The sequence below is a fragment of the Vigna unguiculata genome, chromosome 7 (genome assembly GCF_037176805.1).
Source record: "Vigna unguiculata cultivar grain cowpea cultivar isolate G323 ecotype 2 chromosome 7, ASM3717680v1, whole genome shotgun sequence".
NCBI lineage: Eukaryota > Viridiplantae > Streptophyta > Magnoliopsida > Fabales > Fabaceae > Vigna > Vigna unguiculata.
The window spans coordinates 10644129-10788307 of NC_140798.1; the positions used below are offsets into that span (position 1 = coordinate 10644129).

Sequence of the window (144179 nt, forward strand, 5' to 3'; positions counted from 1 at the left end):
GCTAGTTAAAACTTTAGGCTATTTTTGCAAGCTAAAAACCTCCTTTAATTGAATCAAATAGATCACCAAGTTAGGATGCAAACAGTACTGGACTATACACTTTCAGTCGATCAAAAACAAAGTTAACAGATTGATTTTACTAAACAGATTCTGTTCTGGTATAATCAATCGATTGAAACTGAAAAATAGTCGATTGAAATACTGGGAAAAATGCAGAAATGTGAATTTGAATTTTAAACCAGAAACAATGCTCAAGAATGATCAAGATCAGTTCCAAATGATTATACAAACATGCTCAATGCTTCAGATGCTATAAAAACATGCAAGAACATGAAAAAGATGATTAAAGCACAAGTTCTTGAAACTTTAAAATGAAAATGCAAGAGAGAAAGGTTAGAGAAGAGATGACACCACGAATTTTTATATTGGTTCACTCAAACCTGAGCTACATCCAGTTTGTCAAGGCAACCTGAGCTTGACTTTGCACTATTTCAAAAGTTTTACAAAGAATCCACCCTTACACTTCCAAAATATGCAAAAACACCACAAAAGACTCTTGAATCACACAAGAATCACACCAGCACAGCAAGAACCCTCTTGCAGACCTGGAAAACCACCAGGCACACACACAAAGCTTGAGAAAGATCAAACCTTAGTGGTAGCACAACCTTGCCTACCACAAACCGCTTTCTCCAAGCTTCAAACCGAGCCAAAAGCTTCAAGAATTGATACAAGATCAATCTTCAACAGCTGCAACACCTATGATCACGAAGGAGAGATTTTCCACACGTTTCCAGAATCAAATCGTGCTCTAAAATGATCAACAGACCTCTCTTTCGAAAATCACAGCTTTTATAGTCAAACTGTTACGAAATTCAACAGGTTGATTATCAAATCAATCGGTTGATTTCACTTAACTTAAGTGAAATCAGTCGATTAAAAACTAAATCAACTAATTGAATTTGTTGCAGTTTAAGACTACTCCAGCCAATCTTTTAACCTGTTAAAAAGTCATTCAACAGATTAAAAGAGACATTTTAACCTGTTGAAAAACCATTCAACAGATTAAGAACACACCAAAGACCAAACAACATCTAATTAATGCTTTAAGGTCTACAACATGAATTACAAACTACAAGTACACTTTCTTAATGATGTAATTACATGGAGAGCACATGTTCCAGCCTTGATCACCATGGATATCATCAAATCTCCTTTCCTTCATCAATGTAGGCTTCATTCCAATGTTTATGGCTTCAAGATAGTTCAAAAGAGCTTCCTTCAATCTTCATCAAATCTTCAAGAAGCAAACCACCTTGGCTTCTCATGTCAACAAAAAATACTTTTGCTAATTAAGGGTTTTACTTGTCCAATGAGTCTACATAACTTAGAAATATCAATAGAGATTTTAGTGATTCAAACTAATTCTATTTGTGTGTTTTCACTCATTACTCACGCCAAAAACACTACATTCAGTTTAAAATTGACCTCATATAAAATCGATTGGCTCAACTAATATATCTAAAAAATAATAATGCTCACACAATATTACATCTTCTTCAAAAAAGAAAAATCATATTCAAATATACAAATCAATCAACATCAATATTCAACAACATAATCACTCAAATCATTTAGTTGATCATATTAGTACAAATTAAGTTCGCTTCCCTCGCCTGAAATGTTTATCCTCAAAGAAATTATTCTAAATCCAAGTACAAAAGCTACTCAAAATTTAGGAACCTAGAGCAAGGTATCCAAATATAAAAAAATTTTAGTATATGGTAAAACGAGTTGAAAGGGTCACGTTTCTCAACTGTCTTTGTTAAGATTGATGACAAAATCATAGAAAAAATAAGAATAAAAGAAATCTATAAAGTAAACAGAAACTTACTCTATTTGAAAATAAGATCGATTAGAATGGAGCCTTGGGTCCTCAACTATGATGAGGCGTGATCAGATTTCGAAATAGACAAGCTATGAGAGAAGAAAAGCTAGAAGGAAGAGAGAAAAGAAATTAGAGAGATAGAGGGGGTAAAGAAGAAAGAAAATGGTTGGGGTGGGGGAAAGGCAGTGTGACAATAAATGGATGAAAAAGTTTTAAAATGTTATTGATCAATTATGTGGACATGTATATATGAATTTAAAATTACATAATTTATTGAATTGATGTGTGATATGTTCAATTGGATTGGTTGAGTCACATTCCTATGCATATCATATTAACATTGGCTACATTTGTAAGTATTAAGGAAACAAATCTATGATATAACAAAGATATCTTAGCTAGGGTTTAAATCACATAAATTATTGTTAAAGCAAAGTCTAATAGCTTCATATTTTTGATTAAGTGTTTGTCAGAACAACGTACAAAACATGAAAATGTTTCTTTTGAAAGATGATGAATTGTGAAAAGCAACAAACTTCGTAAATCACAAGTGATATGACACTTTGCAGTCTTCATGCATCTTATAAGTGAACACTTTAGCAAAAGATAAGTGGATAAAATATTTAAGCTTACATTATACCTAACAAAAATATTCTTCAAGCTTATTACTTTATTATAGGGAATGTCATTGTCTTTTATCTATCCAAATGATTTACAATGCATAAGTCTACATCAAGATTACTTAGGATACAAGCTAAGGTTGTTTTGTTTCAATAACCATTTTGACACAAGTTTATGTCAACTCTAGTCTAACTACTTATCTTTTATGGTATTTGCTTTTACTTATTTTGAGTAAAAGGTTCTCTGACGTAGTACTTATAAGTACTTCCAACTATTAAGATCTTGCTTGAAGAAGAGATTGACATTTAATGCTTCATGGGTCACATTCAATGCATCCCTTTGTCCATGCTTATCAAGCGCTAAAAGATGGAGGTATATGAGTTCAAAGCTCTCAACAACCATAAAGAGATTTATGATTCTTTTTTCCAAGTTTTATATAAAGCTATGTTTTGAATAAAAAGAGAGAAGTGAATGATTGTTAAGTGTCAAAACCTTACTAAAATATTTTTGTGCTATTAAAAGCTTTTTAGACAATGTTGTTGTGTTCATATAGAAAATAAAAGAGAGCTCATATATTTGTATACTACATACGACATTAACACTCTTTAATAATACTCAAGTTGTTTAACTAGGAGTGACTACATTCCAAAATATACTTGAATTTTTAGCCAAGAGTAATTGGGTGTAAAAATAAAACTTTTAGTTATTAGTTAAGAATGACTACATTATTTAGAAGTAGGTGTAGTTTATGTTATCAAAAGAATCGATATTAGAGATGTCAAATTAGGTTCAAGCCAGTATGTCAACTTGACTTATCATGGGTTTGAATTGGGTTGGGTTAAACAAAATTTAGTCTTTTTAAATGTGGGTTAAACTAAACCTGTCTCATTTAAGTCTTATTTAACATGCAGGTTAAACAACTTCGAGCCATGTTAGAGGTGGGTTTACCTATAACCTACCAACAACAACCCTTTATTATTATTTTTTACCACTTTTTCGTTTCGTAACTTTTATTATTGTAATTATTTACTAGTTCTAATTATTTAGGTTTGTAATTTGATTCTTTTAAAGGCTATAATATTGTTTAATAATGTTTGAATATCTTTTAATACTTAATTTATTCTTTTGATCAATTATATAGGTTAACATTTTAATTTTTAAGTGTTATCTTTATAATAATGTTTGATGCAATAGGTGAACACTTTTATTATATTGCTTTAAATAGATGAAAGTCAATCTACTTTGGTTGTATTATAATAAATCCATAAAATAAATAAATGGAGAGAACAAAATATCAACAAGTCAATTAACTCACTAATTTGTGATTAGGGATGACAAATAAACTCGTCTCGTGGATATTGTTTGAACACATCCCTATTTTGACAGAGAATCTCCGTATTGATTGGGTATGAGTATGAGGAATACCTGACTTTTTTAAGTAGGTATGGGGATGTTCATATCAACCCCGTTCCCGAAACCATACATGCCATATCTCCGTCTCCGTTTAAATTATTAAAATACTCATAGTCTATTAAGTAACTTTATATATTTTTAAATTTTATCAACTAGATTTCTTTAACGTTTGTAACTTTAATAAATGTTTTAGTTATGATTAAATTTTATTTGATATTCAAATGTGAAATGTATACAATTAATATTTGATAAAAATTAATTAATTGATATTAAAATAATAAGAAAGTGGATATGGAGATATGTATGAGTATATACCCATTGTTTGGTAGGGATGAGGATGTGAAAGAAGTTTAATATCCGTTAAGTTTATGTATGATGTTGAATGTTTTCTTTGGGGATGGACATTGGATAGTAAACTCATCCCCGTCCTCTTATCATCCCTACCTTGTGATGGGTCAAATGGTGTTACAAAATGTTTGGCTCAAAAAAAAAAAAACAAGTGAAATTAAATTGACTCATTTTTATTTAACTCGTAGTGGACCAACACCTATAAGTCAAATTAACTCATTTTGTCACCCCTATATATTTGTTCATGCTACATTAATAAAGAAAGAGAGATTTAGATTTGAAAATGTTTGTTTTTGTTCACTTATCAAACGATATATTGTGTTCAACCATCCCATTTATGTGTTTTTGTATGTTAAGAAGCCGGGTGTCAATATATGTCTTTTTGAATATTTTTTTATATTGAGATTTAAGTATTGATGTTTGATGATTAATAGAATGAATGGAAGTTTTAGATTGTGAGATTGATTTAAACCTACCAGGTGATTATCATGATTGCAGGTTCAAGAGTTGTGAGATTTAAATGTTATAATTAATAGAATGAAATGGTTGAATTATTTTGTTATTGTCAGCATACTAAGTGGTTGCATTTGATACGGCGTCATTACAGGTCAAGAGTTGATTTCTTTTTAAAAAAATTAAGATAATGAATCATGTTACGATTTATATATATATATATTCTACTTATTACTTTTAAAATGTTTTTTTATTTTATAAGTAATCGTATATGGAGACTAATTTCCTTTTATTAAATTCAACTCTATCGATTTAAAAATATCTGTAAAAGTTTATTCAAAATATAATTACGGAAAGATAATTAAAATGAATTAAATTTGACGAGTCAAATTTGTACTAAAACAAATTAAGTAACGATGAATTATTCAATTTTCATAATAGCATGTTGAAAATTATATTGAGTTAAGTTGACTCACTGTATTATTTTTGTTTTTAATTTTTTTATGGAATATTAGCTAGATATCGTTTGATAACATAAATGTTTCATGTGTTATGTTATTTGGTTTTCTCTACATTTATTTAACTTATGATTGGATGTATAACCAAACAAACAAATATTACTAATACAATGTAGCAAGATAATATTCTTATAATTGTAACATTATTTTAAGATCATTCGTTTGTATTTAATTTATTTTATTTTATTGCTCAACTTAAGAGTTACTCATTTTTCGTATTTTATTTAAAATAAATTCAACTTTAAATATAATTGACATCGAGTTCAAATGACATTTTGAATCTAACTTTCTGACCAATTTAATTCAATGACGTATCATATTAAACTTTTAACTTTTATGCATTCTACCTCTTTGTTAAAATTTTAATGGAATAATGACGTATTACTCAATAATCACCAAATCACTATTTTTTACAAAATTTTATGATTTTGATATTTTGTTTCAATTTTTTCATGTCCGTTTAAAAATTAAACTAATAGGAAAAGCGTGTAAAAATTGAAAACTTGATGATCAAAAGTGTAACATCCCATTTAATTATTAAGCAAAATTAAAGGAAACGTCGCACAATACTAGTACCGTAGCGTAGTCCTGGGGTCCTTAACACAACCCCTACAAAACCTGGGCACACCATAATGCCAAAGGAAAGCTGAATACAAACCTAACAGAGAGTATAGCGTAGAAATGCATAAAGAGATACATGGGCCATAGCCCTAAAGAAAACATGAAGAAAAGCTCCAGCCCAGATGGCTAAGTAGCGGAATCGTCATTCCCTGGTTGACCACGAGAACTTCGCCCATCTGCTCCCATCAATCAAATTGATGATCATCGCAAGAAAGAACAACCACATACAATACAACCATACAACAAAACGGGTAAGCTAGAGCCAACAACATATTCATCATACAGTCAAATATATTTTCATCATCCCATATCCATATAACAACCAAACATGTTATGACTCTTCATTCAATACACTACGACTCGACTCGACTCATCCGGATACGTATAACTTGGTCGGATTCAGCAGATGCTTGCACTTGTGGTGGATACCTCTGCTCACCCCCGAGCTGCTTGATCCTGAGCTATGTAATACAAGTGTTACGATGAATCAAATTTCCCTCACCACAAGGTTAGCCCTTACTGGATTTCAGGCCTCCTGCTACTCTCACCACAAGAGTCAGTCCGCTCTAGGTGAGACTACTGGCTCCTCAGAGTGTCAGGATGCAACCTTATCTTGAATCCTTACCTAGTTATACAGATGGGGCACCACCATGAACACCCACTACCAGGGCCATGGAATTACGTCCCGACCACTGAAGCGCGACCTTGAAAGCCTCACCTAGAGACCCCCAAGGAATTATGCACTGACACATACAAAACATAATCACGCAGTCCAAACAATATTAACCATGCACGCATACCTCAATTGTGCCAACCTTTAAAGTCCAAGCCTTTCCTGATCCAGGCCCAACCCATTTCAATTCATCATAACCATTAATACTCATAAGACCTCAACTCATCTCATTTTCATGCCATGTTAACAATAACCAACTCACGTAGTTCACATGCCAACTTTCATACCAGACCCATCACCCACGATTCATAATTCATACCAAGCATGCATAATACCTCATTATATACTTATTTCTCATCACACAATTCACACCCAAATCAATAGCAATCATCCAAAAATACACAAACACCCAAACAACGTATTGCCTCGCCCAACCCCTCGCTCATGTTGAAGGGTCTAGCTCAAGCGAGACGTGCTCGCTCAGGCGAGCCCCCTTCGCCTAGGCGAGGGCTCGAAAAGGAGAGCAGGAGCACATGCGCGGTGTCGCTTAGGCGAGACCCCTCTCGCTTGGGCGAGATGCTCACTCGCTCAAAACGTCGAGCTGGTCGCCTGGGCGACCTTTCGCGCAAAAGCCCTAGGCGAGCTCCCTGTTTATCTCGCCTAGGCGAGACTGACCCGCTTGGGCGAGATTTACAGGTCTCGCCACTGGTTCATCTGGAACAGCCATGTTTTTCAAACCAACCAAACATACAGAGTGTTCTCACGCATCAAATCGAAAGATTAAACCATACAAGCAGCAACTAACTCAAACACAGACTGAAACGACTGGAAACTAAGAACTCTAACTTCCCGTACTTGGAAAAACTTAGCGAAGACCCCTACTACGTGACCACGAGTACGACAGCTCCAAGGATGCACTACAGGGCTGCGGTGGTAGTGGAACAGAACCAGACAAATGGGTTAGCCAGGACTCTTACAACAGATCACGAAAAGGTTACAAAAAGGGAGCTAGCATGAACTCGAAAGTCACTTACATGGAGTAACGGAATTTCCTGGCTCACGTAACAGCGGAGGCAGAACCCTAGCAGAGGGGGGTTGACGGCTGCGACTCAAGGTTCTGTGAAAGAGTGGAAAAATGAGACTTTAGGAAAACCGAAAGGGACTTTATCTACTGGACCAGTCCTTTAGGCCCACTTACAAGGGCAGCCCCTTTTGTTTAGGCCTACTAAAGTTTGCAAAATAATAATATATGTGTAGAAAAATGTGCAACTAAATATTTTATAAATAATTTTTGTTCATAAATTAGTTTAATTTTCATGTAATTTATTATAATTTTATTGTTAATATAAAAATATTTCATTAAACGAAACAAACTTTACTTTAACGACTTCTAAATACATTAAAGAGGCTCTTTAGTTATTTATTTAGTCAGCAAATATATTTAATTGACAAAAACAATGTTTAAATTAGACACGAAGTAAAAGTTAAATTAAGATTTAAATTCTATTTGCTTCTATTTTTTCGTCAAGTTCGTTTCGTATTTTTTTTTTCATGTTTAAAAAGGTTTAATTTTTTTAATTTTGTTTTCTTTATGACGATATTTAAATGTTTACTGGAAGGTAAATAATGTGTTACTTATCAATTCATGATTTTTTTATTTTCTATTTTTTTTTTAACTTTTTTAATTTAAAAAAGTTGTCTATATATCAAGTCAGCATTATGTCACATAACAATGTCAATGTCAATGTCAGGTGTCAAGTCAGTGTCAAGTTAGTATAAGTGTTATGTGTCATTGACAGATGTTACGTGTCGGTCTCTAATATTCAATTTCATCTTAATTTTTGTTAATTTTGTTTAATTCAATATCAGATTTTGTTTAATTCAATTATAATTATTTCTAAATAAAATAATTTTTTTCCTCTTCAAATTGAGACCAAAATTAATTTTTATACAAATGTTACACCGAATGTGGTTAACTTAGTTCTCATTATCTAGAAAACCAAAATCACTAGCATTACAAAAAAAGTTACAAATATAAATAAACTTTTTTATCTTTTTTATTTGGCACAAACTAAGTTTATCTATATTATTTTATTCTATTTCGATAACTTATTTCGTATTAAAAATAAAAATAGTTTCATCTTTACATATTGATGAAACTTTTTTATAAAAGCAAATAATAAAAGAAATGTATAAATGATTTATAAAAATGGGAGAAATTCATAACGCATAATTAAAAAAATCATAAAAATATAAATTTTGATAATGCATTTCACGATGTTATAATATTACCATGTACATAAATATAAGGCTTAAATGTTATATTGAGATGCATATTGAAAATGTGAATTTTAATAAATATTTCCGTAAAATATTTATATAAAAATTAAATTTGGTTTCAATTTGGTAATGAAAAAAATTGTTTCATTTGAAAAAAATTCTAACTAAACTGAATACAATTAACGAAAATTGAGACTCAATTTAACAAATTGACAAAAATTATGACTAAATTGAATATAAGACATTAACATGTGACACTTATATTGACTTGACATGTGACACGACATTAACTTGACATGTGATTTTAACATTATCATATGGCACAATGTTGACTTGACACGTAGACAACATTTTTTAAAAAGTAATTTAAAAAATCAAGAATTGATATGTGACACTGACACACTCTGTTCACTTCTGTTAGTGATTTAAGTGTTGTTACCAAAAGGGATCAAATTGACTAAAATTGACGAAAATTGAAATCTTATTTTAAAAAAAATACAATACGCAAACTTGACAAAAATAGAAACCAAAAGGTTTAATCACACGGAATGTCTCCGTTTTCGTTACAAAATCTCAATTGGGTCCTCAACTTCAAAGTTATTTCAATTGGGTCCTATTTTTTAAAAAAATTGTTCCAATTTGGTTATTTCTGATAGGATGTTATTGACGACGTTAATTGTGTGTCACATGCCAGTTCGTGATTTTTTTTGTTATTTAAATTTGTTTTAAATTTTTAATTTGTTTTACTTTTTTTCTTAAAAAAATAGTTGACATGTGTCAAATTAGAGTTTTGCCACATGTCAGCTTGTGATTTTTTTAATTTTTTTAATTTTTTAAAAATTAAAAAAAATGCCACGTGTCAAAATATGGTTTGCCACGTGTCATGTGAAAAATCTCGATTTGGTCCCTGTATTTGTTATTTGTCTCAATTTAATCCTAATTTCTTTTTAAACTGGAGTAATTTCATCCCTTCCAAATTGAGACCATGTTTATCTTTTATATTAATATTATAATTATATTTTTAGTATAATAGATATTTTTTAACTAAATTAAGTTTATTTAAATTGAAATTTTGAATTTGAATTTTATAACTTATATGAAACTATTTTAAAATTTTACATTTGAATTTATAAAGTTGTTTATAAATTATTAAAATAATTTTTTTAAATATCGTTCAATGCAAAATTTAAATTTAAATAAAATTAATTTGGTTAAAATATCTATTATAATAAAAATATCATTATAATATTGATATAAAAGTTAAATTTAGTATCAATTCAGAAGGGATGAAATCACTTCGGTTTACAGGTTTACATATAGATTAGAACTAAATTGAGACAAAATAACAAATATAAGAACTAGAGATGTCAAGATGGGTTTCAACCCGTGAGCCAACCTGACTCACCACAGGTTCGAGCCGGGTTGGGTTGAGAAAAATTCAACTTTTTCAAAAGTGGGTTGAATTCAACCCGGCTCACTTAACCCACGGGTTAAACGGGTTCGAGTCGGGTTGAAGGTGGGTTGACTCACTTAACCCACTAACATTTTTTTACAATTTTTTTTTAAATTTTCTTTTAATTTTTTTAATAATTATTTACTACTCCTATTATATTTGTTCACAATTTCATATTTTTAAATACTAGAATGTTGCTTAATTATATTTGAATTATTTGAATGTTTAATTAATTTGATTGTCAAATTATATATATGTTGATACTTTAATCTTTAACTATAATCTTTATAGTAAATTACTCAATTAACCGTCTTATAAATAATTTTTTTCTAAATTAGCATGAAAAAATGTATAACTTTTTTTATTTATATTTTGTTGAATAGCATGACAGAAAATTTGTAATATTAGTCATGATTTCTTAGACTAATGGATACTTTCTTTGGAAATAATTCTTCACATATTGGTGGTGAGCATGATCAAAACATTGGTTCTTGATTTTACTATGATTGTCATCTCATGGATTACTTTAAAATTTATTTAAATATTTGAATACTAAAAAAAAAAAAAAAAAATTAAGTGGATTGGTGAGCCAACCCACTTAACCCACCAACCCGTGGTGGGTTGAGCCGGGTTACAAAATTTCTGGCTCACCAGAAAGTGAGCCGGGTTGGGTTCACTCATTTTGAATCCGGCTCGTGGTGAGCCAACCCGTTTGACATGTCTAATAAGAACCAAATCGAAATTTTTCACATAAATAATTGACACATGACAAAACCATATTTTGACACGTGGCAGTTTGTAAAAAAGAAATCACAGGCTGACAGGTGGAGAAAACCCTAATTTGACACGTGTCAATTGTTTTTTCAAGAAAAAAAAGTAAAAAAATTAAAAAATAAAAAAATAAAAAACAAATAAAAAAAATTACGAGTTGACACGTGACACATAGTTAACATCGTCAATAATACCCTAACGGAAAGGATCAAATTGAAACAAAATTTTAAAAAATAGGACCCAATTAAGATAACTTAAAAATTGAAAAATCAATTAAGATTTTGTAATAAAAACGAAAACATTATGCGATTAAATCAAACCAAAATAATATTTAAGCATTAACTTAAAATATACATTTCTCTCCCTCTCATTCTCTCTAAAGTCAGGTAACTAGTTATTTTTTAATTTTGCAAGAAAGAATAAGGAAATGGAAATACAATCATTCCTCCAGGTGAAGAGGTCTCAAAATTTGTTGACTCTCACTTCTTGTTAACGAAATGCTATTTATAAAACTAATAAAAAAAATTTATAACTCTTCTCCTCGAATATAGAGACGCTAATGTCTCTTGAGTAATGTCATTATTTTCCCATAACCTCCCTCGATATTTTATTAAGGAAAGTTGAAAATAAAAATAAACGCATTTAACATATTATACAAATAAAAGAAGTTAATATTTTTAGGAAAGAATAATATATAATATGCTATTTTTTAAAATAAATTATAAAATCTCTCTATGTCTATTTCTTTCGCTCTGTATATAGGAGAAATACTAATAACACTATCAATGATACTCTCTTTTATTACGCTAAATTCCAAGATTTATTAGGAAAAGTGAGTTTGCTTACTTTAAGCTGAAACTCAAATTTATATTTTAATTAAAATTTTAATTCATTCATGTATTAATATTTGTGTTGGGTGATTAAAAAATATCTTTATTGACTCAATTAATAAATGAAGAGTCTCTTTTGGTATAAAAAATAAAAAAGACAACTACAAAAAAGTCTTTGATTAAAAATCGAAATTAAATATAATTAGTGACTATAGTGACGAATTTAGATATAATTACAAAATTAAAAATTATTTGTTATTTAAATTGTCATTATTATGAATAAAAAAATTATAATTGGTTGAAATAATTACTGAATAATTAATTAGAAACTAATTTAAAAATTAATTCATTAGACGAAATCTTAGTAATTAAATTTTAGTGACCAATTTCTTTTTATAGTCAAACTCTTTGTAGCTAATTTTAATCATCAATTTAATAATAAATTATAATTTTTATTTATAATAATGATTATTTTAGTAATCAATAATGGTTAGTTATGTAAATTAATATATAAATATGTTGTTATGGTTATTAAGAATTATTGGTCATAAAATAAATTAGTATTTAAGGATATTGAAGAATTTTCTTTCGGTAGATAAAGAGTTTCTTCCCAGTGAAATAAAATAAAGTTTATTTCGTATACTAAAATAATTTATATTAAGAATAAAATGTTAATAAGAAATAGACGAAAATTAAACTAATTAATGAAAAATATTTCTGGTTATATATGTCATTAGATAATTAATGAACTCTTTCGCGGATTATATGAGGTAGTTAGTTATCAATAAAAGAAATTCTCTAACGTGGGGTTTAGAAGGTACGGAAAAAGTCAAATTTATATTTAAAAAATGAATTCATGACTATGTTAACTTTATATTAATCTCGTAAGACTTTGAATTTGAGGTTTATATTTTTTTTTTCTTGTTGTCTTTTTTTTTTCTCCTTTCTTATTTGATTTCATTATTTTTATTAGCAATTTTCTCTTTAATTATCTCCTTCCAATAATTGCTTGTTTTCCAATTTCAATATATTTTTTTAACATTTTCAAAAGGATATATCTTACTAACTTGAAGTTAGGTCAATACTGAGAATTTTTATTTAATCAAAATTCAATTTAGAATAAGTTCATTTTGGTGTCTAAAATGTTATAGTTATTAATTATTGGGTTAAGTATGTTTTTAGTTCCTGAACCTTGATCTGAAATTGGAATTCGTCACTGTCCAAAACTTCAATATATTTTGGTCCATAAACTTTAAAAATGAATGAATATAGTCATTTTAACTCAATAACGTTAACTTCTTTTGAAGTGTCGAACATATTTCTCACTAGATATTGAACCAAGAATGTGTTAAACAATGTAAAAAACTCAAATACTACTACAAAAAACATTCGACACATAAAAAAAAATCAACATAATTGGGTTAAAAGGACTATATTCATTTATTTCAAGTTTATGGACTAAAATATATGAAAGTTTCAGACAAGAACGAATTCCAATTTTGAGTCAAAATTCGGGAACTAAAAACATACTTAACCCTTAATTATTTGATTCTTCGAGTACTTTAAGGTTTCATTCGTCTTCTCACTTAACAAATATTATAATCTCAACGTATTTGTCTAAGTGTTTTGATTGTTTATTGACACTTCCAAATGTTTCTAGAAGTTTTGGTATTTTGGAATCTAAGTAACTTGCAGGTGATATTATTAACTACTTTGAATTATAAGAGCGTCAGATCATGATCATTAAGGTTGTGAGAATAAAAAATAATATATTTTATTATTATTATTATTATTATTATTAATATAATAAAATCATTATGTAATTTAATGATGAAGGTGTAATTTATCAATTATAATTATAAAATAAATTATACATCTAATAGATTATATTTTATTTTTTTCTTCAAATTATTGAGTCGGTTAATAATTAAATCAAATCTAAAATTTTCAGTTATTTATTTTTTAATGTAAATAATCATATTATTTTTTAATGTAAATAATCATATTGTATGTAAAAATTTTATTTTACATTTTATTTTTCAATCTTGTTTTGATTAATCATTAGAGAAAAAAAATTCTTATCAATTAAAATATATTTTCTATTTTTAACAAAGAGACATAATTAAATATGATTGGTAAATTATTCAAATTTGAATGGTTAAAAACATCTACAATAAAATTGTGAAGTTGAATTTTTAAACTAACTTTCTTCTGAATATGATTTAAAAACTTAGTAACAAAATTATTAATTGATAGCAAGTAAACAAGTAAAAAAATCACGATAAATATATCTTTCTTTATATTTTTAAATTCTATAATTATTTGAGTTTTATCTCTTAAATTTTGAATACTTCAAAATTTTGAAAATATATTAGTGTAGTTTAATAAAGAAATGAAGAAGTAAAGAATTTGGGAGAAGCCCCTCTACAAACAAAGCTCTACCACTTATAAGTGAATTTAATTATGATTATGGAGTATGATTGTTATTCGTTTGGTTGAAAATGTACTTGGGTATATTTGTATTCAATTAGTGAATCTTGTGTTTGCATAGTATCGACTTGGATATTGGGTTTGAAAAGGTCAAGGTGAGTTGTATTGATTATAGTAAATAAATTGTGTCCATGTAGTAGGTAAATGTAGTAGATATTATGTACAATGTACAAAATTATTTTTTTAAAGGAATTTAATTATATCACTTAACTATGATTTTATCATGTTTTAAGTGTTGAGTAACTATATTTTATTTGATTTAGTATACATGTGAATTTGATTGAAGAACGATCTATTATTTAAAACTAAATAGGAGAGCTAACATTGATAATTTTAGGTTGTGAATTAGTTATGTGAATGTTGGATGCTGTATCAATTAATTTTAGTGTAGAATAAGTGAGTCAAGTCACAATAAAATAGTGATACTTGAGTTGTTATACTCTTAAATAGAGAGTTGCATAATCATTATTGTTAGCACAAGCAATTTTGGTACAAGGATTTGATAAACCAAAGTGCATGAGATAATATGAGGTTGATGAAGATTCATGAAGATCCATTTAATGATCATGTTTTATTGTGTTAAATCTAGAAATAAATAAAGTGAAGAATATGATGTATACTGTAACGTCTCGGCTGGATATTACTAATTTAAATAAAATGAAGTAAAATAATATTAAATATGCCATTATTATTCAAAGTTCTTTTCCACAAAGCGGGAAAATTAAAACCTTAATAAAATGTCTTGAAATTCAAAACCATAAATTAAACTCCAGGTTTACATAGTTAAAAACTGATCAACTAAATGTTTACAAAATAGTCAAATATAATCTATAAAACTTCCCAAGCTAGCCCCTCTCAAGTTCTAAGCATCACCAGCTCCACCTGAAACAATGTCTGCTCCCGTGTAACAAATTACACGATCATCGCCAAACACACACAGAAAGGGTGAGCTCACGTGACAATATAAACGTATACTTTAATACATAGAAATTCAACCCAAATTACTTTATTTTAGCCAATACTTAACCAAGAAACCTTACTGCCCTAAGGTTTCCAACCCACAATTTCTTGACCATGGATCCAAGATATACATGCTTCCACGAACCTGTCTGCTCGTGGTCCTGCCTCTACGAACCTTCCCGGTCGTAGTCAAACTCTACGGATCTCCCCACCCGTAGCCCAACACACATGATCATACCTCAAGTGTGAGCATAGTACATACGAACCTCTCCGCTCGTACCCTCACACGAGAGCATCATAATATGAACCTCCACGCTCATATTATCACGTTTTCACCATAATCCATGAACCTACATGCTCATGACGCATTCAAGCATCTCTTGTAAGACTCAAGGAATTTAATTAATTAAATAATTAATTAATTAATAAATGCGAGTAGTGGGAGCCTTTATGGAATTTAATGTTGAATTTTATGACGTGAAATATTACTAGCTTAAATGGTTAAGAGTACTTGGTTTAATAGACACAAATTTAGTTTTTCTTTTTTGTCGATTTTCTTTTTGGCAAGGATGCAAAGGGTCAGAAACCCTAGCCGTCAGAAGGGACAACCAAGAAGGCTGGAAAACCACCTATTAATAATGGTTCTTGTATGACCATTAATTCCAACATTAATCAATTTTCATTTTTTTGTATTAGTTTAATGAAATAAATGGCAGAAAACATGAGAATAGAAGAGTTTTTGGAAAATTTGGCATAGAAACCAAGAATGAGTTGGAGAGGTTGTGTTTGAGTACGTGCAAGGTGAGAGAAGTGAGAGTTGAGAAGGAGTCTTGAAGAATGAATTAAGAGCTAAGGCTAATCGAGATCAAGGAGTCTTGAGCAAGGAATCCACGTTAGGGGATTTGTCCCTCACATTTTTTATTTTGATTTCTTAAATATGAATTGCATGAGAAACATGTATGTTTTGCGTGATTTATGGACTGTGCTAAGTTTTTGGAAATTTCCCAGAAACTGCCTAACGGGACTTCAAAGCCGTTAGGCGACTCATCCATTTTCTATGCAAATTCTGGGTTCTTGAGAGGAACCGTATGGTGGCACGAACTGGCCGCACGTTATCCCTTGAGTTGTGGCTCATGATAGAGAGAAAACACGTAGCATTCCTTGAGTTGTGGCTCGAAATGACATCTCTTGAGTTATGGTTCGGGATGACGGATGAACACGAGGAATCCTTGAGTTGTTGCTCGGATTGACAAGTGTTGCCAGTGTGAGTGTGCAAGTTGTGGCTTGTACGAATGGGTCCAGACAGATTGCCCTCCTCGGTATTTAGTTAACGAGTTTGGTCATCTTGGAGCATTACGAACTATGCTTCGTATTAGAAACTTCACCTGGCGTTATAGAGTGTGGTTCGTAGCAGGTTTCCCGCATATGTTCTACAAGTTGTGGCTTGTAGGTGTGGCAATAAGGTGTGACGACAATTTTTTTTTATATTTATTATTATTATTTCCTATAATATACTTATAAAATGTAAAAGCAAAATTATACATAAAATATTCACACATACACATATATAGAGTTTCCCGTTTCCTGAAATGTTACAGAATTGTTCACTGCATTTGTTTGCTATGCATTTCCCGGGAAAACAACCACAATGTCGACAAAGAAGGGATCAGGCATGTTGGGAGCAACCATCTATGATAAGGTTATAAAATTTTGTTTTTCACACATAATCATAAAATAGGAAAGTGAGACAAATATCACATAAAAACAACAACATATCATAATAAAATAAAATGAAATGAAAATTCTCCCAATTCCATAAAACTGGATTTTTATTATACTTTTATAAAGATATTGATTAATTTTGTAGTGACTAGTCAAGATAAATGAGCTCATGGCCAACAAAGTAACTCAAGAACATCTCATCTTGAGTAATATTAACTCGTTTAAATCCCCAAGGTCATACCTCCAACTACAATACTCAAATCTTTATTTATCATAAATTTTATTTCAATATTTAAACCATATAATTATATAAATAAATAAATAGGATCAATGCATAATTAAAAAAAATATAAAAAAAGAAAAAGAACTAGTACATAATTGGAGATAAATATACATAAGTAAATGAGAGTAAATATAAATTGGATAAATAGGATCAGTGCACAACTAGAGATGAATATAAATAAATAAATAGGAACGAGAACTAAATATAAATTAGAATGAGGTTAGGGACACCTCACTTAAGGTAAATATAGAGATAAAAATAATTATGAACAGATAAAAAAAATAATCAAAGTAGAAAGATAAAATGATAGATGTCTTCTCCCTTTACCTTAATTATTGTGAAAGATATATCCCAAAGCTTTGTGAACGTTTCAACTTTCTTCTTTTATTTTCTTCACTGCCAACTTATACTCACAAACTCCTCTTCTCCCTTTTTTTTCTTTGATCTTACCGTCTCTGTCTCGTTTCACTACCACCACTCCTATTTATACTACACACAGAATCATTACATTTGGTTTATTTGGTTTGTAACACTGTTCAATTCTGTTTTCTTCTTTCAAATACTAGTTACCGTGGTTTGTTATGGATTAAGTTCTCATTTCATTTTGGTTTTAACCTGTAATTTTACATGCATTCATTAGTATATGATCTCATTTCATGACGTGGAGTAATGAACAAATAATTGTGAAGTTTTTTTTTAACCTAATAATATGTCCAGTTTACCTAACAATATGTAAGTTTATCCTCTTTGTATATACATACTTACGTAACTTAAGATATTTATTTTACGTTTTTTCTTTTATAAAAATATTCTTTTTTTATTAACATTCTAAAATATTTAATATATTTCTTATAAAATCATCAATTATTTGTATATTTTGGATATTTATAATCTTTACATTCATATGATCATAATTTATTATAATAATAATATGTATATTATATATATATATATATATATATATATATATATTCATATATATTTGTAATAATAATAATAATATATAATAAAATGTAATACATTATTTATTAATTTATGGATGTTACAATTCTCCCCTACTAAAAAAAATTTCGTCCTCGAAATTATTTATTTATTTATTTTTGAAATAAATAAGGGGAAAGGTTTGTTATTTTCTCTTCTAATTCCCATGTAATATCTCCATTAGCTTCATTCCACATGACCTTCACTAGAGGGATCTGTCTGCCTATCAATTCTTTGACCTTCTTGTCCATAATCTGTACAAGTATTGCGTCATATGTAAGGTTATTCTTTAATTGTACTGTATCAGGTCTTATCACATGAGTTGGATCAGAAATATATTTTCTTAATTGAGACACATGAAAGACATTATGAAGGTTGGAAAGGAACGGAGGTAAGCAAATTTGATAAGCAACATGACCTATTTTTCTAAGAATTTGGTAAGGGCCAATAAATCGGGGAGTGAGTTTCTTTGATTTCATCACTCTACCAATTCCAGTGGTTGGTGTTACTTTCAAGATTACATTATCACCTTCTTGAAATTCAAGAGGTCGTCTTTTCTTGTCAGCATAACTTTTCTGTCTACTTTGAGTTGCTCTCAATTTGTCCCTGATCATTTTGATTTTCTTTGTTGTCTGTTGAATCATGTCAGGACCTAATACTAAATTCTCACTGCTCTTAAATCAACACAAAGGTGTTCTACATTTCCTTCTATACAATGCCTCATACGGTGCCATACCTATGCTGGAATGGAAACTATTGTTATAGGTGAACTCAATCAAAGGCAGGCATCGATCCCAACTATCAGAATTTTCTAACACACAAGCTTTTAGCAAATCTTCCAAAGATTGAATGGTTCTTTCAGATTGTCCATTAATTTGGGAATGATAAGCTGAGCTAAGGTGAAGCTTGGTACCTAAGGCTTGATGTAAACTTCCCCAAAATTTTAAAGTAAATCTAGGGTCCCTATCAGATATAATACTTATTGGAACTCTATGTAACCTGACAATTTTTTTATGTACAATTCAGTCAATTTTTCCAATGAATACCTAATGTTAATGGGTAAGAAATGAGCAGACTTTGTTAACCTATCCATGATAACCCATTGCTATACTATCCCATTTCCATTCAGGTATATCTAAGGATTATAGCATTCATGTTAGCTTTTGGTGTTCTATTTTAGCTTTTTGACAAACTAGACATTTTGCTACATATTGTGCCACTTCCTTTTTCATTTTGGGCCATCAAAACATTTTTTTGAGATCTTGATACATTTTTGTTGTGCCCGGATGTATGCTTAATTTGCTTTTATGTGCTTCTTCTAGAATCATTTCCTTAATTTCCTCATTATCGGGTACACACATCCTGTCCTTAAATCTCAAAGTTTCGGTTTTATCTATGCCAAAATTCTCCCCACCCCTTTGACCTATCAATTTATTTTTCTTATTAACGAACTCATCACTTTCTTGTGCCTCATGGATTTGTTTTTGTAAATTGTTAGTGATCTGAATGGAGTTTAATTGCATTTTATCATGGCTTAGGGTGACCTACAAATTCATGTCTCTAAATTTTTCGAACAAATTCATTTCATGAATCATTAGTGAAGAGACATGTAAAGATTTTCTGCTTAAAGCATTTGCCACTACATTTGCCTTTCCTGGATGGTAATGTAAATCAAAATCATAGTCTTTTAGAAATTTCATCCATCTCCTTTGTCTCATATTTAATTCCTTTGGGTCAAACAAGTATTTGAGACTCTTATGATCTCTAAAAACTTCGAACTTACCACCATAGACATAATGTCTCCATATTTTAAGTGTAAAAATAATGGTTGCTAGTTCTAGATAATGGGTTGGGTAATTTTTCTCATGTGTTCTTAGTTGCCTAGAACTATATGCCACTACACTTCTATCTTGCATAAGAACACAACCTAATCCCATTTTGGAAGCATAAAAAAATATAGCAAAGTGTTCAGTAGGATCAGGTAATGCTAAAACAGGAGAAGTGGTTAATTTCTACTTGAGTTCTTGAAAACTATTCTCACATTTTTTTTGTCCACACAAAAGCTTGGCCCTTTTTGGTGAGTTGGGTTAAAGGCATAACTATTTTAGAAAACCCTTCAATGAATCTTCTATAATATCCTGCCAAATCGAGAAAATTGCGAATCTCAGTCACTATTTTTGGTGGTTCCTATTATAAAACTGCTTCTACTTTGGTCGGATCCACTAACACTCCCTTATTGGAAATCACATGTCCTAAGAATTTTACGTCCTCTAACCAGAATTCACACTTAGACAATTTAGCATACAATTTCTTTTCTTTCAAGATTTACAAGACAATCCGAAGGTGTTCCGCATGTTCCTCAAGAGTCTTAGAGTAAATAAGAATGTCATCTATAAAAACAACCACAAATTGATCTAAAAATGGATGGAAGATCCTATTCATGTAATCCATGAATATTGCAAGAGCATTGGTCACACCAAAAGGCATCACTTGATATTCATAATGGCCATACCTAGTTCTGAAAGCAGTTTTTTGTATGTCTTCTGCTTTTACTCTAATTTGATGATATCCAGACCTTAAATCTATCTTAGAAAATACAGAGGCTCCTCTCAATTGGTCCATCAAGTCATCTATTCTAGGAAGAGGGTATTTATTCTTTATGGTGAATTTATTTAATTGACGGTAATCTACGCACAACCTAAAACTTCCATCTTTCTTTTTAACTAACAAAACTGGAGCTCCCCAAGGTGACACACTAGGACGAATGAACTGTTTTTCAAGTAACTCTTCTAATTGTTTCTTCAATTCTACTAATTCAGAGGGTGACATCCTATATGGTGCCATAGAGATTAGTTCAACTCCAGGCATCAGATCTATGGAAAGTTCAATTTCTCTGTTAGGTGGTAAACCAGGGATATCATTGGAAAAGACTTCAGGAAAATTTCGAACAATTGCTATATTTTTCAACTTAACTTTCTCTTTTATTTCCATAGAAGATAATAACAAGTACCCTTGGATTTCATTCCTTAAAGGCTCACTTTTTGAATTGGTAGGTGATTTTAGAAGATTCTCAGAGTTTGGAAATATCACTGATTTCTTAGCACAATTCAAAAGGACTTGATTGGAAGATAACCAGTTTATACCTAAGATTACATATAATTGAGATAAAGGTAGACATATTAAATTTACAAGGAATTTTTTGTTCTCAATGAACAGTGGATAGTTTACACAAATTCTATTGGTAATTACCGAGTAATTTGTGGGAGTTGAAACGACCAAACTAGTTTTTAGAAAAGAGGTCGACATATTAAGATGTTGAACACAATAATTGGAAATGAATGAGTGAGTTGCACCTGAGTCATACAGTACATTTAAAGTTTTTCCTTTAATAAAATACACACCTTGAATTAGATCATGGTTTTCAGCAGCTTCAGCTCTAGTCATGGTGTACACTCTTTCTGTTGTGGTAGGTCTTGTCTTGGTTACGACTGGATTGAAATGTGGCTTCTGTTGTCCACACTTAGAGAATATGTGACCAGGTTTCCCACACTTGAAACAGACTGGTCCTTTAACATGACAATCTTTAGCAGGATGACCTTGTCCGCATTTAAAGCATTTGATATGATCATATACAAGTCTACTAGAATTTCCTGATGAAGATTGGTTGGATTGGGTCCTCCATTGTGGGCGATTGTAAGGTTTTCCCTCAATACGTCTATTTTTATTTGTTTGGGGTCTAAAATACTTTAGTTTGATATTTTGGTTGTTCTCAAAATCTTCCAAAAATCTACACTTGTGAATAAGCGTAGGAAAATCAGCAATTTCTAGTATTTCTACCGCTTTTCTCAATTCATCCCTAAGTCCATTTTCAAATTTTATATATTTCATCCTTTCCTCTGGGTGATAAGAGAAAGTAGAGTATTTCCTAATTCTTCAAACTTGGAAGCATATTCCCCACTGTCATACTTTCTTGCTTCAACTGCATAAACTCTATTTCTTTTGCTCTCCTCACATCATTAGGAAAATATTTTTCTAAAAACTTTGTTCTAAATACATCCCAGGTAATAATTATTCTTCCTCCTTCAAGTAATCTCCTGGTGCCATCCCACCAATATTCAACTTCTCCTATTCACATAAATACATCATAATTCATCTTTTGGTTGTTAGTACAGTTCATAACTCGAAATATTTTCTCCATTTCCTTAATCCATAATTAAGCTTTTTTTGGATTATATCCTCCAGAAAATTGTGGGGGTTTGTTTCTCCTAAATTCAGCTAAACCTTGTGATTCAGGGTTTCCTTCAGGTCTTTGATTCCTCATTAGAGTAACAGCCATGTCTCAGATAACTTGCATTGCTTTAGTTAATTCATTATTCCTCCTAATGTTTGCCATCTGGAATAGTATGAGTTAGTAAATAATGAGCACATTTCACAGATCTCGCATGAAACGTTGCTCTGATACCATTTAATGTGACGACAATTTTTTTTTTATATTTATTATTATTATTTCGTATAGTATACTTATAAAATGTAAAGGCAAAATTATACATAAAATATTCATACATACATATATATATATATATATATATATATATATATATATATATATAACAATTTATATTCATATGTTCATAATTTATTATAATAATAATATGTATATTATATATATATATATATATATATATATATATATTTGTAATAATAATAATAATATATAATAAAATGCTTATAAAGTAATACATTTATTATTGATTTATGGATGTTACACAAGGAATCTTGAGGTATTTATCTAAAGACGTAGAACATGGATGACATGGTGGTGGCCATGTTGTATGAAATCAAAGGATAAGAGTTCCTTTGATGTGTGTGTGTCTACATATATTTGAACTTTATATATATATATATATATATATATATATATATATATATATGATTAAATGTTAACTCACCATATCTGCTTGTGGTTGGCAATTGTCGTGTATGCGATACAAGGGAGCGTATGATGTTGCAGGTGGACCTGTGAGGCATAGAGCTGGAGCGTGGGCTATCTTGAGAATTTTTCTACAATGTTTTACTACTTTATGGATTTTTAGGAATTGTAATAATTGATGTTATAAGACTTGAAATTTGTATTTGATTTTATATTTTGGCGGATATTTGAATAATTGGCGATGTAATGAATGTTTTTAATTTTCCCGCATTTTGGGAAAGAACAGTATAATAAATGAGGTTTATTTAGTATTTTTATTTTATTTTATTAAAATTCATAATATCCGACCGAGATGTTACATTTCCTGGTCCAAGTCCACATCCCAACACATTAAAACGAAATTAAGAAAAACACACTACCCTATACAAGATACACACTCAAGCTGGTCTTAGGGATTCCAATGCTTCCACGAACCTGTCCGCTTGTGGTCCAACTTTACGAACTTCCTTACTCGTAGTCCAACTCTACGGACCTCCCAGCCCGTAGTCTAACACACGTGATCCATCCAACTACGAACCTCCTCGCTCGCAGCAACTCTCAAGTGTGAGAACGGAACATACGACCCTCCCTGCTCGTATCCTCTCACGAAAGTATCATTAATATGAACCTCCCCACTCATATTAATCACGCGTTCCAACAAAAATCACGAACCTATCCGCTCGTGATACGATCAAGTATATCCCAGACCAGACCCAACACACCAAGCCATGCAAAACACATCATAAACGCACCTTGCCACTTGCACTATCGCCTGACACAACTTAAGCACCACCAGGCGAAATGGCAGTGCATACCACTTGGCGGTTCCATAACACCGTCGGGCGCCACGACACACAAGTCTTCCCTATCGCCACGACACCTTGCCACTTGCACTATCGCCTAGTAATTCACTCTGTACTGCCAGACGCTAGACCAATAATGTGACACTCCTGGTTTTAGGTACTCTAATAAAGTTCCTAGCATCCAACAATTCCATTCACACACATACACAACTTACCATCTTTCTAGAGAGTACATATTGACTAAGTTGAAGCAGTCACTCTTAGAAGAGGAAAAAAATTGAGCCAACAAGATCATATTAAAAAAGATAAGGCAATAAAGCAACAAAGGGTTTATTTGACATCTCTACCCACTACAAGAAAAATCATTATTACTGACGGTCAAAATCCGTCGGTAATGGCCAAAATCCGTCGCTAAATCAACATTACCGACGGATCATCGACGGGCAAAAATTCGTCGATAAAATGCTTGTCTGTAAAATTTTACCGACGAAAATCATGTTCCGTCGGTAATTACCGACGGAAAATATCAGTCGGTAATTACCGACCTAAATATCTGTCGGTAATTACCAAAAATCCGTCGGTAAATTAGTTACACTATTCATCTTCTTCCTCCTCCCTCTTTCAATTTTTTTTTTCGTTTTTTTTCGTGGTCGCCGTCAATGTCGCCGCCGTCATCGCCGTCGCCATCGCCGTCGCCACTGCCACCATCGTCGCCGCCACCGTCGCCGCCGCCGCCGTCGCCGTCGTCGCCGCTGTTGTCATCTTCTTCCTCTTCTTCTTCTCCTTCTTCCTCTCTTCTTCTTCTTCTTCTCCTTCTTTTCTTCTCCTTCTTCTTCTCTTTCTCCTTCTTTCTTCTTCTTCTTCTTCTTCTTCTTCTCCTTCTTCTCCTTCATCTTCTCCTTCTTCCTCTTCTTCTTCTCCTTCTTCCTCTCTTCTTCTTCTTATTCTCCTTCTTTCCTTCTCCTTCTTCTTCTCTTTCTCCTTCTTTTTCTTTTTCTTCTCCTTCTTCTCTTCTTCTTCTTCTCTTCTTCTTCTTCTCTTCTTCTTCTTTTTCTTCTTTTCTTCTTCTCCTCGTCTTCTTATAAGGTGAGATTTGGGCGGGAAAATTCCCGCTTCTTTTACCGACGGATAAATCCGTCGGTAATTCAAATTAGGACAAAATTTCCCGCTTCTTTTACCGACGGATTTTTCCGTCGGTAATTCAAATTTGGGCGGGAAATTTCCCGCTTCTTTTACCGACGGAAAAATCCGTCGGTAAATTTGTCGGTAAAAAAAATTTGAATTATCAACGGATTTTACCGACAGATTTTTCTGTCGGTAAATGAATTTTTTTTTACCGACGGATTTTTCCGTCGGTAATTAAAATTTGAGAATCCGTCGGTAATTCAAATTTATCGACAGAAGTATATCTGTCGGTAAAATTCTGTCGGTAATTTCAATTTTTTTTGTAGTGTACCGGTAAATGTCGAAAGGGATTGATAGAGACTGTCTCGACCTATCCCATACAAGGAATGGTAGACACTGTCTCGGCCCAACCTATAGGAAATGGTAGAGATTATCTCGGCCTAACCCATGCAAGGAATGGTAGAGACTGTCTCGGCCCAACCTATAAGAAATGGTAGATACTATCTCGGCCTAACCCATACAAGGAATGGTAAAGACTCTCTTGGTGTAACCTACGCAGAATCGCAGAGATCATCACAGCTAGATCCATAGTCGGCAAAGATAAAATCTATCTTGACAACATTCATCTAAGTACTACAGTACAGATCCAACTAAGCAGAAGTACAAATCACAGAGCGATTAGGAGCAGATAAGCTAGTTAAGGAAACCCTAAGATGGAGCAACCTTGTAAATCCGAGGCCCAACAAGCAAGGTCCATCCAGTTAGTATAAATAGGTCACAATTTATGAGGTAAGGTCATTGCTTAATATTTACTACTCACCTACTTGCGCCTTTGCTGACTTGAGCTTTAAAGTGTCTTTGTAGGCACCCCATCCTGATCGAGACTATGTCGCCCAGATTGAAGGAAAGACACTTTGAGGTCGAAGCGGAGTAGACATTAGAATCGTAGGATACCTCTCAGCCTTTGTATAAGTTTGTGTCCCTCTAGAACCGTTTGGTCCTAGCAGGAATATCTGATGCCCTTTGTGGGGATGACAACTCGCCTTGTCCTAGACTATGGGCTTGTTTCGGTACACCCAATAAGTCCCATATCGCTTAGGAGTCGAGGTCAATTGCAGTTTAAATACTCCTTCCTCCCTTCACCCTTCGAGACACTTTTTAAGGACAAAATTGTGACGAAGCTCCACGCTCCCAAGCGTACAATACCACTAAACACGATGGTTGATTCTAATGATGCTACCAAACTTGCGGTTGGAACAAGTCCATACAATTATATCATGCATTTATGCATTTTCATGAATAAAAATTAACATGTTTCCTTATATATAAGAAAAAAATGTTGAAGTAATGTTGCTAAGGTTTTATAAACCTCAAAATGATGATGACAAAAAGTTGTTAAAGCACACATTAGAAGATGAAAAAGGAAGAAAGGAAAGTGAGAAGGAGGAGAACGAAGAAAAATGAAAATACTTAGTACAAAAGGTGAGAAGATAGTTAACTTTTCTAACTGAAAAAAAAAAAACTTAGTGTGTCCTTTATTCTTTTTAAACCAATAAATAAGTAGTTCTTAGAGTTAAAAAAGTAATTGATATACTTTTGTATTTACAATTTTACCACCTATTAGACATGGATTACAAGTTATAATAAATCACCTAATAACTATATTTTTTTAGTAGTGTTAACTTATGACATCTTAGTCAATTTAATTTTCTGGTGAATGTACTAGTATAGACCACCCAAAACATATATGAATACAATAAGGTGTGATATATTAAGGTATGATTAGATAGAAACCTATATTAATACATTAAGGACTAATAAGATAAAAACATAACATGATCACAATGACACAAAATATTTTAGGGAGAAAAAAATATGAAGGAAGTATTTTAAAATTAAAATTAAAAGATCATGTATAATTTACTTTTTTTATTCAGAGTATAAGTCATATCGGAGATAATAAGTGATGACAAAACACTCTTTGTATTATAACTTGTGTGAAACTTTGAGTAGTACATGCACGATTTATAAGCCCTTTATCTTGGCCCTTCAACCACATGCAATAAATACAACTACTACCAAAATATAATTAATACACAACTATCTCACTACTACTAAAGTACTATTAATGAACTTTTAGTCTTAAAGGCAACTACGAAACTACTACTAAAGTACAATTTAATGAACTCCATAATCATTACTAAGAAGCAGTTTTATCATTTGCATTTCCCTTCCTATCGTCATTTAAGTTCACTTAACAAAACTCCCCTGTAAGCTTAAATAAATCTTCTATCCTTTATCATGTCTTGCCACAAGTACTAGTTCCATTTCCAATTGTTGATTGGTTACTCTTTGACGATCTAAAATTACATCCATTTTGCATGGCACACATAAATCACTATAATTGTCGACCCTGCTGCCACCACTGGCCAATGTAGTTTCAACTCTTTTTTTATTTGTTTCTTCTTCCTTACAATGATTGTCCTCACACTCGTTGCACCTCTTTCTTACCAGAACGTCATTATTTCAGTTTATGTTTCCGCTCACTTCATTCTCCTTCACCTCCTCTAATCTCCGGTTGTTGCTTCTAGAATTCAGGTTTACGAGGATGATCGTGTCGTAATGGTAGTTCTCCTCGCTAATATAGGCAAGTTCCTATTTCAGATTGTTATGTGTAAACTCCCCCCATATCTAATTCTCCATGTTGAGACTCTCTACTCTTTCTTGAAGCACCCAATTGAGCTTCACCAGAAGTTGAATCTCATCATCTTTTTCTTTTCCAGACCTCTTGTATCACCTTCAACAACATTCTTGATTGCCTCAATCATTTAACAACGAGTTCCATCCACGCTCTCTACGCATGTTGAACGATGAAACGGTCGATCTTCAATATCATATCGTGCTTTAGCCTAGCAACATTCGTCTCTAGGTTCGTCACCCTTGATGTCATAACCTCAGCCACCTTCTTCGCCTCGCGTGACTGCACCACTTCTCGTTGTAACTCCTCAATTTTCTTGTTATTCGCCACACCATCACTTCACAAACTGTCAAGCTTCGTTTTTAGCTTGTTGATCTCTTCCTTTATTACCATGTTCTCATTCACTAATTCATCATGCTTTCGTTGCAACACCTCGATCTATGTCATTGATTGCTTACTATATTGGTCATTTGAGCCTCCAAGTTCAGTATGAAAAGTCCTTGAACTTAGACCGATTTCAGACATTTCCATCATTAGCAACACACATTCCTCTTCAACATCTTTTGTGATAAGGTTGGTCATCTTTTCCCTCTTATTTTTGATTCGGCAATCATTGCATAGTGTCCGACCTTGTAACAACTGAAACACTTATTTGAGTAGCACTCCTTTGCATAGTGACCATATTTGTCACACTTAAAACACTCAACTTTTGAGTTGCTTAACTAACCTTCTATCCACGGACCTTGTCCTCTTCTACGCCAATTTTATTGGTTGTATTGTTCTTTTTCTCTATCTTATCTTTAACTTTTATCACCATAATTGTTTTTTATACCTCCCCGGCCTCGAGTGTTGTGAGTATAAGATGTCTTTTTCTCCTTTATGGTTGCCTTAGCTTGAAGTGCTTGATCAAGAGATTCCTCCTTTTTCTTCCTTCTTCGCTGCTCATGTGTCTTAAGTGACCCAACAAGCTTTTCAAGAATTGACAAGTCTTTGAACTCCTAAATAGCGCATACAATATTCTCAAAGTCATCTTTAATGACCTTAAGATTTTGGCCACCACTCGGCAAGTCCATTCCTTCCAAGCTGTCTCACCACGACCTCAACACGAGATGTGATGTGTACTCGACCACATCTTTGGTCTCTTTCATCCCCATGCTTTCAAACTCGCCTATATGAGTTTCAAGTCTGACCTGTTTTACATGATTATCCTTTTTATATCCCTTCTCTAATATATCCCACATTTCTTTTGAAGATTTAGCATTTGCTATCTTCTCAAAGTTGGACTCGTCGACAACTTGATACAACACGTATAAAGTTGCTTTGTCCTTTACTCGCATTGCTCTTAATGCAACAAGCTGGGCAACCGTCTATTCTTCAATGTCTACTAGTTTTTGGTGGTCATTTTCAACTACTTCCCATACTTCTTGGGAACCAAGGAGGACCTTCATTTGCATACTCCATTTGTCATAGTTGACGACTTTTGTTAACTTAGTCAAAGACATATTGTTTGCAAGGTTAGCCATCTCGCTCAAACTCTTTGGCTCTCAAATAATCTTTCTTAAGAACTTAGACACTAAGCTCTCTAGCTTTGATACCAAATTGTTGACAACAAGTCTTTTTGGATAAAACACTCTCTATATTATGACTTGTGTGAAACTTTAAGTAGTATAGGCCCTCTATCTTGGCCCTTAAACCACATGCAATAAATATTACTACTAAAATACAATTAATACACAACTAGTCAACTACTCAACTACTATTAAAATACTATTAATGAACTTCTAGTCCTAAAGACAACTAGTAAAGTACAATTTAATGAACTCAATAATTGTTACTAAGAAACACTTCTATCTTTTGTATTTTTTCAATTATCCTCATTTAAGTTTACCCAATAATAAGAAAACAAATTGTTTAATTTATTAAAGAATGCAGCTAGAAACATTGAGATTGTTCATCATGAACAAAGGCACATTCAATTATCTAACATGACTACTTCTGAAGTGCTTCCCTTACTAAGGGACAGTGATGTTGGAACTAATCTTATAGAAGCGAATTGCATTTCGTGCAAGTATGTCTTTTGCAGCTTCAACAGCCTCCAAAATTAGGAGCTCACCATCGATGCATGCATCGCGCAGTACAGAGAAAACAACTTCGCGGGCATTCTTTGAACCTATGAAACCGGAACTTATGATTTCAACTTGTAATCATGGAAAACATTTGAAATTAAAACTGTCACAACCAAACACTTAAGCATGAATCTCAAATGTAGGTGTCATATTGATGTTAACCAACCTAAGTAGAAGGTTTCAGAAAATGTATGGCCGTCACTACTGAACATCACCTGCAGTGCAAAGTTTATTTGTGAGATACAATTGCATTTCCTTAAACTTATATTAAGTATCATTATGTATTTTAATATCTCAATTATATTAATATTTTAAATTATACAAATCATTTATCATCCCATTAAAACATTATTAAAACAGAAAATAAGAATAAACGAACATGAGACCAATCTAAACTTACAAAAGATACAAAGAAAATTTTTGTTAAAGAAACTAAACTATTCCAAACATCATTAGTTGAAATTTGTTATGAAAATAATGAAAATGTGCCTTAAATGACGCAATATATTATATTATTGTTTACAATAAATTTTATTCTCTAAAAGTTAATTTATCTATAGTTGATGAAGGCCATCATGCACAAATGGAGGAGGACTAACGTGTTACTTTTTTTGCGGTTTCTAACTGATTAGTTTATTTAAATAATGGCTTAATCCTTTGTAAAATTGGCTAATAAAATTATGTTTTGGGTTAATCAATTAATGAGCTTTAGTTTTGTTTTATTTTCAAGTTATAATAAGAGTCCATTTTTGACAACTTATGAACCAGCCTTTGAAAGACTAAGATGATGCATAACTAAATGCTTTTCGGTGACTTTTGGTTGCCATAATTTCAGTTACAATCCGGAAGTAAATAGTGGCTAATGTGAGATGTAATTGTAATTAATAAATCTTTTGTAATTCTGATGGCTAAAACTTTTATGTAAGCTGAATCATTTTCATCAATGAAGACAAGTTGAGTTTTATTCAGAAATATTAGAGTTTATTTCTTCTATCTTAGTGAGAGAGATTCTCCTAAGTTCTCGAGTGATTCAAGAATCCCTTGGCTATAGGAAAGGACTTTCCCATCCTTTATATATGTGTTGTCTCCCTTGAAAAGAGTGATTATTTCTTTCCACATTTTCATATTCCTTTTTTTCTTTCTTCAACCAAATTCAGAAAAACCAATTTTACCCGGATTTATCTTATGGTCGTAACTCTTGATATAATGACCCAAAATTAATGATTCTTAAGCCTAAATTATAGTCCAGAACTTCAACTTTCACATCGATTTGGAATCACGTCATTTGGAGTTCTACAACTTCAGATATTGATGTTTTAACAATATTGCTTAGATTGGAATTTCAATCTCTTTCTAATCCACATTTTAACTAATTTTTCAAGCTTTCTACTAAATTCTAACTCTAAAGATCCTAAATGAGTCCTTGTGCAAATGGATTTCACTTTAACACTTGTCTTCTATATAGATATAGATATAAATATAAATATAAATATAAATATGTGAGGACTCCATATTTGTACATATTTAACAATTGCATTCTATATTATATTTTAGTATATTTCATAAAATGACTCCATTTTATACACATTCTGAAGATTCTTTACTGAAAATAAAAAGCAAGGATTTTCATGAAAATGGTAAAAGAAGTGAAATTTGACTTTCAAAATTAGGCATGCATTTTGATACCTGCCAATATCAAATGGGAGATTAGAGAATTCAAATCTTACGCATAAATTACTTATATTTAAACTGGAACCACAAATTAGTCTGCCTATTTTTTTTTTTTTATGAGAACAGGATGAAAAGGGGTTGTGAACTTCTAATTTTGCTGCATATAGCACATGATTTTTTTTCTTTCTTCTAGCTCTTTACCTTTATCCGAAAAATTCTATTCTCAGTGAACAAGTATTTGGATTGCTTAAGTTGTCACCTTATTTATTGGAGCAAGCGTTAATAGACCTTTAACTGCTGAAATCATCCCATGCATACTAAGCCTTGGAATTGCCGACCCAAAATCAAGGTAAACCTGAGGGATAAATTTGGTTAATTGAAATTCTGATATAATACAAGTCAATGCATTAATTAAGCCATGAATGATAAAATGCTTGCCTGGGAGTAAACAGAAGCTAGATATGATGCTTCCTTTGAGAATGGATGGGAGGCATGTAAGAAAACAAACCGACACTTTGAATATCTCTTGTCCTCAAGAACTGATCGGAAATGAAGAGGATTGGACTTCCTCAAATCCAAAAGCCTATCCCCAAACCTAGTTGCAGAAACAAAAGTATTAAGTGTATATAGGTATAACCTAGCAGTATATCATGGTTAATAATGTTAGATTAAACTTAAATACAATAAACTTAAATAATAAAGGATTAGCCGTTTATTGTATTAGTTAATAGATAATAATTGTGTCTCGATAGAGTTTAAGACTTAAAAGACGAAAAGAGAAAATAGAATCTATAAATTGTAATGTTTTGTTTACATGAAATATCAGGTAAGTGAATCAGATTAATCACAAAAGGCTTGTTTGGCTAATAAATTATTGTGCTTGGCAGTTGAAACAAAAGGAAAACACACTACATCTTTGAAAATTAAATGATTGGCCATAATTTTAAGCGATTTAAGATCTCTAACACATCTCTTCACACTTTAAGATTTGTACCATATTGAAAATGAGATTAAGTGATTTATAAGTGATGAACCTTTCGAAATTCACATCACTTCCAAACCAAAATTTTAAAACAATAAATTTATGAGTTTCATCATTTAAGTTATTTAAGAACTTTCACATTTTTATCTAAAAGATAAAACTTAGAATCGCTTATATTTCCAACAATAAAATAAGGTAAGGATGATCTCCATTTATAAAGTGTAATTTAATCTTATCTTTAATAGATTTGAGATCTTTGATACCGAATTCTATATTGAAGCATCAATTTCTGGCAAAGATTTTTTGAATTCTATTAAAAAAAATTTGGATACCAATAAGGTAAAAGTAATACCAAAATAAAATATATCAATTACCCTGTGTGTATCTGCATTGGCAAGTCATAAGTTAGAGCAATTTCCAAACTTTGCAAGAAGAGATAGTCAACAAGATTTCTGTGATACAGTAAATAGATAGGCTTCGTAGCTGAAAATACAGAAGGGTGAGAAATAATAGTCTCAAAAAGATATTATCAAAACCAAATTTCATACCTACCATTTATTAAAACCTGTCTCAGACTCTCTTCAGCTTCCGTTTTAGTTACTTTTAAATTGATTTCTAAGCCACCGTAGTATGCAACTATGCTTTTCAAGGCATATATCTCTTTAGCAACTGTAAAAGTGGTGCTAAGGAACCCATTTAAACATTGATTATTTTTTTAAGCTAAGAACTTATGTGTGTATAAAGAATCATGTAAACTAAAGGATATGATCTCAACTTTGAGACATATGCTTCGGTAAATGAATCGATTGTCCATGAAGATCCATTTGACAAACCCTACAGAGAGCATTAGATATAAGTATAAGATAAGAACAAATTGAAAAACTAGATGAATAGCTAAGAAGTAGATAAAAGTACAAGAAAAACAAGAGATCAATCAAACACCTAAAACTATAAAACTATAATAGAAGAGAATGTTAAATATATTTTAATCTTTAAACTTTGACAAAAAATTAGAATTCATATATATATAATTTTACACGTTAAACTTTTTGACGTGTCAATTCAAGAGAGTGATTCATTTATTTGGAGAATTTGAAATTCTTTGCAATAAAATGCTTTGTTTGGATAGGGAAATTAAAAAACATTTAAAATGAATGCATTTTTTTGAAGTATTTCAATTAGTTAAATTAGAAGAAATTCAAATACCCTTAAAAAATGTAGAATTTGAAATTCTTCTCCTCAACCTCACACTCTAGACTCAATCCCAAATGGACCCGGCAAAGTCGACACCATGACAGGTTGGGCTGGCCAAACGATCCAGACAGATTAGACCGACCTGACGACACAAACGGGTCGAGCAGGCCCGACAACCCAGACGGGTCAGGCAGGCCCGATGACCTAGACGGACGGAGGTGACTTGATGACATATATGGGTTGTTCGAGCTTGACAGCTCAAACACGTCGGTCAAGCCCGACAACTCAAACAAGTCGGTCAAGCCCGACAACCCACACCACCCAGGTAGGCACGATGACCAAGATGTGTCGTGCTGACCCAACGGCCTAGACGGACCGGACTGGCCCTACAACATAAACGAGTCAGGTGGGCCCGACGACCCAAACAAGACTGATGACCCAGACGAGACGGGTGGGCTCGAAGACAGAGACAGGCTGAACCGACCTGACAACCAAGACGGTTCAGTGGGTCTGATGGCCCAAGCAAGACGGGCAAGCCTGACGACCCACACGGGTTTGGCGAGCCAGATGACCTAGAGGTGTCGGGCGGGCTTGACGACCTAGAGGTGTCAGGCGGGCCTAATGACTTAGACGTGTCAGGCAGGCCCAACAACCCGACCGACCAGTTGACCTGACAAGCCTAATTGACCCGTTTCCAAATTTATCATGAACTCAAAACATAATTAAGCCTAAAATAAATATTGATAAAATAAAATTTTGTCTCACAAGAAATTCAATTATTTTATCCAAACAAGAAATTGAAATGTAAGGTATTTTAATTTTTTTATCCAAACAAGTTATTTAGAAAATGAAGAAAATTTAATTGCAAGCAATTCAAATACAATGCATTTCAATTTCTCAGCATTGTTGAATACATCATCCAAACACAAGGTTAAGATTAGTTGTTTAATCATTTGATGTATTCCAACTTAAATATCAATTTAGTAACATCTAAAAATATTTAACATTGTCAACCGAAAAAGATTATTCTTATCTCATTCATTTTTAAAACTTGGAATCAAAATATATTAAAATTTAAAATATAGATAAATTTTAATTTACTGTCCAAATTTAGGGACTAGAAACATAATAAAATATAAATATATTTAACAAAAAAAAATGAAAACAAAACATTAAAAGTGTGAATGTGTATTGGTATCTCACTTGTTCAAGGATTTGCTCGGCCACTCGTTCAGTTCTTAAGATTCTGCCAACAAAAGGTGTAAAATTCTTGTGCCATTGTATTTCATTCTTTTTGTCCATTTCTACGCCATCATCCATTAGTATGGCAGAAATTTTTGCAGCTTTTAAGCACGTTGAGGTGATGGATTCTATTCCAGAAACGTTGCGGTATTCTTCTACGCTTTGCAAAGATACCTCCGTTCCGTACAGCTCAGCAACATCTCTTAAACCTCTCTGATTTTATTATAACCATATTCCACACAGAAAATATTCAAAGTTTTACCAAAATAAAAATAATCATGCAAATGTAATTTGAATCAGAAAGGCACCCTCCATATTCATGAAAACTGAACCTATATTCATCTACTTATTATTTACTTTTTCTAATAAATTTTACTCAATGATAAAAAATAATATATAAAAGAGTATATCACTATCATTTCTCACTTCATGTAATTCGATAGATATAAGAGTATTTATTCTCTCTACCGAGGAAAACAAATATAAATATTTGAATGTTATTTTATTATTTTATCATGAAGCTGAGGTTGGTTTGTTTCAATGTTTTATAATATATGCATTAACTGTATTAAATAAGTCATCAGTGGAGGACTAAGAAGAATGAAGGTTCATCTCCGACGAAGGGTTAGAAAAAATATCACTTTCATTAGGTTTAATCATCACATTAACCGTTTTGAATTCTGAAATTCTATCACGATTTTATTTATAAAAGGCGTTTTGAAGGATGGTGAAAAGAATGTGTATATTTAAACTGTTATTGACCTTGATACCTAAGCGATATCAGACTATTGGGTATACGGGATATATATATATATATATATTTTTTTTCTTTTTTTTGAAAATGAAATTAATTTATTAATCAAGTTGGAGAGTAAAGAATAGTTGCAAAAGCTATGAAGAAGTAACCTTGAATGTTAGAGAGGTTTGTGCAAAAGCAATGGCATCAGCATCAGCAAAGGCTCCAACAATGAAGGCCTGGGCAAAACCACTAGAGATGGAGTTTGAGTCAAATGCAACTATGTTGTGTGAGTGACCATCCACCACTTCAATCTCCTCCACTGTTTTTCTCAGTTCACTAAAATCCATTCCATCTCCCTCTTCTACTGAAATTCAAATAAATATATACAAGGCAAAATCTTCATTCGTTTTCACATCCTAATATAATGAAAAGACTATGTAAAGAAGGTGAAAATCAGATATGGAAAAGGTTACAATGATCTTTAGAGATAAGATCATTAGAAATAAACAACACCATGAGTCTAATTCAAATAAGAGATCAACATCACCTTTAACTAACATCTTAAGAAAATAGTTATATTTTTATCTTTATATAATGTTCAACTTTATCATCTTTACTCAATATAAGATTTATACCGTACAATGCATACCTTCAATGGCGGTCACCCTTGGGTTGGACAGAATGACAAGACTTGAAATTGCAAAGAATATTGTTAATTGGAAGGAGAAGGAGAAGTGCATCATGTTATGAGAAAGAAGTAACAAGAAGGCTAATAGGAAAATAGTTTTTCTTAAGGAGAATTCAAAATAAAATGAAAGACACAAGGAGACAAAAAGGTATTTAATACACTATTTTTTTTCATTTTTTTTTCATTTGTTTAACATTTTGGAGATGATTATGATGTTTATGTCTAAAAAAGATGGTTAGAGAAACAGTGATGAAAAATTAGAGTTAGTATTTCAAATTAAGGTAAATTGGAATTGAAAAAAAATAAGTTATTTTTTAATTTTATTCTTGAAGGAATGATCAAATTAATTGATGCTAGTTATTGTATATTATTTGTGTAATATATTTGTTCTCTTAGTCAAAAACATGGTAGGACAATTAGATTTACTTTTACTAAATTGAGTTGTGTTTGGATTAAGAATGAATTTTATTGTATTGGATATTGATATTTAAATGTTCATTTTGGGTTGAAATACATGAATGTGAAATATGTAACTCGAACAAGTTGTAAAAAAGCTTTATTCTTTTGGTATGAAATGTGTGGATTGGGAAAACTTAATTTGGTTAGACGAGGTGCCACTAGTTAAAATTTTAGTTTTTTGGAAGTTATTCTATGATTGTTTACCTACTGATTTGAAGATTCAAAAAAATGGAGAGGTTTTATGTTGTATGTGTTCTTTGTGTGATAATAATATTGAATCTTTCTCTCATTTGTTCTTTCATTGTTCTATAAAAAAAGGTGATGTGCGTAGTGATGGTGGAGGCTTGATCTGCTTCTATGCATGGAGGTGTTGGTCCGGTAATGCTTGTAGTATGCTTTTCCGGCAAGATCTACAACTGGGTTGCTGTGATTTTTCATGGCTCACGTAGAGCTCGTGTCTTCCGGCCTGACAAGCTTGACGAGTGCAACGGTAGTGGTTCAAATTTCTGGCATTGCATGCGGTGGTTGTCCAATGATGGGGCAATTGCATTTTAGATTTGGGCGTGGTGGTCAAATAGAGGAGCTGAGTTGTTATTATCGTAGCAGTTCCGGGGATGCTACGTAGTGGAAAGCGATGTGACGATGAAATGAGCTCTTCTAATCTACGTGGGTTATGGAGTGGTGGACAACGATGTCTAATGATAATTGCGCGATGAAGATGAAGGTTTTGTGTTGGTAGATATGCTTGAGAAAGAAGGAGATGACGTGGCAACTCCTAGTTGATCATATTTGAGAGTGGAGAAATATGACATGTGGCATCTCCTAATTGGTCAAATTTTAAAGTAGAGGATTGTGACACATGACAGTCGGGCAGATTGTGAAGGCTGTGATGAGTTTTCTTTAGCTATAATTATACACAGACATTGGTTAATATTGATACAGGGTATGTGGTTATTACACGCAGGCATTAGTTAGCTTTGATGCAAGGTGTATGAAAATTTTTTGGATGGTTCAATTCCAAGTGAATATACCCTCTATGGTGGAGTAAAATTAGGGATGACAAAACTACCCATGCCCATGGGTATTCGTAGATAAAATCTATGGTAGTTACTTGGTATATGTGGATATTTTAATACCCTTTATAAACACTAGCGAACACACAGGCGCTGTCGTGCCTGTGTATTCGCATTTTTTAATTTTTAACAAATTTAAGGTGACTCACTGTATTATTTTTGTTTATGGAATATTAGTTAGATATCGTTTGATAACATTATGTTTCATCTACTATAAGTGTTATTTATTTGGTTAACTCGACTTTTATTTAATAGTTAAGATTTTTTAATTTATGAATTTTGACGTAAAATTAAGATTCATTTATGTCTAAAACTTTGATATATTATGGTTCCTAAACTTTTAAATTGAATGAATATAGTTCTTTTATTTTGATTATGTTAAATTTTTTTTTAATATGTCAAAAGTTCTTTCTAATAAATATCGAAACGAAAATATATGTCAAATGGTGTAAACAATTTAAATATTAGCATGAAACGCGTTAGTATATGAAAAAACATAATTGCGTTAAAAAAATTATAACCATAAATTTTTAAAGTTTAAAAATTAAAATATATTAAAGTTTTGGAACATGAATGAATTCTAATTTTTTTTTTCATCAAGAACTAAAAACACACTTAACACTTTATTTAACTTATGATTGCAGGTATAAAAGAAAAAGAAAAAAAAATAGTAGCCAGATTATATTGTTAAAATTGTGACATTATTTTAGATTTATTTTATTTTATTTTATATTTTATTGCTCAATTATAAGAGTTACTCATTTTTCATATTTTATTTTAAAATAAATTCAACTTTAAATATAATGACATCGAGTTCAAATGAAATTTTCGATCTAACTTTCTAACCGATTTAATTAAAAGACGTATATATTACTGTAGATTAAACTCTTAACTTTTATGTATTGTACCTCTTTGTTAAAATTCTAATGGAATAATGACATATTACTCGGTAATCACCAAATCACTAATTTTTACAAAATTATATGATTTTGATATTTTGTTTCAATTTTTTCATGTCCGGTTAAAAATTAAACTAATAGGAAAAATGTGTAAAAATTGAAAGCTTTGATGATAAAAAAATGTCTGAAAATTTTTGGCAGTAAAGTTTGCACAATAATATTATTTGTGTAAGAAAAATGTTCAACTAAATATTTTATATATAAGTTTTGTTGATAAATAATTCAATTTTCATGTAATTTTATTAGAATTTTATTCTTAATATAAAAAATATCATTAAACGAAATAAACTTTACTTTAACGACTTCTATTTACAATGAGGAGGATCTTTAGTTATTAATTGAGTCAGCAAATATATTTATTCACAAACAAAAAAATGTTTAATGTAGACACGAAGTAAAAGTTAAATTAAAATATACATTTGATTCTCTCCTCTCGTTCTTTCTAAAGTAAGGGAATTCGATCTTTTTTAATAAAATCTAAAACTAGCTAGTATATATCTTATAATTGTATATTTAACTTTTTAAATTTAAAACAAATTAAAATTTATCTAAGAAAACGTAAAATAGAAGAGATTTTTCATACTTAGTAAGTTTAAAGAATTGTGTACATGGAAAGATGAAATAATTATATACAATTGCAATGAACATATAAATAATTTATTTAAAATAACATATTCTTAAAATTTTAAAACAATGGGAGTTAAGATCATGTAATTTTCAAAGAAAGAATATGGAATTGGAAATATAATCATTCCTCTAAGTGAAGTGGTCTCAAAATTTGTTGACTCTCACTTCTTGTTAACGAAATGCTATTTATAAAACTCAATAAAAAATGTTCATAACTCTTCCTCCAATATAGAAACGCTAATGTCTTTCGAGTAATGTCATTATTTCCCCATAACCTCCTCCCTGGATATTTTATTAAAACAAGTTCAATAAAAAAAAACGCATTTAACATATTATGAAAATAAAAGCAGTTAATATTTTTATGAAAGAATAATATATAATATACAATTTTTTAAAATAAATTAAAAAATCTCTGTGTCTACTTCTTTCCCTCTCTATATATCTATTTATCTATTAGGAGAAATACTATAATACTCTCAATGACACTCTCTTTTATTAGGCTAAACTCCAAAATTTATTAGAAAAAAGGAGTTCAGTTACTTCCAACTGAAACTCAAATTTATATTTTAATTAAACTTTTAATTCATTCATGTATTAATACTTTTGGTCGGTGATTAAAAAATACCATTATTGACTCAATTAATAAATGAAGAGTCTCTTGTGGTATAAAAAATAAATAAAAAACATAAAGAGTCTCTTCGTTAGGATATAAAGTTTATTTCGTGTAAAAAAAATTAGATTAAGGATAAAATTTTAATAAAAATAGGCTATAAATGTTATGGTTATAAATAATTTAGATTAAGGATAAAATTTAAACTAATTCATGAAAAAAGTTATGGTTATAAATGTTAGTTAATAAATGAACTCTTTTGTAGATGATATTAGGTAGTTGGTTATTACTATCAATATGTTAAATATATTTTTAATATCATAAGTTTAAGTAAAAATTGGAATTAGTCCCTCTCGAAACTTTAGTTCAATTTAGTTTTCCCAATTTTAGAAATGTGTAGATTTAGACATTTTAACCAAATTTTGTTAAGTTAATTAAACATTTCAAACACGTTTTATGATAGTATTTGACTTAATATTGAAGCAAAAATGTATCAAACGATATAAGAGACTTAAATATTATCATAAAATGTACTTGAAACGTCAAATAAACTTAACAAAATTTGTTTAAAAGGACAAAATCCACGTATTTCTAGAGATGAAGAACTAAATTGGTCCAAAGTTTCGATAAGGGACTAATTCCAATTTTCAGTGAAAGTTAAGGGATCAAAAACATATTTAACCCTTATCAATAAAAATAGAGTTCTCTAACCTATGTTCAAGAAGGTAAAAAACTCAAATTTATATTTAAATATTTTAATTCATGATTATATTAAACTTATATAATCTCACCAGACTCTATTAATTCATGAATATTGTGTTTTTATCCAAGTATTAGTAAATATGTAGCAGAAACTATGTACTATATGAAAATTTAATTTTCTTAAAGGAACTTAATTATATCACTTATCTATGATTTTGTCATGTTTTAAGTGTTGAATAATTATATTTTATTTGATTCTATATACACATGAAATTGATCGAAGAACAACCTATTGTTTAAACAAGATACGAGAGTTAGAATTGATACTTTTAGGTTTTGAACTATTTCTGAATGTTGCATTGCATCAAATGTCCATGGCGTATATTAGGTCGACAAGTCATAATAACTTGGGTTGTAATGCTCTTAATTAGAGAGATGTGTCCTCACTATTAGTTATAGTTTTTTGTCAAGTGGTAAACACTTGATCAAACAATTAATTTTAGAATCAAGACATTAGTTCAAGTGTTGGTGGAGCAATTGTTCTAGGTAATTATTGCTTTCGACTTACTGGTAAAGGTCCAATCCAATTGTAAAGTCATTTGAATTGTTTTTTTATGCATTTTTAGCTCAAGCGACGTGTGACTAAATTATAACGCATGTTGTATGTGTACATGGTCATGTGAATATAATGTTCTAATAGTTATTCTAATTGATCTTACCTTTGAATAATTATTTGAAAATGTTGTGAATTGGTGTATGTTATATTGGATTGAAAATGTGTCTCGAGGATTATGGTTCATTGCTTTTTTCAATTTTACTCAATGAACCCAATCTATTCGACACAGATTTGTTTACAGTGTGCTAGCAAACTTATATATTTTCAATTTGCCTTAAAGTGCTTGAGTGTTTATGCATCCACTCTTAAAATGAATTTGACAAACAACTCATATATATTATGAATCAAAGCCACAAAGATCATTAAATTACTAAACTCTCTCTTAATATGGATTTCAATCAATAATTTGTGCATTTCTTTCCAAGAATCATATTTTGTGATAGTTTTTGTTTTTCCACAAATGGGATGGTAGATAAATTAAAAGGATAAAATGAAGAATGATAGAAAGAGAAGAGAATGAAGATGAAGGGTTTTAGGAATATAAATTTCAAGAAAGTAAATTACCAAGAGTAGATCAAAAACTAGTAAAGTAAATAAATGAAAATAGTGATTCAAATTGCTACAACCAACACTAGGTAAGCCATTTTTCCTATTTGCGGTGTTATTAACCTGCTTGAAATTATACCCACAATTGGTCACCTCTATTTTACATTTGATCTATATATTTATATTTCTCCCCCTTTTCTAATAGTTACTCGACATAATAATAAAATAAAATAAAAAAATACATTTATTGAAGTAACTGGCTTAAATTATCCACATAGTGTAAAATATTCTCATTGATTCCACGTTCTGCAACAATTATTGCATAACTGCTCTCTTGAATTAGCTTTAATCTCTACCTTGATTTCCCTTCTCTTTATTTCTCTCTACCTCAATCAGGCTTCTTTCAATTTCTTTTTATCTCAATCAAGCTTCTTTCAATGTCTTAGTAGTGCCTTTTTCTCGATTCTTCTTATCGATCCTTTTGTTTGGACAAATATCTTTTCCACCCTTTGCATGACAATTTGCTTATTTATTTCTTTGATTTAATTATTTCTCGATGCCCTCAACAAATGCCCTCAAGAGAATGTTGCTTCATGTCTTTCATGAACAAGTATTCTCTTGATACTTTATAAAACTTTTCACTTCTAAGCCTTTTCACATTCTTTGCTTTGCACACTTTCCTATTGATCGTTCGAAACATTACCCATCCCTTCACAATCTTTGCATTTAATGCATTGCTCATACCTTTTACTAAAGTTCCTGAAGAGGTATGTTTACACCAATTTCACTTTTTACTTCACCTTTTATGTCTCTTGCATTCACTTATTTGTTTTGATGTCAATGTTAGGAAGAAACTTAAATGGTGCCACTAAGAACCCCTTAAGAAGCCATTGAGAATGAGGTAAATGTTGTTCAAGGTGATTTGATTCTTTGTCATTTTCGATTTCTTCTAAGTTCCTTAGGTCTAGGCCAAATTCGAGTCCAATATGAACAATCTAACACAATCCAAATTTATTATTTTAAATCTATACCCGACCATTTCAAGAATCATGTTAGTCAGTTTCAAAAAAATTAAATACGATTACATACGAATGGATATCAGGTTATCTATATTCATCGTTATAGAGAAAAATCTAGATTTAACGTTACAAAGAATAACCCAGATTTAACATCACACAAGAACCTAGATTAACATCACAAAAGAAGAACTCAGATTTAGCATCATAGAAAAAGAACTCAAATTTAAAGTGACAAAAGAAGAACCCAAATTTAAATTTAATGAAGAAGAACCTACATTTAAATTTACAGAAGAAGAATTACGATTTAAGTTACATAGAAGATCTGCATTTGCATCCATGGCGCCAACAACCTAGACACCCACCACGACACAACTCGAACATCCACCCGCTAGATCTGCAACGTATGGCAACCACCACCACGACACACGCCACAACCACTATAGCGACTGTGACGACGCATGCCACCACCTCCACCCACACATGCAGATCTACATTGCACCATAACTACTGCATCGCACCGCACCCACCATAACACTGCATCGAATCTCTACCCACATACGTAGCCACCACGATGATGCAGAGTCAAACCTCCACCGACACAACATCTTCTTCACAGAATGAGAAAGGGAAGTGTCAAAGATAGGTGAACTGATGAAGCCACCACTACTTTGGTGAAGATTCAAAACTAGGGTTCACATTAAACCTTTTGATTTTATATTCAAATTACGGGTCAGGTCAAACATCCACGGATCTATAATTTAAATTTCGAGCCCGACCATTTAAACCCGGTTTAAGCCGAATAATTATATTCATATAACCCGACCTAGACCCTCATTTTTTCTTAGCCTTAGTTCCTTCTTTATCATTAAGGTTTGACCTTTTAATTCATGCACATAATTTATAGATCCTTAAATCGATGTGGCTGTTGAAGTAGTTATTCCTAAGGCTGATCGAACTTTCGAGGAGAGTAACGAGATGGAAAACACGATAGAAGAAACCACTGAACCTATCTCCAAAGTTTCTAATAGCACCCATGCCACTAGACTCGATGCAACTTTTCAAGGATCCCTTAAGTATCCTTGAATTGATGGCTTTTCCTCAACAACTCTTTCCTACTCCTGCAAGTCCGTCTTCGATCCCACAACCCCGAAAGTTCAAATCAACTCAACTCATAAATGAATTCAAAGTTCATTTATACATGATTACTCGATGAGCTCCTTACACAGAGGAACAAGCTTCAAACCCTTTTGCATCGAGTTGCAAAATTAGAGGACAAAAATGTTGTGCCTTCGAGCTTTGTCCATGAAGTTAAAGCATTTACTACAATATTCAATGAAGCTCGAGAGTCGAAGAAGAAAAAAGGCCTTTTGACTGAATGGCTATCTAATGCTCTGTTTGTTTGAGATAATTTACTGTTTCAAAAGAAATAGTAAGATGGAATAAGAGATTTAGACTAATAGTTTTGATAGGCTTTAGTACTTTATTGTACCTTATAATGGTACAATTTGAATTGTTTGGAATGTAGAATGTATTGCTCTTTTGTAGGTTATTGGGTAGGTAAAAAAACAAATGCAGTATTGAAAAAAAAATAGGCCCTATTACATTGGTTCCTACCTAACTGATGTAATATGCGCATTTTTTACACTGCCAAGAGAAATTACATCAGTTCATACACTAACCAATGTAATATCTCCCTCTTTCTGATTGCTTAATTTTTCCAATATTAAAGCGGTTCTAGTTTAACCAAGGCTATATGTTAACGCTATTACATCGGTTTTTTTGAACCGATGTAATATATCTTCTACTTTCTACATTGCCTGATACAATATTGGTGGAAAAAATCGATCTAATAGGGCCGAAATAAGCGATGTAGTATCATTTTTTGTACTAGTGTCTTTTAAAAGACATTGATGAGGTGTCAACTACTCTACATGAGGCATAAGTTGGCTATTGAAAAGGTGAAGTGGAAAAGTTACAATCATCCATATGCACTTGAGAGGGACATGTGTTGGATATAAGTTGTCCAAAAGACATTCTAATCGTACAAACTTTGATCAAGCTCTAGAATTCGTTTGGATTATAGGATACTCCAAGAGAATAAAGGAATATATTCTATAATATAAAGATTCTACAAATTTACTTATTTTGTTATCTCTTCTTTCATGGATTTGAATCTCTCTTGCACAAATTTTTCTTGGATTATTCTTCTCATTTATTCTTTTTTTCACTACAAAAAATCACGTATATAACAACGTTTTTAACATGACGATTAATTAAAATCGTTACTTTTTGTAATATAATACATTAGTTTGATAACTGCCATAATGTACATGTATAATATGGTGTTTCTAACCACCGTCTTTTACATTGTCATACTATTATTTAAAATTATGTCATTGTGAAATGTCATTTTATATAAAACATTACTTTTTTAATTTTATGAAATTATTCCCTATCCCAATTTTGTCTCGGTACCCCTTTTTCTTCTTTTTTTTGGAAAACTTTGTTCCCTCTCTTTTCTATTTCATTTTCCCACTCAACACTTAAACATTTCCTTAACTCATATTACCTTTCCAAAATCACTGACACCTAAATCACCTAAACCCCAAAATCACTTCATTCTCACAACGTTTGCATAAACTTTCGCCTCCATTCACGTTTCTTGTTGCCTTTTTGTTGGCGCCTCATTCTCATCCCTTATCAGTCTACGTTTGCGCCTTGGTCTACGTTTGCCTCTGTTCACATATATGTTTGCGCCTTCATTTGCAAGAATGGGTACTTCAACCTCGTTTAGAAGAAGAAAGGTTTGATTTGGTTCTATAATCGTTCCTTCTCTGTTTCTGGCATGACATTCATCAAATTATTCTAGCCTTTCTGAATTTACTCTTGCTTCTTTCTATTTGAGTGACCAACTGTACGATTAGGGTTTTCACTTTGATTCCTTCAATGACTTCGATCATGGGTCATTGAGGGCATATTCTAAGATCTATGCTCATTAGTTAGGTTTTAATCTTATTAAATTCTCTCTGTTTTTGTTCGAGTTATCTCACAAGAAGTTAGCATACTCCAAACTAGTTGTTTCGATTGCTAAGGTTGTTAGTCTCACAAGAAGATATAACAAAGAAAAGTGCCTTGGAGTTTGACAAAGCTTCCATAAGGTAATATTTTTATCATTCTCTTATCTAAGAGTTTATATATTGATTAGAAATATGAAATTAAGATTTCTCCCACGATCAATTGGTTTACAATTGGTGATGGAAACACATTTTCTTTCTCTTTTGTTAAGAAGAGAAATCATGTTGTTGGTATTACTAAATTAATTGCGGATGGTGAACTTTTGGAGGACTCTAAACATATTAAGGATCATATAATACATTTCTATAAGAACTTGTATTCTAAAAACGAATCAAATTTAAGTCAACAAATGCATTATTTGATAGCTAAATGAATTCATACTCTCATTTCTAATGATGAGAATAATAGTCTGATTAAGTGTCTTAATCATGAGGAAATTATGCATGTTGCTTTTGCTCAAAATGGTGATAATGCAATAGGTCTCGATGGATTAAGAGATACTTCTATCATGCTTGTTAGGACATTATTGGTGTTGATGTTTGTAAGGTTCTGCAATAGTTTTTTCTCTCTAACCGGGTTTTACTTGGGGTGAACTCCAAAGTGATTTCTCTCATTTCAAATGTAACATGACAAATGCCAAGATATGACAAGCAAGAAATTAAGGTAAGAAATAAAGACTACCACAAACAAAAGGCATGCAAAATGGATGTAATTTCTAGAACAATTCCCATACATTATCAAATACAAGAAAGGGAAAACTAATGTTGTGGTTGATGCACTTTCAAGAAGATATACTCTTCTAGCCACCTTAGGTTCTCAAATTCTTAGCTTTGACAATGTTTGTGAATTGCATGTTCAAGATCCATATTTTTCACCTATTTACAAGTCTTGTGAACATAAGTTCCAAGAAGGTTTCTATGTGAACAATGGGTATTTGTTCAAGAAGGAATAATTTGTATTCCTCATGGTTCGCATATAAAACTTTTTATACAAGAAATACATGGGGACTTATGGGACACTTTGGGGTTGCTAAAACTTATGCTTAAAGAAAAATTCTCTTGGCCCCACCTAAGGAAAGAGATCCAAAGACATTGCTCTAGTTGCATCACATGTTTACATGCCAAATCTACTACAATGCCTTTTAGCCTTTATACTCCTTTGCCTATTGCTTCCACCCCTTGGAAGGACATAAGCATGGACTTTGTCCTAGGACTTCCAAGAACTTCTAGGGGTGTTGATTCTATTTTTGTGGTAGTGGATCATCTTTCCAAAATTGCACATTTTAAACCATGCCGCAAAGCAGATGATGCTAGCAATATTGCAAAGTTTTTTTTCAAAGAAGTGGTTCGTCTTCATGGTCTTCCCAAAACCATTGCGTCTGATAGAGATACTAAGTTCCTTAGCCACTTTTGGAGGGTCATCCTTAAAGGCAACCATAAATCTTGGGATGAGTATCTTCCTCACATTGAATTTGCATATAAACGTGTGGTCCATAGCACCACCAAGCTCTCTCCTTTTGAGGTTGTTCATGGTTTCAATCCTATCACAACTCTAAATTTGATACCACTTCCTACTTCTTTTGATTTCATCCATAAAGAATGGGTATCTAAATCATCTAAATCTAAGTTCATAAAGGATTTACATGAAAATGTGAGAAACCAAATTCAAGCTCAAACTAAAAAATTTTCCAAGTATAACAATAAAGCCAATAGAGCTAGGAGTTTTAATGAGGGTGACTTAGTTTGGTCACATATAAGAAAGGAAAGGTTTCCACATTTGCGAAAATACAAACTTTGTCCTCGTGGTGATGGTTCATTCCAAATAATCAAGAAATTCAATGATAATGCTTATCAATTTGACCTTCTTGCTGACTAATTTTGTCTTTTTACGAATCCAAATATTTAACATAAAAAATCGTTTCATTGATTTTAAACTATGAAAAGAAAAGAATATTGATTTTTCAATTTTATCCAAAAAAAGCGGCGAATGCACCCTTTTTTGAAAAAATTTCCAAGTAACTGTTTTCCGTCTTTGAGCACAAATAGATCCTTTGATTATGTCTCTTCAAAAATCCGATTGTTGGACAAATCCTTTCTAAGGGGAAGGAGATGATGAGTCCACTCTAGGCCCAATCCATGGCTCACATGCACCTCAAGGTCCAAGCCCAATCAAAGGCCCAATAACAAGAAGCATGTTAAGAAAGATTCAAATGGGTTTATCACTCTTTACTCTAGCCCAAGTTCGAACCCACCACCACACCATTGTCAAGTCATTGCACAACCAATCAACCCATTCACGTTTCATAATAATTCCTATGCATTTAGGATTACATTATCACTCGTCATGATCAAGCATATTACCAAAATAATAAAGAATTATGATAAGACATAAATGACATCCATAGGACTCGAACCTAAGTCTCCTCATAATAACTAAGTACTCTCAACCATGTGAGCTAATACTATTCCATGTCATAAACTCCATCATTAATTACCATAAAGGTTCCCAACACCCGCATTTATTAAATAATTATTTATTTAATTATTTAAATTTCTCGGATCTTACTGTATTACTGGCTTCCCACAATGATGTGGATATTCTTTATTTGATAATTTCTTTCATTGAATATTTTTGTTAACCAAGTTTTTAGTTAACTATTGTTCATTTAATGCTTTTGAGGACAGTAAACCTTTCCTCTTGTTTGTACGATCTCCTTCCTAAATCATGAATTTTTTCTATGGTGTTATAAAGTAATATGCTTGTTTTCTAGGTTGCATATTCTGATAACAGAATTGAATTAATGATACACACCCTATGAGAATACTTAAAACTTATAAAAAAACAAGTTAAAAGAAGTTAAAAGACTAAGACCAAAGTTTATATTTGTGTAGAATATATATGTTTTGTCCTTTATTTTATAATTGCTTTGAATGAATACTTTGGTTAACTAATTATTTTAGTTAACTCTTCAATTTAATTGTTTTGAGGATAGAATATATATGTTTTGTCCTTTATTTTATAATTCTTTGAATGAACACTAGTGTAAAATATATATATTAGATCGGTTTTAGAACGCATATTAAATCAATTTCGTAACCGATCTAATATACAACGATGTAATATGTCCAAGAGATATTAGATCAGTTCTAATCTAATACTTTAAACTGGAAAGGAAAAACAGAAGTGCACGCACACTCCTTACCTAAACTTGCCTTAAATTCAATAGGCATACACAACATACACAACAATTAAAGACAAATGAGCAATACAAATTACACAAACTAGAAAACAACTCCACAAAATTTCAATTTTCCATTCCCAAATCAAAATGAACACTAAAAAGAAAATCATTTCAGAAAATTAAACAGTCATTTCAGCAACTCTATATGGTTTCAACAAGCCCTTAGAATACCCCCAAACAACCCTAATCATCCTTGGAATAAACCCAAATCAAGAAAAAATAAAACAGATAAAAAGAGGGGAGGAGGTTAGAGAATCAGAGGCGCAAACGGAGTCGTGAGCGAAGGCTCGAGCGGAGTCGTGAGCGGAGGCGCGAGTAGAGGCATGAAGAGAAGAGAAAAAACCTCTGCTTTTAGTGAACGAAGTGACGACGTTAAGGTTAATGCTCTTGGGTGACGGTTGGAAGCTTGGAGCGTGGGCGGTGATGGCGGCGCTAGGGCTCGTGGGCGGCAGCAACGTTGGTGAGCAAAGGTTATGACCAATGGTGAGCAACGAAGGCGCAAAAGAGAAGAGAAAAAAGCTTCTGCTTTCAGTGAACGAAACAACGACGCTAGGGCTCACTGGTGGCGACAACGGTGGAGAGCAGCGATCAGTGAGGAAGAAAAAAAAAAGAGAGCGCGACAATGAATATGGTTTTCACATTTTTTTTAAAATTGTGAAGTGTATTAGATCAGTTAAAAATTCAACCGATCTTATACGCTTCCCAGTATTTACAAGTTTGCCCTCACATTTTTCTTTAGATCGGTTCTCGCATAACCGATCTAATACCCTATTCTAGAATGTCTTTTTTGCACTAGTTGAATACTTTTCTGAACTAATTATTTTAGTTAATTCTTTCATTTAATTGTTTTGGGGATAGAACACCTTCCTCTTGATTTATACTTCCTTTCAAAAGTAATGAATTTTTTCTTTGGTATTTATTTTGTAGTCATGCCAATAGATAAATCGTGGACTTCTAAACCACGAAACACCATTGAATATTCAAATGAGTTGAATTTTTTTTTTGTATTTTTCTTTTGAACATGGTAATGGTCGTGTTATTAAGTGTCCGTGTTCAAAGTGTGGTTGACAAACTAGGGATGCAGTACTAGAACACTTAACATGTAGACCTTTTCCTAAAAATTACAAAACATGGTATATGTGTTGACACCCAATTTCGTCCGGGTGAATGCATTTGTTTTTTTTTTAAAATTAAAATAAAAAATATTTTTTAATTGATGGTAGGTAAGAAAAAAAAGGTGAAATAAGTTTTTTAGATTTTCAAACTTTAATTCTAGCATGGAAAAAAAGAAAAAAGGAAGAAAAAGAAAGAAGAACCATTTTGTTTTTAATTATCACACTCTTTTCATTAGCCCAAATGTTTTATATATCTTCACCCCTCTCTTTGATATTTACACTTCTCACATAATAGGTCACCAAAGGATATTTTAAAATCTCTAAGAGAATGGTATAATTTTAATTATTCTAAGCGATATTGAAGCTTAATGTTTGATTGTAGCAACAACTCTTATTGTGAATGAATGTTTATATTTGAGTGACTAGTTCACGTGAAACTTAATTTATATGCGCAGCCTTTTTCTTTTCTTCTCTTTGGGATGCCTTCATTTTTATCTTAGTAGAAATATCTCTCATAGGCTTTTAATTATCTTATTTTAAAAAGAACAAAACTTATAAACTATATTATTATTTTTATATAATTGTTGAATATCATGCCAAGTCTTTGATTTGTATGATAACTAAAATACTCCTTCGTAATCTTTTAATTATCTTATTTTAAGTAATAAAAATAAACAAAAATAAAAATAATAAATTATAATGAATATTATGTTAAGTTTTGGATTTGTTTGATAATTAAAATACTCATTCGTAAGCTATTTATTCTCTTATTTTAAAAAACAAAAACAAAAATAAAAATAAAAATTATAAATTATTTTTATTTTTATATAATTATTGAATAAAAACAATCATTGTTATTTACACGCATTTATTTTTTGTAGTGTTTGTCATGTTTCTTAGTTTTATTCCTTTATGATCATCTTCTTTATCTCCAACTTCTTCCTCGTCCTTATTTAAACTATAGATTCTCACAAGATACAGTATACATTCTATATACACAAAGTTCTCTCTCTATAAAACCTAATTAAGAAACGGAATAACATAAAATTGTATATAGTACTGTATTCAAAAACTAAAATTTAAATATATGATATTCGTTATATGGTCAAATTGAATATAATTCCAGCTTCCAAATATATAATAAACTAAAAAAAATACATAAAAACATATTTAAATGGTAATACGGGGAAGGAAGAAGAAAAGAGAGTTGGACAATTTGGAGCGAGGGGGTGATTGCATGAGAGAGGTGTCGTGTTGCATTGCATGAGAGAGGTTCGGTTGACCGGTGAACTGTAGCAATAAACAAAGTTTATATTTTGAATATAAACTCACGTAGGTATTTCACGGTTTTTTGTTGTTGTTTGTGACATTATTAAAGAACACGAATTATAGTTTGATGAACAAAAGTCCACGATACTGAGCTCATGCGCGATTTTGATAAAAGAAATCCTTATGACCATTAATCCCTATTCTTAAAAAGGCATTTGGAAGATAATTTGAGAATATTAATTACTAATTTCTCTGAAACCTGTCTCCACTAACTATTTCTCTTAGTGGAAATGGTTTTAACAACTCCTCTGATCGCTCGTGGTTTATAAAATATATCTCAACGTTGACCAATGTGTCTCTATATAAGGTATCGATCGGCATCGACCCATTTGCATCACTCACTGGGTCTTTTAATTCATAGTTGAGTACAATCATATATAGGGTTCCGTCGAGTTTCAAAGTAATAAAAAAATGTCAACGACCGTGGATGTCCCAGAATCCAGCAATGTCGCTAAAGGAAAAGCAATCGCAGTTGCAAGGCCAGGAGGGTGGAAGAAAGGGTTAGCCATAATGGACTTCATTCTAAGGTTGGGTGGCATAGCAGCATCTCTTGGTGCTGCAGCAACTATGGGAACAAGTGATCAAACGCTCCCTTTCTTCACTCAGTTCTTTCAGTTTGAAGCTAGTTACGATAGCTTCACTACTTTTCAGTATGTAACCATGTTAATGAAGGTTTTTCTACATATATTTGCGTTTTCTTAACAATCAAGTTAATAATGGTTACCAAAATGCAGGTTTTTTGTGATTACAATGGCACTGGTGGCTGGGTATCTTGTCCTGTCACTACCCTTCTCAGTGGTAGCCATCATACGCCCTCATGCACCTGGACCAAGGCTTTTCCTCATCATCCTAGACACAGTAATTATGATATCAATAACTAAACCAACCTTAATTATTATAATTACAAACTATTTAATTGTCTGTTTGTGAAATGCAGGTGTTTCTGACTTTGGCCACTGCTAGTGGTGCTTCAGCAGCTGCAATCGTTTACTTGGCACACAACGGCAATCAAGACTCCAACTGGCTTGCCATCTGCAACCAGTTTGGAGATTTTTGTGCCCAAACCAGTGGAGCTGTGGTTGCTTCCTTCGTCGCTGTCGTTATCCTTGTGCTTCTCGTTATTATGTCTGCTTTGGCTCTCAGAAGACACTAAACTTAATTAAGATTTAATCGTGCAGGGACTATACCTTTACCTGCATTATACTTATCAGTGTAATGTTTGGTTTATTATTCCTCCACTATTCTTCTTTTCTTGTTCAGTTTAATTTACTTTCATCATGTGTAACCTTATTATTTTGAATGATTTTCTAATGTCAAAAGTTTGACCCTTTCCCATATTCACTTTATTTGAGACTCTTCTACCCTTTCATTTTTCATTCCGGAAACATTGAAAACAAAATTATAAATACGCAGTAAGAGTATTTAATCTTCCTCTTACGTGTGGGTGTTGGTCTAATACTCGTTCTCTATTCGGTAAACTTAAATGGAATAAACTTATACAGTTTGTTTAGGTGTGCATGGAGAGTTTATTGTATTTGTTAATAGGTAATAATTGTGTCTTGATAGAATAATTTAAGGCTTAGAGACGAAAAGTCAAAATAGAGTCTATAAACTATAGTGTTTTGTTTACAAGTAATAATAGTAAACTCCGCATAACAATTGAGTAGCATGGATAGGCCGACCAGACAACTGAGTATGTCAAAGAGGTCCATAAGACAATAAAATAGGTTTGAGAACTTGAATAGCCTGGAAAGAGGCATGGAAAGCTCAGATAGCCCAAAGAGAGGCATATGGAGCTAAAATAACCCTAGGAGGTGCCTTCACAACTTGCATACCTCGGAAGAGCATGTGGGGATCTCGAAAGATCATGTGGAAAGCTTGATAGATCATGTACATAGCTCAATAGGGAGCCTGAGTAGCTTAGTGGAGCAAGTGAACAACTCAGATAACTCAGTGGGATGTCTAGATAGGTCGATAGGGAATCCGAATAGCTTGATGGAACAACGAACAACTCAAAGGGAGCTCAGTTTGTTGGTGTAAATGTGAGAGTTGTTTGATCTCTAAAAATGAGCTTGGCCTATTGAAAAGAACCTGGGTATGAAAAGCTCAGATATTAAGATAGCAAAGAATATGACGAGTAATAGTCAGACAAGGCAAAGAACAAGCCTGGAAAAGCAAAGTACAAGTCGACCACAAACAAAGTGAACAAGTCAGCCACTAATAGAGGAACTAGTTTGCTAGGGATTAGCTAGGGATTTGCTACAAACATTTTGCTAGGGATTAGCTAGGGATTTGCTAGAACTAGTTTGTTAGGGATTAATTAGGGATTTGCTACACATTTTGCTAGGGATTAACTAACAATTTGCTACAACTAGTTTGCGAAGGATTAAGTAGAAATTTGCTACAAACATTTTGCTAAAAATTAGCTAGGAATTTGCTACAAACATTTTGCTAAAGATTAGCTAAGGATTTGCTACAATTAATTTGCCAGGGATTAATTAAGGATTTGCTACAACTAGTTTGCTAAGGATTAGTTAGGGTTTTGCTACAACTAGTTTGCTAGAGATTAACTACAAAGTAGTTCCTAGCTACTTAGCTACCTATAATTTAGTTCCAAATTTCTTGTAGTGAATACACAAAATTTTTGTAACATCTAAATATTTACAATACTTTAAATATGCGATATTTTTGAGTAATATTTTTATTTTCACTTTTATATATATATATATATATATATATATATATAAAAGTATATATATATATATATATATATATAATTAATGAATTGATTAAAAATAATAAGTATTAAAGATAATAATAATATTATTATTATTAAAAAATTAATTAATTATTCATTGTTTCTTCAATAAAATGCTTTAAAATATTTATCAACCTTGCTTAATAATTATTTGAAAGTAATATAAATTTTAATTTAATAAATAATATACTATAGTCGATAGCATTTTTTATAAATTTTCATATGATATTATAATAAAAACATGTATAAAGTAACGTAAAACTAAGAATGATAATTATTGTTTTTAGAAGGTTACGTGACTTGTACCTCTTAGATGTTTAATTTATAATAACTCGAAGATGTTTTATCTATAACTAACTACTATATATTTGAACTCAATTTAGATTCATGAGGCATAGATAGAGTAGGAATTTTTAGATTTAAGGATATGATATGTGTACTAACAATGAAAAGATTAAAATGGTCATAAAAGGAGCACATAAGAGAAAACTAAGCATAACTACAGGCACAACAAAAATGTATGAAGATCTTAAAGAAGGTACTCCAACACCCAAGTGAACAAAATATTCTCTCTCTCCAATAGTCAAATCTCAAATTTAGTGATTAATAAAAAGTGTCCTTGATTGCCTTGAATGTGTATTTATACAAATTTTTAAGTATTATTACTTGGCAACTTACGTGGATCTAACTTGGTTGTGGGCTTGGATTAGGGTTGTCTTTGCGGGCATGGTTCTCGAGGACCACTTATTATGTGAATGACCTAATGATTTTGACTAAGTTAACTAAGTCTTTTGTTTATGACACAAGGTTGTGTACTTGTTGATCTAGCGACAAGTATTCTGCAACAAGGTGGTTATTTTATATAGTTGAGTAGGCTTAATTTTGTTCCAAAAGCGCTGGTAAGTTCTCGACCTAAGGTCTTCTTGAAGGTTGAGCTTTAACTGGCCTTGAATAATACACCAAGCCCCCGATCTTTTACAAGATTTATTGCTAAAGGGTTAAGATTGTTCTTGTTCTTAAAGGGACTAGTAAGTACCTGACCTAAGATCTTATTGAAGGTTGGGAACTAACTGGTGAACAATACAATAATATATATATATATATATATATATATATATATATATATATATATATTAAATCAGATCTGTCTAATATAACCTAACCAAGAGAGAGATGAATTGGTCATTTAAGCTTTTACTGATTTTAAATAAATCTTGAAATATATATATATATATATATATATATATATATATATATATATATATATATATGTATATATATATATATATGTATATATGTATATATATATATATTTGTATATATATATATATATATATACATATATATATATATATATATATATATATATATATTTGTATATATATTTGTATATATATATATATATATATATATATATATGATCTGTCTAATATAACCTAACCAAGAAAGGGATGAATTGGTTATTTAAGCTTTTACTGATTTTAAATAAATCTTGAAAGTTTCTTTAATCTTTATGACCCTAAATAATTAATTTTTCAATTTTGTATTAATGGACTAATTAAAGTAATTAGGAAAGGCATAAAAGATGAGAGAAACAAAGAACACAACAATTTTTACAGTGGTTCGATTCAAGATGAATCTACGTCTAGTCTTCTGCTAAGCAACCCATTTAGGAGGATTCCATTAAATAAATAGAGTTACAAGAATTACAAGAGCATCTATATAATTTAAGACCCTAAAGATTAAGGAGCTTGATCAACAAATTAAGAACTCCCCCTAGATGCAATGCATTCACACAATTGCAGCAAGACCTTCACTTCACACAGTGAATCAACTGTAAACAGAAATATAATAAGAAAGAAACAAGGAACGAATACACCTAGTGGATGTGCAGATTTATCACTTGATCCTAGATCCATGCTTGACCCATCAAGGTTGAATCCACCATCAATATTCTTGAATGTCTAATTGAATGATCTCCCAAGAAAGCACAAGAACTCTGTGAATCTTGATCCCAAAAAAGAAATATCTCAGTTCATTTCTCAGTAATTCAATTATTTCTCTCTATTTTAAAATTGATTTCAAAACTATTTTTATATTAGAGTTCTAGTACTGTAATTAATGGATTAGGAATTTACCTAATAGATTATCATGGGTGTATTTTCACTGCATTAGTGCAATGCCCTCATATAATCTATTAGTTAAGTATTTAATCCATTTACGAGTTCTACTTTTGACACATTCAAAAGTTTGATAGCTGATTTAATTCAGTTCAAGCTTGGTTTACATTTAATCACAGATAACACCTAATACAAAAGATAAATATAGGACTAAGCCTAAAATAGTGATGCACATTGTTTGTATAGCTTTGGACATCAACAAAAGCATCTTCGTTGGAATTGAGCAAGCCCCCCTCTCAACAATCTCCACCTTTTTTATGATGGCCAATTGGGTCCTGCAACATAAAAATAAGACAAACAACCTTTCTCCCCCTTTGGACATTAGCAAAAAGAGCAGAGGGGTGTAACACAACCAAACCAGCACATACCAGGAACATCATAGATTAACAATACAAAGTATGATAGTATTAACAACGTTGTAGGTGGAATCAATGACACAAGTTAAAATCAGAGTGCATATATGCATAAATCATATGAGCAATTAAGTAGTGCAGTATCAGAGTGCAAAGTATGAAGACATCAGAGTGCATACAATCAATTAAGGATTACAGTACTAGCATATGACTTATATAATGAATTATGTAGTGTTCAGAAGCAAATGTGCCATAATCGGAAAATGATAATCGATTAGAGAATTACCTAATGGATAAGACTGATATAAGCAAATACCTGGTCTTAGCCGTCAGCCTATAGTCTTGCTTTGAATGAATCATTTGTCAACTGCATAATGGCCAAACATATTACATACGAGTAAAAGCCGCTTACTCTAAAAAGATTACAAACGAAGGCCTAGCCCATAAAGCTAGGTAAAACTTGATTAATAATTTTATAAATATAGGTGGACCCTAACAATTAAAGGTACGCAATTCATTAATACTGAAAATTGGGATATTGACTTAGAGAGCTCTCATTGACTTGATTGTCGGAGTCCTTTCTGCAGGTAACCTCCCAAATGTCCCATCCGGTAGCTGGATATGAAGACATACCGCACAACACTACAGAGTATCCGTCTGGGAGATTCGATGATTGGGTAAGGCAATATTTATGTTCATGTTATTATCTATGAAAGTTTTGAAGCAGTTTTTGTCCAAATTATAAACTATCATTTATTTTGTTCAATATACGCATTCATGTTTAGATTATTTTCTAGTTAGAGGTGTTACTTTGGAGATTTAAATGAGTAAATATTAATTAGGATGACATCTTCTTGGGTTATTTTGTTGACCATGGTAAAAGTTATTTATCGCGACTAGTCACTACAAAAATAATTTATACTTGTCTTATATATTAAAATAAAATAAAAGGAAAAACTACATTTGCAAATGTTATTTTTGCTTTAAATTATTTAATTTATCTCTACGATATTTGTCTCACTTCCCTTTTTTTGTGTATGAAAAACAACATTTGAAAATCTCATATTAAAGATCGAAGCATTAAACGTTTCAAATACCTTCATAGCATAAATTACCATCACTTTTCTTGGAACGAGCTGACAGAGTAATGTTGTTAATAATTCTATGATATTTCAAGGAACAAACTTCTCAACACTTACGTTTGTGACTACCTCAGATGCCTCACTCTTTATGGAGGGACCAATAATGATCTCTTTTACCTTTCACCAACTATCCATGCCAATCCTCTTCTAAACCTTTTTCCTTCAGCAATTTGAAGATCAATAGAAGTATTAAGTAAGAAGAAATTTAAAATCACTAGTGCATGAAAGGGTTTTGGCAGTGGTTATTTTTGGTCTTGGGCTTTAGTTACTGATTTGAAGTATATTAAGAAGTGGTAAAAGAGGGTGGCCTTTTGCCCTCGGTTATGAACTAAAGCATAAAGATCAACATCATGCTTCGTTCAAAACAAATTGAAGCCTAACACCCATTTTGATTTAAATATTTCATTTAATATTAAGGATTTTTGCTTCGGTTATTCAGACAACTGAAGCACATAACTATACATTCTGCTTTAGTTGATAGACAACTTAAGCCTAATACCCTTTCTAATTTAAATTTTTATTTAATTTTAATTTCTTTTATGCCTTGGTTTGTGTCTAAATCAAAGGATGAAAAGAGTATTAGGCATTGGTTTTGGTAATAATCGAAGTCTAATGTCCTTAAAAATTAAATATAATTTTAATTAAGAAGTGTATTAAGCTTCAATTAACACAAAAATAGAGGCTTAATACCCCTTTTATGTTTTGGTTTTTACCCCAACTGAGGTACAAAGTAGGAGTTTTTTAAAATGTATTGTTTCTTTTTGTTTCTTCCTACATATTAAACTTACATAGTACCAAAAAACCAACCTAGAAACAAAACAATGTGTTTAAAAAACCAAAATAAGCTAGAATACTATCGTTCTAAATACGTGATGCTATCATTACAATAAGTACCTATCCTTACAACAAATTAATGTTGTAAATACTATTGTACATTTGTACAGTGTATTTTACCAAACCAATCCTTAAATACTTAATGGGCTTAACCAGGATTGGTGAATGAGTATGGAATTTATGCACACAAGACAATAATTTCAATTAGTATATAAAAAGATAAAGTTTTGCAGATAAGTATTTCATTCAATGCAAATATTACCAGTTCCCAATTATTTGCAATACGAGCACGAAGAATGGTTGTCATCCATTGCATTACATAGTAATCACACTCATATGAGCCAATTTGTTTATTACACTTATATAATAATGGAAATAACATATATATGTTCTTACCATTCTATTACTTGTGTGAGATAGTTGGGGAGAGGATTGTGCAAGGAGCAAAAGTACACAACAATGTTATCCTTCAGGAAAACCATAAGTAGTTGTCGATGATGCTTGACATTGAAAATAAAATTGTTGTTATACCATAAAATGATGGATTATATTGACAAGTTAACAAAGTACATTTATGCAACAATATAAGAGATAAATATATTTCCTTCCCCATTCAAAGCATTTGGTGACGTATGCTTGAATGTCACCAAACTTATTGCCTTCATGAATGAGTTAAGGTCTATGAACCCATATATATATATATATATATATATATATATATATCATTCAATCCTATAGTGAAAACATACATATACCTAAACAGAACATTTATTTGATATAAGTAACTAGATAAATCAATTAAATATAAACAATGGTTCAAAGACTTACATCATCCATAACTGAATAAGGGTAATATTTTGTTCTTTTGTCCCCGATAGAAGCTCTAAGAAATCTTGCCTATGCAAGTACATTGGGATGTCAATGTCTCTCCCAAATACATTATAATCCCATTGAACTGTCATCGCTTATCGCTTATGATGTCAACAAGTTGTTGTAATGCACCAAAAGGATCGTCGAAAGATATAGGAATGTTCTTGGGTTTAGGACTTTCTTGTCGATGCAATTGTTGTTACATGGAATAAAATTTAATTATGAAATAAATAACGTGTAAACTTAAAATTTTAGTATATGATGGGTTTCGAAGTCCATACCAGGGGGTCAGAAATAAAATTGACCAAATCTCTACGCCAAGCGAGGAAAGATTGAAATGTGTGTGCCACAATATATACCTCATTTATTGGCATAAGAACTAAAGCCTCTAGTACGAGAACTTCCTCTACCGTAACCTTAACCTCATTGTCTGATAGGTCCATACCATGAATAATTGTGGCTGCCTCAAAAATATTTTTCCTCAGGCCACTAGTGTCCTTCCTCTATCATCTAAAAACATATAGCTTACATTGATGAGCGTTGTCCATGTCATTATAGTTGGAGCTTAACAACTCTCATTTCCACTTCTACCTATCAGAGTCAATGTTATTAAAGAATATAAATAATATTATTCAATTCATAAGTTATACAAAAAGGTTGTTAATTTTACCAGTGTGAAGCACAAATGCTTTTGGTGGAAAAGATAATTGTGGACGGATCACATAACAATTAAATTGCTCTTGGAACTAGTGTGTCACCCTTTCAATTACTTCCTCAATGACCTTCTTAGTAATTTGTTGTGTTAGCCTTTCTTCATACTCAACATTGTATGTGTATGAAAAGTGATGAAAGGAGCCACCAAAATATTGGTGCATGACGAGATTGGACTAATATTCTATTAGGGATAATTAAAAAGAAATTTATAAAATAGATATTGTCTATTGTCTCCTAAATAAAATATTTTATATTACTATTCATTTTTATCAATAAACCATTTTTATTATTGTCTATTGTCTCCCAAATAAATCATTGTCTCCCAAATGATTTTTTTTCTATATATCTATATAATTGAATTGAAATTCTCCTAAAATCGAATATTTTGATTTACTATTTTAAAAAAAAAAGTTCCTATTAATAAAATAAAAAAGTTATCTATATAGAGGTACAAATAAACATTCTATATTATTAATTTGAATATTTTATTCATATCATATTAATATGAATAGAATATTCAAATTAAATTCAATTTCTTATATTTCATTTTTTTCTATTTTATTTCTTTTAGTTTCACAATGTACTACCATATAAATATAAATATAAGATGTTTTCAATGGAAGTTTACTCTCCCATATAATATAATGTGTTTTTCTTAGGAATTGATTTATTCCCTTTATGGCTGACAATCCGAAGGAGCACATGTCCAGGGTGCTTAAGTTGTCCAATAGAAGTAGCAAGAATGTCATGACGACCTTCAAGAGTGAAAGTACCTTGAGAGCTATGCTCAACTAAGGAGTTTTGCAATTAAAGAAAAGTTACTAAATACAATTTTTTGAGAGATCTCTTGTGCGGTGTCAGAAGTGTAGAAGCCTAATGATCCTAGATGAGCTAACTTCCACTTTTCATCACAGGATGGTGGTGAAGGAGGCTTTGGACATTCACCCTCATAAGGTGGAGGCCGAGATTTTACTTTTTCCATCAATATCTTCTCTGCAAATTTTCTATACCCATTACAAGACAATAAGTTTGGGTTTTTATTTTGAGCACTTATCCCTTGGGCTTTTGTCCTCTTTTCCTATAACACATAAAATTCATATTATGCATTAGTTAAACAATTAAGTATGTAAAAATGAATGATTTCAAGTAAAATAACCTTCCATCCCTCGGATTTACAAATCAATAGTTAAACATATTATGCTTTTTTCCTCTTCATCAATTGCCTTGTATTTGGCACATGGATTTTCCTTCTTTTTAGCTCCAAAAATATATTTTAGACGTCATGTTTGTCTTAAAATTACAAAATTTCTCGACGATTAATGATAAAAATTTATTTTTAAGCGTTGCCACATTTGGAATTTCAAATATCATCTGCAATAAAGAAAATGCACATCAATACTATTTAGTAAATTATCAATATAATAAACTATACATTCAATAATATTAATTAATTTACCAATAAATCCTGCCATATTATGTTTCAATAAAGTTAGATTGTTTTTTTTAGCCAACACATAGATAATTTGTATTTTTGTGATTTTGGTTTGTATTTAGATTGTATTGAAGTTTGTATAGATTTTAATTAGAAATATGGTTTAGTTTTGACTGAAAAAAAATTATATATTTTTTAATTAAGTGAGTATGTGAGCCAACTCGTTTAACCCATTAACCCGTGGTGGGCCGGGCAGGTTCGATTTTTTTTTGCTCGCTAATAAGTGAGTCGGGTTGGGTTAGCTCACTAAGTGATCAACCCGTGGTGGGTCGAGCTGGGTTGAGTCGGATTATCCATTTTGACAGCTCTTTCAATAATGACATGTGTCCTCTCACCACTAGCTCGTCTCATTAAGAGTTGTCTCAATCTAATGTCTCCTTTAGTGGGGCTCTTAGTGGGTCCCTCATCATGAATTATAGGGTCAGCTATATATATATATATATATATATATATATATATATGGCACGGCTTAGCTAGATGGCTTGTTGGGGAGTTTTGTGAAAAAATGAAATTCGTGGTTTCTGAGATGTGAAGGTTTGATTGGCCTCCAAATGCCCCCATATGAATACCATGAAAGTCTTGGTGCACAAAAGTTTTGAGTTTGGTGGGTTTTGCACATGGCCAAGTTTGGCGGTGTGGCACGGCATAGCTAGATGGCTTGTTGGGGAGTTTTGTGAAAAAATGAAATTCGTGGTTTTTGAGATGTGAAGATTGGATTGGCCTCCAAATGCTATATATATATATATATATATATATATATATATATGTTAAAAGAAAAAAGCACAAAATATTAATAACAAACATATAAAATAACATATAAAAGATTATTTAGCAAAAGCATGTCAATTTGTACAAGAATACGAAATGCATACATAAAGTTATGGATTTGTCATATGTATATTATCTCATCGTGATCTTCCCGAATTGCATGGACATCGTCAATTATAGGATCTTCATCAAAATTTATCGTTGTTTGAAATGGATGGGTAGCAATATGAAAATTACTCAAATTCTCTTCATTAACATCGATTTATTTTTTGCGTTGAAGCGCGACATACCAATGTCCAAACGCAAGATCTTTTACATAAAAATCAACTAGAATCATACATGATTTATCTATTTGGCACTACTCTTATTATCAACACACTTAAATTTGAACACTGGAACAATAAACATGGTATAATCAACGTCCCATATATCTTCTATTATACTACAGTATGTCATTGATCCAAATACATGATTTTTATCTTTAGATATGGAAAATTGTAGCAACTCAGCTTATAGGCTTACTCCATTATTTTTTACCGTGCTTTTATCATTCAAAGACTTCGTATAGAATGCGAAATTATTAATTTTGTAACTTGTACAACATACAACATCAAACTTCAAACCATTTTCTAGCCAAATAAGAGTGTCAAAAGATTGAAAATCTTTAAAAACCTCATATTTAAATCAAGGGATGAATCTTCTATTATGCTCCATCAGTTTCCATTTCTCTAAATGTCTCGAATTATTCTCCTTCACAATGGCTTTGTGTGCAGATAAGTAAGGGATCACCTCATTAGATTTTTTTTAATATGTATATATATGCTTGCAAAAGTTCTTCACGATCTTTGCTAACCATATTCGCACCTCGAATGATCTTACTTGTAGAACACTTGTCCGACCATGATCTACGAGGAACTCCAATTAGATTTACTTTTGTCATGTAATCTGAAAAAACTCAATACTCTCTTCAACAATATACCTTTTAATCATTGAAGATTCTGGACGATATTGATTTTCCACATACCCTTTCAAAATCTTCATATAATGTTCAACATGATACATCCATCATAGCTATACTAGTCCACAAAACATCATTTTTCTTACCAAATGAACAACCAAATGTACCCTAATGTCAAGAAAAGGATGAAGGGAAAAACATCTCTAACTAACACAAGATGATAACAATCTCGCCTTGAAGTTCATCTAACTTTATGGGCTCAATGAATTTACTAAAAATTAAAGAGAAAACTAAACACAAACGGGTTATAGTTTGTCTTACACTTTTTTGTAAAATTTCACGAATAGTCACCAGTAACAATTGTTGCATTAAGATACTAAACATTTGACACCAAATGGATTCATTCCATCAGTAGCTAAACCCAAATGAAGATCTCTACATTCTTCACATAATTGGGAGAATTAATTATCAATATTTTTCTATTGCATTTAATTAACTAGATGACAAAGCAGCCTGTCACATCTTCTATCATTTGCATTCCATCTAAGCCTTTTAGCGTCTTTTGGATTTGCAAACAAATGCTTAAGTCTAGGCATAATTGGAAGGTACAAAAATAATTTCAAAGCGGGCCCATCCTTTTCTATCTAACCTCTATCTTCACTGTCGATTTTCTACTTGTACCATGATAACTCACACCTCAAATATTTTTTTCAAACCTTCGAATTCTTTCCTATATAATATGCAATCATTAGGACATCAATTTATCCTTTTATACTCCATACCCATCGGACAAATAATTCTTTTGGCATTATAGTTCGAGTGGGTAGTGCATTTCCATCTTGAAGGATTTCATTCAACAACACTAATAATTCTATGAAACTCTTATCTGTCCACCCGTTGGTCGCTTTCAAATTCATAAGTTCTAACACCAATGACAATTGTGTGAACTTAGTTGAACCAACATACAACAGAGTCTCTGCATTAGTAGACATTGTCTCATACACATCCGCTTGTGCAAAACCTTCTACACCAACATCATAGATCATGTCTTCTAATTTTTCTTCTTCTAGTTGATCTTCATTGTGCAATCAACAACATGTTTAGTTCGGGAAACAATTGGGAAGTCTATTAATCCACCATGCCATGTCCATGTTGTATAACTTCAAAGGAAACAACAAATACGATATTCCCTAACTTTGGTTACATTCAACTTTTTCCCATTCAAACAATTGACACAAGGACATCTAAACTTCACTTTATCATCACTTATACCCTTATTACGTTGCACAAATTTTATGAATTCTTCTACTCCTTTCTCATACTCATCATTGATGCATGGTGAATTAAACCAATCTCGACCTATACATGTGTGTGTATACATATATTGAAATTGCGTGAACAATTTCAGTAATATTTAAATGAATGATCACCTTGATTTTGTATTCAAGGTGTGACCCTATCCCATTGAAGAAGATTCACTTATTTTAGCTTATTGGTACATATTAGTTTTAAACAACATATCTTAAATTTCATGAAATTTTGCCAGCATTTCACATTGATCTTCAGGTTGCACAAAATGAAAGTGATTGTCAACCATAACCAAATATGCACTCGAAGACCAATACAAAACACAGTTGACAAATATTCATGAATTTTAAGATATGTATATTATATATATATATATATATATATATATATATATATATATATATTGCAATTGCGTGAACAATTTCAGTAATCTTTAAATGAAGGATCACTTTGCTTTTGTATTCAAGGTGTGATCCTATCCCATTGAAGAGGATTCAATTTTTTTAGCTTATTGGTACATATCAATTTTAAACATGTCTTAAATTTCATGAAATTTTGCCAGCATTTCACATTCATCTTCAGGTTGCACAAAATGAAAGTGATTATCAACCACAACCAAATATGCACTCGAAGATCAATACAAAACACAGTTGACAAATATTCATGAATTTTAAGATATGTATATTAATATATATATATATATATATATATATATATATATATATATATATATATATTATATGCACTAATAAACTACTTAAAAATGATTAATCTTCTTAAACTGTTCAATTGGACAAATCAAGATTAAATACATTTAAATTATTAGTATTGTATCCTTTTAAATTATTTTTTAGAAAATACAATTTCTTCAAAAGAAAATTAAGAGACAATAAATAATTTTCATGTTCAATCTCAAACGGGAAACTAAGGATAACGCGATATATTTAAACATATAATTAAAAACATATCTAACATACAAATAAATGACAACAAAAAATAGGCTCATATTAAAAATAAATGTTAGAAGATAATAATAAGCATGGGACATCACCAACAATGAAGATGTAGTCTGAACACATTTTGGAAAGTTAAGCAATCACACCTCAATGCAACAGTACCTAAACTACAATGGCAGAAAAAAAAGTACTTTTGATGTTTTATTGCATCAACTTCTTCAAAAACCTAATTGTTTATAAAAACTTATGTAAAAGAAATTATCTCTCTTTAGATATTTGTTAAAAAATGTTTTTATTCATACATTCTTTTATTCACCCATCTCACAACTAGTTTAGCATCAATCCCTTTCATATCTTATTTACTGTATTTTTGAATTTCTTTCATTTCGTCTAGTTTATGATCTTGTCTAATAAACCCAATAGAGAACCATTCCCTACTCCATCACCTTCATCTTATGCCTTAACACCCATCATGAAATTCATTTTCATCTTCTTAAATCCAAGAAAAACAGAGGCATCAACAAAGCACATATTCATACCCTAACAAAACCCAACAGTGCACAAAAAAATAGAATCCATTTTCCATCAATGCAATTCATACATAGACAACAATTGAAGCAAACAAAACCACAAACATTACAATATCTGACCACAATGCATAAACGAAAAAAAGTACCAAATAACCAATCACCAGTGGGAGGTTGACGATGGAGACAGTTGGACTTGGATGACGACAACATGTAATGGAAACAAGAAAACTGTAGACAACAGCGGTGACACCAAATTCGCAAACTTGGACGACAACATCGATGGATTTAGATTCAAAGAAGATGAAGAATCAAAGCAAAGATGAAAAGAAGAAGAAATGAGAAGAAGAAGATGAAATCGTGAGAAGAAGGGAGTTGTCGACGAAGGGGCGATCATAGAAGAACTACAATCGTCGAAGAAGAAAACGAAATGAAGCCATTGTGATATTTTCCCCAAATTAAGTCCTAGGTAGACTTTTCGGCCTCGATTATTATTAATAACTTAAACATATTTGCATCTTTGCCTCAATTATTATTAATAATAGAAGCATATTCCCCCTCTTCAGGTCTCTGTTATTTAGCAACTGAGACAAATACCTCTTCTTCTTGATAAAATAATTAAAAAATAAAAAAGAGGAATTTTGATGATTTGTCAAACTTTTAGGTCTTGAAATCGAAGTAGAAAGTGTAATATGCTTGAGTTATTTAGAAAACGGGACTTGTAAGTTTGAGATATTTACAAAATTGTCATCGCATTTTGATATGCCTTGGTTTTGAAACTGAGACATATAGGCTAATTGGTGTATTCAAAAATACTCTAGTGAATAAATTTGGGGATGTAAAACAAGTCCAATGTGTAAAATGTGATGTAAAAATTGTAATGTTTATAAATATGTAAAACACCTCTTTAAGGTTATAATTTTTTTTATTATCAAATATCAAGTATAATATAATTCTATCATAAATAATATTTAAAAGTTAGACTATCTTATATTTGGGAAGGGACATCCCAATTTCAATCTCTCCTACACTACAAAAAATCGTGTAAATTGTGACGATTTTAATATAACAGTTATTTAAAACCGTCGTGTTTTACACAATAATACAACAACTTTTGAACTGTCGTATTTTACTTGTAACATTTGACGATTTTAACAGTCATTTGATCGTATAGTCATATTTAACATGTAAAATTCGACAATTTTAAGTGTCACTTTTAAATAAAAGTTATAAAAAAAAACTTTTCCAAATTATCTACTCATTTCCCTCATAAATTTTTTCTCGAAACTTCATTCTTTCAGCCCCCCACCCTCACTTCTCAAATTTTCATTTTCCCTCTTCCACTAAACATTGGGTCAGACCAAACCCTAGAACATCTACCTTCATCTTCTTCAAAAGAAAAGCTCAAAGGTTTTTTCGATTTTCATCTTCAACTCTTACAGTGCACAACAATACCAGCGCAGGCACCAACGTCGGCGGCGACAGGGCTGGCCACCATCCGAAGTTTCGTCGGCGTCGTCACCCGATCTTCTTCCACGCAACGCACACCTTCCTCTTCTTCCTTCACGCACAACCGCAATTACTCCTCCCTAGATCGCTACCACAGTCCGCGTCAACCATCTTGGTTTGTCGCCAGCTCTACTGCAATTCTCTTTTCGAACCATTGTTGGAGCTATTCTCGATCATGGCGCACGATTCCCTCTTTTCATCTTCTCCTTTCCAAATTGGTTTCAAACAAACCCCTCTCTCAAATCTAACCCACCACCGTAACTCTCAACCGCCTTTGAAAGCATTTATCTAGTCGCTACTTTAAACCCTTCATTGACTGACTATTTTTTTAATGGATAATGTTGAAGGTGTTTGTGAGTAGCTAGACCAACTGGTTGCATGCTTGGGTTGATGTTCTTGCCAAAAGCTCAAACTGTGATCCGTCATTGCCCCTAAAGGTAAGTGTTTTAAGATGCATTCTACAATAGTTTTGCATTTTTTTATGTTGACGGGTTTTTATCTTTGGAATTAGCCGGTGGTTGGAGCAAGGGTTCTCACGTTCAAACCTTACACTATCATTGGCCTATATAGGTGAGTTTTCTGAGTTGGTGCATCGTAAGATTGTGATGGGGTTTTTATTTTGATGTGCTTTTTGTGTTGTGATTAATCAATTTGTGTGGCGGTGTGGTGATTGGACGCCTAGTTTTTTTGTCAGGGTTTCTTAGAACCTTTCTTTTTTGTTTATGAAGAGAGGAAATACTCTCACCTTTGTTTATGTGATGGTTGTGTTTGTGTAGATGTTTTTAATGTATGCGATTTAGTATATTGAGGGAAAGAAACATGCCACCTTTCTTCCACTGATTTACTTGGTTTCAGATGCGATTGTGAACAACGACAAATTGATCAACCACCCATTGATACTTGAAATTATTTTGAGCTAAAGCCATATTAGACTTGCCCTGTATACTAGGATTTTAGACTTAGTGGGGTAGATTCATTATGCTAACAGATAATGTCATGGGTGTAATGCAACTGCAATTTTTTTTGTTATTGGTCTGGTTGACAATTATTTTCTTTATAGTGCATCTTTTACGTTTGTCTGGTAACGCACAGTTACTAATTGGTCATGAGTTTGGTAATTTACATTGGGACATTGATGTTAATTCATAATTAAGCATTCCTTCTTGTATAGCGTAGCATAATTGGTTGGTTATATGGATGCATGAACTTGTGCAGGATGTTTTATCTATCCTTCTTACCACATTTGTTGGTTTTGGTGTGGTGATTCTTGTGGAGTTTTATAGATGGAGAAGGAGTTATGTTATTGTAAATATTTTATTAATGTAAATGGATTTGGGGATATAACTTTTAAAGCTTATAATGGGTAACAAAGGATAATCCCTATGATAGATTTTGTCCTACTTTTTTTATAAAATCTTCTTTATCCCATGCTAAATTTTAGTTTTTTCTAAACTTTTCTTTCGCCTCTACAGAAAAAGGCTTGGACACTACACAATACCAGAAGAGATGGATGAGGTTTGTGCTTGGCTAACATCAAAATTGGGTCCTAAGGGGAAAACAACATAGGTAGCCAACGAAGGAAACAAAATGTGAAAATTGATTCTTTTTGGTTAATTGTAATATTAGATGCTTTTGTGTGTTGATATAATAAATGCTTTCTTTTATACTAAAAAGAATATTTGAACTTGTTAATATATATATATATATATATATATATATATATATATATATATATATATATATATATATATATATAAAATTTTCATCGGCATTTCATTTTCAGCAATGACTACCGCATATCTTAGTTTGGCTTTTGACTATATATATAATAGAATTATCTTTATGTATGCAAATACGCACTTATTTATATATATATATATATATATATATATATATATTTTTTTTTATCTTCATAAATGTTTGGCAGGAATAAAATCATGTATAATTTGTTAGTTATTGTGCCATATTGTGATCTTGAATTTGTGAATGGGTAGCCAACCAGGGGATCTTCAACTTTTGGTTACAAGTTGTTGACTATTATGTAGGAAAAAGCTAGTAGAACTGAGTTAAGATATAGTAAATAATATTACTTAAAATTATTTATTATATTGTTATCTATTTCACAAACTTATATACTTATTCTTTATTTATTGTAGGTACGAGATGTTGAGAATGAAATGTCATCTTTAAATGATGTAATCAGATCAAGTGGTGGAAACAAAATATTATAATATGCCTTAGACTTCATTGCGGGCACTAGATGTTGGAAATGATGTGCCATCTTCACATTATATATATGCTAGGATCAAGTGGTGGAAGCAAAACACCTTAGGCTTAGGACTTTTAATATTGTCATTTTTTTGGATACTTGAATATTTTGATACTCTTAATGTTGTCTTTATTTTTTGTAGATGTTTGAATTGGTACTTTGGTATAGTTATATTATATTGACAATGAAAGAATTTAGTTTGTTAATTTCTATTTTATAGTGTTCTAATTTTTTATATATTTTAAATCATCATCAAAAATTAATTTTATTAAATTATGAAAGTATTATAAATATTAAAAAATAATAAATAATTAAATATTAAAATTGCGACACTTAATACACTTAATAATCATGTAATTAGTCTGAGAATTAAATATAATTAATTATAATGGTGACAATTAGAAATGTCACAATTTAATGGTGAAAATAGTGTCAATTTAAAGTATCGTATTTTTCATTATATTTGTTATCCAATTAAAATATTACGTTAGTTTTAGTTGACGTTTTTTACCTATTTAAAATCGTCACTATATACATAGTATAAAATGACGGTTGCTGCGGCGGTTCATCCATAACCGTCATATTATGCTTTGTGACGGTAAGAATTACGACATTTTTGGAAACTGTCACTCGAGTAAAGAACGACGGTTAAAAATGACACAAATTACAAAAATAATTGTCGTTATTTACACGTTTTTTTGTAGTGCTAGTATTACCTTCTTAACCTTCTCCTGAGATTAATAACTCTCAAATGGAATAACATGAAACACTAAAAGAGGCTACAATTCAAATCGCATAGGGTAAAACTTCATTTTGTGAAGGATGTTATAATGCATGAGCTCTCAACCCAATTCTCAATTATTTACAACATATATGACTTTCTTAAGTTTAACTCTTTGGGATCTTGTTCATCATTTTCTCCTTCTCGTTCATCTTTGCATCCTTCATATAATTCTTGGATTGATAACACCAAAGACCATTCCAAGACACCTAAGTACAAAAGGTTGAATACACCCATCCTTATTTTAAATTACTAAAACATTATTAGTATATTTGGTACTTTATTTTAAAACTTATACAATTATAATTTTTTCATCATTCTTTGACTTTGAAAAAAGTTACTTCTTTTAATATTGAATTAGTGATAATATCTTGTTTCCTTACTTTGATTTTTATTTTATCTTTTTGTAAAAATGGTATTAACAAATATTAGAGATGACAAGGACAAAAACAAACATGTTCTTTACATTGATTAGATATTGGAGATAAACATAAATATGAATTCTTAGCTGGGAGATGATGTTAACAAATAAATATGTATGTGAATAAACTTATTCACTTATGTTTTTCATGTAAACAAAATATTACAATTTATAGATTCTATTTTAACTTTTCATCTCCAAACCTTAAATTTTGCTATCAAGACACAATTATTATCTATTAGCCAATACAATAAACTCCTTACCCTTGCACGATAAAGCTCACAAAACTCTTAACAAAATTAATTACCTATAAAATAACCTATTTAGGTTTACCTAACCAATCTCGCCCATAAATTTAAATGTTCCTTCATCTCGGTTCTTCTACCCTTCCTTTTGGCTTTTCCATATCCAATGCACAACATGTTTACTTCTTTCACTAATGATCGGGCTCTTCTCTTATTCATAGTCCCTTTCCTCTCTTAGTGGCTGAATTGTTCACTTTGTTTGTGGCCGACTTGTACTTTGCTTTTCCCGATTTGTTCTTTGCCTTGTCTGACTATTACTCGTCAGATTCTTTGCTATCTTAATATCTGAGCTTTTCATACCCAGGTTCTTTTCAATAGGCCAAGATCATTTTTAGAGATCAAACAACTCTCACTTTACACCAACAAACTGAGCTCCCTTTGAGTTGTTCGTTGTTCCATCAAGCTATTCGGATTCCCTATCGACCTATCTAGACATCCCACCGAGTTATCTAAGCTGTTCACTTGCTCCATTGAGCTACCCAGGCTCCCCATTGAGCTATGTGCATGCCCACAAAGACAACCCTAATACAAGCCCACAACCAGGTCAGATCGACATAAGTTGCCAAGTAATAATACTTAAAAATTTGTATAAATACATATGGCTCAAGGCAATCAAGGGCACTTTTTATTAATCACTAAATTTGAGCTTTGACTATTGGAGAGAATATTTTGTTCACTTGAGTGCTGGAGTACCTTCTTTAAGATCTTCATACATTTTTGTTGTGCCTGTATTTATGCTTTGTATTCTCTTATGTGCTTCTTTTATGACCATCTTAATCTCTTCATTGTTAGGTAGACATATCATATCCTTAAATCTCAAAATTCCTACTCTATCTATGCCTCATGAATTTACATTGAGTTAAAATATATAGTAGTTAGTTATAGATAAAACATCTTTGAGGTATTATAAATTAAACATCTAAGAGGAATAAGTCATGTAACCTTCTAAAAACAATAATTATCATCGTTAGTTTTACGTTACTTAATACATGTTTTTATTATAATATCATATGAAAATTTATAAGAAATGCTATTGACTATAGTATATTATTTATTTAATTGAAATTTATATTACTTTCAAATAGTTATTAAGCAAGGTTGATAAATATTTTAAGGCATTTTATTGAAGAAACATGAATAATTAATTATTTTTTTTAATATTATTATTATTATTATTATCTTTAATACTTATTATTTTTAATCAATTTATTAATTTTATGTATATATATAGGTAGCTAAGTAGCTAGGGAACTACTTTATAGTTAATCTCTAGCAAACTAGTTGTAGCAAAACCCTAACTAATCCTTAGCAAACTAGTTGTAGCAAATCCTTAATTAATCTCTGGCAAATTAATTGTAGCAAATCCTTAGCTAATCTTTAGCAAAATGTTTGTAGCAAATTCCTAGCTAATTTTTAGCAAAATGTTTGTAGCAAATTTCTAGTTAATCCTTCGCAAACTAGTTGTAGCAAATTGTTAGTTAATCCCTAGCAAAATGTGTAGCAAATCCCTAATTAATCCCTAACAAACTAGTTCTAGCAAATCCCTAGCTAATCCCTAGCAAAATGTTTGTAGCAAATCCCTAGCTAATCCCTAGCAAACTAGTTCCTCTATTAGTGGCTGACTTGTTCACTTTGTTTGTGGTCGACTTGTACTTTGCTTTTCCAGGCTTGTTCTTTGCCTTGTCTGACTATTACTCGTCATATTCTTTGCTATCTTAATATCTGAGCTTTTCATACCCAGGTTCTTTTCAATAGGCCAAGCTCATTTTTAGAGATCAAACAACTCTCACATTTACACCAACAAACTGAGCTCCCTTTGAGTTGTTCGTTGTTCCATCAAGCTATTCGGATTCCCTATCGACCTATCTAGACATCCCACTGAGTTATCTGAGTTGTTCACTTGCTCCACTAAGCTACTCAGGCTCCCTATTGAGCTATGTACATGATCTATCAAGCTTTCCACATGATCTTTCGAGATCCCCACATGCTCTTCCGAGGTATGCAAGTTGTGAAGGCACCTCCTAGGGTTATTTTAGCTCCATATGCCTCTCTTTGGGCTATCTGAGCTTTCCATGCCTCTTTCCAGGCTATTCAAGTTCTCAAACCTATTTTATTGTCTTATGGACCTCTTTGACATACTCAGTTGTCTGGTCGGCCTATCCATGCTACTCAATTGTTATGCGGAGTTTACTATTATTACTTGTAAACAAAACACTATAGTTTATAGACTCTATTTTGACTTTTCGTCTCTAAGCCTTAAATTATTCTATCAAGACACAATTATTACCTATTAACAAATACAATAAACTCTCCATGCACACCTAAACAAACTGTATAAGTTTATTCCATTTAAGTTTACCGAATAGAGAACGAGTATTAGACCAACACCCACACGTAAGAGGAAGATTAAATACTCTTACTGCGTATTTATAATTTTGTTTTCAATGTTTCCGGAATGAAAAATGAAAGGGTAGAAGAGTCTCAAATAAAGTGAATATGGGAAAGGGTCAAACTTTTGACATTAGAAAATCATTCAAAATAATAAGGTTACACATGATGAAAGTAAATTAAACTGAACAAGAAAAGAAGAATAGTGGAGGAATAATAAACCAAACATTACACTGATAAGTATAATGCAGGTAAAGGTATAGTCCCTGCACGATTAAATCTTAATTAAGTTTAGTGTCTTCTGAGAGCCAAAGCAGACATAATAACGAGAAGCACAAGGATAACGACAGCGACGAAGGAAGCAACCACAGCTCCACTGGTTTGGGCACAAAAATCTCCAAACTGGTTGCAGATGGCAAGCCAGTTGGAGTCTTGATTGCCGTTGTGTGCCAAGTAAACGATTGCAGCTGCTGAAGCACCACTAGCAGTGGCCAAAGTCAGAAACACCTGCATTTCACAAACAGACAATTAAATAGTTTGTAATTATAATAATTAAGGTTGGTTTAGTTATTGATATCATAATTACTGTGTCTAGGATGATGAGGAAAAGCCTTGGTCCAGGTGCATGAGGGCGTATGATGGCTACCACTGAGAAGGGTAGTGACAGGACAAGATACCCAGCCACCAGTGCCATTGTAATCACAAAAAACCTGCATTTTGGTAACCATTATTAACTTGATTGTTAAGAAAACGCAAATATATGTAGAAAAACCTTCATTAACATGGTTACATACTGAAAAGTAGTGAAGCTATCGTAACTAGCTTCAAACTGAAAGAACTGAGTGAAGAAAGGGAGCGTTTGATCACTTGTTCCCATAGTTGCTGCAGCACCAAGAGATGCTGCTATGCCACCCAACCTTAGAATGAAGTCCATTATGGCTAACCCTTTCTTCCACCCTCCTGGCCTTGCAACTGCGATTGCTTTTCCTTTAGCGACATTGCTGGATTCTGGGACATCCACGGTCGTTGACATTTTTTTATTACTTTGAAACTCGACGGAACCCTATATATGATTGTACTCAACTATGAATTAAAAGACCCAGTGAGTGATGCAAATGGGTCGATGCCGATCGATACCTTATATAGAGACACATTGGTCAACGTTGAGATATATTTTATAAACCACGAGCGATCAGAGGAGTTGTTAAAACCATTTCCACTAAGAGAAATAGTTAGTGGAGACAGGTTTCAGAGAAATTAGTAATTAATATTCTCAAATTATCTTCCAAATGCCTTTTTAAGAATAGGGATTAATGGTCATAAGGATTTCTTTTATCAAAATCGCGCATGAGCTCAGTATCGTGGACTTTTGTTCATCAAACTATAATTCGTGTTCTTTAATAATGTCACAAACAACAACAAAAAACCGTGAAATACCTACGTGAGTTTATATTCAAAATATAAACTTTGTTTATTGCTACAGTTCACCGGTCAACCGAACCTCTCTCATGCAATGCAACACGACACCTCTCTCATGCAATCACCCCCTCGCTCCAAATTGTCCAACTCTCTTTTCTTCTTCCTTCCCCGTATTACCATTTAAATATGTTTTTATGTATTTTTTTTAGTTTATTATATATTTGGAAGCTGGAATTATATTCAATTTGACCATATAACGAATATCATATATTTAAATTTTAGTTTTTGAATACAGTACTATATACAATTTTATGTTATTCCGTTTCTTAATTAGGTTTTATAGAGAGAGAACTTTGTGTATATAGAATGTATACTGTATCTTGTGAGAATCTATAGTTTAAATAAGGACGAGGAAGAAGTTGGAGATAAAGAAGATGATCATAAAGGAATAAAACTAAGAAACATGACAAACACTACAAAAAATAAATGCGTGTAAATAACAATGATTGTTTTTATTCAATAATTATATAAAAATAAAAATAATTTATAATTTTTATTTTTATTTTTGTTTTTGTTTTTTAAAATAAGAGAATAAATAGCTTACGAATGAGTATTTTAATTATCAAACAAATCCAAAACTTAACATAATATTCATTATAATTTATTATTTTTATTTTTGTTTATTTTTATTACTTAAAATAAGATAATTAAAAGATTACGAAGGAGTATTTTAGTTATCATACAAATCAAAGACTTGGCATGATATTCAACAATTATATAAAAATAATAATATAGTTTATAAGTTTTGTTCTTTTTAAAATAAGATAATTAAAAGCCTATGAGAGATATTTCTACTAAGATAAAAATGAAGGCATCCCAAAGAGAAGAAAAGAAAAAGGCTGCGCATATAAATTAAGTTTCACGTGAACTAGTCACTCAAATATAAACATTCATTCACAATAAGAGTTGTTGCTACAATCAAACATTAAGCTTCAATATCGCTTAGAATAATTAAAATTATACCATTCTCTTAGAGATTTTAAAATATCCTTTGGTGACCTATTATGTGAGAAGTGTAAATATCAAAGAGAGGGGTGAAGATATATAAAACATTTGGGCTAATGAAAAGAGTGTGATAATTAAAAACAAAATGGTTCTTCTTTCTTTTTCTTCCTTTTTTCTTTTTTTCCATGCTAGAATTAAAGTTTGAAAATCTAAAAAACTTATTTCACCTTTTTTTTCTTACCTACCATCAATTAAAAAATATTTTTTATTTTAATTTTAAAAAAAAAACAAATGCATTCACCCGGACGAAATTGGGTGTCAACACATATACCATGTTTTGTAATTTTTAGGAAAAGGTCTACATGTTAAGTGTTCTAGTACTGCATCCCTAGTTTGTCAACCACACTTTGAACACGGACACTTAATAACACGACCATTACCATGTTCAAAAGAAAAATACAAAAAAAAAATTCAACTCATTTGAATATTCAATGGTGTTTCGTGGTTTAGAAGTCCACGATTTATCTATTGGCATGACTACAAAATAAATACCAAAGAAAAAATTCATTACTTTTGAAAGGAAGTATAAATCAAGAGGAAGGTGTTCTATCCCCAAAACAATTAAATGAAAGAATTAACTAAAATAATTAGTTCAGAAAAGTATTCAACTAGTGCAAAAAAGACATTCTAGAATAGGGTATTAGATCGGTTATGCGAGAACCGATCTAAAGAAAAATGTGAGGGCAAACTTGTAAATACTGGGAAGCGTATAAGATCGGTTGAATTTTTAACTGATCTAATACACTTCACAATTTTAAAAAAAATGTGAAAACCCTATTCATTGTCGCGCTCTCTTTGTTTTTTTCTTCCTCACTGATCGCTGCTCTCCACCGTTGTCGCCACCAGTGAGCCCTAGCGTCGTTGTTTCGTTCACTGAAAGCAGAAGCTTTTTTCTCTTCTCTTTTGCGCCTTCGTTGCTCACCATTGGTCATAACCTTTGCTCACCAACGTTGCTGCCGCCAACGAGCCCTAGCGCCGCCATCACCGCCCACGCTCCAAGCTTCCAACCGTCACCCAAGAGCATTAACCTTAACGTCGTCACTTCGTTCACTAAAAGCAGAGGTTTTTTCTCTTCTCTTCATGCCTCTACTCGTGCCTCCGCTCACGACTCGACTCGAGCCTTCGCTCACGACTCCGTTCGCGCATTCGACTCTCTAACCCTCCTCCCATCTTTTTATCTGTTTTGTTTTTTCTTGATTTGGGTTTATTCCAAGGATGATTAGGGTTGTTTGGGAGTATTCTAAGGGCCTGTTTAATTTTCTGAAATGATTTTCTTTTTAGTGTTCATTTTGATTTGGGAATGGAATTGAAATTTTGTGGAGTTTTTTTCTATTTCGTGTAATTTGTATTGCTCATTTGTCTTTTGTTGTGTATGTTGTGTATGCCTATTGAATTTAAGGCAGGTTTAGGTAAGGAGTGTAACATCCCTAAGGAATATTACTTATTTTAATTAAATAAAAATTTGAAATCCAACAAGTGTTGCATTTAATATAAACTATTTCCCAAACACGGGAAATTTAAAACTTTAACAATTAAAATCCATAAATCCAGGAGTCCATAATTCATAAACCGAATTAAAAGTCAAAGACTCCCAAAGGGATTACATAATTTTCTCAAAGCTAAAAATGTAAACATCTATATACATATGCAAAATTATCCCCCTACTAGCCCTCGCTTCGCGTCTAAGTGTCTCCTGACCCACCTGTCACATCATCTGCTCCCGGATAACAAGTTACCCGATCATCGTCACACACAGAAAGGGTGAGCTATGCACAACATATATAAACAAACATGATATAAATATGTTTCCCAACCCAAAATAACTTAACTAACTTTAATTTCCAATTCACCCAAACCATGACCTCATAGTCCTTCATGAGTCATATGCATGAACTAGGTCTTGGGACTTCCTTGTGCTCCCACGAAACTGACTCATTCGTGGTCCAACCTTATGAGCCTATCCTGCTCATAGTCCTGCCCTACAGACTCCTCGTCTGTAGTAAAAACACCCAAGTCTCACACTTGGACCCTGTCACGCACGCAATCACCATACTAATGACTCCTCGCCCATTAGTAGCCGACGGGAACTCAACCAGTTCCATGCCCATCATGTGTCCAACCACCGAGCACATCCCAAACCCCTAATGGACTTAGTCCTTCAAGCTCAAACATCACACCACATGCATATACAATCTATCCTTATGATGAACAGCCAAAACACACACTCACGAGCACAAGAAACATAGTAACTCGCATAAACTCGCTTAAGCTATGGACCTCTCGCCCAAGCTAAGCCCTCAGCCTTGCTTAGGCTAGCTCACCTCGCCTGAGCGAGCTTAAAACAGCAACAACACCAAGTTATCTCGCTTAGGCGAGATCCTCTCGCTTAGGCGAGTTCATCTCTCGCTCAAAAACACAATTCAACTTGCCTGGGCTGAAGTACACGCGAAGCACCAAACATGACCAAGACATCTCGCTTAAGTGAGGCCATCTCGCCTGAGCGAGACTCTGGTTCGCTCAAAACCAATAAACTCCTCGCTTGAACGAGAAGTCGCACTCAACATGCGCAACCTTAACACCATCCCACCTAGGCGAACATCTTTCGCCTGAGCGAGAGTACGTGTCGCTCAAACCCAATCCACGTCGCTTGAGCGAGACGCTCTGGTAGCAACAGGGTTTGCGTCTCTACTAATCTCACCTAGGCGAACCAAGCTCGCCTAAGCGAGAAATGCAGATACCCTCACTGATCACGCACTCGACTCACTCCAACCTTGTCCAATTCGCACCACAAAGCATACCAAACAGAATTTGAGCATACCAAATCAATTTACACAATTTGCAACATCAAATTGGCATACTATATACTCCAGAAAGTCCCCAAAACCCAATTTTCCACCCCATTCCCGCATATACCATGTATAACCCCTGTTTTTCATGCATTTAGCCCAAAATCCAAAACACATTAATACCAAATTCACAACCCCCAATTTCCATCATAAGCATTACCAATTTCCGCACAGAAATCCATCAAAACATACAATACACACAACAATACGAATTTTGGGTTCAGCTCCCCTAACCTGGAATGTGTGATCAAATTTATGAAGACAAGACCCCTTGATTCACGACTTCTCTCTTGCTTCATCCCTTTGCACACTGAAAACCTCCTCTCCTAGTCTCAATTTCGTGCTCTCTCTATAGCAGCTCCCACAATTACCAAAACCTTTCCTTTTCCTTTTTCTGCTAGGCTTTTCTTTACCCCTTCACATTCATACCACAACTATTTAAATTTTAGTTTTGAAATACAGTACTATATACATTAACTGTGGTTACAGAAATTTACGTGTCTTTAAATTGAATTCCCCGACAATGACGTCATAGTTGTGATTTTACAAAATAAATTAAGGCTTAAATACCTTTTTCGTCCTTATTTTCATAGTGTTTATTGTGAATAGTCCTAATTTTTACCAAATGTTAAAAATGGCCTTCATTTTTGCAATTTCTGTATAATTTAGTTCTTTTGTGTGACGTCATTTAAATCAGTAACGGAGCACTGTACATGTGGCACTATTTATATTACGTTTAATTTTGATGTATTACATGTAAGTAGAACTGGAGTAATTACGTTCAAATTAAAGACTTGGGGCAAACATTGCAATTAGGGATTGTGCAAGCTGAGATTCATTGTTCGAGCATCTAGGAGGCGATTTCTACATCGACGAGGGGCAAAGGTTGCAATTGGACCTGGGGATTTCTGCATTCGATTTCAAGTTTCCAGATTATCATCATCGACGAGGTGAGTACTTTCCTCTTGGGTTTAGGGTTTTCGTGATTGTGATAAAGTTTGCAAATTGTCATCATTTGGGTTTAGGATTTTCGTGATTATGTTTTGGGATTTGTTCTGGTTCGAATGTTTGTACATGGCGAGGTGTTAATTGCATGAATTTGTGTAGTTTTTATCTATAGGTGGGGGTTGGGTGGGGTATTATTTTAGTTCGTTTCTTTATCGGTTGTCAGTGGTGGGTAGGGTCCCCATTACTTCAATTGTAATTGATTGTAGCAGTGGTCCCCCATTGAGTAAAAGTAGGGTTTATAATACAGTTTTTTTCTCTGTTGAATTTACTTTAGGAAATTGAGTGATGATAGGTTCGATGTTGTTGTCCACCACAGTGGTATTTTTGTACATAATGGTGGGTTCCATTATATGAATGGGGAAATATCAACCTGGTCAAGCGATCCGGATAGGTGGGGTTACTTTGAAGTTTTAAATGCAGTTAAGGAGATTGGGTATGTTAACATTAAGGGGATGTGATATGTGGTATGGACGGATCAGACACACTAGAAGAGATTTTAGAGCTGGAAGAGGCAGCGGAAGATGCCATGGAGGAATTGGAAGAGGCACGACTTCGAAATGCGCGTGAGGAAGCGTTGCTACTCTGATGGCAACGATTTTGGTGGCGTTGAGATCGCCTAGCCGGGGCGATCAGAACCGTATGGTCATTGGTCGGAACTAACATTCTGGCGACGACAGCTGTGGTGACGGCGGCGGTGGCAGCGATGACGACGATGGTGGCGGCAACGATTGCAGCGACAGGTGCGACGAAAAACATGCCAAAAATATCTTAAGCTTTAGATACCATGTTGAGAAGAAAGTAAATAGGGTTTGAGATTAATCTCCCTTGTGTATAAACCACACATAGGGTAATCTATTTATAATAGAGAGATGTATAATTGAAAAGAGTAACTGAAAATAAATAGAGTAAATAGAAGATATTTTTTGATACTGTGATTAACAATATCTAACAATATCTTAATAATATCAAACAATATCTAAACAATATCTAACACCATATAATGGGGAATTTCAATTAAATTTACATTTGTCATCCAAAGAAGTACTCGCGAAGCATTTGAATTGTTTCCTTAAATTTTTTATTTGCTTCTTAAAGTGTACAGAAATAGTGAGGAGAAATAGAACTTAGCTAAAGAATGGAATTGTCAGGTGCTCATCATCGAGTCATGTTCGTTAGTCAGCATGAGAAGGATGGAACTCCTTCTGATACTTCTAAGGGAAAGGAATCAAATGATGAAAAAGAAACCATTGTCAAGGTTGAACCTACCTTTATGCTAGAAATTAAGAAAAGGAAATGCCTTACCTTGTGTTTGGATGGAGCATTTCAACAATGCTTAGAAATTGAAATGCTTTGTATTTGAATTGCTTGTAATTAAATTCCATTCATTTTTTAAATAACTTGTTTGGATAAGGAAATTAAAATACCTTACATTTCAATTTCTTGTTTGGAAAAAAAATTGAATTTATTGTGAGATAAAATTTAATTTTAACAATATTTATTTTACGCTTAATTATGTTTTAAGTTCATGATAAATTTGGAAACATGCTCGACAACCTAGATGGGTCGGGCATACCCAACTACGCAACCGGATTGGTTAGACCCGACGATCCACCCGAGCTAGACCGACTGGGAAGCCCAAACAGGTTGGGTGGTCCGGTGATCTAGAGGCCTGACAGCCCATACTGCACGATTGTGCCGTCAAGTTCGTCAATATGGCCCGGTCCAACCCGTCTAGGTCATTGGCCCAATGCTCTAGACGGGTCCGACGATCAAGATGGGCCCGACGACCTGGATGGGCCTGAAGACCTGAACGGACCCGACGAGCTGAACGAGCTCAAAAATCCGGACGGGTTCGAACACCCGAACGGGTTCGATGACCCGTACGGGCTCGTACACCCAGACAATCCCGAAGACTCGGACGGATTCGACGACTAAGATGGGCCCGAGGACCCGTACGGGTCCGACGACTTGGACACGTCCGACGACCCGAACACGTCCGACGACCCAGACAGGCCCGACGACCTAGACGGGCCCAAGACTCGAACGGGTCCGACAACTGGTACAGGCACTTTCAAATCGTCGGGTCCGTCTGGGTCGTCGGGCCCGTCCGGATGGTCTGGCCCGTATGAGTCGTCAGGCCCGTCTGGATCGTCGGGACCGTTCGGGTCGTCGGGCTTGTCCGGGTCGTCGAACATGTCTAAGTCGTTAGGCCCATCCGAGTCGTCAAGCCTGTCTGGGTCCTCGGGCCCATCCTAGTCGTCGGACTGGTACGGGTCTTCGGGCCCGTTTGGGTGTACGGGCCCAATAATTTGGATGGGCTCATCCAGGTCGTCGGGCTCGTTTGGGTCGTCGGGCCCGTTCAGGTCGTTAGGTTTGTCTGGGTTGTCTGGCTCGTCTAGGTCGTCAGGCCCGTCCGGGTCATTGGGCTCGTCTGGATCGTCGGGCCCTTTTGGGTCGATAGACCTGTCTAGGTAATCAGGCTTGTTTGGGTCGTCGGGCTCATCTATGTCGTCGGGCTCGTCCTGGTTGTCTGGCCCGTCTAGGTCGTCAGACCCGTCCGGGTCGTCAGGCACGTCTGGGTCGTCGTGCTCATCCGGATCGTTTAGAATGTGAGGTTGAGTGAGAAGAATTTCAAATTTCACCTATTTTGAGGGTATTTGAATTTCTACTAATTTAACTAATTGAAATCCTTCAAAAAAATGCTTGCATTTGAAATGCTTTTTAATTTCTCTATCCAAACAAAGCATTTCATTACAAAAAAATCTAAATTCTTCAAAAAAATGAATTGCTTCATTAAAATACTCTATCCAAAGACACTCTTAGCCTTAGTCAACTTAAAGAGGTGAAAGGAGGATCAGGTGGGAAGCAAAGCAGTTGTAAGCTTAAAAAGAAGAAGAATGAAAGTAGTGATAGATGGTCAGTTGAAGCACATTGACGATAAAAATATAATTAGTGATAAAAAAAAAATCAGATTATTTATATATATAATGATTAGCTACTATTTAATTTTTATATATTTAAAGTTTTAGTGGGTAATTTTTTATTTGTAGGGAAAAGTTGCTTTTGTATCAGCATATGGGATTCACCATTCATCTTTATGTTAGCAATATTTCATATCCTATAGTGCATTATAACACTAGGTTTGGTAAGAGCCAAGGTATTTTCAGAACTTGTGTGCATGTGTTGTTCTTTGTGTTTTTCTCTCTCTGAATTCTTGGTTTGGTTTAATGGATGCAGATGAGAAAATGGAAAGTATAGGAAAATGAAATGAAGACCATTGAATATCAATTTTATAACGGTAAGACCTCAAACTTCATTGCCTCCATGAGTTCCTCATTTCAAGTGCCAAATAATGTCAATGATGTATCTATACTTAATAATTGAATATTGACATGATATTTGATATCGTGGAGGTTGGGTTTGGTATGACTTTAAGGTTGTTTTGGATGAAAATACTAACACAATTTTTTTTTTATATTACATTAATTATTTTGTAACAGGTCAATATAATTTTACTAAGTAATTTGGGTTTGTTACTTATTTAGTTCAAATATTAAAGGCAAGATTGTTATTCTTCAGTGTTGTTTTCTAGCAAATTTTTTAAAGCGATTTTTTCTTTTCTTTTCATTGATGCAGATGCACATCTTGCCACAGTAGATGCTTAGGAAATCAACTCTTGGATTATCAATATTCCTGCACAAGTGAACTTTATACTGTGGAATTCAAAAAACATGGCTTGTGTGGTGCATCAATTGATGCAGAGAGGATTGTTATAGATAGTGAACATAGTTGTAAAGTTTAGACCACATATGTATTGGAGTGAGTGAGGGAGTGAGTGAGGGAGGGCCTAGCCTCTTGGTGGTGCCTTTTAGTTGACACATTTTTGTGTACAAAATAATTTCAATTATATATTAGAAATGTTTTGATAAATAGTTCCAATTTTCTTTCATCTATTTTAGTATAATATATTTATTATAATTAAAATCTTTAAAATAAAATTATTAATATAAAATTTAAAATATGTTGTCTAAATATATAAATAAAATTAAAAATAATATTATAAAATTAATTTAAATGGTTGTACTTTTATATTTCCACGTCTAAAAAAGTATGACCACATTTTCATAATTGTGGCTTAAAGAATAAGCAACACTAAAAAAAATTGTTGTGTTATGGTGGCTACAAAAATGTTGTCTATTGTCATATTTTAGGCAACGTTTTTTAATTGTTGCATAATAAGCAACGGTTTTCGAATTTCATGGCCTAAACGAAAAAAAAAACCGTTGCCTCTAGTATAGGCCACGACCACATATGCAACGACTGCAAATTCATTGCCAATTCGTTGTCTAATCTTCAGGCCACAGTTTTTTTACTTTAGGCCATGGTTTAGTGTTCATTGCCTAAAGTCATTTTTCCTGTAGTGCACTTATGGCATGAATGCGGAGAATATTTCACTTCCCTTTTCCCGACCATATAACTAATTCAACTATTGAACAATTGTAATAACCTAAGACCAAAATAAATAAGTAAGCACGAAAAAATGTTACACAATACTTTTAATTATCAATAGTGTGAATAATAGTGAATTCATTCGGGTAAATTAATGGGAACAAAAAATTATAATCTAAAGTTGAAACCCACAAACATTATAATCTAAAGTAGAAAGAAAATTCCTTCTAAGTCAACCAAGAGTGGAAAGCCAAAAACATTATAATCTAAAGCAACCAAGTTATAAAGCAATAAAGAATAAACATTTAGTGATCACCCAATACATAGGTCTTATTTCAATAAATTTTTCCCTAATCCCTTATGCAAGAAAGAAAAAAAAGGTAAAATGAATTTAGTTTCTCGTATAAGTTAAATATATTTATGCAGCTAAGCTCTCAAAAAAGATGGACTACGATATACTTATACAAGACTAACGATTGAGATTTTGTATAAAAGTTAAAATTAGATTATCTTCTTTATAAAAAAAATACTTTTGCAAATATTTATATAAGACTAACAAATGGCTCATATATCCAAGTATTCTTAACTGTTGTGGACATTAAAGCACATCAAATTAAGCAAACAGCAGCCAACTTCAAATAAGTGAGAGACAAAACAGGAAACAAAAAATATAAATGGGATTTACCTTAGACGATGACTCTTTTTCAACTCAAGGAGCCTGAAAAATGGGAATGGGGATTTAGCCACCAAAGCTTTAATAGGTTCTGCTTTGTTTTCAATAATAGTCCGAAAGGAGTAAGAAGGTTGCCATAATTACGCAAGTCGTTTAACTGTTGAGAAAGAAAACACGGTTGGAAACATGTTAAGTAGAAGGTACTGCATTATGAACGAATAAATAATAGTTTTAAAGTAGTTCTATTTGGGAGCATTAAAATCAATATTTTCTTTTTTTTAATCATTTATTGACACAAAAGTACTTCTCTGCATGCTATAAATAAGTTAAGGAGTTCCATTGAGCTTTTAAGCGTAGTTGATACTTCAAATTATAAAACTACATATATCAAGTGATGGCTTACATATGGATTTCAATTCTTTGATGATTCATGAATTGGTATGATTTGTTATGACTGAGCATGCTCTAAGGCTTATAACAGCAGAAAATTAGTAGATTACTTGCTAGTCACAGGTGCTAGTATTTATTCTATTATAGTTTCTTCAATTGCATCAATTATGGAGGAGCAACATCAATTGAAGGTATGAGGATAAGGAAGCTAAGCTCAACAGTTTTGTAAAGGATTAAGAGACTTTGACCAAATAGAGCCAACATGTATGCTTACCTTTACTCTTAATTGTCTTTATTTTACATTATATGCAACAGTTCCTCAATTATTTTGAACAATAAAAATGAGGGATAACATCAGTAAAATACTTGTGAAGAGAAATGTAGTGATCAAAATTACTAGAAATCATCCACTCAATTTTACAATTTAATAACACACTACCAATCAAAAACTAGATTCAACACAACTATTATCATGCAAATCTTAAAAAAGTAAGTAAACAGTGAACTAAAACTACCTAAGCAAGTGTAAAGAGGTATAAGGACTCAAAATTTATTTCTAAAAATTTAACCTTAAAAAACAATTTCACTACCTAGACCAACACTAATAACTAAAACAGCTACGATAAGTCAAAATCTCAACTTACTAACTTATTATTTACAAATTGTAAACTAACTACTTAGACAACCTTCAAAAGCTAAATCAAACTTGAAAAATAAAGCAAAATATGATTAATAAGACACTAAAATACACTTAAAAAATAACTATTCAGCATAAAATTTAAATTGTCCTACCTCTATATCGGAATGCTAAAACTACCAAGAGAAGGAGGAAATTCTAATGCTATCAAGTTTCAAATCCCTGATTTTTAACGACTTGAAAGCAATAACGCATAACAAACATTACACTTCTTTATCAAGCTTAAAATGTTGCTTTTAGTTTTAACTTCTACCAATTTTTTTCATTTCCATCAAATGTAATAGACATGAATTTTTCTAAAAATTCCTTTCTATAATGTTGCTAAGAACTATAGTTCTATGACTATCTTTTTGGAAGCAGGTTGATGTTTTTGATAAAATCAACCATTATTAGAGATAAATTGTTCAATGCCACACCAAAATGATACAACCACGACCACCGATATCTAAACTTCAAAAAAATCAACATAGTAAACATTCACCGCTTTTTGCTTCATCAAACCACAACGTCAATGCTTGGGGAAAACAAAAAAAAATCTTACCTTTAACCAAACGAAAGAAAATCTTGCAGACGGGGAACACTGTGATGACGCCCAAGAAGACTTCGAACCAAGAAGAAAGGATGAAGAGACCAAATGTTGCACCAATCCTTATGTGTTCAAAACCCCATTTCATTGGATTTCGCAGGGATCACTTACCAATTCACAGAACGGAACAAAGAAGGTGTCTTTCGGTGGGAAGGTGGTGGATTTTCGAAGGAGACGATCGGCACGGTGGATTTTGTTAGTTTTGAAATGGTTGAAATGCCAAGAAGGGAGGTTGAATTGGCTAGTTAAAAATTTAGGCTATCTTTGCAAGCTAAAAACCACCTATTAGATCACAAAGTTAGGATGCAAAAGGTGTTGGACAATATATTTTCAATCGATCAAAAACAGAGTTAACAGATTGATTTTACTAAACAGATTATGTTCTGGTATAATCAACCAATTGAAATAGAAAAACAGTCGACTGAAATATTGGAAAAAATGCAGAAATGCATATTCGAGTTTTAAACCAGGAATAGTGCACAAGAATGATCAAGACAGGTTCTAAATGATAATGCAAACATGCTCAATGTTGCAGATGTCATGAAAACATGCAAGAACATGAAAAAGATGATTAAAGCACGAGTTCTTTAAACTTGAAAATGAATATGCAAGAGAGAAAGGTTAGAGAAGAGATGAGATCACGAGATTTTTATACTGGTTCACTCAAACTTGAGCTACATCCAGTTTGTCAAGGCAACCTGAGCTTGGCTTTGCACTATTTCAAAAGATTTACAAAGTATCCACCCTTACACTTTCAAAATATGCAAAAATCACACAAAAGACTCTTGAATCACACAAGAGTCACACCAGCACAGCAAGAACCCTCTTGCAGACCTGGAAAACCACCAAGCACACACACAAAGCTTGAGAAAGATCAAACCTGAGTGGTAGCACAGCCCAGCCTACCACAAACCACTTTCTCCAAGCTCAAACCAAGTCAAAAGCTCCAAGAATTGATCCAAGATCAATCTTCAACTGCTGCAAACTGTATGATCACGAAGGAGAGAGTTTTCACAAGTTTCCAGAATAATTTCACGCTAAAAAATGATCAACAACACTCTCTTTCGAAAATCATAACTTTTATAGTCAAACTGTTACGAAATTCAATAGGTTGATTTCTATCAATCGGTTGATTTCACTTGACTTAAGTGAAATCAGTCGATTAAAAAATAAATCAACGGATTGAATTTGTTGCAGTTTAAGACTACTGTACCCAACCTTTTAACCTGTTGAAAAACCATTAAACATACTAAAAGAGACATTTTAACCTGTTGAAAAACCATTCAACAGATTAAAAAACATAACAAAGACCAAATACATCTAATTAATGCTACAAGGTCTACAATATGAATTACAAACTTCAAATACACTTTCTTAATGATGTAACCATGTGGAGAGCACACATTCCAGCCTTGATCAACATGCATATCATTAAATCTCCTTTCCTTCATCAATGTAGGCTTCGTTCCAATGGTAATGGCTTCAAGATAGTTCAAAAGAGCTTCATTAAATCTTCATCAAATTTTCAAGAAGCAAACCACCTTGGCTTCTCATGTCAACAGATTTCGCAGGCACGGTGGAGAAGAAAGAAGTATTCTGGCACCGGTGTGAATGGTATGCGAGGGTCTGCGAGGAGTTTTTTTCAAAAATCGCTTTTGGTTTCTTTTTTCACTCTCACCGCTTCTTCTTTTTTCACTTTGATAATAAAATGGTAAGTTAGTAGTAGGTTAACTTTCATTAACTTGTCATCACGTGCCAGTGCCTCTTTTGAAAGTAAAAAAAAAAAATTAAAAACCATTTTCCACGTAAGGGGGTAAAAAAGTAGTCAAAATGGGTAGTCATTAAATCATTTTCCAAAGGAAACAGGGAACTCAAAGTTCAAGAAAAACAAGAATAAAGGGGCGAGGGTCTATTTTAAAAACTATTTTTAAAAAAAAAGTACAAATAATTGGACCATGTACTCATTAATATTTATTTAATTGGACCATGTTTTTGAACTTGTTGGAAGTTCCACATCAACTAAAGATAAGGTAATCTCATAGTATATAAGTGGGTTGCAAACCTCACCTTACAAGTCAGTTTTATAGGGTTGAGTTAGGCTTAAACTCCACTTTATAACATGGTATCAGAGTCATTGTTTAAAAAAGTCTATCCTATTGAGATTTCTTAAACATTTTATTCCATAATTCCACCCGCTATCTCGAGCCACTATCGGACCACCCATTTCTAGACCCATGCACGAGATGAAATATACTTCAGCGTGAGGTATGTTAGAAATAAAACAATTTCATAATATATATATATATATATATATATATATATATAAGTGAAGTGCAAACCTCACTAAAACTCTTCACAACATTTCCAAAGTTAACATGTTATTTCAAAAGTAAATTTAATTAATTAATATGAAATTGATATTGCAATTAATTAAATTAATTATATATTTTTCTTGCTAGCAATCCAAAATTATGAACTCACCATATCAATTTGTTTTAATATATTACATGATATTAAAATAATTTTAGTTTTTTATTTCAAAAGAATTTAACCCTCAAACGTCAAAATATGCAAATTTAATCGTTCTTAAATTTAGAAATTATAATAAATATTTAGAAAAAAAAACTAAATCTACATGTTATTTAAAATTTGAAGATCTTAAAAATGTAGAGAAATTGCCATGTTTGACTGAAAGCATAAAGGATAATTTTTTTTTCTTTTTTTTCATTTGTGTTCTAAAAAATTTATCAAAGACGTAATTGCACTAACTTTTACACCTAGTGAGCAAATCCTCAACCAATATACATATACTAAAATCTCCATAAATATAAAATGAATTTATGTCAAGGGCATTGGACAAATTAGTACATTGAAGATGAAGTTGAACAACAGTCTGAGGATAAATTAGTTCATACATCTTACTAGGAGAATACAAGGTACATACAATAGATAGTATAAGATACATATAATAGTTAAAGACAGACTCTAAAACAGATACGGCAATAACCGTCTCTGAACCATAAGCTAAAGAGTACTCAGTAACGGTGAATGAGTTCCTTGTATGCATCCTTGTGCTTGGTGTAATGCTCAATTTCAGCCTGATAATACAAGTCGCATTAAGCATAAATTTATCAGTTTGGCTATGAAAATTAAGAGTCAGCGAGCCTATTTTAGGTTTCCCAGAAGAAAAAAAAAAACTTCCAAAAAATATTTTTTATTAATATATTTCTATTAAATTAACTATAAAATTATATTTAAGAATAAAATTTAATTAAATTATCATGAATAACTATTAATTTTTACGATAATTTGTTTTATTTTCCAAGAAAAGACCTTCTTCTTATATTTGATTTTAGACTTCTCAAATCTTTGAGCAGTCTCTCTTTAGAATTGTGTATGATTCTCAATTTAACTGATCACTAACTTGTGATACCACCGCAGAATACCAAAAACGATATCTCTAACATGAAGGGTAAAAGGCATTTATACACTACAAAAAAATATCTCATTAGTAATCAATTTTAGTGATTAAAATTTGTTAGTCACTATAATGATTGATTTAGATACCAATTTATAAAATAAAAAATTATTAGTTACTCAAATAGTTATTATTATAAATAAAAAATTATAATTGATTATTAAATTAGTTTTTAAAATTAGCTACCATGATTTTTTCTATCAAAAGAAATAGTTTCCAAAAATTAATTACTTAGATTTTGACTACTAAGATGATTTAGTTACTAAATTGGTCTCTAATTAACTAGTGACCAATTTAGTGACCAAAAATGATTAGTCACTACAATAACCAATTTAGATACTAATTTATAAAATTGAAATTTATTGGTTACTAAAATATTAATGAGACACTTTTCTGTAGTGACATGGAATACATACCTTTCGAATTGCTTTTATGGCAGTTAGCAACTTCTCGCTGATAAATTCCTTAAGGAAGTCGTCTTTATGGAGAGCATCCAAAGATTCAGAAAGGGATGCTGGCAATCTCTGAAGGGTTTCCGGATTTGGATTTGTATCTGTTTCATACATGAAATTAGAGGTTTATATTGATATTTGTATATAGGAGCTGAAAATTGTAAGAACCCCAACACAATTTTATGCAACCGTTATACGGATTGGTAAAAAAGGAACATGAAAGAGAAAATGGGAAAAAAAAACTGCAAATTTGGAATTAAACTTGATAGATAGAAGTAAATAAAATTTAGCCTCCACTGTGCTCCCTAGGATTCGGATGCAAAACTACAACAAATATTTCACTGCAACTATATTAATTGATGAAAATGTTGGGAATAATCTAATTCTGGATCTAAGTCCCACACACTCAGTAGAAATGACAAGTTAAATATCATATAAAATAAAAAAAAAAACTTAAACCTAATACCTCATGATTTTGGATCGGATTAAAAATAATGTCAATTTCTTATATTTGTTGACTTAGGATATATATATATAATCTTACAAAAAAACAGAATCAATAGTGATATCAGAGTCCAGGTTAATTATTCTAATATCTTGCAGCTCATGTTAAAGATTATAATGAAGGTTATATGATCTTACCAACAGGCTCAGGAAGAGGAAGATGCCTTCGAAGGCCATCAATGCCAGCAGCAAGTATGGCAGCTAAGCCCAAGTATGGATTGGCAGAACCATCAAATGATTTCATCTCAAAGTTGGTGACTAGACCGTCGAGAGTTCCAGGTGGAGATGAAGCTCGCAATGGAGCCTCCTTATTTTCGTTTCCCCAGAAGAGGTACGCACCACTCCATGTATTAGGTTGCAATCGATCATAACTGCGACAAACTCAGATAGCAAAGAAACATTGCATCATAATTCCAAAACGTGGCATTTCAAATTTAATATAACGCTTGTTAGATAGGGAAAAAAAAATCCTATCTTACTCGTAACAACTTAAACTTTATCAACACTGGCAATAATATAATGTCATACAATAACATCAGTTTCGGTCAAAACACACAGAATAAGATCAACCTGTTAGGGAGTGGTGCTATAAATGCCAAGATTGAAGGAAGATGTTGTAGAATTCCTGCCATAAATTCTCTTCCCAAAGTTGATATTCCATTCTTAGATGATGTACCAGATCCCATAAATACATTTTGGCCATTCCTCCACAAGCTAAGATGAACATGCGACCCAGAACCCAAATCATCTAATGCGTACCTTAAACAATATCACGAGAAAACTGCTGTTACACCAAGAAAAGAATTTTTAACCGTTTCATTAGATAGTTCATCAGCTGCAATTATGTTTTATTAACTAGTCTATACATACCTCTCTACAGCACTACAGCATTGATTATTAATAATTTTATGTTAAAAGAATTGATTGCCACTTACTTTGGAATAAAAGTTGCTAGCAAGCCATGCTTTCTTGCAATTGCCCTAACAACTTCACGGGTGAAAATTAAGTTGTCTGCTGCTTTGGTGCAAATGGTATACTTCAAAACCACCTCAAATTGACCTTTTCCAGCTTCACCGTGTATCTAGGATATTACAAGAAAAGGTTAACCTTAAAAAGTGTGCTGCAGCTGGAAAAGAAGTATCAGACAATGTCTTATATTATATATCACTTATAATTGATCATGTCGCAATTCCATTTACCTGTTCTACTGCAATTCCCAAGGAATGAAGAGAATCAACAACTTCATGAAGAACGGGAGAAGCAGCATCAAATCCTGATGCGGAGCAGTATGGACTCGAGTCAAATGGTACCCATTCCTCTTTACCTTCCCTGAATTTTTTTTTTCTCCACATTTTTAACAAATTGCCTGTAAATTGCACTATTAAGATCACAGAGATAACATTACATAACATACCTTTTTAGCATCTTTAAGAGAATAAATTCATTCTCAAATCCTGCATTCATTTCCTGGAAGTGGAAGCAGAGCAAAAGTTAAATATCATATACTTCTCAACAGATAGGACAAACTTAACTTCGTACCAAGTCAAATTCATCTTTCAGAATTTTAGAAGCTCTTCTTAAGACATCTCTTGGACAATATTCCCAAGCTTCACCAGGTTTAACACACATATCAGCTAAAACCATTTCATCTTTTTTATTCCTATTCAAAAGAGAGATGCATTAGTTAACAAAACTGTATCTGTCTTCTGCAGAATATATTTCTGGAAAAAAAAAAAAAAAAAAACTTAAGATGATTTCCATTCCAGAAGACACTTGATTCCTGCAATTGCTATTTACTTAATTAATAAACAAGGCAACTATTAAATACAAAATTTACTTAATAGAAAGAAGAAAAGAAAAGAAATAAGATACTTACATAATAAGATAAACAAAACATGAGCAGTAAAAAAATTATTGATATAAAATGAAACGAGAAAAAGACACAAGTAAAAGAAAAAATGGGATAATAATCCAAAAATATCTGGTCAGAAAGTTTCAATGACATGAGATAACAAAATGCCAGTTGCCAATTGAGAGAGGAAAATTGGAAGGTTCACTGTTTTGAGTTCTTCATTCAATTCATAAGGACTGAAAACGGTTACAATCTCATAAACATGTATAGCTTACATTGGTGGGGAGGGACTTTAAATGGAAACAAACAAGATATTTTCCTTTCAGCTTTTCCCTCGTTAATTAATTGGAGAATATTATATATTTGATAACTTGAGAATCAATTGAAAAGGAAGTTTAATTTATGAAAAAGCTCATATATGATGAGTTTATTTTTATTTGAGAAGTTCATGTGTATATTATATATGTATATGTGACCTTGAGTGTTACCCCCACATAAACATGACTTTTAATCCAAAACCTTAAGACAATATGAATATCCGGTAAAGAAAACAGTTTTTACCACGGAATTCTCCTTAGAGTAGACAAATCAGGCACTAATCTTGTTTCACCAACCGCAGTTAGACCAGATCCCTCTGCAGGTCCATCCATATGAGAAGAGAATCCCATAACCGCAAATGCTAAACCAACCCCATTCTTAACAACCACATCATTGAAACGCTTTTTAGGAACAGCCTGAAATAAAACACAACTCCAACTCAAGATGTAATTTCAAGAAAAGAATTCATAAACCAGCTGAACGGAACTTTTCCGGGCCTGTACAGCCAGAAGTTCAAGTGCCTAAAGACATAAAATTGTAATCACAGTATGTGCACAAGGAATGAGAGATGCAGCATTAGAACTTCCAAGAAAGTGATGCAGTATTCTGTATTTCAAGTTTTAGAACAAAAGTGGAAAAGACAGCAAAATGTTAAAAACAATGTGATTTCTAATTATATTTGCATTTGGAGATAATGTCTCGGTCAATTCGGTTGGGAGGGGGCATTTTCATTTTATTTTTTCACTTGAGACATAAAACTGAACTCAGTCAACTTGTTTCTAACAATTTCTCTAGCATCCAACATTATTTCTGGCTTCTCTGCTCACGGTGTCAACAATAATGCAACTGAAACGTTATGTCTTAATGCAAAACGATAGCAGGTATCCTTTTCTAGGGTAGATTTCATCTTTTTCTCTCGGCCACAATAATACGATATCCAAGAAAAAACATGAAACTAACTATATACAATATGATTGTTGTGAGAACCATGCAATTTAGATTGATTCCAAATGTAAACAGAATAAAGAATGGACCTACCATTTGAAAACTCAAAGTAAACATTTTTCTATAATTTCCAAACAAAGAACAACGAAGTAAAAGAAAAGCCCTTGAGGGTGACTCACACGACATCTGTGCTGTCCTGCACCATCAACCCACATGACACGAACAAGTGAGACATCAATGTCTAAGTCACCACTCAAGTTTTGGGACAAATTACTGTGTGAATAGATAACACTGTTTACTGAACTAATCTTGTAGAAGTGAATTGCATTTCTTGCAAAGATGTCCTTTGTAGCTTCCACGGCCTCAGGAACTGAGAGATCGCCATCAATGCATGCATCACGTAGAACAGAGAAAACAACTTCCCGAGACTTCTTTGCACCTGTAAAAGCAAAACTGATAGCTTTAAGCAGTAATATTTACACCATGACTTAAAAATTTTCAAAATCAGAAAAGCCACAAAGAGATAATGTTGCTGTCATTTTTCATAGACAAGAAATTCAAGCATTAGTTCATGACATCAATTTGTGTATCACATTCTAATTCTTAGGGCTCAAAAGAAGTTACGAGCTAAAAAATATTCAAAAGGCTTGTAAGTTGAAATTATCATAATATCTGAAATATGATATATTCATCAACAGACTTATTTGTACATCTTTGAAGTTAGCACATTACATGCACCTTGGGAGTTTCAAGCATTAGTGTATCTTAGGTAAAGGTTACGTAAAAACATATAGGAACAATTTAATTTATACAAGTTAGAAAACAACTCCAACTAATTATGATATATTCACCAATAGTCATATGTGTGCGCCTTTGAAGTTAGCACATTACATGCACATTGGGAGTTTCCAGCATTAACATTGTTAAGAAGCGGACTTTAAGCCTAGCTCAACCTTATAAAACTGGCTTTTAAGGTGAGATTTGCATCCACTTATATACCGTAAATTGGTCTTACCTTTACTCGATGTAAGACTTCATGGCATATTAAGAAGTGGACTTTAAGTCTAATTCATCCTTAACATTAGCGTTGTTAAAATGGACTTCGGTTTGCACCCATTTATATACAGTAAATTAACCTTATCTTAAGTTCATGTGGGAATGCATACCATGTTAAGAAGTGGCCTTATTACTACTTATGTCCCATATGTGCTTCAATTAGCAGACCTATTTACCAAAAGTCTTCCGTAGAACGATTTCATGATCTGATAATGTTAGAGATATCATATATCTTCTGATTTTAATTCTATTGATGGAGATATAATATATTTTATTTTCCTTTATTATTATCAAATATTATGTATTATGATGATATCTTAGGTTTTACTTTTGCCTTTATATCATGGGATATTATACTCTATATATAGAACAATTTTCTAGTAGACCAATATGAAAAGTAAGAAAGCTCTTATGCATATTTTTCCTTTTCATGGGTGGGGGGTGGAGAAGGCGGCACAAGGGTGTGGGGAAGAGTTATTAATAGAATACTAAGTGTATTGTTAGATGTTGTTAGAAGATTCTAGAGATCACTTTGTAATTAATACTTAAGGGTTAGAATTCTATATATACAAAGGTTAATGTATATTGTTTCAAATCAATTTATTGAATAAAATTTTCTCTCATTCAGAAGAATCCTTTTCAAATGAAGGATAATAGTTAGTTATGACAGGGAATGTTTGTGTGAAAAGAAGTAATTCCTTTGTATTTTGGTGCTTGCATTTTGAGTGGATAATTGTTGAATAATACAAAAAGGGTTAGATCCTGAAGGGATATAATGGAAAGTTGACTAAGTATGTTGGAAAGATGAGCCAGTGAACAAGGAAAGGTTGTTGTAGAATTGAAAGTAGATCTGTCTATTATGAAAGACAGCCACCAAAAATCAAAGAAGTCAAAGAAGTTGGGGAGAATTCAGTCAACAATGACGAAAAGAAAGAAAGATATCTGCCTGGCAGATTTGTCGAGCAGGGAGACAAATCGCGGAGGTCATGGGCTATACAGGTGGAATTGCCCACATTCGAAGGAAAGTAATGAGAGGAGCTGGAAAGTATATTATAGGAAGAAGCTTAAAAATAAAAGCAGCTAGTCGTTAGATAGGGACTAAGACTTTCTGAGAAAGTCTATGTATATTTTCCTTGGGTTTGGCCAGCCTAGGTGTGGAATTCAAGAGTCAGGCTCTTGACTGTATATAAGCAGCAAAGGAAACTGCATATATTTTGGGACAAATAGAGTAAGATACTTAAGTACCACAACAAAGCATTTAAGTATAATATTTATATTAAGTGTAATAGTAAATATTAACCAACCTAAGTAAAATGTTTCAGGAAATGCATAGCCATCAGTACTGAACATCACCTGCATTGCAAAGTTTATTCTCGTGAGACATCAAATGTCGCTGCCAGAAAGTCATTATTTTGTGATTTACATGTTTCATTGGATAACCCAAAGTTCAAGAAGATTCTAATTTCATTATAAAATTCTTATTCCTTTGCAGTTTACACATAACGTTCATTTTACTTTGTTATATTTTTACCTTATTTAGTGGAGCCAATTCTAATAGCTCTTTCATCGAAGAAATCATCCCATGCACACTAAGCTTTGGAATTGCCAGCCCAAAATCAAGGTAGACCTGATAGAGAAGATTGTGTTACATGCCAGTTATCCAGTAATTCAAATATACTAATACCAAGGCATTGAGTTGTAAAACGTTTGCCTGTGAGTAAACAGAGGCTAGATATGATGCTTCCCTTGAGAATGGATAGGATGCATGCAACAAAACAATCCGAGACTTTGAATATCTCTTGTCCTCAAGAACTGCACGTAGATGAAGAGGATTGGACAGTCGCAGATCCAAATCTTTATCCCCAAACCTATCGAACAAAAGAACAAATTAGTATACTAAAGCTGCGAATCATGGTGATGTATGCCCTGACGGCTGTAAATAGGAAAAGAAAACATACCTTTGACATTTAGGAGAAGTGTGGTTGATCCTAAAAGTGGACAAGGCGCAAACTAATTTCACCTAACTAACATCAGTGATGTTTTGAGACCAAAATGTACCATAGTCACACCTCTTTGTTGTTCGAGTTCGAGTAACATTACTAATTGGAATATAAGGATGACTTAGTGGTAAAGTTGGAAGGAGAGGTAAGAGAAGGTTGCGATTTCAACTCCCTCCAGTAACAGTTTGGAGATATAAGATTGGTTTGGTGACTTTGAACGGGAGGGTGGAAGAGGTTGTGGATTCAACTTTCTCCACTTATAAATACTAACAACTAACATTGCCTCCAAAATACTTGGATATCATTCTATGTAAAAATATCAAACAATTTAAAACTATTCATTACCCCGTGTGTATCTGCATTGGCAAGTCATAAGATTGAGCAACTTCCAAACTTCGTAAGAAGATGTAGTCAATAAGATTTTTGTTTGCAATACGGAGAGGCTTCCCAGCTGAAAGTAAAGAAAGGTGAGAAAGAATATCCTGAAACAGATTATATTAAAATAAAACTGCACACTATACTCACCAATCAATGTTTGCCTCAGTCCTTCCTCGGCATCGTTATTAGTAACATTAGTGTTGATTTCTAAACCACTGCGGTATGCAGCTATGCTTTTCAATCCAAAGATCTCACCAGCAACTGTAACAGCAATGCTAAGGAATAGAGCTAAAATATTATGTTCTAATACAGCTAAAACAGCATTACATGCATGTGTGTGGAGACAGATTCAGTGACTTTTTTTCTGGGAAAAGTCATGTATGGTCATTCAACACATGAAGATTAAGAGAAGTTACGTGACTCGACTTTTCCCGGAAAGAAATCACTAAATCCGTCCCGTGTGCAGAGAGATAGAGAGAAAAAACATATAAAGGATATGATTTCAACTTTGAGACAAATGCTGTAGTAAATGAATCCACAGTCCAAGAAGATCCATCAGGCAAGTCCTTCAACATCAGATTTATATGTAAGATAACATAACAAGAAGGTGACCTAGAGGCAGAACATAAATAAGACCGTAAATAGAAGGATGCAATTAAACAGGAGTTTGCAAACAATAACATTAAACGAATACCAGAATGGGATTGTTTTTGCCCAAGAAATACTGTAATGAAAATTCACCTAAGATACCTAATAATCATGATTTTGTGCTGGTATCTCACCTCATCGAGGATTTCCTCGGCCAATCGTTCAATTCTTAAGATTCTACCTACAAAAGGTATAAAATTCTTGTGCCATTCTACGTCATGCTTTTTGTCGAATGTTAAGCCATCATCAATAAGTATGGCAGTGATTCTTGCAGCTTTAAAGCATGATGAGGTGATGGATTGCAATCCAGATACTCTCCGGTATTCTTCAACACCTTGCAAGGATATCTCAGATCCATACAGCTTCGCAATATCTCTTAAATTTCTCTGTTATATTAACATCACAAAATAGACTGTTACAATAAGATACACCAGTGTATTCCAGTATTGCAAAATCTGCAACAAACACGCAGTTGACTACCTAGTCAAGAGTCACAGATGACACACCCATCAGTTCAGACTAGTTGACTTTTTTTATTGTTAGAAGCATGAGTCGATGTCGCTCAAAGTTTGCGACACATAGCAATGAAATATGATTTCAAAAGCAAAAACAAATGTTGTTCGAACACAGGAATAGAAAGTTGATGAAGCAAAGTTAGAGAGTAAATTGTGCAGGCGAAGTTACCTTGAAAGAAAGAGAGTTGGGTGAGAAACTTAGCGCTTCACCGTTGGCCTCAGAAAAGGCGTGGATGAAGGAAAAGTTGGAGTCAAGAGAAACTATATTGTGAGCATGAGCGTCCACTAGTTCCACCTCCTCCACTGCTTTTCTCAACTCACTGGTATCCATTTTCTGTCTCTTTTTCGTAACAATCGTCAATGTCAACACTACTTCTCAGTTCAGAACTGGCTGGTTAGAGTCATACAGAACTATACAAAAACATTGTGTTCGGTTCGGGACTTTGGGGAGAGAGATATACTCAAAGGTATGTATATAATTTTTTTCCTTGGAAATTTTTGTCGTATACTTCTTTTAAAGTTATTATTATTATAAACATATTTTTTTAAAATATATTATTTTGATGTAATAAGAATATGAATGCACGTGACCATATATGTGTCCAAGGTAGAAAACCGTACAAAGTCTTGAAATAAAAATTATTCAACATAGAAAATATAATAAATATATAAATTGAAATTTAAACAACCTTAAAAAAGTACGCTTGATTAGTTTACGTTTCGAAAAACATATTTATAAACCATATGTTGTGAATCAATTTGGGTGGGTCACGTAATTGTATTTGATATGTATCTTTATATGTTAGTTTAGATATTATCAATGAAGTATCTATCATAATAAATTATAATAAAATCTTCAAATAATAATAAATTTTAGTGATAAAAAATTATTCGTTATTATAGTGATCAAATTTAGGTATCAATTTATAACTTAAATATTATTGTCAATTAAAATAGTTCAAAAAATTATAATTGATTTCTGAATTGGTAACTAAAATATTTTCTATTATAAATTGATCACTAACATTCGTTACCAATATTTTAATTTATATTCACCAAGGTTTTAATTTATATTCACACAAAAATAATCATGTATTTATTATGTTGTTAAGAATCATTGTACACTTCTCAATAATATCACTTATTTTATTATGTATCGTATCCTATTATTTTCAAAATAAACGTATCGACGTATCAGATATGTGTCGTATCCGATACATATACCGTATATGTGTATCATAGACCATATGCAAAATAATACTAGAAACATTTCCTTTCAATTAGAGCTATTAAAATGGGTTGGAACCCATGAGTCAACCTGGCTCACCACAGATTCGGGTCGGGTTGGGTTGAAATTTTTTTACAAATTTCAATACGGATTGATTTTTGACTCGACTCATATAGAGTTCGGCTCACCCAAGTTGAACCCGTGATAAGTTGTCTTGTTGGCTCACCAACCCGCAAATAAAGGGTCACACAAGTGTTTTCCGTTAAGGTGGGCTTTGCATTTGGGTCATGCTAAGTTGTTGTTTTTAACCAACACATAGATAATTTGTATTTTTGTGATTTTGGTTTGTATTTGGATTGTATTAAAGTTTATTTATATTCTAATTAGAATTATAATTTTGTTTTGACTGAAAAAAAAATAAAAAAAAAATTGTATTATTTTAATTAAGTGAGCCAGTGAGTCAATCCATTTAACCCACTATAAGGCCCACTTTTTCGTGCTGTCCTTCTTCTTTAGGCTGCCCCTAACCTTTGGGCCTGAGGGCTGGCCCAATAAGGGAAAAACTGACCTAAAGCTGTCCAAAACCCTAATTCTGGCACTTTTGCGTAAAACAGATTTCCACACACCCTTGAGCTACTATTGCCGTCTCCGCTAGGGTTTGGCCCTCGTTCCGTTCGAGTTAGTTCAACCCCGTTGCTCCTGCACGTAAGTTTGTTCCATGACCTTAAACCCTCTCTAAGTTATTTTTGTGTTCTATGTTGGGGTTCACCGTAGTAAACCTAATCTCCCTTCTGTGCCACTATCTCCAGCTCTTCAATCTGCTTGTGGGGCTGCTGCAGTGGTGGGCTTAGGTGTCAAAGTTATCTTGCTAGCTCATTCCAGGTAAGGGAAGCTAGACCTCACCACATTTTCGGTAGAATCTGCTTGTTTGATGAGTCTATGATGATTGAACGGTCTGTGTGTGAATTTAATCGGTTGAAATTGTATGTTGGACTGTGTGGGTGCGTATGGGTGGCTGTCACTCGAAAGAACAATGGCGGGCACTGGTTTTCTCGCCCAAGCGAGCTTGCCTCGCCTAGGCGAGATTAGCAGAGGCTCGCCTAGGACCTGCTGCTCGATCTCTCGCTTAGACGAGAGGTTTTTATTTTTGAGCGAGGAGTGGTCTCGCCTAGGCAATAAGGGACTTGCCTGAGCGAGACCTCGCAAAGTCCGCTTTCCCCTTTCGCGATCTCGCTTAGGCGAGAAGGATTTCGCCTGAGCGAGAGGACCCCCCTTGCCTGAGCGGGACCTGTTAGCCTGAGCGAGACTGTGGGGTGAGTTTGGTACTATTGTTGAATGGTGCATTGATGTGTGATTGCCTATTTGATCTAAATGCTTTACTACGTGGGTTGAGGGATGATGCCATGATTGATATATGAGGTTGCGGTGGGAATGGTATGTTGTTGTGTTATATGAATTGGAAAGCCTGAGTTGCATGATGGGGTTGTTATACATGATGTTAGTATTATGGGGACTTCTGATTGGTTGGTGAAACATGTTCAATGTGTGAGTAGGGCGTAATTCCATGACTCTTGTAATGAGAGCTCATGGTGGTGCCTCATCTAATGGACATAATTCCGTGGACCCTTCTAAAGAGGAGTTCACGGTAGTGCCTCAAGATAAGGACGTAATTCCACGCGAGTATCGTGGTGGTGCCTCAAGGCCAGAACGTAATTCCACGTAGACCACATGGTGGTGCCTCTGGTAAGGGTGTAATTTCGCGAAGGCCTCGTGGTGATGCCTCACTGCTAGGACTTAATTTCACTGTCTTGTGGTGGTGCCTCATTATGCGTATCCGGATAGTCAAGTCTTGTAGTTTTGAAAGGGTTTAGTGTATTATGTGAGAGTTTTCCGTCAATTATGCTTGATTATATGATTGAATATGATTATTATGATGTATGAATTTTGTGCACTAGCTTACCCTTTCGCTTGTTTGTATGGTTGTGTGGGTGGTTTTCCTCCTTTGCAATGATGATCAATTCTATTGATGTGAGCAGATGCGAGAACCCGTGGCAGTGGTAATGGCAATGAGGATGATACGGCTTGATGGTTATGGACGGGTATGGGGCTCACTAGGGAGCCCTTAGCTGAAGAAGTTTTATTGTCTAGATTTATCTTTCTGTACGAGAGCTTGTGTTTTGTTGATTTATTTTAATTAGGTGAGGCAGTGTAGTGCCTCCTCTCTTTCGTATGAACATGGTTAGGGTATTGTGTGCCTCCTTACCTTTTTCCCGCACTCTCTGGATATTATTTTATATGTGGCATTTTGTTTAAATTGATATTATCCATTTAATTGGGACGTTACACCCACCAACCCGTGGTGGACCAAGTCGAGTTCAAATTTTTTTGACTCGCTAATAAGTGAATCAGGTTGGGTTAGCTCACTAAATGATTAACTCGGGATGGATCGAATCAGATCAAGTCAGATTACCCGTTTTGATAACTCAACTTTCAATTATAATTGATAATAAAAGGTATAAAGATAATAATTAAAATGTATAAAAAGTCTATGATTATAAAATGTGTGAATAAAATTAAATGATAAAGCTAGTAAAAATTGAAAACCTATGAAGTGAAATACATAGGAAACAAATTGATAGAATACTTATTAGTTATGAAACGTTCTACAATATAATATATATATTTACAAAATATTTATGGGCCAGATTCCTATCGATATGTACAGAGTATCCTATGTACAGTTATTTAATGCAGCATATTATATATATATATATATAGACATGTCAAAGTGAGTCAATCTGGCTCACACAAGTTAGCTCACTATGAGCCGGATTGAAAATGAGTGAATCCAATTCGGCTCACTTTATGATGAGTCAAAAATTTTGTAACCCGGCTTAACCCACCATGGGTTGGTGGAGTAAGTGGATTGGCTCGCCAACCCACCTAAAAAAAATCTTTTTTTTTAGTATTCAAATATTTAAATAAATTTTTAAGTAACCCATGAGATGACAATCATATTAAAATCAAGAATCAATGTTTTGATCATGTTCACCACCAATATATGAAAAATTATTTCCAAGAAAGTATCCCTATAGTCTAAGAAAGCATGGCTAATATTACAAATTTTCTGTCATGCTATTCAACAAAATATAAATAAAAAAACTATACATATTTTTATGCTAATTTAGAAAAAATTGTTTATAAGACAGTTACTTGAGTAATTTACTATAAAGATTATAGTTAAATATTAAAGTATCAACATATATAACTTGACAATCAAATTAATTAAACATTCAAACTATTTAAATATAATTAAGCAACATTCTAGCATTTAAAAATATGAAATTGTGAACAAATATATTAGGAGTAGTAAATAATTATTATAAAAATTTAAAAAAATATTTAAAAAATATTTTTAAAAAAATTGTAAAAAAATGTTGGTGGGTTAAGTGGGCCAACCCACCTTCAACCCGGCTCGAACCCGTTTAACCAGTGGGTTAAGTGAGCCAGGTTGAGTTCAACCCACTTTTGAAAAAGTTGATTTTTTCTCAACCCAACCCGACTCGAACCCGTGGTGAGCCGGGTTGACTCACGGGTTGAAACCCATTTTGACATATATATATATATATATATATATATATATATATATATATTAATATTTATACACGTTTGACTTTTTTGTAGTAATTAATTGCATTAATTTAGTTGGACTTGAGGTTTGCACACATTGTAATTTCTATTTCTTTTTGTTTTCTACGTACCAATTTATACACACGTTTGACTTTTTTTGTAGTAATTAATTGCATTAATTTAGTTGGACTTGAGGTTTGCACACATTGTAATTTCTATTTCTTTTTGTTTTCTACGTACCAATTGTTAGATTTATTAATCTTGGAGTTTAAGAGCAGGAATTGTTATAGGGTGAGTAGGAATTTTGTTATCTCATACCCAAATATAATGGGTATTAAATTTTTATATCATTTCTATTTTTACAGTACACGAAATAATATATGTATACTCGTATTTATATATGTACTTGTTTTTTTATCATCTCAATATCATTTACTTTATTTTTATAAAATAATAAAAGGAAAAATAACATTATTAAATATTTAATTTTAAAAGAAATATATTTTTATTTTCTTATATCAAATATTTAAAAAAATTATAATTATAATTATATAAAATCAAATTAAAATACCAAACAAATTTTCAATAGAGTCAACACATTTTTCAAATTTACCAACATTAATATTATTTAATTGATAAAATTTAAAAATATTTTTCAAAAAATATAAAAAAAACAAATATTTAAATTAAAAAATATTTTTATGTATGTTTATTTCAAAATTTTAAATTCTAATGAAATTTTTTTTTTATCCTAATAAAGGTTATAATATATCATTTTATTATAATCATACAAAGAAAAAAATTAAATTAATAATAATTGAAATTTAGCATATATTATTTATTTTTAAAATTTTAATATATGTTAAATAATAATAAAAAAATTCATGATAATTATATTAAATTATTATATTATATTAAATAAAATTTATTTATATAATTATAATAATAAAATTACAATTACACGTGTAATAATGAGTTAAAATCGGATTGCTCCATCAAGACCGGAATGAACTGATAATACTCATGAAAAGATATTTATTTGTCCTCCATATTTAATCCATATTTAAGAGACTTTATTTTCCACAGTAAACGACTTTACTGTTCGTGTGGGGAATTCTTTCTGCGGAGAGATAAATTCTAATGAAGAATTATATTTGTGTTGTGCATTTGGTTGCTAGAGTTCGTCTTCTAGTAGTGTTTTTTTTTTTTAATTTAAAGAAATTAAATAATTTAAAAATATTTCTTTATTAAAAATATTTAACTGTATATTGATTTTTTTTAAATAATTTATTATAAATTTAAAATTTTGATAATGAGATGTAAATTTCAAATTAAAAAATGTATTTTATTTAATATTTATAAATAAGTTAGAAGTAAAAAATTTGAAGAATAAAAGTAATAAATAACATCATTTGAATATATATATATATATATATATATATATATATATATATATATATATATATATATATATATATATATATATATATATATATATATGATAATTATAGTAAGAGGAAAAATATCATAATAATATATTGTAATTATTTTGGTTTGTTCAGAATTGAATTTGAGAGATACAAATAAATTTCTTCTTCTCTCCCAACAAAAAGAATTCCTTGCATGATTAGTGAAATGGCAATTCCTTATGTATTGAAGAAAATAATCATGGAATTTATAAGCATTGAAAGTGATAATATTGAACAAAGGAAGACTAAAGTTCAATGTATGATTTATTTATTTATTTACCAGTTAAATATAATATGTTTTTGTCCTTTAAATTTAAGTCAAAATTAGAATTGTTTTTTTTCAAAATTTTGGTCCAATTTAATTCTCAATTTTAAATATACATTGATTTAGTTTTTTTTTTTAATCAAATTTTGTTAAGTTGAGTTGATGTTTCAAATGTGTTTCATGGTAACATTTGAGTTGTTTACACCCTTTAACACATTTTTACTTCGGTATTAGTTCAGAAACAAGTTTGAAACGTGAAATAAATTTAACAAAATTTGGTTAAAAGATTAAATTGAGTCAAAGTTTCGTAAAGAGATTAATTCTAATTTTCACACAAAATTAAGAGATAAAAAATATATTTAAACTTTATTTATTTATCACAAATGTACATATAATACCAATTGGCTTCACTAGATTCATACTGCTTGGTGTTATGCCATGATCGTTCGGTTGCGAATAAAGACAAATCACGTAGTCAATTATGGGATTATTATAATAAGCAAGATTAAAAGGTGATTAGATTGTAATTAAGATAAAAGGTCCATTAAAAGACCTATAAATATAGTGTGTAGGTAAGATATTTACTGCTTTTATATCTATTGTATTTATTAAACTTTGCTTTAACAAAGCATTGACTTGAACTACAAAATGCTTTTGACAGTAACTGAACAAGGTAAACCGAACAATGAAAGAGACTAACAAAAAAACCTAAATAATATAAGACCAAACGAATATATGAACAAGATAAATTGAACGATGAAAGAGCCTTAACAAGAAAACCTAAACAAGATAACACCAAATATGAAGTATAGCTTGTATAACCTAGATACAAGAAAAACAAATATATTACTTGTTTTCCATTTCCGATACTTTAATGTGTAATAATTAAAAACTCAAGAATAAATTACAGCGACAATCTTTAAATATAATGCAAAAAGCAACTTAATTATATCAACCAGATTGTATTTCCATTATTTATTATGTCAAAAAGATATTTTTTATAATTTTATTATTTAATAATATTTAAGAAGTATATATATTGACAGTACATAAGAAATCAACTTTTTCTAAGAATTAGAAATATTTAAGAATTTAAATAGATATTTATAATTACTAAAATTATTTAAATTTAAAAAATATGACTTGCATAATTTTCTATGAGATAGTACATAAAACATTAATATGTTTCGAAGACTTAATGTCAGTAGTGGTACCATTCCACGCAGACTCTCCAGTACTTTCCTATCAAGATATTACACTATTTTCTTTTCTTCACCTAACTTTTAGTTATATTACGTATTTTTATTGCAAGTTGTTCCCTTCCTATAGCTTTTTTCAAATACAAAAAGTTATAAAAGTGAGTATATTGCTAGGTGGATATTTGCTTTTGCTATCCATTTTCCACTCCTTAAAAATATTATTAGAAGAACTGTTTGAGTATTTTGTATGAAAAATATATGTAAATTACTTTTATATCTATAGTAATTAAGTATATGTTGATACTTTTTACTTTTATATTATTTTATTTTAATAACATAAATTTAAATGATCATAAATATAATTAAATAAAAATACTGTTTTAAATACTTTAATATCTATTATGAATGCTTTTGCATCCTAAAATTATTAAGTCAAATTGCTTGAAAACTTAATATAGAAAAACCTTTTGACAATTTCAAGAATGAACAATTATATTTTAACGCCCTTGTTCAACATTTCAGAACTGAACGATTGTCTTTGTAGCTTTTTTAGGACATTTAAAACTGTTACGGAATTGCGACATCGAGGTAGCTAATAAAAAAAAAGTTTCTGAAACAGAGAAAGTTTAAGTCGTGCGAAATCGAATTTTGTATTCGGAGTCGGTTACGCAAAGTAAAGCATTAGAAATGGATATAAAATGAACGTGTTTTTTCTAAAGGTTTCTTCTTTTAAATAAGAAGAAAAGATGTCTAAAAAAGCAAAAATATTATAATCAAATTTTTGGATCCAATAAGGTCACTCTTATGATTTCATTCACTTGAAAATTTTGGATTTACGTGATTCTGAGAAAGAATTTTATTTAAATGTTACTTTGATTTTTTAATTTTTTTAAAAATTATTTTATATATCTTTTTAGTATTTTTCAAATTATTTAAAATTAGTGTCGACGACACGAGCAATTAAATATAAGAAAATAAAATATTTTTTCACTTTAGTTTTTATTTTAAATTTTTAAAAGCTTTTGTTACTTTTTTCAAATGCTATACGTATAGAAAGGTAGTGCGTCAAAAAGTAAGTATGGTTGGTTATGTGAAAAAGGTAAAATATAAAATGTGAGTGAATGTGTAGGAGTTTAATTAGAAAAAAAATGGTTAAATATGTTTTTCATCCCTTAACTTTCAGTCAATTTTGAAATTAATTTATTTCGAAACTTTGAACTAATTTAGTCATTTATCTTTCGAAATACGTAGATTTAGTTCTTTTATTCAAATTTTGTTAGGTTTATTTGATGTTTCGTACACATTTTAGGATTGTATTTGAGTTGTTTATAATGTTAGACATATTTTTGCTTTAATGTTAAGTCAAATACTATCATGAAACTGCTTGAAATATCAAATAAACTTAACAAAATTTGATTAAAATGACTAAATTCACATATTTCGAAGGATGAAGACTAAATTGGTCCAAAACTTCAAAATAAACTAATTCTAAAATTCACTGAAAGTTAAGGAAGATAACAAAAACATATTTAACCCAAAAATAAAACGGAAATAAAAGTATCGGAGGTGAGGGCAAAGCAATGCGTTTAGTGCAGGAAATAAATGAGTGTCAATGGCATTTGCAGGAAATAAACGAGTAACACCAAATCCAACCCAAATAATATAAAAGGATGTGGGAGGGGGGGTGTGAGTAAAAGGTAAGTGTGCAGAAATAAAATGCCACAAGGTGAGGTGTGTGCTGTGAAGGGTAGGAGGTGCGGTAAGTATTATGAGAGTCAAAACAACTACACATATGGGGTGACAAAATTAAAATAGGGGTGCAGGGAGAAATTATTTGGGTTACCCAAATAAGAAAATTTCAAATAGTGGCAAAAGGATATTAAGTCTAAGAAGTAGGAGCAGAAAATCAATCTGAGAAGGTAGTTCAAGAGAATATAATATCTTTATTTTTTTTGGCATTTTCCATTGGCAAAGATATTAAGAGAATGGTATAGACGAATAGGACTGATGAGTAAAAAAGAATTGTGTATACAAAATTATGAGACAGAAAATATCATAGTCATTGAGAAAGGTAAAAACGTCAAAGAGAAGAAATATCAAATATAAGATTATTGACCTAAAATCATCCGAGAAAGGAATTATTTAACGTTTTATCAACGAAATTGTTATAATAGACATTAGTAGAAACATATGCCTTATGTGTATGTAGTGAAAACAATAGTGAAATCGTTTTTTTCTTTTATAGCATTTTTTTTATAATCTCAGTAGTAATTTATTTAACGTATTTTTCTTCCAAAATGTTTTACAAATCTTGTGTACGTTATTTCAGTTTGCTTGTTAAGAAGTGTAATTGAAACTTAGAAGATTAAAATCTTTTAATTAAGAAAAGATTAAATATTTTTCTAATCCATAAATTTAAGTACCAAATTAAAATTGGTGATATATTTTTTTCTCTAAATTTTAAAAGTGGATAGATATAACTTTATTAATCTCACAACATCAAAACTTTTTAATGTTAAGCAACTTTCCATATTGATATTTGAACTCGAACATGTCAATTAATATTAGTGTGTATGGCACGGATTAAGAAAAGCCAACTTTGCATTACACTAATTGATCAACACACTTATTTTAGTACAAGAGAAAGCCATTTATAAGGCTGAGGATACAGAAGAGAAAATAAGAGCTAACTGTAATAACAAAATAGAAGCTAATTGTCTAAAACAAAAAACTGTGTGTATGTAACTGTAATACTCCCCCTCAAGTTGGGTGATATATATTGATGAGGCCCAACTTGGCAATGTTGGCAACGAAGGGTGTGAGATACAAGGATTTAGGAAAGCATCAGCAAGCTGATGTTTTGAAGGTACATGAGAAAGAACAATGAGGCCATCAGAGATTTTAGAACGAATGAAATGACAATCGACCTCTATATGTTTTGTTCGTTCGTGGAAAGAGGGATTCTTGACTAATTGGATGGTGGATTGGTTATCACAGTAGGTGGGAATAGGCAAAGAAATGTTGAGAGAAAGATCATCAACAATGTACTTGAGCCATTGAAGCTCACAAGCGACAGTAGCAAGGGCCATGTATTCAGCTTCAATGGAACTTCTTGAAACTGTATTTTGCTTTTTAGATTTCCATGAAATCAAACAATTGTCGTAGAAGACGCAATAACCAGTGACAGAACGTCTTGTGGTACTACAAGTTGCCCAGTCGGAGTCGGAGAAAGCTTGCAACCTATTGTAATTGTGAACAGGATAGAAGAGCCCCTGTCCAGGTGCGTTCTTGAGATAACGCAAAATGCGAAAAGCAGCGTGTAAATGAGAGCTGCAAGGGGAGGCCATGAACTGACTAATCTGCTACACGACGAAGCTGATATCGGGGCGAGTGTGAGTGAGATACAAAAGTTTGCCAACCAAGCGTTTGTAGTTGGTAGGATCAGGAAGTATATCACCTTCCGTTTCATTAATTTTGCCAGATGAGTTTGTAGGAGTGGGATCAGGTTTACATCCAGTTAAGCCAAACTCAGAAAGGATGTCAAGACAATATTTGCGTTGATGCAGCACCAGCCCGTGGTGAGAACGAGCAACTTCAAACCCAAGAAAATACTTCAAGTTGCCTAAGTCTTTGATGTGAAACTGAGAGTGAAGATAAGACTTTATGGTATTGATAGTGGTAAGATTGTTGCCAATGAGTATTATGTCATTAACATAGACCAATAGGGCAGTGAAAGAATCAGAGGTCTTTTGTACAAAGAGAGAGTAATCAACTTTGCTTTGACCAAAACCATAGGTGATAAGAGCTGTGGTGAGCTTGGCATTCCACTGTCTGCTGGATTGGCACAACCCATATAAAGATTTATGAAGTTTGCAAACCATTTTGGGAGAAGGAAGACGCATACCAGGTGGGGGCTTCATAAAAACCTCTTCATCAAGTTGGACATGGAGAAAAACATTATCAACATCTAGTTGATGTAAGAACCAACCATAGGATAATGCAAGGGCGAGAATAAAGCGAATTGTGATGAGCTTAACCACTAGAGAGAATGTTTCAAAAAAATCAATGCCCTCTATTTGCATAAAGCCCTTTGCAACGAGTCATGCTTTGTGACGTTGAATGGTGCCGTCTGCATTGAATTTGGTGCGGTAGACCCATCTATAACCCATTACTTTCTTTCCTGGAGGAAGGCTTACAAGTGACCAAGTGTTGTTTCGATCAAGAGCATCTAATTCAGCAAGCATAGCCTTCTGCCAACACTCAAATTGATTGGCTTCCTTGAAAGAAGTTGGATCAAGAGTACCAGACAGAGATAAAGAAAAAGTAGTGTGATGGTTAGAACATTTAGCATATGACAGATACAAATGCAAAGGATAAGGTGTAGTGTGAGTAGTATTAGATGAAACTATAGTTGACCAATGGTAATCAGAAAGATATGATGGTGGCCGTTTTGTTCTCCTAGAATTTCGTTGGCAATCAGTGGCTTGATGGGAATCCTGTGAAACAGTTTCATCATGTGATGTAGGTAAATCACAATGTGTAAAAGAAGTAGGATTAGAGCCATTGTTATTTGTGTTATCGAAAGAAAGAAGAGTATGAAAACGATCCATGTCAGAAAATGTACTGTTAGGTGTAGTATCAATAAAAGCATCTTTTGCAGTAAGTTTCGGATCATAAAGAAAATGATTTTCATAAAAGGTGACATTACGGGATATGAACGTAGAGTGTGTGGTAATGTCATACAAAATATAGCCTTTGGTGCCAGTTTTAACACCTAAAAAAATGGTTTTGATGGCTCTTTTATCAAATTTTGTTCTGCTAGCAAGAAGTGTAGTAGCAAAAGCCAAGCATCCAAACACTTTTAATTGAGTTAGGTTTGGAAGAGTTCGATGAATTAATTCATATAGGGATTTGAATTTTAAAAAAGGGGTGGGAAGTCTATTGATGATATGTGTGACATGTTTAACAGCAAAAGACCAAAAAGAAGTAGGTAGATGGGATTGAAAGAGTAAGGCATGACTGACATTAAGCAAGTGTTGATGCTTTCTTTCAACAATACTATTTTGTTGTGGAGTTTCAACACAAGATGTTTCATGAATAATGCCTTTATTGTTGAAAAAATCAGTTAATAGGAACTCCTTTGCATTGTCATATCTTATACGCTTTAATTTGAAGTTGAATTGAGTTTCTATCAACTGAACAAAAGCTGGCAAAACAGTTTTTACATCAGACTTGTGTTTTAAAAGATGTATCCATGTAAAACATGAGAAATTGTCAACAACAGTAAAAAAGTATGTAAAAATTGAATACAATTAGACTGAGAAGATAATATATATTCATTTTTAAAATTTAAGAATTAAATTGTACCAAATTTTTGAATATAACAAATTTTAATTTCACATGTTTAAAGACTAAAAACATATTTAACTTATTAATAGAAAATAATGAAAGATATATAAATAATCATACCATAAAGAATTAAACATGTTTCCTTAAAATATATCTTAAACATAAATATTTTGATATAATATTATATATATATATATATATATATATATATATATATATATAAAATTTTAAGTCATATATATAAAAATATTCAAATTAAAATCTATAAAAATAGTTCAGAAACTATTTATTTTTTTTTCATAAAAGCATAAGAAAATTACACAAAAAAATAAATAAAGTATAAGCAGCATATATTCTCCAAACATCATTTTACTGACTTATCAAACCTAGTACAATTGTATTCTCTAATGTAAAACCTCGGGCATGTTGCATGATACACAAAACATTTATCTAGAGCTATGTTTTTAGTTTTTAAATTCAAAAAAAAAAAATTGAAATTTATTTTTGTTTTAAACTTAAATTTTTAGGATAATATTTGAGTTAATTATCCTGTTTAACATATTTCAATTTAAATGTTAATCTAAAATACGATTTAATATGTATAATAAAAATTAATATTATTGAATTAAAAGAATTACATGCATTCAATTTCAAAATTTAGAATTAAAATATATCAAAATTTAAGACAAATTTTAATTTCACATCCAAATTTAACGACTTCGAAGATATTTAACTCCATTTATTTATAATACTTGGTGTTATGGTGATACACGAGTTGCATGGTGGTTGTTGGGGTGGTAGTACATCTCTATTTTACGTCCATTGATTTGCTGAAGAGGCCTTGCATTGTGCTTGAACTCTGGGTTCAATGGTGCCTTCAGGAGCTTCAGTTGTTCACTGGATAGTGTCCTCAGCTGCATACATGCATGCTTCATTAATCACACATTTTCACAACATGAATGAAAGCCAAGATTTTATACATATACGTGTGTGTGTGAATGTAACTTTTTTGTGTTATTTTTAGTTAAACTATTTCTTTTTTTATTTTTATTATGGTTAAGAAGTTTGAAATCGGTCTTTTTTTGTCTTTTTCTGTCTCAATTTAATTTTAATTTTTAAATAGTAATTTAATTTGGTCTATCGTTAATTTTTTATAAGCGGTATTAAATTAAAAAAAATAACAAATTGAGACATTAATTTTTATGAAAAACTAACGACTAAACTTAAATCGAATCATTTTAAAAAAAATTAAAAAAAAAAACTAAAATGATTAGTTACCTTTCCAAGAATGGTCCAAACGACACCCTCTTTGCATGGTGGAGTGGTGAGAGAGCCAACATATCTGTAATACCTTCTTCTGCTGCTTTTATTTATTTCTTCTAAATCAAAGGTCCCGATTGCAATTTCCTTCTCATTACCTAACTCAACCAACTTCTCTTCAAACTGTATCCAAGAAGCACATATTAGCGCTAAGTTTAAAATGATTTGAAGCAGATATATAATTTTAGAAACAAAGTGAATGTTAGTTGCAGTGTACCTGGGATATGAGAGGATCTGGATCACCCAATTTGTACAGCACTGCCACTACAGCTATGTTCTTTATATCTTCGGTCAAGTGGACTAGATGGAGCTCCGCATCATGTCTATAATGGATATCAAAATTATTTAATACACTATTTATATTTCATAATAATATGTTTTTTACTATTTTATTTGCTTATTCACTTCATTATAATATTTTATTATTAAAACAAGATTCTATTATTTATAAAATGGCTTGTTATTATTGTATAATTTTCCTTTTCAGAATTTGGTTCAGAGATTGGTCAATGACTCTATTCAAGTGAAAACATCCCTTTTAGCAATTTTTATAAATAAAGAAGGTTAAACATGGTTGTAATCTTTAAATTTTGGATGAAAAATTGAAATTCATTTATGTCTAAAATTTGATATATTTTGATTTTGAAATTAAAAAGAAAATGAATGGATATATTTTGATTTTTTTTACGTGTTAAATTATATTCTATATTAATATATGAATTGAAATGTGTTAAAATAAAAAGAAAATTCAAATATCAATCTGAAACACCTTTTGATATTAAAAAAAAAAATTTAACGTAACAAGATTAGAAGAACTGTATGTATATTTAATTTTAAAGTTTGGAAATAAAAGTATATCAAGTTTATATAAACAAATTTCAATAAGTTAAAATGTATGAATTAAAAATATATTTAACCAAATAAAAAAATAATTTAAAGGGTATCTTTCTAACTTAATTTTCGTATTGAACTTGGGTTTTACTAGGCCCAATTTGCTTTTTCATCAAAAAATTATATATATTTTTTTCATTGAAAGACTCGATGGGTAAGGCTTAAAATCTAGTGCAAGTAATTTCTTTAGTTTAATTTAATTAACATCCCTAATGACGCTGCCCAACTCATTAGGACATGATAATAAAGTGAACAGTTCTATGATGACTGGTTATGGAATGAACCTCCCACCTTATAGAAAAACCCTATACAAAAATCATGGTAAAATAATTGTTATTGAAAGTTTCGGAATTAAATAGCTTACAAAGATAGTTGTACAATCTTCAAAAGGAGTTATGTGTAACGAACCAACAGTTTTTCCCATTAAAGAGACATGTATTAAGCTTGGAAAATTTTAAGCTAATTTGACATTCAAAAAGTTTGTCTTAAATATAAAGTACTTTGTCTTTTCCAAAAGATTCCAATAGAAAATAAAATCACAACATAAGAAAATATTTTCTCTATACTTTAGTCGGTGTCTCGAAGCTAGTATCATATTATCTTATGTAAATTAAAGTTATAAAATAGGGTAAATAATTGATTCAATAGCATAAATATTGACATATGTTACTTTTAATATAATTAAAAATATTAAAGGAACTCCTCCAATGTTTAAGAAATTGAACGTCTGATTGAGTTTTAGAAAAATTATATAAAATCCTTACTGGTTCTGCTTAATATTGCATATTAATAAAGATATGTAACAATTATTAAACACCAAATATATACTCAATTAAATTAACTATTAATAGAGTTTAAAAAAAAAAACTCTCTTGTACTAAGATGGTAATTTTTTTTTTTCTAATATACTAAAAGTAAATATATGAATACTTATTATAACAAACCTAGTATTTATCCTAAAAAAATATGCATTGTGGAACTTTGTAAAGCTCCGTAGGCAAAAGGGTCTTACCCAATTATTTGGTATCAAAACTTTTTACTAAAGTGGTCTTGTAACACTTAGATTGGTTCGAGAAAAAACGATAAGGTTTGTAAAGCAAATTCTTTGAGAAAGCGTAATCATTTTAAGAAGTGGTATGTTGAAACCACACTCTATCACATAAAAATTCTGATTCTTATAATTTTAAAACTAACGTATGTATCCCAAACAAACTTCTGGTGCATGTGAACTTACATACGACCATTTGCCTTGTGCTCCGATGGCGAATGCCAGTGCAGTTGTTTTAAGGAGTAGTTTCTTCCATTTATGTTAATGTCTCCTGCTTTTCCTTCAAAGTGAACCTATAAATCAAAATATATACACATATTACTTCATATAGAAATTCCTTAAAAACCTTACCTAACATCTGTAACGGTCATCCAATTATACGTTTATAGGAGGTTAAAACGAAACAAATACGATCCGAACTTTTAAGTCCAACTCAATTTTATAAAATTAGAAAATAAGTTTTATACTGACTTATATATTATGAAAGGGTTTAAACAAATTCATAATGATATTTTGACATCTTTCTTTTATAATATGAGGTGACATCTTCTAACTGATTTAAAATGTAGAGAAATAAAAAAATAAAAAAATGAAAAGTCACATAAAAAAATGTCATCTCAGAGTGAAAAAAAGTTGTCAAAATTTAATTAGTAAAGTATCGTTTTATTCGAAAAGAGAAGCGATTTGGTAGTTTAAGAACAAACCCCAATGTTGAATATGTTGTTAACCAATGTGGCATTAGTAGGGAGATAGTTTCTTGCAATATTCTTCAACTCCTTGTTCATCTCAATATCAGTCTTGATAAGTTCCACAGGACTCTGTGCTTTGCCATTTGAGCACGCTGCATAAGATGGACTCAATCTTCCCCAGTTCGCAGGACCATATGGACCAGAATAACTAAAATTAACCGAAACTAATGCAAAAACAAAAATTCATGTAAGCAATCATTAATCTTCACAGTTTTCAGAATAACCAAACACTACTCTGAGTGAAGCAAATCAAAGCAATGATAAAGAAAATCTTACAGTAATCTGCAGAAGTGCATAGAGCCAAAGAAGCAATGGAAATGATAGCGAAGTGAACCCTCATGGTCATTGAGAATAGCAAGCTAGCTGTGTCTGCTTTGATATGAGAGACTTTGTTTTATTCCTTAGCTTTATATATTTGTAACAGTATAATTAGAAGTACATAAATTAAATATAATTATGGATATATATAATATATGTGTTGTGTTGTGTGCCACATATATTAATGCTGCTATATATGAACTCGTGGAGTGCTAAACTGGGGCAGTGATTGACCAATTGGTGATTTCTTTTATGGAATAAATGAGTGGAGAGACCATTCCTTTCTTGCACATAAAAGATTCTGTTCTTCTAATTTGAGAGGGATTTCTTTTCTTTCTTTTATGCTTTCTGTGAACCACAATTAAAGGGAACGAATTTTTATCTGTTTGGTTCACTGTAGCAAAATGTTACAAGTTAAAGCATAAATTATATGAGAGCTTCTGTATATATACATTAATTGCATACAAAATGAATACTTTGTATGCATTTTATAAAACGTTAAATTGGGCCGGCTTACATAGTAGTAGTTTGTAGTTTTTTTCTATGGAAATTTTGTAATTTTCTTAGTTTGTGTTTTTTAGGTTTAATTTTTGTTTTGATGCAAGGGTATTCAACGAAGTTGCTTAACTGTCAGGGGGGGTTTTCAATGCGCATAGTGCACATATTAAGTCCATTGAAAAACACATTATAACTTATAGCATTTCTGCTTTCAAACTTGGCAAAACAGAGCTCTAAGTTTTTTTTTAGTTGGTAGCTGTAGTTAATTAAGGAGGTACTTTTCATTTTATTCTCTTATCATATCTAAACCATAAGGGTGCAAATACCTTTTTTTTTTGGTTAAATAGGATGAGTTTTTAAATTTGGGACGTAAAATTGAAATTTATTAATGTTCTAAATTTTAATATATTTTGATTCTCAAACTTATAATATGAATGAGTATTGTCTTTTTAATTCAACAATATTAATTTCTTCTTACGTATTAAACAACATTCTAAACTGACATCTGAGTTGTAACATGTAAAAATGTGTAAACAATTCAAATAACAGGCTTAATCGTCATTTGACAGATAAATTCTTTTTAACTCATGTGGATTAGAAAACTATATTTATTTATTTTTAAAGTTTAGAGATTAAATTGTATTAAATTTTGAGACATGAATAAATTTTAATTTTATTTTAAAATTTATGAATTAAAAACATATTTAATATATATATATATATATATATATATATATATATATATATATATATAGTTGAGATATATTATAGAAGAAAAGAGTAAGCTAATAAAAGTAGGGAGAGAGTTAAACCACTTGAAATCAAATCCTTATCAATCTCAAATACCTAAGTATAAATAATTTGATATTTTTTATTTATTGTTTAATTTTCATAATCTATGAGTGGTTTCCGTTCTGGAGATAATATGATGGTGAAAGGAAGAATAATTAATGAGTCTTTCAACAAAAAATACAAAAGTGAGTGCCCTGTTTGTTGTCCTCAGAAAGTGCTTTTTCTATGCGTCCCAATCCAGTTGTGCAATCTCATTGAGAATCACCCAAAGTGGCATACCTTTATACGCACAACCATTTCAATAATTTTTTCTTCTACTCAATGGTCACTCAATATGGTAGCCTCAAACTAAAGGTATTTGCATAAATAACATAATTTGGTTTGTCACTAACAAAATCTAATGTTGCATATTTTTCTTCTATGTCTAACGCACTCTTTCATATAAAAAATTGAATACACTAAGAGTTAGAAAGTTTACAAAATTAAATATACTTACATGTGATATAAACTTTGATATTGTTTATAATTTAGGTTTAAGTTTAAATTAATTCTATAAAATTAGTTTATAAAGATATTTTATTTCTCACATATATAGTGTTTTTGTTATATCTTTACTTATTGTAAGATTTCAAATAATTTATAAAAACTCAATTTTTGGTGAAATAAAAAAATTACATACGATTTCATGTGATTAATTATCATAATAATATCAATTGGGTAACGATAATTATAAGAGTGGTGAAATAGTGAAAACATAATGTTAAATTACTTTGGATAAACTTATTCATATAAACTTCTTAAAACAAAAACTAAAAAAAAAAAACAAATAAATAAAGTTTCATGCACTAAAATTAGTTTATACATAATAGTTTGTAGTTTACAAGATGAAACGTTGATACTATATGTCAATATTACTATTATGATTTTATTATTGGAAGAATCTATCAGGTTAAAATACCTTTTGTCCCAATTTTCGTCAAGTTTTTTTAAATAAGTCATAATTTTGGTTTTGTGTTCAAATAGGTCTCAATTTTCGTCAATTTTGTTCAATTGGGTTCTTTTTTGCTAACAATATTTAAATCATTAATAACCATGAACAGTGATTATTACATGTCATTTCGTGTTTTTTTTTGAATTTTTTTCTTTTTCTTTTTCTTTTTTTGAATTTTGTTTATTTTTTTTAAAATGTACACGTGTCAACCCAATAGCATGCCATGTGTCACTTCGTGGTTTTTTTGAATTTTTTTGAATTTTTTTTGAATTTTTTTTTGAATTTTTTTTAAATGTCCACGTGTCAACCCAGTAGTGTGCCACATGTCAAAGTCAATGTTCTATATTCAATTTGGTCCCTATATTTATTATTTTTGTTCAATTTAGTCCCAATTTTTGTTAACATTAACCAATTTGGTCCCTCTCCAAATTGAAACCAAATTTAATTTTTATATTAAAATTCACATTATTATAACTTTGATATAAAATTAAATTTGATCACATCTTCGATAGGGACCAAATTGGTTAATGTTAAAAAAATTGGGACTAAATTGAGCAAAACTAACAAATATAGGGACCAAATTGAATATAGAACATTGATTTTGACACGTGGTATGCTACTAGGTTGACACGTGGATATTTAAAAAAATTCAAAAAATAAAAATAAAAATAAAATTCAAAAAAAAATTCAAAAAAATTCAAAAAAACCCACAAAGTGAAAAGTGGCATGCTACTGGGTTGACACGGGTACATTTAAAATAAATTAAAAAAATCAAAAAAATTCAAAAAAACCACGAAGTGACACGTGGCAGTCAATGTTCATGGCCGTTAATGATTTAAACAATGTTAGCTAAAAAGGACCCAATTGAACAAAGTTGACGAAAATTAGGACCTATTTGAACACAACCAAAATTATGACTTATTTGACAAAACTTGACGAAAATTGGGATCAAAAAGGTATTTTAACCAATCTATTATTACTACAAAAATAGTATTTTATGACTTATTATGCTGGTTATAATCTAATCGGTATAATAAGTGATACGATGACAAAATTTTAAATGTGATAAGACATGGAAAGTGACACGGAAGATGGGTTCGGTGGCAATTTCAGAATAAAGTAAAAGATTTTTTATGTCGGTTATACATACACTACAAGAAAATATCTTATTAATAACTAATTTTAGAGACTAAAAGTTGTTAGTCACTATAGTTACTAATTACAAAATAAAAAATTATTGGTTACGAAAATAGCCACTATTATGAATAAAAAATTATAATTGATCGCTAAATTGACCACTAATTAATTAGAGATTAATTTAAAAACTAATTTATTTGGTAGCAAAAACTAGGGATGACAATTCTGGGCGAGCTGGCTTGCAGGCCCACACAAAAAAACACAGGGCAGGCTGGAATGTTGAACCCACTGGCTCGTAATGGCCTGCCCTGCATAGGCCCGCAGCCCGCACGGGCTAAAGGTGGGGCGAGGCGGGCTAGCCCCCTAGCCCGCTTACAAAATTATATGTTGTTATTTTTTTAGTTCTCACATCATTCATCATGTTAAGTTTCTTTTATTTTTATTTTTATTATTATTATTATGTTTATGTATAATCATTGTATATAAGATAATGATTTTAAATTATTGAGACTGAGACTTTAAAATAGGAGTAGTGGACAACAGTACCACTCTCTTTCTCTTCTATTTATAGTGAAGCAAGCACGTACATATGAAAAGATATGAAAAGACTACTCTAAGATACTAGGCATGATTACATGCAATAGTAGATATGGCAGTAGGTAGTTTCCCACACTCAACACCCTACACATAGGGTTAATGATACAATAGGTATAGGTAATAATTCTAACACTCCCCCTCAAGCTGGAGCATACAAATTGTATGAACCAAACTTGGAACAAATGAACTCAATCCGAGGTCCCCTTAATGACTTGGTCAACACATCTGCAAGTTGGTCATTTGACCCAAGAACTCAGTACAAATTTCCTTGGTCATCAATTTTTCTCGGACAAAGTGGCAGTCAATTTCTATGTGTTTAGTTCTCTCATGAAACACTGGATTTGATGCAATGTGGAGAGCAGCCTGGTTGTCACAATACATCTTCATGGTCTGAATTTCACAGAAGTTAAGCTCTCGAAGAAATTGCTTTACCCATATGAGTTCACACGTGAGAGACGCCATTGCCCGATATTCAGCTTCAGCGGTGGATCGAGCCACTACATTTTGCTTCTTACTTTTCCAAGAGATAACATTTCCTCCAAGGAGGATACAATATCCCGTAGTAGAGCGTCTGTCAATAGGAGAGCCTGCCCAATCAGCATCACAGTACCTAGAGATTTGAACATTGCCTTTATCTTCATATAGCAAACCTTGTCCTGGAGCCTTCTTGAGGTATCTTAAAATACGGATGATGGCATTCCAATGTCCAAGACATGGAGTCTGCATAAACTGGCTAACAATTCCAACTGCGAAAGATAGATCAGGCCTCGTAATAGTGAGATAAATTAACTTTCCAACGAGCCTCCTATATCTCTCTGGATCGGAGAATAATTCGCCTTCTACTGTTGTTAACTTCTGATTCGGGTCCATAGGACTCTCTACTGGTCTGCAGTCAATCATACCTGTTTCTTGTAATATATCAAGAGCATATTTCCTTTGAGAGATTACAACTCCATCTTTTGACTGAGCTACTTCAATGCCCAAGAAGTATTTGAGGCTTCCGAGATCCTTGGTTTGAAAATGTTTACACAGGTGCTCCTTCAGTTGAGATATTCCAGTAGTATCATTTCCTGTAATAACAATATCATCAACATATACTATTAGGTAGACACATTTCCCAGGAGAGGTATGTTTGTAAAAGACTGAGTGATCTGCCTCACTGCGTCTTAACCCAAATTTCTGAACAATGGAGCTGAATTTTCCAAACCAAGCTCGTGGTGATTGTTTGAGGCCATATAAAGATCGATGCAATTTGCATACCATACCAGACTCCCCCTGAGCAACAAACCCAGGAGGTTGCTCCATGTAAACTTCCTCCTCAAGATCACCATGAAGGAAGGCATTTTTGATATCCAATTGATGAAGAGGCCAGTGACGAATTGCTGCCATTGCAAAGAAGAGGCGAATAGTAGTCATCTTGGCCACGGGAGAGAAGGTGTCACAATAGTCAAGGCCATAAACCTGAGTGTACCCTTTTGCAACCAATCGGGCTTTGAGTCGATCAACCTGACCATCATGGCCAACTTTAATTGCATACACCCATCGACAACCAACAGCCTTCTTACCCAAAGGGAGGGGCACGAGCTCCCAAGTATGATTGCTTTCAAGAGCCTGCATCTCTGCAATCATGGCTTGTCGCCATCCAGGATGATCAAGTGCTTCATTCACATTTTTGGGAATAACAACAGAAGACACTGAGGATAAAAGTGAACAATAGGAAGGCGATAATCGGTGATAGCTAAGAAAATTATAAATGGGATGTGGATTTCGAGAGGAACGAGTACCTTTTCTGAGAGCAATGGGCCAACCTGAATCACCTTCATCAGGAGTCGTGGGATCAAGAGACGAGGGAGAAGAATCTGAAGTAGGGGATTCACCATGTTCTTGAACAACTGGACTATTCGTCGGCGTCCTGTGTTGGAGAGAGTCAATAGGTGGAGATGATGGCTCAGGAGGACTTTGGTCGAGACTTGGAGGGACAGGGACATTGGAAATATTGTACTCAACCACGGGAATAGGAAGGACCTGCTGGATGACATGGACATCTTGAACAGATGGAGAGAAGTAAGGGGTCTGTTCAAAAAATGTAACATTGGCAGACATGTAATATTTCTTGGTTTCAGGAGAGTAACATCGATACCCTTTTTGGAGTCGTGAATAGCCCAAGAAAACACATTTGAGAGAGCGAGCAGAAAGCTTGTCTAACCCGGGAGACATGTCATGAACAAAACATACACAACCAAAAACTCTAGGAGAAGTGTGAAAGAGAGGATTGTCTGGAAACAGAATGGAGAAAGGGACCTTATGATTGAGAGAGGAAGATGGCATCCGATTAATAAGAAAACCTGCAGTTAAGATGGCATCTCCCCAGTGATGGACAGGAACGTTGGCACTAAGCAAAAGGGTACGAGCAGTTTCAACTAAGTGTCGATTTTTTCTTTCTGCTATACCATTTTGTTGTGGCGTATGAGGACAAGTAGACTGGTGCAGGATACCATGGGAACTCAAAACATTAGAAAGAGCAGACGAAAAATACTCTTTGGCATTGTCACTTCTTAAGATTTTAATTACTTGACCAAATTGATTCTTGATTTCATTCAAAAAGGATGTGAAGAGGGATAATAATTCAGAACGATCTTTCATAAGATAAACCCAAGTACATCTCGAATATTCATCAATGAAAGTAACAAAATACCTAAAGCCAAAAGATGAGACACGACTAGGTCCCCAGATATCGGAATGGATGACAGAAAAACTAGAAGTACACTTTGATTGAGATCTTTTAGGAAAGGTAGATCTAACATGTTTTCCTAGTTGACATGACTCACATTCTAAAGTCTGGAGACGACTAAGTTCAGGAAACATTTTCTTTAACTTGGACAGGTGAGGGTGACCAAGCCGATCATGTAACATTTTAGGATTGGGGGCTGCAACACAGGACACACGTGGACGAGATCCAAAATGGTATAATCCGCTCGCTTCATATCCTTCTCCAATCGGTCTCCCCGAGCCACGCTCCTGTATAACAAAAGATTTGTCATCGAAGGTTACAGAGCAATTCAATGTTTTGGTTAACTGACTTAAGGAAATTAAATTGAAAGGACAATTAGGGACAAAAAGGACAGATTTTAGATTTAAGGACGGAGATAAGATGGCTTGACCGACTCCCTTTGAGGATGTTTTAGAACCATTTGCGAGGGTTATAAAATGAGATTTTTCTTGGAATGAAATGGTTGAGAACAAGGAGGTATTACCAAAAATGTGATCAGAAGCACCAGAGTCAATTACCCATGAATTGTGACCTTCCATGGATTGAGAGATGCAAACAGTTGATGTACTTGGAGCTTGAGATGACTGTGCCAAGCTGTTGGATTTGAGGCGTAGGTACTCTTGATACTCGTCCTCAGTGAACTTGGAGTCAGTAGTCTCTGCCTGGGAGACATTGGCTGTTTTGGCAGGAAATCCATGTAAAGTGTAGCAGTTTTCTTGGGTATGACCCATCCTTTTACAATACGTACACTGAGGACGCCCACGACCTCCACGTCCACCCCCTCTAGTTCCACGACCTCCTCTTCCTCGGGTGGCAACCATGACAGATGGTTCCATTACAGCAAGAGTTTCTGGAGTTTGAAGAGTTGGAACACGTATCATGCGGGAGATCAAAGTTTCCATGGAAGGAACCTCATGAGAGGTCAAAAGCTGATCTCGGATATGATTAAAGTCTGGGTGTATAGCGCGGAGGATCATTACCATATAGTACTTGTCAAGCTTTTTCTTCATTTCATCTAGAGAGTCGACTTCCAAGAACATTCGAAGTTCTTCCACAGCAGCTTGAGCGTCATTCATGAATGACATCATATCATGGTTAGTCATTTTCATAGATGCCAACTTGTTCGCCGAATCATAGAGGCGTTGAATATCATTTGCATAGATATTCTGAGTTCGCTTCCAAAACGAGTGGCAAGTTTTGAAGGCCCGTAGGGACATCAAAAGTCGTGGTTCCACCGATTGCCACAATAGAGCACATAGTTGGAAATCCGCTTGTTTCCACTGTTCAGCTTTTTCAGACGGTACGTGGCTGCCATCTTTCTCAAGGTGTTCGTGGTGTCCTTGACCGAGAAACCACATCTCGACGGCAGCGGACCAAGATAAGTAATTTTGGCCATTTAGTTTCTCGGACGTAATGTAGGGGCTTCCAGAGAATGAAATAGCACTCCCAGTTCCTCCAGTGGCCATGATAAAGAGAAAGGATCTCGGAAACAGTAAAACAGTGACGAAAACAGTGAAATAGTGACAATTTTCGACTTCGAAAGGGACGATTTCCACAAGAGGTGCTACTGAACTTCACCGGAACAGAGATTTGATGGTCAAAACGGATAGAGGAGGCTCCGGCGACGGCGACGGAGGTGGCGCGACGACGAACTGGCGACGGGAAGGCGGCGCGTGAGCGGCACGCGCCTGCCTGCAGCGAACAGAGAAGACGCGCGTGGAGGCGCGTGGCGACGGCGCTGCCTGCGACACCGGCGGGGTTGGCTGTCGCGCGGAGAGGCGGTTCAGATCCGGTGATTTCCGGACGGAACTGCGTCGGTGGACGGCGGCGGACGGCGGCGGACGGTGGCGGACAGCGGCGGAGGACGCAGACAGTGGCGAGAAGTTGTTTGACAGTGTTGGGTAGTTCAGAAACGAGGTTAACCGAACTTAGACAGCCGCGGACAGCGGCGGTGACTAACGGCGATCAACCGCGAACAACGGTGACGGACCAGCTGAGACAGAAACCAGAGCGGGATCGACCCGCTCTGATACCAACTTGAGACTGAGACTTTAAAATAGGAGTAGTGGACAACAGTACCACTCTCTTCCTCTTCTATTTATAGTGAAGCAAGCACGTACATATGAAAAGATATGAAAAGACTACTCTAAGATACTAGGCATGATTACACGCAATAGTAGATATGGCAGTAGGTAGTTTTCCACACTCAACACCCTACACATAGGGTTAATGATACAATAGGTATAGGTAATAATTCTAACATTGAATATGGAATATCTTTTTATGCATTTTTAAGTAGATGTCATGTAGGTGACATGTTGCTATTGTATTTTAGCTATAATCTTCGTTGTTATTTTTCTTGTCTTTAATTAGGTAAATTAATTGGAATTATTTCGATAGAAAATGAATATCAATTATTATGAAAAAAAATTATTTTACTCAACACAAAAAAAATATTTCACTCATCACAAATGCAGATGAGCCCGCGGGCCAGAAAAGTGAACCCAAAATTAAACTGCGGGGTGAGCCAACCCAGCCCGCACTTTGCGGGCCAAAACGTGGGACGGGTCAAAACGGGTTAGGCTGACCCGCTTTGTCATCCCTAGCAAAAACCTTGATAACTAATATTCAATGACCAATTTCCTTTGGTAGCTAAATTTTTTGAAATCAGTTTAGAGACCAATTATAATTTTTTATTTATAATAGTCACTATTTTAGTAATTAATACCTTTTTATTTTGTAAATTGATATCTAAATTAATCACTATAGTGACTAACAACTTTTGGTTACTAAAATTGGTTGATAATGAGACATTTTCTTATATAGATAAAACCTGCGTAAAAGTTAGAGCGATGACAATTTTGTAATAAAGTAAAAGGCTCTCTATGCAGGTTATACATAGAACCGAGATAGAAAGTGGATACGTATATTATTTTTAAATTTAAAAAGAAAATACTCGGTTTTGCACTATAACCGACATAAAATCTTTAATTTTATTTTCCCCCCTTCTCCCCCTCGTGTTGCACTTCATTGTTTTGGTCGCTTTGTTTCCTCCCTCACATTGACTCTCGTATTCTCCTTCTTGTTGGTGGCTTTTGCCTCCCCCCCCCCCCCCCTTTCTACACTTGGCTATCTCTCTCGTCTTCTCCTCTCGCTAGTGGACATTTTCGCGTTGGCAGAGGTTGCTCTCGCTTTTGCTCTCACAATCGCTCTCGCAGACATTGTGTTTAGGGTTTGGGTATTTCTTATCCCGAGGGAAGTCCATAGGTAATCCTCTAAATGCTAAGTTAATCTAAGATGTCTCAAGTAAAGATGTCTCCGATGTTTCAAAACAATTTTAGGTAGTTTCAGGGATAACAAACCAAAAAAGAAGAAGAAGAAATAAAGATAAGTGCAAGGTCTACAAAAATGAATTTTTGGTTCGAAAGTTGGTTATGCGTATATAAGGTGTTAGCACTAGAGATGGCAAATAAACCCGTCCCCGTGGGTATTATCCGAACTCGTCCCCGTTTTGACGAGGAATCCCCACATTGACTAGGTATGGGTATGGGGAATCTCCGACTTTTTCAGTTGGGTATGGGGATGGGCATGGGGATATACATATCCCCGCCATAATACTCGTCCCTGCCATATCTTCATTCTCGTTTAAATTATTAAAATATTCACAATTAATTAAGTAACCCTATATATATATATATGTATTTTTTTTTTCTATTTTTTATTTCTTTTAATTATTTGGTTTGTCATGAAACTCATTCGCATCTCCAATATATTTTTTATCTTATTATAACTTTTATGTAATTATGTTAAAATGATGTATGTTAATTAAAAAAGATTTATGCCTCACATTTGAATATTTCTATTATTTTTTAATATTTTTATTTATTATATATTTTCCTTTCACATGAGAATGTTTATACTCTCAATTTAAGGTAATATAAAAAAAATTCTTTACTTATTATTATTATTATTATTATTATTAATTTTTGTTTAATTTGAAGAACTCTTTTGTTTCATTAAAATAAGTTTCATTATTTTTCAACCATTGAGTATATATGTTGATATTTGAAAAGTTTTCTTAGTTTTCTAAGATATTTTTCATCTTATCATACCTTAATTATACATTTGATTTCCTTTGTGCGATTTCTTTCGATAGTCTATCAAATTATTTCTAAAACATACATTTGTTAGTTTTTTAATATTTTTATTTATTGTTTATTTTCATCATGTAAAATAATATTTCGATATATTCTATCTAATTATTTTTTATTTTATAACTCATTATTAATCATACTGTAATTTTTTAACTTTAAATTATGTTTGAAGTGGTTAAAATTATATATATATATATATATATATATATATATATATATATATATATTAGGAATAATATATGATAATTCACTACAAGAAAAATATGAAATAATGACTGATTTAGTCATTAACCCATATCAGTCACTATTTTTCGTCATTGGTGGTAGTAGTTAATTTATTGTCTGAATTAGTGATTAAAGATTAAATCGGTACTTGATTTAGTGACCAATTTAATTACTAATTTATTTGTAATTTAATGACAAAGATATTTCTATTTAATTTTAACCACTTCAAACATAATTTAATAATTAGTTTTCTAAGGTATTTTTCATCTTATCATACCTTAATTATACATTTGATTTTCTTTATGCGATTTCTTTCAATAGTCTCTCAAATTATTTTTAAAACACACATTTGTTAGTTTTTTAATATTTTTATTTATTGTTTATTTTCATCATGTAGAATAATATTTTGATATATTCTATCTAATTATTTGTTATTTTATAACTCATTATAAATCCTACTGTAATTTTTTTACTTTAATTGTATAAATAACTTTTATTTACTACAATATAAAAATTTAATGTAATTGCTATGAATATTTTTTGTCACTATCCAATATATATTGAAGTTCAAAAGATACAAAATCTATGTCAAAATTTTATTATTATGTTTATTATTTATTTTTTTGTGTCATTTTGATCAAGTGATGTATTATAACTTTTATTAGTGTATAAAAAAGAGATTCATTAGAATTTAAAAAATTGAAGTAAACAAACATTTAAAATATATTTTAATTTGAATATTTGTTTTTCTTTTATATTTTTTTTGAAATATTTTTAATTTTATCAACTAAGTTTCATCAATGTTGTAATTTGCAAATTTAATAAATGTGTTGGTTCTTATGAAATTTTATTTGGTATTCTAATCTAAAATGTAGACAATTATAATTTATTTCAAAGTATTTGATATGGAAGAAACAATCATCCTCCTAATATTGAATATTTGATAATATTATGTTTTCTTTACCGTAATTTTTGTTCTTTTATAAAAATTAATATTGAAGTAGTTAGAACACGGGTACGGGTATAGGTACAAGATTATACCCGTTATCCGGTGGGGATGGAGATGAGACAAAAGTTTGATACCCGTTGGGTTTAGGTACGGGGATGAGGGTGAATTTTTTCTGTGGGGATGGATATGGGATAGCGAAACTAGTCCCCGCCCCGCCCCGTTGCCATACCTAGTTAGCACCTTACAACATCCATCCTAACGCAATATTTTTCATGATGGAAAATTAGTGACCACATAGTTCTAAATGAAAAAACTATTTGAAAAATTTTGGATTTCTTTTAAAGTGAAGTTGATAAAGACCGATCTCACTACTGAGTATTTTCTTAAAAATAAAGATCACATATTTTTAATGAAAAACTATTTGAAAATTTTTGGACTTTTCAAAGTGAAGCCGACAATAAATGACTTGATCCTCCATATTTCTTCTCACAATAAAGGATTAGGAATAACATTTTTCTTAATAAAAATCATATGTTTGAAAATATTATTTTTGAAAATTTTATATATTTTTTGTATTATAATAATTTAAATGTTATTTTAAACTAACTTTTTATAATTTTATTTTAAAATAATTTCATAAAAAAAAAGTGAGTAAAAAATTGACATGAAAATATGGAATGCATAAAGGGTAAGGGCAAAAATAGAAAATAAAAATAAGGAGGTGTAGCATGTTAGAGGGTGGTGCAGGAAGTAAACAAGAAATCCAACCCAAACAAATATGAAAGACTGGTTGTTTTATTGTAAAGCTTGTGGTGCAAAAATTAAAAGTGAGCCGACCCCAAAGCAACCAGCAAGGTGTGCGTGATGTAATGTGGAGTTGCAGCAAGTAGTTCGCGTGAGTCCAAACAACACATATGGGTGTGAGAAAACTAAAAGTGGGGTGCAGGAAGCTTTTTCCTCACGCTACCACTCGCTAACCCTCCGCTCCAATTCGCGCGAAACGCTCCTGCACCAGCGTCCACGACTGTCGTGATTCCTCTAGATCCCCGGTGAAGCCACCGTCGCACGACCACGCTCCCCGAAGCTAGGGTAGCTAGCGGCGACGCCGGTCACCACCGGAAAGTTAACCAGCGTCATGACGACCCTCTCCTTCTTCGCTTTTCCCATTCCGAGACGCTTCTCCTCCGTTCGTAATCCAAATCTCTGTGAAGGAGAATAGTGGAGGCGCTGTGCGTGTTATCTCTGTGAAGATTGGATAGTGGTGGAGGTGTTGGAAGAAGAATGATGAAGAAGGATCGAGGTTGAAGTGGGAGTGCCTATGGATATAATGAATGTTGTGTCCTCTATAATGTGTAGCATGATAAAAGAGGACGAGGAAAACGGGGGAATGTATGTGATGCACATGCATTGACGGTATCACAACACAAATAAAAGCAATATTACCTTTGGTTGCGAAGATAATGTTCCCCTTTGCGTTCTGTGATGCTCTCTGTATGGTTCCTCTTTCTTGATTCTCCTTGCTCTGATTTTGCCTTTCCTCGCCCAAAACGTTTGTGAAAGATGGTGATGGAGGCCAAATGTGAGGTAGTGGAAAGGGACGTAACCTCTCTGTGGATGGTAATGGAGTGGAGTGGAGGAAAAAATGGTTGGTGATTATGAGGCCGTGGTCAATAGTGAAAAAAGGATGATGATGGGACTGTTAGTGATTGCTTCTGTGGAGGAATAGGAAGAAGGCATGGATGATTGGTTGCATGTAGGTGGTGAGTACAGTGGTGGCTTGCTTCCTTCAATTGTATGCGAGAGAAATCTGAAAACTGTTGATGGGACAGAGAAAAGGTGACACATATCTCCATGAGAGAGGAGGGGTTTTTGGGAGAGCGGAAATAGTAGAGCAAGGATGCCAGAACATGAAACATTTGCTGGGCTGTGAGCCCACCTCGACGCATGAAATCAAAAGTGGGAAAAGAGGTTGAAAATGAAAATGAGTAGTGTTAAAAACATGAACGGGAACTAAGAAGAAAATATGGTGTAAAAAAATTATATTGAAAAAGAATTGGACTTTTATTTTTTTAATTTTAGTTTGATTTATATTCTAAAATTAAAATCTTTCAATTAATTAACAAAATTTAAAGAAATTTTATTTCAATAAAAAAAAGTTAATTAAACACTTTCTTTATTTTTTTGGGTTAAATATATTTTTTGCCTTTGTATTTTCATGTGAAATTCAAATTCGTCTTTTCCTAATATTTTATATAGAAAGTATCCATATATACTTTTAAAATACGTGAAATACATCCTCTATTGTGATATTAATTTTTTTATGACCCATGGAACAAAGAAGATGATGTGAACATTTATAATTTGACACATGTTGGTAATCCATTACACACTATTGGTAATTGATTACACCTTATTGGTAATTTATTACCAATTCAAAATTGAAGGAGGAAACTATAATTTTAGGGAAAATTTGAAGTATTAAAACTTTCACTCATATCATAAGCTCCAATGTCATTATGTATTCAATAATGTAAAATAAATAAAAAAATCAACAAAAGGTTGATAAAATTCTATTAAATTGGTAGTCAATTACCAACGTAGTGTAATTGATTACCAAAGATATGTAAAAAATGATGTTCAAAATTTTGAAATAGTAATCCTTAATGAAATGATGTTTAATTTCAGTGTCTTTGGTCCTAGAATGCAAGATAGGATTCTTAGCTAAATTTATAGCAATACTATTGTCACAAAGTAAAGGGATGTTATTCTTATTTATACTATAGTCCTTAAGTTGGTTTTTAATCTAGAGTATTTGTGTTTGTTTTTAGGCCCTATTCATCCCCTCCTTCTAGAGCCACATTTCAGAACAATAATTTTGTCATCATAAAAAGGGAGAGATTGTTAGCATTAGACATTATAAAACCCCATTAGACGTTGAAAAACCCCATTAGACGTTGGAAAACCCCATTAGACGAGCGTAACAAAAAGTAGGTTTTGATGATAACAAGATCTATAATGAAACAAGAAGATAAGTTAGTATAGAAATGTTCTCGAATAGCTAAAGATGATTAGACAATACTCTTAGACGAACATTGTACATAGGAAAGAATAGTTAGGTCAAAAGCTACATTACATGCAAACTTATAATCGTTTAGACGACCATGATCTTTACTATGAATATGTTTTTGTTTAACTAATGTGTGTTCAACGAGTTTAAGAAAAGCACAAAAAAACACAATTAGCACAAAGTAGATGATAATCAAATTCTTAAGCCAACATGAAAGAAGCTAAACCTTAGACAAGCTCAATAAAAAATATTGATTAAACGAGTCACAAGCTAGACTAGATGACTAACACTGTTAGACGACTAAAACAGTGTAGACTTAGTGAACTAAATAGACAAGAACATCGATCAAATGAGTCAACATAATGAAGTAAGGCACTAGACTCCTACAAACAATAGATAAGTCCAAGAAAACTGTTAGACGAGTCAATGCAAGCACAATAATGTACTTGATGAGTATCAGTACTAGACGAGTCAAAGTCAACTCATGAAACTTTATGTTGAAAATCCTTATTGGACGAGTACTTCCATTAGACAATCTAAATAGACGAATGAGAATATGAGTAAAAGTAAAGCCTCACGTTAGGCGAGTCAAGTTCTAAAAAGATGCAAAAGAAAATCAATAGAGACTATCAAGTTATTAGATTAAGAAGATTGAGCAACAAGACTCAATATTATTTGAAGATCTGATTGAAAAAGATATCAAAGTTGATTGAACATTTGAATAAAAGGATTTGAGAGGAAATCCTTTTTGATTGAAGATTATACTATCATATGAATATCAACCAATCACGAGAAAGGAATCAAAGACTATAAGAGAATGTCCAGAAGATTAAAGCCAAAACGTTATGAAGTTTGAAATTCAAATTGTTGATTAATTGAAATGGAAAGAAGTAATAATCCATAGGAAGCAAGATACTCTAAACGAAATATCAAGAACTTGCAGATGAAGAAAGGATATATAAGATATTTAGAGATATGAAGAAAATACTGAATTGAATATGCATCAATGGTTAAATGCCATAATATGATTATAAGTACCAAGACCAAGATGAAGAAGACAAGAGAAAGACCAAAGTGCTGAAACATTGTCATATATTCAAGAGAAAGAAAAACGAGAATACCTTGAGAGCATAAAAGTCAATTCATATTGTATAGAGTAATATTTGGTTGAGTGATTACCATTGTGATATCCTTCACATTGTGCCGTATACCCTGTAAGTGTGAGTGTACTCTCTTGCGTGAGAGAATTTTTTTATCTTTGAAATTGAGAGTTCTCTATCTTAGACGAAGATTGAGAAGGATACCTAGAGAGGTTAAACTTGTTGTAACCTGAAGAGGTTTATACTCGTGTTTCTTAGAGAGGGTTAAACTTGTTGTACCTCGGAGAGGTTGATACTCGTGCTAGACAAGGGATTTGATTAGTGAAACTTCTTAAGCAACTTGCTTAAGAGACTGGACGTAGCCTCATGGTTTGAAAAGAAGAATATAAATCCTTGTGTGCCTTCTTCTTTGCCTTACTCACTAAATTATTTATATTATTATGTCTACACCGAACAATTATAAAATGTATACAAACTCTATTCATCCCTCCCTTCTAGTGCCACCTTGCACCAATAAACCAAACAAAAAATCTTCAAATCTTGAATTGATCTTGAGATCTTGTTAATTGATCATCCATACTTCAATGAAAATGTGTCAATCTAGAGAAGAATACTTGACACAGAAGTAAAAGAAAAAAGTCACAAAGAAGAGAACAGAGAAAAGGTAGAAAGGAAACTAAAATAAAAATCTAAAATTTTGCAAATGAATTCTTCACACAATTTTTAATACACTGAATGTCTTAATAAGGTTAGAAGTCAAAAGCTAATCGAAACCTATTACTGGCTCTAATTAAGGTCTTAAGCCCAATTGCAAAAGTAAGCTACTTTAAGGAAAGAAACTAATATGTTGGGGTCTTCTTTGCAATACTTCAAAAAATTTGTGCTAACCTTTAAAAATCATAAAAAAAAAATGAAACAAGATTCTAAATCTAGCTAATGTAATCCAATGCAACAAAAAATAGCCCAAAATGATAATTACAAAGAAAGTTATGGCCAAAACATTAAGCAAAGGTCAAATAAACTAAAAATGAAAAATTAAAGCAAATTTGTAGTAAACCCAATTATTACTAAAATATTTAAACGAGTTAAGCAAAGAAAGTAAACAATTTGGAAAGTGCAATGACTATACAATAAATCTATAAAAGTGTGTACAAATGTTATCAAATACTCTCACACCGAAACTTTTGCTCTCCTGAAAAAAATAAAATAAAAACTAAAAGAAGAAAAATAAATAAAAAAGGGAAAATAAAATATGGTAGCAAAATTTTCACTGGATCATACAAGGACAATATACAAAGTGGAAAGTGAATCATACATCAAAAGTGTTGAGAATCAAGACAATAAACATATATTTCAAAAGATAAAAGTAAATAAGAATCAAAATCAAATCAAATCATGAACCAAATGATGATAAAATTCTCACAAGTATATGTATAATAATCTCTCTCTCTATGTTAAGTGTTTAATAAGGTATTTACACTTAAAGCACATCATGAATGTATGCATTACCATAGACTTGACAAATCTCTAATTTTCACTACTTAAGACACATGCAACTAAAGATGAAAAGAACTTTTTAATGAGCTTGTAATGTGGTAAGGGTAAATGTAGGATAAATGAAAGGACACAAAGCTAAACACCAAAAGAGAAAAGAGGAACAATGAGGAATGGGTAAAAAAAAACAACCAGAAAGCTACCAAACATGTGAACAAACCCAATATTCACTCCTTAAATATCTTTTTCTACTTTTTAATCCATTTTACTTTTCCTTTTTCATCTTAAAATACACACATTTTCATTTTGTCATGTGTTTTTTTCTTTTAGACAATTTTCAATCAATATAAGTGCATTTAAGCCTCAATATACACCAAATTAATATAAAGCTCAATGTAATACATCATTTATTTCTAACCAATTCCCAAGACAATTCCAGAGTTACTCTAATCCTAAAAGTTTGGCAAATCATCATTTTTTAATTTAATTCAAGGCTATAATTAATGAGCTAAAAATCATTAAGGAAAAGGTCAATAAGGCTCAAAGGGGTATGCGAGCAAACATAATGCAAGGTAGGTCAATTTGCTAACTAGCTGAAAATCAAAGAAGGCCTAAACCTAAATCATCTCAATAGTTCATGTGAACAAGTAGTATTAGAAAGAATCAACTCAAGTTCTAGAATACCTACAAGAAAAACGAAAATAGGATCAAAATCTCACAAAGGTTTATATTCTACCAAAAATAACCCATAGATTAATCATCATGCAAAACTTGTTACACTAAAAATGTAAGAAATAAATATGTCATGATTGAAACTTCTAACTAAGATTAATGATAAAACTAAAATATACTCAAAAAGGTTTAAAAGCATAGAAATCTAAGTAAGCTAAAAAATTGAAAGATATGCACTAAAAATAATAAATAGTAAAGCAACAAAAACTATAATAATAATAATAATATAACAAAACAGTAAAAAAAAATCTAAACGAAAAAAAAAATGTAAATAGGAAATGTTAAACTAAAACGATAAAAAAAAAAAAAACTAAAAACAGTAACAACTAAAGTAAAACTAGCATCAACAAGACCAAACAACAATAATAAAAGCAATAGTAACAAAACAAAAACAAAAACTAACTAAACTAAAAATATTAAATAACATCAAACTAAAATGAAAAAACAAAACAAAACAATAGAACACTCCCGTCACAATTTAATGAAACATTGTTCTCACTTGACAATGCACTACAAATAGAAGACTAAAACACAACAATAAGAAATCCAAAACAAACAAAAGCTACAAAAATGAAACAAAAATAGAAAATAAAATTGAAACAAAAATATGAAATTCCAAATCTAGGACAAGAACTCCATAAAAAAAATGTGTCCATCAACTTTTGGGCCTTGTCCATATAGTATAGTTTTCAAGAAAAAGTTTGCACATTGATATTAAGTATTCTCCTCTTTGTTGGGGCCCAATAAAGTGACCTACTACAAGGTGTGAACAAAAGTGAAGTATCTCACAAAACTCATGGCCAAAAAACACAACACATACAACAAATTTTGCACAAATATATAAGCACAAAGAGGTACAACAACTACAAAGTTCTGCATTGTAACTGATGTGCAGAATCTCAAAAATAAGAACCATAGTGCATGATTTGTAAAAGTAAAATAGGCTTCTTATATCAGTTAGTGCAGGAAAGCCACTAGTGCCACTAGTAGAACAACACATGTATATAGTATACTTTTCAAGAAAAAAATTTGCACATTGATATGAAGTATTACCTACTACTAGAGATGGCAAACAAACCCGTCCCCGTGGGTATTGTCCGAACCCGTTCCCGTTTTGACGGGGAATCCCCGCATTGACTGGGTATGGGTATGGGTATGGGGAATCCCCGATTTTTTCAATTGGGTATGGGGATGAGTATGAGGATGAATATATCCCCGCCATAATACCCGTCCCCGCCATATCCTCATCCTCATTTAAATTATTAAAATATTTACAATTAATTAAGTAACCATATATATATATATATATATATATATATATATATATATATATATATGGTTACTTAATTAATTGTAAATATTTTAATAATTTAAATGAGGATGATTTTTATTTTTTATTTTTTCTAAATATTTGGTTTGTCATGAAACTTATTTCGCATCTCCAATATATTTTTTATTTTATCACAACCTTTATGTAATTATGTGAAAATGATGTATGTCAATTAAAAAAAAATTAGGTCTAACATTTGAATATTTCTATTATTTTTTAATATTTTTTTATTGTATATTTTCCTTTCACATGAGAATATTTAATACTCTAAATTTAAGTGTTTAATAGCATAAACATTTCATTTACTAGGTAATATAAAAAAAATTCTTTACTTATTATTATTAATTTTTATTTCAGTTGAAGAACTCTTTTATTTCGCTAAAACATTTTTTGTTATTTCTCAACCATTGAGTATATATGTTGATATTTGAAAAGTTTTCTTAGATCTCTAAGATGTTTTTCGTCTTATCATACCCTTAATTATACATTTGTTTTTCTTTGTGCAATTCCTTCAAATAATCTCCAAATTATTTATAAGATACACATTTGTTAATTTTTTAATATTTTTATTTTTGTTTATTTTCATCATATAGAATACTATTTCGATAAATTTTATCTAATTATTTTTTATTTTCTAACTCATTACAATCATACTTTAATATTTTCAATATAATTGTATAAATAATTTTTATTTACTACAATATAAAAATTTAATGTAATTGTCATGAATATTTTTTTATCACCATCCAACATATATTGGAGTTTAAAAGATACCAGATCTATGATAAAATTTTATTATGTTTATTATTTGTTCTTTGCGTCATTTTTTTATCAAACATTGAGTATATATGTTGATATTTGAAAAGTTTTCTTAGATCTCTAAGATATTTTTCATCTTATCATACCTTTAATTATATATTTGTTTTCATTTGTGTGATTCCTTCCAATAGTCTCCAAATTATCTATAAGACACACATTTGTTAATTTTTTTATATTTTTATTTTTTGTTTATTTTCATCATATAGAATACTATTTCGATAAATTTTATCTAATTATTTTTTATTTTCTAACTCATTACAAGCATACTTTAATTTTTTCACTATAATTGTATAAATAATTTTTATTTACTACAATATAAAAATTTAATGTAATTGTCATGAATATTTTTTTACCACCATTCAACATATATTATGGTTTAAAAGATACAAGATTTATGTTAAAATTTTATTATTATATTTATTATTTGTTCTTTGCGTTATTTTAATCAAGTGATGTATTATAACTTTTATTAGTGTATAACAAATAGATTCATTATAATTTAAAAAACTGAAGTAAACAAACATTTAAAATATATTTTAATTTAAATATTTTTTTCCTTTTATATTTTTTTTAAAAAAAATTTCCTTTTATATTTTTTAAAAAATATTTTTAAAATTTATCAACTAGGTTTCATTCATGTTTGCAAATTTAATAAATGTTTTGGTTCTCATTAAATTTTATTTAGTATTTTAATATAAAATGTAAACAATTATAATTTATTTCAAAGTATTTGATATCGAAAAAATAACCATACTCCTAATATTGAATATTTGATAATATTATGTTTCCTTTAGCGTAATTTTTTATTATTTTATAAAAATTAATTAAAATTAATATTAAAGTAGTAAGAAAACGGGTACGGGTATGGGTACAAGATTATACCCGTTACCCGGTGGGGATGGGGATGAGATAAAAGTTTGATACCAGTTGGGTTTGGGTATGGGGATGGGGATGAACATTTTTTACGGGGATGAGTATGGGATAGTGAAACCCGTCCCCGCCCCGCCTTGTTGCCATCCCTACCTACTACAAGGTATGAACAAAAGTGTGAACAAAAGTGAAGTATCTCACAAAACTCATGGCCGAAAACAAAACATATATATACAAAATTATGCACAAATATATAAGCACAAAGAGGTATAACAACTACAAAGGTCTGCACTATAACTGATTTGTAGAATCTGAAAAATAAGAACCATGGTGCAGGATTTAAAAAGAAAGGTTCAATGTCCTAAAAGGTACAAAAAAATTTCACTAAAACTAAGCTAAACTAAACTAGTAAAAAGAAAAGAAAACCTAAACTAAAAGAAATATAACATGTAATTCAAATTGGTCATATATCAAAATTTATTTTCTTTAATTTGATATATTACAATTTACTTTCTATACTATTCACTATACTACATTTGCTACTTTTAACTATATTAAATAAAGAAAATATAAAATTTTTACTCCTATTATTAGAAGAAAAATTGGGAGCAAAAATTGAAGCATGTTATTCTTATGCTAAAAAACTACTCTATCCAATTTTATCCACACATGCACTGATTTGGTTTTTCATCTTAATCTATGGCAAGATCAACAGGTTCTGATCCAAGAAAAACTTCTGAATGTGAAAATGGAAACTGTAGAATCATCAACAATAACAATTATAAAATCAACAACATCAACTATAAAATCAGTGTGATCAACATCATATACAACATTAAAATCACAAGCACTAAATATAGGAGTTACATAATGATTATGAACAACATTGAAACAATATCAACAATACGAAAATCAACAACATTTATTGTCAAAATCATTACTAAAATCGTTTACATCAAGACTATCAACAACAAAATTAGAATCAATAAGAACAACAATATGTGCATCATCAAATTAGAACCAAATTTTTTTTTTATGAAAAGGAATATCAAAATCAGAACCAACAACATTTGAATCATAATCAACAGTAGTAGTAAAATCAACAAAAACAATATTCAAGTCAACAAACAACAATATCAACATTAAACTCTAAAGACTTCTTTATGATCCAATATAGCAGTCAATTGATCAATTTATTTTTCAAATCCTAAATGTCTACATTAAAATCTTGTTGAAATTACATATTCTATTGGAATTGGAGACTAATGTGCTCAACCATTTTATATTTCAAATCCTCAAAAAATATTTTGGACTTGTTTTGAACGTGTGGTTGTAATGGATGGTCTAAAAACTATGAAAATTGTTCACAAAATAACAGTTATAATATAGCTTAGAAAATCGTTACGGCTAACTAATCCTTTTTTATTGATACTCTTGTAATTTCATAAATGATTTAGAGGATATACACAATAAACATATTATTCTTTTATTTTATTAAACATAGTATGATTTCCTTTCTTCTTTTCGAGTTCTAATTATTGTTGGTAGGATGGTTTAATCTTATTTCTTTAGGTTAAATTCTTATCAATTTTTCTGTTAACCTTTTATTTAAATGAATAAGCAATACTCATGAACATTCGTTTGAACTTCTGAAGTATAATTAGTACTTCATTCATATACATTGGGATGAATGTAGTATAGTAGGTTTTCACTTGCATTCAGAATGAGTGGAAACTAAATTAAATTAATTAATGTCGAATATTAGGTAATTCAAAATTAAACACTTATTTACTTAATAAAAATAAAAGACTATAAAGAATTTAATTTTAGAAAAACTAGATGATTAACCTGCCCTTTATTTATTTATTTATTACAATTTACTGTTTAAAACCATCTTATTATTGTTTATATTTCTAACATTTTCTTTAAATAAGTATTATTTTGGGTGATATTATAAATCAGAATCATGAACATACCAGTGGAATTACCTTAACCCTATTTATATTCTATTGTTTACTCTATTTGCAACAATACATTAAAGGAATAATGAAATTTATTTGATAACAACAATTATTAATGAGACTAACTTTTATGATGAAAGGTCCATAAAAGTCCAATCTTCCTATACTCTTCTAATAATCTAAAAATCTATTTTAATTAATTTCCTGACTACAAATCAACTTCTCGAAGTCAGAATTCAAAACTTAAAATGAATAATGAATGGTCGTACTTTGGTATAATATTTGTTTAAAAATATTTATATATAAAAAAAAGATGACCTGTCTCGTTTATTGTAACCATTCTAGAAGATAAAATAATCTTTTGACTAATATTTTTACAAACAACTTTATAATAATTTATCTTCAATATTAAAAATACTTATATAAATGAATTATTAATAATATTAACGTAAAAATGAATGAGATAGGAGAAGTGTAAAAGTATGGATACTCAGGGAAAGAAAACTACTGCAAAGTAGTAACAAAGGCTGCGCGTTTGTGGAAAGGTAAGTTACACTAATCATATTTACACGACGCTGTCATTGTCATCGCCGGAACAGAAAGGAACAAAAAAGACACCAGCGGCAAATTCAACCACGCTTACTTTTACCGTCAACCTACACTACATACATTATAGTATAATATAGCGTTCATACCGTTATTCAATTTGCCACGTCATCCCTTTAACCAATATTCAAAATGTCAGGGCCCACCGCAGCCGTCACCACAATTGTACGGCAGATATAAAACGAATCCTAATGAGACACGTGGATTTCGGACTCACCAACTAACCACGACTCCGACCTTCTCCCCGACACGAACCGGTTCACGGAACCCAAACCGCGAGGCGCACTCGAGAACGATTCTTCAAACAACTCGTCGTTGCGGCTCCCCGTGCTGCCACCAGTGCTTCCCTTCGTTTTCTTGCCATAGCTCCTTTTCTTCTTCGAAGACGAATCCCCTGGCTGAAGGTCCGGTTTCTGAACTGGTTTTCCCCTGCGACCAGTTTGGAATATAGCACGAACGCTTGCGAAGAATCCAGCTTTCTTCCTCTGGCTCCGCTTCGATTTTTGCCGCGTGATGGTAACGGCGGCAACGGAGGTAGTGGCGGTGGCGGTGGAGGAGACTGATCTCTGGCGCGTTCTAAGTGTCCGATTCCGGTCGCGCTTGGATCGCACTCTCCCTATGCAGGACACCTTCGGCGACGAGGGTTCGACGAGGGAGTTTTCCGATTTTCCGCCGACAGACGCGCTCCGCTTCGGGAAGAGCCTGGCGTTTGCAGGTCGGTGATTGCGACGGCACTTTGCGTCGGCGAAGGAGGTTTTCTGCGGCTTCGGCAAACCGATAATTGTGGCTTTGGATTTCAGATTCTTGGAGAATCGCTGCGAGTTGTTGTTGGAGCTAGGGTTGAGGTTCGTGGAGGAAATTGAGTTTCCTTTAGTGGATTCGTTCCTCTGGTAAACGGCGTTGCGGTCCCACCAGTCGTACTCGGCGTCACCGGAGAGCCAGAAGGACTCCGGCGGGAAGTCCGGATGGTCGTTGTCGGCACAGGCGATTTTCTGGTCAGAGCAACCGCCGCTGCAGGCGGAAACCAACGTGTCCAAATCCACCTGTGGCATTGTAGTAATTTGAGAGAGAAAGAAAAAGAAAAAGTTTATTTGGAGTTATTTGTCTTACTTTCAATGTTGGTTGCTGAGTCGTCTTGCTCTTTGTGACGGTGGTTCAATTATTTATATGAAGAGATTGGTGAGTATTTGAGTCTATCATATAGCTTTTCTTCTAGAGAGAGAGAAGAAAAGGCATTTTCAAAAGAATAAGAAAGCAATTCAAAGCAAGAGGGATAGTAGTATAATATTTAACATGTTTGGTTTGCAATTTGTGTGTATATAGAAATGTATTACAAACTACTTTGACCACCATATTTGTTACGTAGTTCTAATTTCCCTATTTTTTAATAATAGTCTATTTGTATATGAATGCAATGTCTCACCAAATATTGAGAATTTCATTTTGTGATAAACATTAACGAGGGTAACTAACCTTGGCCACGATAAGTTTTGGGGTGTACAACATAATCATCGAAGCCTTAAAGCTTATAATTATCTGTCGTTTTAATTGGTATCTTTGTGGCGAAGGTTTTTTTAGTACAACGTTAATAAAATTTAACAAACAAATGATGATTAATGCCTTCATCAACTACGAATGAATAGGGTAGGGAACATTGATTCTTTTAGTAACATTAACTGGTCTGTTATTGAAAAAAGGCTCTTTATTATGTCTATCTCCTTTATAAATTTTTATTTATTTTCATATAATGTTTAATACTTTCTTTTTTGATGAATTAGTAAGATAAAAAAAGAGAGTAAAAGTAGGATAAACTAATTAAATGTCTTAAAAGTGTTGTTGATAAATGAAATAAGCAAATGTCGTGATCCTGGAAATTGAATATTCTCCTAAAGAAAAACTTAAAAGATTAAAATGTCTTAAGTCTTTTATGATATAAACATTATTTATAAAGTGTATGCTCATTGTCTAACTCTAGAAGAAAACAGAATTGAGCTTTGTGCATAACTTGATTTGGTTCAATACATGACGATGAGTTTGGTGAAGAGTATTTTTCTCTTTAATTTAATATATAGTTCTTATTAGAGTTGAAGGTATGACTCTCTCCCTTGTCTTCTTTGTGCTACTGCTTAACATAGAAGGATTTTGGGGAGATCAAGTCCACCTTTTCTACTAGGCTACAAAGTTCCATTCGGTTCTAGTAAAACTCCCCTATTCAATCTTGGTTCAATTATTTCTTTCCCTTCTCAAACTTTTGTTCATTATTCCTCATTTTTCTTTCAAAACTAACTTAGCAAAACCAATTCCCCCTCCCAACATGAATAATTCAACACCTTACTCAAAATATCCAAAATCCAAGAAACAAACCAAAGCTATATAGACCAAAATCAAAGTCAAATACCTTTAATCACCAAAGATATTTATCTCATGCAAGAAAAAAAAATGACAAAATCAACCAAACTCATTAGATGTCGTTCTTCTTTGAATTCTATCATCTTTCTTTAGTTGTGAAGCTTGTTATGGATAAATCCTTAGGTCCTTGATTTCTTTAGATATGAAGATTTATAAAAGGATAGAGTGAAGATTGAACTACCAAAAGAGGAAATCAAAGTACATGGATTCCTTGATCTCTTTATGAAACAACTAATGTAAGAAATGAAGGTGCTTTAAGAAAAATACATTATTCAAACAAAGAGAAGAATATTTTGCCTCTTGAACATTCTTTACTTTCCATATTTCAAGAATCATGTGACTTTGTGGTGAGGATTTTTACTCTAACAATTATATAGTTGTATTTTCTTTCTTTGTGTTTTCTTTATTTTTTAAAGATGTCTTCTAGTTCAACATTAAATCCTAAAAGAAGCCAAATTGGGTATCCAAATGAAAGATATTCAACTGG

At 32.0% G+C, this 144179-nt stretch overlaps 6 protein-coding genes and 2 long non-coding RNA genes across 10 annotated transcripts; 3 read left to right on the plus strand and 5 right to left on the minus strand.

Moving 5' to 3' along the window:
• Positions 1 to 29912: 29912 nt before the first annotated feature.
• On the minus strand, positions 29913 to 36594 carry LOC114191152 (protein fluG-like). Of its 2 annotated transcripts, none has more exons than XM_085675507.1 (10): positions 36495 to 36594; positions 36022 to 36218; positions 35077 to 35328; positions 33446 to 33513; positions 33232 to 33350; positions 33054 to 33162; positions 32136 to 32292; positions 31957 to 32052; positions 30193 to 30241; positions 29913 to 30070 (listed from the first exon to the last, which is right to left on the minus strand). In XM_085675507.1, exons 1-10 carry the CDS (start codon positions 36592 to 36594, stop codon positions 29913 to 29915), a joined length of 1305 nt encoding a protein of 434 aa, XP_085531633.1. The 2 variants fall into 2 exon arrangements, with proteins under 2 accessions (XP_085531633.1, XP_085531632.1); XM_085675506.1 differs by having other exon boundaries at positions 33232 to 33356.
• A 15650-nt stretch (positions 36595 to 52244) lies between these two features.
• On the plus strand, positions 52245 to 53248 carry LOC114192343 (casparian strip membrane protein 1). The gene is made up of 3 exons (XM_028082038.2): positions 52245 to 52563; positions 52648 to 52771; positions 52851 to 53248. Exons 1-3 carry the CDS (start codon positions 52325 to 52327, stop codon positions 53064 to 53066), a joined length of 579 nt encoding a protein of 192 aa, XP_027937839.1. The 5' UTR covers positions 52245 to 52324; the 3' UTR covers positions 53067 to 53248.
• A 14802-nt stretch (positions 53249 to 68050) lies between these two features.
• On the plus strand, positions 68051 to 70763 carry LOC114190518 (uncharacterized). 2 transcript variants are annotated; one of them, XR_003605817.2, is made up of 5 exons: positions 68051 to 68539; positions 68630 to 68719; positions 68794 to 68852; positions 69755 to 69871; positions 70439 to 70763. It is a non-coding gene; the product is annotated as an uncharacterized LOC114190518 (long non-coding RNA). The 2 variants fall into 2 exon arrangements; XR_003605816.2 differs by having other exon boundaries at positions 69755 to 69848.
• Positions 70764 to 74555: 3792 nt separating this feature from the next.
• LOC114192383 (casparian strip membrane protein 1) lies at positions 74556 to 75559 on the minus strand. Its single transcript, XM_028082090.2, has 3 exons — positions 75241 to 75559; positions 75033 to 75156; positions 74556 to 74953 (listed from the first exon to the last, which is right to left on the minus strand). Exons 1-3 carry the CDS (start codon positions 75477 to 75479, stop codon positions 74738 to 74740), a joined length of 579 nt encoding a protein of 192 aa, XP_027937891.1. The 5' UTR covers positions 75480 to 75559; the 3' UTR covers positions 74556 to 74737.
• A 14822-nt stretch (positions 75560 to 90381) lies between these two features.
• On the minus strand, positions 90382 to 100202 carry NODGS (nodulin/glutamine synthase-like protein). Its single transcript, XM_085676164.1, has 18 exons — positions 99895 to 100202; positions 99345 to 99596; positions 99060 to 99128; positions 98710 to 98824; positions 98530 to 98635; positions 97896 to 98052; positions 97716 to 97811; positions 97489 to 97537; positions 95308 to 95567; positions 94427 to 94599; positions 93553 to 93673; positions 93428 to 93480; positions 93213 to 93342; positions 92949 to 93094; positions 92584 to 92772; positions 92152 to 92384; positions 91474 to 91610; positions 90382 to 90677 (listed from the first exon to the last, which is right to left on the minus strand). Exons 1-18 carry the CDS (start codon positions 100054 to 100056, stop codon positions 90615 to 90617), a joined length of 2511 nt encoding a protein of 836 aa, XP_085532290.1. The 5' UTR covers positions 100057 to 100202; the 3' UTR covers positions 90382 to 90614.
• Positions 100067 to 103249, plus strand: LOC146884614 (uncharacterized). Its single transcript, XR_014996751.1, has 4 exons — positions 100067 to 100192; positions 101568 to 101658; positions 101763 to 101835; positions 102990 to 103249. It is a non-coding gene; the product is annotated as an uncharacterized LOC146884614 (long non-coding RNA).
• Positions 103250 to 113574: 10325 nt separating this feature from the next.
• LOC114190619 (alpha carbonic anhydrase 1, chloroplastic-like) lies at positions 113575 to 117363 on the minus strand. Its single transcript, XM_028079579.2, has 6 exons — positions 117150 to 117363; positions 116829 to 117037; positions 116311 to 116417; positions 114403 to 114508; positions 114144 to 114308; positions 113575 to 113779 (listed from the first exon to the last, which is right to left on the minus strand). The coding sequence occupies exons 1-6, from the start codon at positions 117217 to 117219 to the stop codon at positions 113624 to 113626; spliced, it is 813 nt and encodes a 270-aa protein (XP_027935380.2). The 5' UTR covers positions 117220 to 117363; the 3' UTR covers positions 113575 to 113623.
• Positions 117364 to 141172: 23809 nt separating this feature from the next.
• Positions 141173 to 142556, minus strand: LOC114189925 (uncharacterized). Its single transcript, XM_028078652.2, has one exon. It carries the CDS (start codon positions 142333 to 142335, stop codon positions 141472 to 141474), a length of 864 nt encoding a protein of 287 aa, XP_027934453.1. The 5' UTR covers positions 142336 to 142556; the 3' UTR covers positions 141173 to 141471.
• Between the last annotated feature and the right edge of the window lie 1623 nt (positions 142557 to 144179).

Coding starts and splice junctions, on each gene's coding strand:
- LOC114191152 (XM_085675506.1), bottom strand. CDS start 36,594: ATGCACTTCTCCTTCTCCTTCCAATTAACAATATTCTTTGCAATTTCA. Junction 32,293..33,053: donor CCAATGCAGATACACACAGG/GTAATTGATATA, acceptor TTCTGCAACTAG/GTTTGGGGATAGGCTTTTGG. Junction 30,242..31,956: donor CGCTTGCTCCAATAAATAAG/GTGACAACTTAA, acceptor TTTGCACTGCAG/GTGATGTTCAGTAGTGACGG.
- LOC114192343 (XM_028082038.2), top strand. CDS start 52,325: ATGTCAACGACCGTGGATGTCCCAGAATCCAGCAATGTCGCTAAAGGA. Junction 52,564..52,647: donor GATAGCTTCACTACTTTTCA/GTATGTAACCAT, acceptor ACCAAAATGCAG/GTTTTTTGTGATTACAATGG. Junction 52,772..52,850: donor TCCTCATCATCCTAGACACA/GTAATTATGATA, acceptor TGTGAAATGCAG/GTGTTTCTGACTTTGGCCAC.
- LOC114192383 (XM_028082090.2), bottom strand. CDS start 75,479: ATGTCAACGACCGTGGATGTCCCAGAATCCAGCAATGTCGCTAAAGGA. Junction 75,157..75,240: donor GATAGCTTCACTACTTTTCA/GTATGTAACCAT, acceptor ACCAAAATGCAG/GTTTTTTGTGATTACAATGG. Junction 74,954..75,032: donor TCCTCATCATCCTAGACACA/GTAATTATGATA, acceptor TGTGAAATGCAG/GTGTTTCTGACTTTGGCCAC.
- NODGS (XM_085676164.1), bottom strand. CDS start 100,056: ATGGATACCAGTGAGTTGAGAAAAGCAGTGGAGGAGGTGGAACTAGTG. Junction 92,773..92,948: donor CTAGCAACTTTTATTCCAAA/GTAAGTGGCAAT, acceptor ATATTGTTTAAG/GTACGCATTAGATGATTTGG. Junction 92,385..92,583: donor ATAGCACCACTCCCTAACAG/GTTGATCTTATT, acceptor AGTTTGTCGCAG/TTATGATCGATTGCAACCTA.
- LOC114190619 (XM_028079579.2), bottom strand. CDS start 117,219: ATGACCATGAGGGTTCACTTCGCTATCATTTCCATTGCTTCTTTGGCT. Junction 116,418..116,828: donor ACAACATATTCAACATTGGG/GTTTGTTCTTAA, acceptor TTTGATTTATAG/GTTCACTTTGAAGGAAAAGC. Junction 114,309..114,402: donor CAGATCCTCTCATATCCCAG/GTACACTGCAAC, acceptor TCTTGGATACAG/TTTGAAGAGAAGTTGGTTGA.
- LOC114189925 (XM_028078652.2), bottom strand. CDS start 142,335: ATGCCACAGGTGGATTTGGACACGTTGGTTTCCGCCTGCAGCGGCGGT.